This window comes from Silene latifolia, chromosome 10 (assembly GCF_048544455.1).
Source record: "Silene latifolia isolate original U9 population chromosome 10, ASM4854445v1, whole genome shotgun sequence".
In the NCBI taxonomy this organism is placed as follows: Eukaryota; Viridiplantae; Streptophyta; class Magnoliopsida; order Caryophyllales; family Caryophyllaceae; genus Silene; species Silene latifolia.
Window position 1 is genome coordinate 15,331,442 of NC_133535.1, and position 144,179 is coordinate 15,475,620.

The 144,179-nt window shown below is 40.0% G+C and overlaps 7 protein-coding genes across 7 annotated transcripts; 2 read left to right on the forward strand and 5 right to left on the reverse strand.

The window, feature by feature from the left end:
• Nucleotides 1-18,253: 18,253 nt before the first annotated feature.
• On the reverse strand, nucleotides 18,254-21,381 carry LOC141607742 (uncharacterized protein At1g28695-like). Its single transcript, XM_074427093.1, has 3 exons — nucleotides 21,113-21,381; nucleotides 20,324-20,707; nucleotides 18,254-18,994 (listed from the first exon to the last, which is right to left on the reverse strand). The coding sequence occupies exons 1-3, from the start codon at nucleotides 21,281-21,283 to the stop codon at nucleotides 18,467-18,469; spliced, it is 1,083 nt and encodes a 360-aa protein (XP_074283194.1). The 5' UTR covers nucleotides 21,284-21,381; the 3' UTR covers nucleotides 18,254-18,466.
• An 886-nt stretch (nucleotides 21,382-22,267) lies between these two features.
• Nucleotides 22,268-36,830, reverse strand: LOC141607168 (uncharacterized protein At1g28695-like). Its single transcript, XM_074426527.1, has 4 exons — nucleotides 36,663-36,830; nucleotides 36,145-36,471; nucleotides 35,895-35,951; nucleotides 22,268-22,811 (listed from the first exon to the last, which is right to left on the reverse strand). Exons 1-4 carry the CDS (start codon nucleotides 36,828-36,830, stop codon nucleotides 22,287-22,289), a joined length of 1,077 nt encoding a protein of 358 aa, XP_074282628.1. The 3' UTR covers nucleotides 22,268-22,286.
• A 2,336-nt stretch (nucleotides 36,831-39,166) lies between these two features.
• On the forward strand, nucleotides 39,167-67,581 carry LOC141607169 (uncharacterized). Its single transcript, XM_074426528.1, has 6 exons — nucleotides 39,167-39,605; nucleotides 41,155-42,232; nucleotides 42,928-43,408; nucleotides 66,034-66,276; nucleotides 66,391-66,455; nucleotides 66,561-67,581. The coding sequence occupies exons 1-6, from the start codon at nucleotides 39,167-39,169 to the stop codon at nucleotides 67,579-67,581; spliced, it is 3,327 nt and encodes a 1,108-aa protein (XP_074282629.1).
• A 4,287-nt stretch (nucleotides 67,582-71,868) lies between these two features.
• Nucleotides 71,869-76,538, reverse strand: LOC141605249 (cytochrome P450 714C2-like). The gene is made up of 5 exons (XM_074423945.1): nucleotides 76,171-76,538; nucleotides 74,202-74,428; nucleotides 73,474-73,718; nucleotides 72,999-73,368; nucleotides 71,869-72,420 (listed from the first exon to the last, which is right to left on the reverse strand). The coding sequence occupies exons 1-5, from the start codon at nucleotides 76,451-76,453 to the stop codon at nucleotides 71,983-71,985; spliced, it is 1,563 nt and encodes a 520-aa protein (XP_074280046.1). The 5' UTR covers nucleotides 76,454-76,538; the 3' UTR covers nucleotides 71,869-71,982.
• Nucleotides 76,539-78,341: 1,803 nt separating this feature from the next.
• On the reverse strand, nucleotides 78,342-81,231 carry LOC141605250 (large ribosomal subunit protein eL43-like). Its single transcript, XM_074423946.1, has 5 exons — nucleotides 81,142-81,231; nucleotides 79,370-79,409; nucleotides 78,923-79,011; nucleotides 78,751-78,833; nucleotides 78,342-78,641 (listed from the first exon to the last, which is right to left on the reverse strand). The coding sequence occupies exons 1-5, from the start codon at nucleotides 81,142-81,144 to the stop codon at nucleotides 78,578-78,580; spliced, it is 279 nt and encodes a 92-aa protein (XP_074280047.1). The 5' UTR covers nucleotides 81,145-81,231; the 3' UTR covers nucleotides 78,342-78,577.
• A 13,134-nt stretch (nucleotides 81,232-94,365) lies between these two features.
• On the forward strand, nucleotides 94,366-98,149 carry LOC141607748 (putative serine/threonine-protein kinase PBL19). Its single transcript, XM_074427099.1, has 4 exons — nucleotides 94,366-94,865; nucleotides 96,485-96,745; nucleotides 97,316-97,438; nucleotides 97,512-98,149. The coding sequence occupies exons 1-4, from the start codon at nucleotides 94,491-94,493 to the stop codon at nucleotides 98,061-98,063; spliced, it is 1,311 nt and encodes a 436-aa protein (XP_074283200.1). The 5' UTR covers nucleotides 94,366-94,490; the 3' UTR covers nucleotides 98,064-98,149.
• A 4,866-nt stretch (nucleotides 98,150-103,015) lies between these two features.
• Nucleotides 103,016-103,523, reverse strand: LOC141605251 (cytochrome b-c1 complex subunit 8-like). Its single transcript, XM_074423947.1, has one exon. The coding sequence runs from the start codon at nucleotides 103,409-103,411 to the stop codon at nucleotides 103,193-103,195; it is 219 nt and encodes a 72-aa protein (XP_074280048.1). The 5' UTR covers nucleotides 103,412-103,523; the 3' UTR covers nucleotides 103,016-103,192.
• Between the last annotated feature and the right edge of the window lie 40,656 nt (nucleotides 103,524-144,179).

Sequence of the window (144,179 nt, forward strand, 5' to 3'; positions counted from 1 at the left end):
GCCGTCGTGTTCCCCGTCGCTCTCGGCTTTGACCGAGGTAATCGGGGTTGCGGCCGATAGTGTTAAATCGCTGTGTAGGCATATTGACCGCTAGATTGGCGTCTCAATTGCGCTGAGTATACGTTTTTCTTTTAGCGTATCGGCCGTCGTGTTCCCCGTCGCTCTCGGCTTTGGCCGAGGTAATCGGGGTTGCGGCTTCGATAAGCGTCAGTAATGTAGGCATATTGACCGCTAGATTGGCGTCTCAATGCGGCGAGTATACGTTTTTCTTTTAGCGTATCGGCCGTCGTGTTCCCCGTCGCTCTCGGCTTTGGCCGAGGTAATCGGGGTTGCGGCTTCGATAGTGTTAAATAATCGTGTAGGCATATTGACCGCTAGATTGGCGTCTCAATTGCGGCTGAGTATACGTTTTCTTTTGGCGTATCGGCCGTCGTGTTCCCAAGTCGCTCTCGGCTTTGGCCGAGGTAATCGGGGTTGCGGCTTCGATAGCGTCCGTAATCGTGTAGGCATATTGACCGCTAGATTGGCGTCTCAATGCGGCGAGTATACGTTTTTCTTTTAGCGTATCGGCCGTCGTGTTCCCCGTCGCTCTCGGCTTTGGCCGAGGTAATCGGGGTTGCGGCTTCGATAGCGTCCGTAACTGTGTAGGCATATTGACCGCTAGATTGGCGTCTCAATTGCGCTGAGTATACGTTTTTCTTTTGCGTATCGGCCGTCGTGTTCCCGTCGCTCTCGGCTTTGACCGAGGTAATCGGGGTTGCGGCTTCGATAGCGTCCGTGAATCGTAGGCATATTGACCGCTAGATTGGCGTCTCAATTGCGCTGAGTATACGTTTTTCTTTTAGCGTATCGGCCGTCGTGTTCCCCGTCGCTCTCGGCTTTGGCCAGAGGTAATCGGGGTTGCGGCTTCGATAAGCGTCCGAATCGTGTAGGCATATTGACCGCTAGATTGGCGTCTCAATGCGCGCCGAGTATACGTTTTTCTTTTGGCGTATCGGCCGTCGTGTTCCCGTCGCTCTCGGCTTTGACCGAGGTAATCGGGGTTTGCGGCTTCGATAGCGTCCGTGAATCGTAGGCATATTGACCGCTAGATTGGCGTCTCAATTGCGCTGAGTATACGTTTTTCTTTTAGCGTATCGGCCGTCGTGTTCCCCGTCGCTCTCGGTTTTGACCGAGGTAATCGGGGTTGCGGCTTCGACAGCGTTTCTTTCCTCGTCTGGTGGCAAATCTTGGAGGGGAAAGACACTTTGATGGAGAACCTGGGCGTTTCATTCATATGTTATGATTGTGCGTTGGGGTGTCCACAATGGGTTTGGATACCTCCGCCGCTATACAAAGTATTTTCTCAAGTTGTCGGTGTTCCAATGGCTCATCAAAGGCACGCCTCCCATGTCATTCAGCCGTACGTACCCGCCTCATCTCTTCGACCACCACCAGGGACCTTCCCGATTGGCCGTCAGTTTGCCATGAATGTTTCCTTTGTTGGTGGCAGCTGACTTCCTTAGGACTAGGTCTCCTATTTTTAAGTCCCTTTTGTGGACTCTTCGGTTGTAGGCTCTCTTCATTCGGTTCGATATACGGCCGAGGTTCGCGTGCCGTGTCTCGGCTTTCTTCGACCAGGTCTAGGGAAACCCTTAGGCCCTCCTCGTTTTCAACCGGGTCAAAAGTGGTTGTTCGAATGTTGGCACCGCCGCCGATCGGCGGGATCGCCGGAGCCGTAGACTAGATGGAAGGGGGTGTATCCCGTTGCTTCTTTCTCCGTGGTTCGAAGGGACCACAGGACGCCGGGTAGTTCGTCGGCCCACCTTCCTTTAAGGTCTTCAACTGTCTTCTTCAAGCCGTTGAGGATGGTTTTGTTGGCTGCCTCCGCCTGACCGTTACTCTGCGGGTGGCAGACGGAGGAATACGCGAACTTGATGCCAAGCTCCTCTAGCCGATTCATTATCAGTCGCTCCAAAATTCTCGGCCGTGGTCAAATACCATAACTTGGGGCAATCCGAAGCGGGTTATGACGTTTTCCCGATCACCTTTCGACGGCCGCTTTGTGGTCTTTCTTTGATCTTGCTACGGCTTCAACCCATTTGGTGAAGTAGTCAACGGCGACGATTAAGAACTTCCTTCCTCCGGAGGCTGTTGGGAATGGCCCTAGCATGTCCATCCCCCATTGCGCGAAGGGAAGGGGACTAAGCACCGGTTGTAGGTCTCGGAGGGAGCATGAATCACCGGGCGTGCATCGACGGTTCGTGCACTTCTTGGTCTTCGTTCTAGAGTCTTGAAGCATGGTGGGCCGTAGTAGCCAGCTCGGAGAGCTTTGTGGGCTAGTGTTCTTGCCCCCATGTGGTGCCCACAGATGCCTTCGTGAATTTCTCGTCGATGCTCGATTCTGCGTCGGCGGGGCACCGACACACTTCAAGAGCGGTCTTATTACGGATCTTCCGTACGCTTCCCCTTCGAACACCAAGTACCGCGGCGATCCTTTTTATTTTGGCGAGAGGGTTGCGGCCCTCCGGCAGATTCACTGTAAGTTTATATCTCATTATCGGAGTCATCCACGTTGTCTCGGTCTCTATGTTACCTATCATGCCGACGGTCTCGGCGATGCTTTTCGCATTCCGATATCTACCAAAGACGGTCCGGTGACATTCTTGATGGTTGAGTGGCGGTTTAGAGAGAGCGTCGGCTCGGTTGTTCTCGGATCCGGGAACGCACCGGGATTTGGAAGGATTTCAATTTTGCTACATCGGCTTTTACCCTTTCCGGTACCTTACCATTCCGTCGTCCCGAGCCTCATACTCCCCTCGATTTGGTTGGTAACCAACAATGAGTCGATTTTCAAAGACAATGTGTTCTCGCTCCGACCCTAGCTAACTCGACTCCGGTTATCACCGCCTCGTATTCGGACTCATTGTTCGAGGCCGAGAAGGTGAATTTCAGGGCGTACTCAAACTCGTCCCCGTTTGGGCTGATGATAAGGATGCGGCTCTGAGCTATTCGTCGTGGAGGAGCCGTCGGTGTAGACCTCCCATATTCCCGGGTTTGGCTCTTCCTGATATGTGCATTCGGCCAGGAAATCTGCAAGCGCTTGCCCCTTTATCGAAGGCCTTGGCTTGTATTGAATGCCGAAACCAGAAAGTTCCACTGCCCATTTGATGAGCCTGCCGGATTGCTCGAATTTTTCCAAGGCTTTCTCCAACGGCTGATCGGTCAGGACCGTCACGGGGTGTGCATCGAAGTAGGGTTTTAACTTCCTTGTGGCAATGACAACGGCGAAGGCTGCTTTTTCAATTAGTGGGTAATTTCTCTCGGCAGGCAACAATGTATGGCTGACGAAGTAGATTGGGTGTTGCTGTTTGTCTTCTTCCCTGATGATCACGGCGCTGACCGTGGCCGAGGTAACTGCTATGTATAGGTATAGCGTCTCCCCCAATATCGGCCTGGACAGAGTCGGGAGGGTCTGAAGGTGAGCTTTTAGTTGTTTGAAAGCCGTGCTCTGTTCCTCCCCCCAGCTGAAGTCTTTATTTCCTTTCAACACTTTGAAGAATGGGGTGCTCTTGTCGGCTGACCGGGAGATGAAACGGGCGAGAGCCGCCATCCTCCCGGTCAGTATCATAACCTCTTTTCGATTCCTTGGTTCCGGCAGGTCTAGGATTGCTCGGACTTTGTCTGGATTGGCATCTATGCCTCTGGCGCTGACAAGTACACCAAGGAATTTACCTGCCCGGACACCGAAGTTGCATTTCATTGGGTTGAGCTTCATCTTGTATTTCCTTAGTGAACAAAATGTCTCGTGTAAATCGGCCAGATGCTCGCTGTCGGACTTGCTTTTTACAATAGCATCGTCGACGTAAGCCTCAATGTTTCGTCCTTTTTGGTTCTGGAACACTTTGTCCACCAGCCTTGTGTACGTTGCTCCGGCGTTCTTCAAACCAAACGGCATCATTTTGTACATGTACGTGCCGTTGGCGGTGATAAATGCACATTTAGGCATGTCTTCTTCGGCCATAAACACTTGGTGATATCCCGAGAAGGCGTCCGATGGGCTCGAAGATGGTGTAGCCCGCCGTGGCGTCGATCAAACTATCTATTCGAGGCAAGGGATAACAATCTTTGGGGCATGCTTTATTAAGGTTGGTAAAGTCTACACACATTCTCCATGCCCCCGATGACTTCTTCACCATTACAACATTGGCTAACCACTCAGGGTAGGTACAAGGCATGATAAAACCCGCCGCTAGTAGTTTATCTACTTCGGCTTTGATGGCGTCGTCCTTCTCGGCGGAGGAGTTCCTCATTCTTCTCGCTTGATCGGGCGGCGGCGGGGAGTACGTTCGCTTTGTGAACAATCACCTCCCGGCTCACGCCTGGCATCTCGGCCGCCGAGTATGCGAAAACATCTTTATTTCTCCTCGGCAGATCCGGAGGTCGCTCTGAATTTTGGTTCCAGGTTGACACCGACGGTTACGGTGCGGCCAGGGTCAATCTCTACCTCCTCGGTCTCTGCTCCTTCGACCATGCCAATGGTCCGGTCGCTCCCGGATCTGGGGGTGTACTGTATCCGGAAGGTTTTTAGTTCTGAAGCGATGGCTCTAACCCTCACCAGATACCTGATTGTCCCGTAGTCTTGGGCTTCGCACTCGCCTTTGATCTGGTTGGCCGCTAATAGTGAGTCCGTTGTCACCATGATACGCTCTGCTCCGGCGGCTTTAGCTAGCTCAACTCCGGTTATTACCGCCTCATATTTGGATTCATTGTTTGAGGCCAATGAGGTAAGCTTCAAGGCGTGCTCGAACACGTCTCCGTTTGGGCTGATAATAACGATGTCGGCCTTCGAGCTATTAGCGTAAACCTCCCATAAATCGGGGTCTTCGTCTTTCGAGGTGAGCTTCTGCGCCTCCCCCCGGTCCGAGACATATATCAGTGTCAGGGTCCTGATGGATACCACGGCGTCGATCTCGCTCAAAGTGACCCGGCCTACGAGAACGTTGTGGGCGGACACGCCGTCGATGACTATGAATTCAGACATAACGCTTTTGGCTGTATTCCCCTCGCCGAACTTCACCGGCAATCTAACCGACCCCAGGGGTACCAGGCCGTCCCCAGAAAAGCTGTACAATGGGTCGGTGCAGGGGTTCAGATCTTCGATCTTCAGTCCGAGGCCGAGAAAGCATTCTCTGTACATAACGTTTGTGTAGGCGCCCGTGTCAATCAGGCATCGCTTCACCAAGTGGTTGGCTATGTCCAGGCGGACTGTAAGTGGGCTGCTATGAAAAGCGACGACTCCATCGTAGTCTTCTTGTCCAATGGTCATGTCTGGGATGCTGGGAGCGGGGGTTGCTGTGTTGGGCACAAAGTTGATGGCCGGATGAGGCTCATCCTGGGGCCGTTTGTGCCCATGAGCGGACCCACTGCTTCTGTTGTCCCTGATGACGACATTGACTACTCCTAAACGCTCAGCGGCGGACTTGCTGTTCGGTCCGCCGTATCTCTGTTTTCGGCCCTTGGCAACATATTTGCCGAGGCTCCCCTTTCGGATTAGTTCCTCAATGGCATCCTTCAGGTGTCGGCAATCGTTGGTAAGGTGTCCGGTGTGGCCGTGGTACTTGCAGTACTGGCTCGTGTCACCGTCACTCCTCGGCCTAGGGGGTCTTTCCCATTTCTGGCCCTCGTTCTTGCTTAAAGCGAAAACTTCGGCGGCTGATATAACCAGGGGGGTGTGATTTTCGTACTGTTTTTTGTAGTACGTTCCCGAGCTCCCCCGGGTATCCGCCGGGCTTTGTTTCCAGCGAGCTTGTCGACCGCGACCTATCATTCTTACGGCGTCTTTCGTCGGACCGTGACCTGTTGTCGCCACGGCGTCCTTCCCCTGGGTGCTCGGCTTCGGCTGGGCCTACCCAGGCCTTGTGATAGTCTTCTACCTTGATGGCTTGGTCGGCCAACTGCCTGGCGGCGTCCATGCTCAGGCCTCCGCACTTGATGAGCTCATTTTTCAAATCTCCCTTCGGGAGGCCCCTCATCAGCGCGAAGGCCGCCAGCTCGGGATTAATTTCTCGAATCTGCTGGACCTTTTCATCAAACCTCTTCACGTAGCTCCGGAGAGACTCGCCCCCCACCTGTCTGACGGTCAGGAGGTCAGATGTCTCTACGGCCCTTCTCTTATTGCAGGAGTATTGGGCTAGGAAAGCGCCCTTTAGGTCGGCGTAATAATACACCGAGCCGTCAGGAAGTCCTTTGTACCAGCTCTGAGCCATCCCATGCAAAGTTGTTGGGAAAATTCGGCACCCGCACCTCATCGGGCTGCTCCCATACCGACATGTAAGACTCGAAAGCCTCGGCGTGGTCGATCGGATCACCATCTCCTTGTACGACGAGGGTGGTAGCTTGAGCTTGTTCGGCACCGGGACTTCTAAGACGTAGGCGTTGAGGGGCTGCCTAACCATGTGTCGAACGACACGCGGCGATCGGCTTCTTGCGTCCCTAACCTGGCTCCTTCCTCCGTGACGGGAGGGGCTCCTTCTTCGACTCGGGCTTCTTCTCCAACTCTGCTGAGTCGGACTCCTCTGGCTTCTTCGGGGTGAGCCTCGTTCGTGTGGCGGGGACGCTGTCCTCCCCCGAGTGCGGGAAGGACTTAGGTCTACCACGCCCACTTTGGGCTCCCCTGGCGTCTTGATTGGGCCGGCTTCTCCTAGTGCTCCGTTCAAATTTCTCGGAGTCATATTTTGGGCCCTGGTCTCCCGGACAGTTTCCGCCGCTCTTGTCGACGTGACGTGGTGAGCGGGCGTATTACTAATTAGGTCTAGGAGCATCTTCAGCCTTGCCACGTCAACCACATGTCCCATGATGGTGACCTGGTTGGCTGGCAGCGGCGTGTCGGGTATTGATGGCATCCCGAACTCCGGTTGGATTACACCGCCGGTGGAGGGCTGTACGACTCCAGAATTGTGGAAAGTATCATCTTGGTAAAATGCGGTTTCGTCGGTTACGACTGCATCTTGTTGTTTCGACATTTTCTTAGCTTTTTGGGTGGGTTTTTGTTTTGTGTTTTTTGTTTGGGAATGAATGTGACTAGCTTCTAGTGTCTTTTCCCACAGACGGCGCCAATTGTTCCGGGTATAATTCCAGAGCAAGTATCGTTACCACCCGTGGCTTGTAGAATAATGTCTTGGATTAGACCCTTCGTGCTTCTATCGTCTCCCTCGGCCTCCCCTGCAACAATGAACGAACTGAGGGCTTGGCTTTGTGCCAAGCGTACCCACTCCGACGCCCAAGTCAGTGAACTTAGAGGTATAAGTTGTATGCTAAATGGCTAGGAATGTATTGTAGAGAGATAAGAGAGATGTTACCAGATGAATAGTGTATTTAGGTTTAGTTGTGAGATCCTTTCCTCAAAGAAGGTTGAGGAGTATTTATAGGCTTTCACCTTTTGTCACGTAGTGGCCAAGTGGCCAAGTGGCTTATCAGGTGGAAAGACCGTTCTACCCTCGGCCGATGAACCTATGGCAGGCCGGCAGAGGGTCTTGGATATGAGTACGCGGGTATGTCCCGGTCCCGGGGTTGTCGGCCGAGACGCTGCTAGCTAGGCCCGATGGGATGCATCGGCTAGACAGTCTAAGTCGTTGACTTGCTGTGGATATCTTTGACCTTGCTCAGTGTGTTGACTTTGGTCAGCGGTGCAGAATATGCCCCATCACATTCAATTTCAATTGTTTCCTTAAACAATAATTTCATCTAAGTAGTGAAACAATTCAATTACCTAGACCGTATCTTATTTAATCAGATTATAATGAGATACGTAAATTTACTTCCAAAATTATCCGTCAATTATTTTTAATTAACTCGTAACGTTATACGATTAATTAAATGATCAATTAAGAGTATTATCTTTTAGGTATGACCTAGGGGATGAACTGATCACCACCGTCGCACGACAGTAATGTCAAACTCTAGTCAGCCAATCATTACCGATATATGTTGACCAGTTGAAAGTAAAAATACTTCCCAATTATATTCTTTAAAATGAGACTTAAACATGTGATCATCATGATCAACAGTTGTGATCGCATTATTGTCGGAGGACACATATTCCAACAATCTCCCACTTGTCCTCGACAAGTGTGCGTCACCAATTCTCTTGTCCTATTACTATCTCCCACTCAATGCAAGGTGTCTTTCAGGTCGTACTTGCAAGTGATCATATCGAGAGTGGTTTCCTCGATCTGGAGAATAACTGATTGACCGGATTTATCCACCATGGATACATTCCGAGCGTGGCCACGCATTTCCAGTTCATTACTCCTCGAGTGGCCCTGAGATATTGTTATAACCCTGACTAGGGGTGGACAATTCCTATCGCACTCATTCCCTTCAACTAGCCACAACCATCATAACCCAAAATATTGCCATTTGACTCCATTTACGAAGGTCGTAGTAACACAAATCAAAGTTAATCTGAAACTGTGCCATCTTAGGCGAATAGTCTTTAGTCAAAAGAATCGACTCATTTGAATACTATAGCAGCTCTCGCCACGATCAGGCTATATAAATTTGCCAGAACTCTATAAGCGGTCATAAGGCCCGACAAAATATTCCTAACAGTCCGCCTATGTGATCGATTAGTCATTCTCATATGACTCTATGGTATTTGAACTTACCATCAATCGCATCACACTCTAGTCACTTCGAGATGTCACCTCATACAAGTGACTATGGGCAAACACAATGTTAATCCGCGTTCACTTTAACGGAGTTCAATTGTCACTACAACCCGTTTGGATGTAACAATGTATAAATTAAAGATAAAAGACAAATGTGATTGTGAACATGAACAAAACAACACTTTTATTTCATTTCAAAATCTAACAAAACTTGGTACACGTTTAAGTCCCATGGACGCAACATGTCCATCATGCTTAGCCTGCGATAAAAGCTTGGTGAGCGGATCGACTATATTGTCATCCGTCCCAACCTTACAAATCGCAATTTCCTTTCTTTCAATGAAATCTCTTATTACATGATATTTTCTAAGTACATGTCTAGATCTATTACTAGACTTCGGCTCCTTAGCTTGGAAGATCGTCCCACTATTATCACAATAGAGAGTGATGGGATCATTGGCGGTAGGTACTACTCTTAGACCTTCCGTAAATTGCCTGATCCACACAGCTTCCTTGGCAGCTTCTGATGCTGCAATGTACTCAGCCTCCGTTGTTGAATCCGCGGTCACAGCTTCCTTGAAGCTTCTCCAGCTAACGACACCACCATTGAGCATGGAAACGAAACCAGCTTGCGATTTCATATCATCTCTATCTGTTTGAAAACTCGAGTCCGTGTATCCATTAACACGTAACTCAGTGTCTCCTCCAAACACCAAGATAGAATCCTTAGTTCTTCTCAAGTACTTAAGGATGTTCTTGACAGCAATCCAGTGACTCTCACCTGGATTTCCTTGATATCTACTCGTCATGCTCAAGGCATACGAGACATCAGGACGTGTGCATATCATGGCGTACATGATTGATCCGACAGCGGAAGCATAAGGGATCGTCTTCATGTGTTCAACATCATGGGGTTCGGAGGGAGATTGAGTCTTGCTCAATATCGTCCCGGTTACCATAGGTACCAAACCTCTTTTGGATTTGTCCATGCTGAATCGTCGAAAAATCTTATCAACATAAGACTCTTGACTTAGTGCCAATATCCTCTTGGATCTATCTCTATGGATCCGGATACCTAATATGCGTTGTGCTTCTCCTAAATCCTTCATTTGGAAGTGGTTACCTAACCACTTCTTAACAGAAGACAACATTGGAATGTCATTTCCAATGAGTAGTATGTCATCGACATACAAGATTAGGAATACAACATTGCTCCCACTAAATTTCATGTATAAACATGGTTCCTCAACATTTCGAGTGAAACCATTCTCCTTTATAACATGATTGAATCGATGATTCCAACTTCTAGATGCTTGCTTAAGACCATAAATGGATCTCTTAAGCTTGCACACTTTGTTAGGATTTTTAGAATCAACAAAACTTTCGGGTTGTATCATGTACACCTCCTCTTCTAAATGCCCATTTAGAAAAGCGGTTTTGACATCCATTTGCCATATTTCATAATCATGAAATGCGGCGATCGCTAACAAAATCCGTATGGATCTTAGCATGGCTACGGGCGCGAAGGTCTCATCATAATGGAGACCTTGGACTTGGGTAAATCCTTTTGCCACTAACCTAGCTTTGTAGACATCATCATGTCCTTCTATGCCATTTTTGACTTTGAATATCCATTTGCATTGAAGAGGTCTTGCCCCTTTAGGCAAATCTACCAAGTCCCAAACTTGGTTTTCATGCATAGAATCCATTTCGGACTTCATGGCTTCAAGCCATAAGGAGGAATTAGGACTAGAGATTGCGGCCTTGTAGGTGGCGGGCTCGTCACTTTCTATAAGCAACACATCGAGTGTTCCATCTTCTTCGATAAGTCCCACATATCGATCGGGATGGCGAATAACTCGGCCCGTTCTTCTAAGTGGAGGAGGGACAACCGCGTTAGACGACGAAGGAACATCTTCTTGCGTCTCTAGCTCGGTTTGTGGCTCTTGAACTTCATCAAGTTCAAACGATCACAACTGTTGATCATGATGATCACATGTTTAAGTCTCATTATAAAGAATACAATTGGGAAGTATTTTTACTGTCAACTGGTCCACACATATCGGTAATGATTGGCTGACTAGAGTTTGACATTACTGTCGTGCGACGGTGGTGATCAGTTGATCCCCTAGGTCATACCTATAGGGCAACACTCTTAATTGATCATTTAATTGATCGTTAAGATGCATTTTACGGATCTTGGGGCAAGCTTATTGTCGGTTTTTGCCTTGACATAAGCATCACATCCCCAAATTTTCATGTAAGATAGATTAGGAACTCTTCCTTTCCACATTTAAAATGGAGTCTTTTCGGTGGCTTTAGTGGGACTATTATTCAAAGATAGAATTGCTGTTAGGATTGCAAATCCCCAAAACGAGTTCGGTAACTCGGTTTGACTCATCATGGATCGAACCATATCAAGTATGGTTCGATTTCTCCTTTCGGCAACACCATTGAGTTATGGCGTTCCGGGTGGAGAAAGTTGTGATATAATACCACAACCTTTCAAGTGTGAATCGAATTCTAGACTAAGATATTCTCCACCACGATCGGATCGTAGTGCCTTAATCCTTTTGTTCAATTGGTTCTCTACTTCGTTTTGAAATTCCTTGAATTTCTCAAACGCTTCACTCTTATGCTTCATTAAATAGATATACCCATATCTACTTAAATCATCGGTGAAAGTTATGAAGTAGTCATAATTTCCACGAGCAGTGATACTCATTGGTCCACACACATCGGTGTGTATGAGTCCCAATAGTTCACTAGCTCGTGTCCCTTTACCACTAAAAGGATTACGAGTCATTTTGCCAAGTAGGCAATATTCGCATGTACCATATGATTGATAATCAAATGGTGTAATCACATTAGTCGAAATTAATCTTTTGATGCGATTCTCGTTTATGTGACCTAATCGACAATGCCAAATGAACGCTTCACTTGGGTCACTTGATTTGAGTTTCTTTGATTGAATGTTATAAATATTATTTGTCGGATTTGAGGTCTCTAAAATGTAAATGCCATTGATGGAAGAAGCTTGGCCTATAACCAAATCATTCCTGGAAATAGTACAACGATTGTTCTTAAGGACAAAACAAAAACCGTCCATGTCTAGCATGACGATTGAAATAATGTTTTTAGAGAGTGTAGGCACATAAAAACAATTATGTAAATACAACTCAAATCCATTAGGCAAAGCTAAAACATAAGTTCCTTTAGATTCGGCCGCTACTCGAGCTCCATTTCCAAAGCGTAGATCCACATCTCCCTTGCTAAGCCTCTTCACGTCTCTTAAACCCTGTAAATGATTACAAAGGTGAGAACCACAACCGGTATCTAGTACCCATGTCGTAGTGGAAGTATAATTTATATCAATAACATAAATTTCCTTAGGAATTTTACCTTTTGGAACGATGATTCCTTCCCTTATATTTCGCAAATATACGGGACAATTCCTAAGCCAATGTCCCATGCCATAGCAATAATGGCAGTCATCATTAACTTGCTTGAAGTTTTTGATTTTCTTTCCCTTCTTCTTGAACTTTTTGCCCTTTGAAGCAAGAACTTGATTGCTTGAGCTCTCACTAGTTTTGGCATCTTTATCTTCCAGAGACAAAGACCCTATAGATTGTATGAGGTAGTCTTCCTGAGACGGGCTCACACGAGATCTAGTAGTAGTAGGTGGTTTAGAAGAAGTGATGAAGTTAAGGTTTCCATCCGAACCTATCCGAAAATGAAGTTCTCTAGTAGTGTCGAAATCATTGTTGGAGCAAACGTCGTCAAAAATATTGTGGTAAGACTCAATAGTTATCGGTGCGGTAGCATTTGATGGATTCATTGTAATGAACTACAAGTATGGAGGAAAAGGAAATATTAACATTTGTCTTTTTAAATCATACTTGTAAAAAGATTAACAAGATATGAGCATTTATATAGTGACCTCTACCCAACTATTATAAATGATTCCGAGATCCAAATTCATATTAACTTGGGCACGGGGTAGCCGATGAAACCCTTATTAATATAACTCGGTGGACTAACTTTTTAATCGATTCTACTTTTAGAACTCTCGGTCGATAAAATTACTCTAATATTTATCTATAACCCAAAACACATCCGACAAGGGCACGGGGTAGCCGATGAAACCCTTATCAAAAACTTTTGTTGAGTTCAATCCAAATTTCGAATAAATGTGTCCATGATCCAAACCCACATTAACTTGGGCACGGGGTAGCCGATGAAACCCTTATCAACATGAATTCGGTGGATAGACATTTATCACCCACTTTCCCTACGTAACAAGGTTTGTACCCCGGGGTAGCCGAGTGCACTCCCTCGCGAAATAGGTTTTCATGGTTTCTACTATTTGGTAAGGCTATGTCTCAATTGATTGTTTTAGCGAGAGGTCATGTCAATTTAATATCTATCACGTTTTAAGTGAACTAAAGCGGTGAACTACGATAATTTTAATTGACACGGTCGATAAACTCGATAAAATGACAATGCATGTTTTAGTTATGGCGATTTAGCGATGCATGCGACATATAAATAAAATGCAAACATAAAATAAATCCTAGTATGGCCTTCCTAAAATAGAAAAACTATTTAACTATTACATATTCGGAAACCAACTCCATTGGTCCCTTGAACTTCGGTTGTGGCACGCATCTCGAGGTAACACCGTCTTTATGTATCGCCATTCTTGAAGAAATCCGTCTTTGGGAACTCCGAAATGAATAAAATACATAACAAATTACATAATTTCCTATTATACATTTGTAACTAAAATAAAATAAATCTATTAAATTACAAAACGGTGATACGAGATCACAATAAATTACAACCGAATCGATATTCCCATACATTTCGGGTAATATCAATTAAAAACTAAGGCCATACTAAGTAAAAATTACATAATTCAAAAATTACATAAAATAAAATTATGACAATCATAAAGAAAATGCAGCATTATAATATGTATGAACATGCCCAATTTTATGCTAAATCGCCTTTAAGTAGCCAATATCGTATATAACTCGGTTTTTACGGATTTGCGTGATTTCAACATTTTATAATCACAAAAATTACATAAATTCATATTTATGCATAAGTTAATTACCCTAACCTCTTAGGACTCAAAATTTAGTCTTCACTAATTATTTGACCATAATTAACTCATATTTCTAAAATTTGTTCATTAATGGACTTAAAATTATAATAAAAAGTTATAAACTTCAAATAAATCACAAAAAATATTTTTGGTCCTCTTGTATTTCGGTCAAGAGGAGGATGAAGAAGAAAGAATTATTTTTATCTCTCTAAAAATAATGTTTGAATGATGGAATGAATAAAAATAAATCACACACTAAAGCATGTAGTGAATGATCAATTTTTAAGCAAAAGACCCTTTGTTCTTTTCTAGGGGAAACCGGGTAGGAGGGTGGAGGAATGGCCAATGAATGGGCTTGGTGCTCTTCCACAAGAGACACTAGGTATGCATGCCTAGTGTAGAGAAATAATCATATATTCCACTAATCTTAATTAACATTATAAGAATTGTTAATCACACCCAATATTTCGGTCCATTTGAGGATAAAATGGATTCCATTTTATCTTTGTCAATTTGTCAATTTGTCAATATGTCACATGTTACATAAAATTGTTATGTATTTTTAACATATTAAAAATCAACGTATTAATGAAAATACGTCATATACAAAAATCGACTTAGTAATTCATAATTACTTGTACCAAAATATTTTACCAATTATAAATCACAATAACTTGTATTTATAATAATTCATTCAATTTCAATTGTTTCCTTAAACAATAATTTCATCTAAGTAGTGAAACAATTCAATTACCTAGACCGTATCTTATTTAATCAGATTATAATGAGATACGTAAATTTACTTCCAAAATTATCCGTCAATTATTTTTAATTAACTCGTAACGTTATACGATTAATTAAATGATCAATTAAGAGTATTATCTTTTAGGTATGACCTAGGGGATCAACTGATCACCACCGTCGCACGACAGTAATGTCAAACTCTAGTCAGCCAATCATTACCGATATATGTTGACCAGTTGACAGTAAAAATACTTCCCAATTGTATTCTTTAAAATGAGACTTAAACATGTGATCATCATGATCAACAGTTGTGATCGCATTATTGTCGGAGGACACATATTCCAACAATATGTCCCCTTTGAAAACTTGTTCGCCAAATATATGGAACTTTCAATAATCAATAGTATAATCTATAATATTGATGTAATAATAATTATATACACTATTATAAAATACTTCCGAATGAATAATTTCAAAATATATTAATTCCTTTAATACACAATATCAAACTAATTCAGTTATGTTTACCAAATAAAGTCGTTAACAATGAAACGTGTAAGTTGTAACAATGTGAAAATTGCATGTGTCAGGACAATGTAATAAACAAGTATATCGTTTTATATATTTTTCTTCTTATTTTACATAGCTAATAGCTAGGATACCTGCGTAAACATACCTACGCAATAGGAAACTGTATTGAAAAATAAAATTAGGGTTAGAGACTCGTGCTTATACCGTGTTGTGAAATAAAGACAAGAGAATTGAAGAGAGAATAGAATAGAGATAAAACTGTATTCTTATTCCATTATGAGAGTTATATATACATACATACAATGGTAGAATTTCCATAAGATAATATATTTTATAATCCTATAAGATATGGATATCCATATAATAATATTTCATAACAAGCCAAGTATTTTACCAAAAATAAAACTTGACCCAAGTACGATGAGACTTGACCCTTTACTAGTTAAATCGGTTTGTTTTCCAAATTTTGCATAGAACTCAATTATTAACTTTATTTGGGTCAAAAGGCTACGAGGGTAACCAACTAAGCTAAAATGCAATATCTTAATAAAATAAAAGCGAAAAAGGTTAAAATTGGTGACTTAATTTGATTAATTATCATTAACATAGTCGGCCTCGTTGCATGAAACTAGCCTCCACTATCGAGGTCGACTATGCACCTCAGTAGTGGAGGGGGTGAGATGACTGGTTAGACTATGGTGGAGTGGTGGTCAAGTAAAAAATTAGAGTGTCCATAATGGTTGATAATGTTAATGGTGAGATAGGAAATTGGAGGATAATGGAAGGGTAATGTGTAATACTACGGATTTATATAAGCTAAGTACTCGACCGAGTAGAGCCTACTCGGCCGAGTAGTGTCAAAAGTGTATTCTGTTTGGGTTCTGCCGAGGAATACTCGGCTGAGTATGATGAATACTCGACCGAGTAGAGGATACTCGGCCGAGTATACTCTTTACTCGACCGAGTATCCGGTCTGGCGAGTAATATTTCAGCGGTTTGATGCGGGAGTGTTTAGGGTTATTTAATTGTGAAAAACAGTTTCTAAGCGTCATTTGCAACCCTAATTATTTTACGATACTCTAATCACTCCCTAATCTTCCATTGTGTGTGCAATCGTCGTAGCCTGTGCGTCCAATCTTTCATACTATCGTTGGTAAGTCCTTATTTCCCATGTCAAGTATGTTATTCTTAGGGTTTATTACATATATGAATTGGGAAAAGGGAATTGTGCAATGTGTAATTGTATTATGTGGTTATTGTATAGGATAAGACTTCGTAGAGGAGCCTTTCTAATTGTCCGGTTTCCCGTATTGCTGTTGTTGCTAAGGCAGGGTTTCCCCTACTCAGTACTGTTAATTGATTAAGATTGTAATTGTTTCATAATTGTTGTTATCTGCTGATCATCGGAGGATGGGTGTTGTGGTGACGGTGTTGATGTGGTTATGTGGTGATGATTGTGGTGTTGTGACAGCTGTGATGCTGTGGTGTGTGTGATTGTGGTGAAGTCACTTGCGGGAGTGGCTTCACACCCTAGTTCGCCCTCCTTGGAATCTGTCACGGGAGGAGATGTGCACATTAAGGGACAGGGATTGTTAGTCGCTCGTTGATGAGCTGGACTTGGTGGGGATGGGCTGCGGTCCCCCACTGGCGGAGTGGATTACCTGTTGCGATGGGTAATCTGGCAGGGCTACACACTTCGGTGTGTAGTCGGTTACTGAGGAGGATGATCAGCCGGTTGCATTGTTTGTTTGTCTTATATTGATTGAATGGTACTGACCTCGTTGTTTTTGTTTGTGGAATCTGCTGTGATCCATTCGGGGATGGTGAGCAGGCTTGACAGGTATTGTTATTGGTGAGCTTGGGCGGTCATGGGGGAGTTGTCATCACCAGTTGTAGCATCACAGTCTCGAGTCTTAGTTATGATCATGTAGTTGTCAGTTGTTGGATTTATTTCATTGGTTTTGGATTCGGTTTTGGTTGATGTAAACATTTACACTTTTCAGTTTTTCAAATAATTGTGTTTGGACAGACGCTTTTGATATGTACTAACCTCGGGCAACCGAGATGGTAACACTCTCTCATGGCTGGGTGGTCCTGGTAAGGCACCTTGGTATGAGGGGGTGTTACATAATGTGACCATTTAGGCCCTATTTTTTGGTTTAATTTCACCTTATTTCAATTTAGCTAAACTTTGTTCACTTCAGTTTTGTTCATCTTTCAGTCAATTTCTTTTAACTCATTTCTTCACAAATTAACTCTTATTTCAACTGTATTATTCAATTCACCTCGATTTCATTCAGTGCAGTTCAATTCAACTCTATTCAATTCAATTCAATTTAGCTCGTTTCAGCCAGAAAGAACATGGCCTTATTACAACATGACGATCTTACTTTAAGCTCTCCTAAAATCTAATTAAAAAAAACGTAAACAATTTAAAAGGAGGAAGTATGTATTATTTAATTTTACGACATTAAAAACAAAATATGTTTACTTATTAGTATATGCCTACCATTTGTGAGACGTCACGAGTTTGTATTCGTCACAAGAGAGACTTATTGATTCTATAATTTGGTAACACGAGTTTTTTCATTAAAAGCACTAAAGAGTTGCGATGAACAACAAGTTGGTTATTCCGAATATACTTTTATCATAGTACGAATTGAGACAATTTGTAGAAATTTCTTATGGGGTGAGGAGTGGATTTCATTAGATGATCCCCTCCCTCTAGTGTCATGGGAGAAAGCCTGCAAGCCTAGAGAAGAAGGGGTATTGGGTCTTAAAAATGATGTGGACTAGAACAAGGCAGTATTGGGAAAGCTGGTCTAGTGGAGTGCTACTAAGCCTGACCACCTATGGGTCAGGTGGGTTAACCATACATACATAAAAGGGATGAATTGGCCGACTTATGAACCCCAATTCAAGCTGGTATTGGAGGAGAATTTGTCGAGTCAAGAGCTTATTCATTGAGGTTTATGATGAGCAGAATATGTGGGCAGTACATCAACACAAAGATTACACCATAGCTCCCTCCACTTCTCTAAGATGTTCCACATTTCCTATAATCATAAATTTATTAAGTTGTTCCATTTTCCTTATTTGATAATCATTTGTGGTTATAATAACTTGTAACATCATATTCTCTATTCTGCTTTCATTTTTTTCCACATATTATCATACTAGTAAAATTTTGATAAAAACAAATATAGAACATCATAGTGAATCGAAAGGAGTGCCATATTTGCATATTGTTACAAAAATATTCTTGAACTAGATATACAATGGTTATACATTTTATAAATTTTCTCAAACAAGTTTTTCATTGGAAAAAAAAGTTAAGGACTAACTTGGTAAATAAAAAGGGCTTATGATACACAATGTTTTTTTTTTTGTCTTGACTAGAAGTATTCCCTACGGACAGTATAAAGCAGATTTAACCATTTACTACATAAGTTGTGTTCCAAGAGTTTTTACACAACACATGTGGAGACCATTCAAATGAATCCGCTGCTAAACTAGCATTGCCGACTTTGAACGAACTCCAATCACTAAGGACTTGAACCAAATCGGTCACTTTAGCCTTTATATACCGGCAACAGTTGGCGTGGACTGTGATCACAGATCGGATATCCGAACTATCATGGCAAAACCCGCTAAAGAATTTGGTGTCTAGAAATCGGAAATTAATATCTAAATCTGTGAGCACGCCTTGCCATGCTAAATTTTGTAAGACATCTTGCTCCTTAACACCACTTGAATTGTCCTTTAAATGGTACCATTTCTTGAATAAGGAGATGGTCTTGTTATTAGATTTAACAAAGTAGAATCCGGTGTTAATCGGGTTCAGAATGGATGACGAGTTCCCGGTATACCAATCGGTACTAAATTGGATATCCAAATGTTGAGTGATATTTGTAGTTAGGATTGTAAAAGGGTTCCTTAGCCATACCACATCCGTATCCTGTTTCCAACATTTAAAAAAACGATAGTTATTGATGGAAGAAAATAACACAATTATTTGTACAAATATTCATGAAAGAGAAAAGTGAGTGTCTTGAAATGTGGATAGAACACGCGCAGACGCCACATGAACAAGTGTTTGTAATGAATTCTTCGGTAAATCCAAGCTCTCGTACATTTGTAGTTTTCAAACATAATTTTAGAAAAATATTCTCAAAAATCATCCGTTAATCTCTAAAAATCTCAAGGGATTCAACAATCATCAATGATAATGCCGTAATGCAGGCAGTGCCAACTGACAAGCTGACAAGCGTATACGTTAAAATAAATTATCCACGACTTAATTAAACTTATTTTCAACTCGAATTCCTATATAATATCCGTCAGTTACAGTAATGACAAATATAGTAACGTACTCTACGGTACGTTAATCAAGTCTCCAAATCGAGATCTCCTCAGTTTTAATGCTCTTCTTATTTAATTAAGTGCTTTCACAACTCTTACAATAAGTAATATTCTAGTTGTAGACCCTGATTTTTTCGGCTTAATTTCAACTTACTTCAGTTCAGTTCAACTTACTTTAGTTTGACTCGGCTAATTTCAGCTCTATTTATCTCGGCTAATTTCAATTCAGTTCAACTTCATTCAGCTTACTCCAGTCCAATTTAGTTCAGTTTGACTTTATTTAGCCCAAAAAAACAAAACCGTACAAGTATACTTCTTCGATAAAAACATAAATTAGTTTAATTCTTTAATGGAAAAACGTGGAGTTGTGCCTATGTTTGTGAATTGCTTCTCACACTTGTTTAACCATGTTAATCAAATTTTCTTAACTTTTGGAAGATCACATCCATTAGAGTGCCTAATGTTAACAATAATGACTATCCAAACAACAACAACAACAACAACAACATTTGTTACAATGACTCCTGGAAATTGCGGGATAACAATTTAAAAATCAAATAAGCAATATATTCAATGTCGCATTTTTTTTATCATTATTTAAAACTGTGAAACGTCACAAGTTTTGTACGCGTCACAAATAAGAATTTGTGTAAAATAAAATGTACTCTCTCCGGTCCCGTTCAATTGTTGTCCTTTGATTTTGGCACACAAAGACCAAGGAAAGAGGAATGAGTCAATTACTAAATGTCAGGTGGAACAAATTGAGTGTGAATGATCAAATTGTTCATCAAGTTCATTTTAAAAATAGAAAGGACAACAACTCATTGAGACACCCCAATATATAAAACGACAACAAATGACAGAGATAGAGGGACTATAATACTTATTTGCACTTTAAAAAAAGGGAGAAAAAAATGCAACTTACGGTGAAAATAAAGTTGTAGCCTCTCTGAAGAACATCAAGAAGAAAGAGAGTTCTTCTCCACATCATCTTTACAAAATCAGAAGACATGAATACTTCCTCCCTTGTGAAATCGACACCATCCGTTTCAAGCTTATAACAGTGAAGGCCACGGAATAGACACCGCTCGTACGCCGTCTGATCAACCGCAACGATCAGCAGATGGTTCACAAGCTCCCTTGTCCCTTCCCCTTCCCAAAACCCTTCTAAGAAGAGGTCTAGCATGTTTGGCACCACTTCCCCTTCCACATATGCCCTATTTACGACCGCGATTATTACCGTTTTATTTGGCATTGATGTCCTTTCTAGTGTCTCTTCTAGCTCATCCTTGTGGGTTTGCAATGTGATCTGTCATGAAAAAATGGATACGTCGTTAATAAATTTAATAAGTAACGTAAACATGGACATAACATGTCATGTACATTATCGCGTGTTAGTGACATTATTAAGAGTAAGTCTCCTGAGAGACGGTCTCTTAATAAGCTTTATTGAGAGACCATTGTACAATTTTAAGAAAAAGTGATACTAAAGGTAATAAAATAGGTACAAATCATGATTAACGATAAAATGGGTACATTTATTATGTATATAGGTACGAAATTACTATGTCACGATCAACAATAAAAATGGTACGAAATACAAATAAAAGGGTACGAAAAATTGGTCTCTCAATAACTTAATGAGAGACCGTCTCTCCCAAGTTTTAGTGCATTATTAAAAACAATCTACTGGAACGGAGGAAGTATATTTTACCTGATTTTGGTGAGAAGGGCATTGAAGGAATTGGGAAGCAATGAGGGATTTAGAAGAGTTTAAGGAGTAGGAAAAAAGGATTAAGAATATTGCTCCTAAGATAAAAATTATAATGGAGATATTATTTTGCAAAGAATAATAAGGTTTTTTGCAATTAAGAGTAGTTTCCATTGTTATTGTAACGTTTAAAGGTTTTTATTTTTGGGTTTTAACAAATAAAGATGCAATTAAATATGAAATAATGAGAAAAAAAAAATAGTGTGAAGTTGTGAAGTTGGGTGGGGTGGTCATGCATAGAACATGAGATTTTATAGTGAAAGGTGTTATTAAGAGAGCAAAGTAAGGCTCCTTTGGCTTACTTGGGGGGATTAATAAGTAAGAGGAGTGTGGGAGAGGACAATAGTTTGGATTTAATTATGAAAAAAATTATGAGCTTATGCCTTGAAAGAAGAAGGTTTGAGGTTAGTGGTGGAGGCAGGATTTTTACGGTTAAGGAGGCGAAAAATCTCTAGGGGAGGTATACAAGTAATGTCAAAACGTAAACCTGGAAAAAAAATCGGGTCAAATTTTTTCTTGGCCAAGGCAGGAGGCGCGAGCGCCCGGGCATGCTAGAGGTCATGAGAATTCTTTATATCTCATCCAATAAAAAATTGGAAGCATAAGTCAAGTAGATAGAAATGAGGATTCTCATTAATTAGAGTGTACGATGACATGATATACCTAAAGTAGTTAAGAATGTTTCTAAAGTCATGGTTCAAGGTTAACACCACATTTATTATTCAAGTTTTGTTCATAAGGTTTCATGAAAACGGTTTTGTATAAAATAATTATAAACTTGTGATGAACAAGTTGGTTATGCCGAAGATAACCTTTTTTTTTTTTTTTTTTTTTTTCTGAAGACCTAACATGTTTGGGGAATAGTTTGGGGATTATCGATTTCCCATACTCTCCTACCTACAGACCATGGTTGCACATGAGCTAGATTATGTGCTACCTTATTACCGGTCCTATGCACCCAAGAGCAATTAACATTATCTTTGCATATTGTTAACAAATGTAATTTTGAACTACATATACAATGGTATAAAAATAACTTTTCTTAAACTAGTTTCTATTTGAACTAGGACTAACTTGATAAATAAAAAGGCTCTATGATACAAAGTATAAAGCAGATTTAACCATTTACATAACTTGTGTTCCAAGAGTTTTTACACAACACGTGTGGAGACCATTGAAATGAATCCGCTGCTAAACTAGCATTGTCGACTTTGAACGAACTCCAATCACTAAGGACTTGAACCAAATCGGTTACTTTAGCCTTTATATACCGGCAACAATTGGCATGGACTGTGATCACAGATTGGATATCCGAACTATCTTGGCAAAACCCGCTGAAGAATTTGGTGTCGAGATATCGGAAATTAATATCTAAATCACTAAGTACACCTTGTCTTGCTAAATTTTGTAAGACATCTTGCTCCTTAGCACCACTTGAGTTGTCCTTCAAATCATACCATTTCTTGAATAAGGAGATAGTCTTGTTATTAGATTTAACATAGTAGAACCCGGTGTTAATCGGGTTTTGAATAAATGACGAGTTCCCGTAATACCAATCGGTACTAAATTGGATATCCAAATGTTGAGTGGTGGGTGTTGTTAGGATTGTAAAAGGGTTCCTTAACCATACCACATCCGTATCCTGTTTTCAATATGGCAGAAAAATGATATACCTTTATTTGGTTAGTATGTAATTGATGCATGGAAAAATAATAACATTATTACTTGTAAGAATATAAATCAAGAACATTAGAACAATCATACTTAGGGTCGAGTTGGGTCGGCCTTAATCAGGTTTTGACGGAATACCTTACTGTTCCGGGTGTAATTCCAGAGCATGTATAGTTACCACCCGTGGCTTGTTTGAATGATGTCTTTTGGATTCTCCTTTGGTCTTAATCGTTCCTCTCGGCCTCTCCTGCAACAATGAACGAACTGAGGGCTTGGCTTTGAGCCAAGCGTACCCACTCCGACGCCCAAGTCAGTAAACTTAAATGTATAAGTTGTGTGCTAGTTGGCTAGGAATATATATTGTAGAGAGATAAGGAAGATGTTACCAGATGAACAGTGTAATTAGGTTTAGTTGTGTATTTCTGGATCCTTTCATCAATGAAGGTTGAGGAGTATTTATAGGCTTTCACCTTTTGTCACGTAGTGGCCAAGTGGCCAAGTGGCTAACAGGTGGAAAGACTGATCTACCCCTCGGCCGAGGGACCTATGGCAGGCCGGCGGGCCCTGTTGACTCACCGCCTAGGGGTCTTGGATGTGAGTACGCGGGTATGTGTCCCGGCTGGCAGGTTGCCATGCCGAGACCCGGTGACAGTGCCGATGGGCCGAATCGGCTAGGCTGCATAAGTCGTTGACTTGCTGTGGATATCTTTGACCTTGCTCAATATGTTTACTTGGTCAGCGGTGCAGAATATGCCCCATCAATTTGCCCCCAGCGTAGTCTATGCCGTGGTATGGGCTCCGATGTCTGTTTGAGCGTATATTCTGCACAAGTAATTTGTAAAAATTTTTCTGCATCGGCTTCTTCTGCTGCGGCCTCTTTTACCTCGGCCTGGTCTTTCCTATGCCGTACCATATCCCCCCTCCACATGGATGCGTAAAGGGCATCCGATGTGGAAAAGAAAGTGATGCTGGCCGAGACCATGGTTGAGAGTGCCGGTTGTTTTTGATTGCCCCCGGCCGGCGCTATATAGCCTGGTGGACATGGTGGCCAGCGGAGAACTGATGCCTGGGAATTCGTTGAGGAAGGTGAATAGGCAAAGAGATATGAATAGGCGTGTTGAAGACGCTTGGTCACTGTTGCATTGATTGACGTCTAACTGTTGCAACGATTGACATCCCGTGGTTGCATGTCCGACACGTGTCTGCACGCTGATTGGTTGACGCTTCATGGGCTGTTTGCTGATTGGTCCTTCTTCATGGGCTTTTCCCTATAAATAGGGCAGTTGCTCCGTGAAATTGGTCACCAATTTCATTCTCCAAAATTTTTCTCTAAACTTTCGAAGGTTTCTTTGTCTTCTAATTTTCTCGGTTGTCATTCCGGCGAGTGTTTTTCTTCAAGGTAAACAAACGAACTTCTTCTTTTTATTTTGTTGAACAATTATTGCTGTTATGTCTTCTGCTGACGCCGGGACTAGCACTTCTGTGCCGGAGGGTTCCCCGTTGCGTCTTGATGGGGAGGAGATACTAGACGCCATTCCGATAAGGTTTGGGGGCCCTAGGTCTTCTTCTCCCGTAGTCGATTCACCAATTCTGGAGGGACGGGAGGATGGGGGTGACGATGCTGATGAGGATGAGGGGACCCCTTCTGATGGTGGGAGGTCATCATCCCGGATCATGGCGAGCCCTGCACGACTGGTCTTGAACGTGGTTGGTCCCATAAGTTCGCCAGTTGTTCCGGTGAGACACTTTTCGGAGGCCATTTCTCATTCGGTGAGGGGTATAAGATCGTTATTCCTAAGAAGGGTCAGGCGGTCTGTTGCCCTCCACCGGGTCACACCGGCGTGTACATTAGGCATCTGGAGTATGGGCTGCGGTTTCCTCTGAATAAATACGTCGTGGCCATTATCAGAGCTATGAACGTCGCGGTGGCCCAACTACATCCGCTGGCCATGAGGACGATAGTTGGCTTTGTGTGGCTTTGTCTCTTTAGGGGGGAGATCCCGACAGTCAACTTATTCCGCCGACTCCACAGTCTTCGACCGTCAATTGCCGGTAAAGTGGGGTGGTACAGCGTACAGACGGAGCCAGGCTATGTCTCCGTGAACAAGCTTACTTCTTGCAAAGACTGGCAGCGGCGGTGGGTGTACGTCCAAGTGCCGGAGGATTACCCATTGCCCCGGTCTTTCCAGAGCCCTGTTTACTTGCGGTGTGAGAACCGGGAAGAGTATGAGGAGTGTACCTCCCGGGGTAAGGTGAAAATGGACGCTTCGTTGGTCCCTCTTACTGAGGACGAGAAGCGGGCGATGCAACTATTTGATGCTGAGAAGGGATGGCTGCCCCCGACTCAGATCATTCTTCAGGATGAGCTGCTTTGCCGCGTCGGCCTCATACCGGCCCTCAGCCAGGGTGAGTGGGGTCGGTGTGAGGCCCATCTGTGCACGTTATGCTCCTGTTTTTAGAGCTATGTTTTATTTCTTGCATGTAATTCTTGTTTGGTTTCTTGCAGACCGGTTTGGCCAGGATCTGTCCGAGAGTACCTTAAAGAGGATAGGCCTTGATAAGGACGGGGAGGTCGTTGAACAGCATCCTACAGCTGAAAAAGGTGATCGTAGACCGTCTCCCAACGAACTCATGGACAAGGAGATGAAGTCGCTGGATCGGACGGCGGCCCAAGCACGGGTTCTAGGTGGCGTGCCGAAGAGAACAAAGAAGGCAGCGTCCAGGCTGGCGAAGGCATCTGGGTCGACTCCCTCGACCCCAGTGGTTCAGAAGGAGCCTGTGGAGGTCATTGATATCACTGGGGGGTCGGTGACCGTTGCTAAGGAGCCAACGCTTGCTTCCACCGTTGCCGGTGAGAAGAGTAAAGAACCACCGTCCGCTTCCGCCGTTGCCGGGGAGAAGAGGAAAGAGCCACCGTCTGCTTCCACCGTTGCCGGGGAGAAGACTGACTCAGCCGGCCCTCGAACGAAGAGGGTCCAAACTGGTACGGATCTAACTTGTGGTTCGGATTTAGCTGGTTCGTTGGACATCCCAGATGACCGGCTTTCTGATGTGTCAATGCAAGGTGACATGGATGCTCTGTGTAAATTTTTTGTAGATCCTCCCTCGACGACCGTCGTTCTTATTGAACGGCAAGCAGGGAAGCAGCCTGAGAGGGCTATCGAGAAGGCGGGTGACAGAAATGTCATTGTTGACTCCTCTGCTCAGAAGATCTCTGCCTCCGAGCTTGTGGCGGAGGGTGTGAAAATGTATAAGAGGCTGGCGAAGTAGACCCAACAAGCCGGCTCCTATATCGCGGAGCAGGAGAAAACCATGGCCCAAGCTGCGCCGCTGATGGCGAAGCTTAAACTTGACCTCTCCGCCGCAAAGGGGGGAGCCGCGAAGTTTAAACTGGATCTCTTTTCCGCCAAGAAGCGCGTGGAGGAGGTTGAGACGCTGCTGGGGGCCGAGAGGGCCAAAGTTGAGGAAGCTGATGCCGCTACTGCCAAGATGATGGAGGAGCGGGATAGGTACAAGGATGCTTATAACGCCGTGGTTGCCAAGAGGGATCAGTGGAAGGATCTTCGACAACCAAAGGCGGAGGCGCTCGGGACGCGCGTGCCGTTGCCCAAAAGGGGAAAGACATTGCAATGCTTCAAGATGATCTTCTCCCTAAAATGTGCGCTCAATTCCGGGACCAGGCCGAGGAGGCGACCAGGGAGGCAATAAGGAAGCTGGTCCCCGAGGGCTCTTTCCCGTGGGATAAATTTGAGCAGCTTTTGGATGAGATGGCTGAGGCTGCGGAGGCAGAGGCGGCGGAGAAGACGGAGGCGGCGAAGGCGGCTCGGTTGCCGAGGCCAAGGCGGTCTATGATGCCAAGGTGAAGGAGGGTGACGCGCTAAAGGCACTTGAGAATGTCGAGCCCTCTTCCGAGCCGCCCACCGAGATCTGCTGCTGCTGGATGGAGGACAAAAACGGCATAGGGAGACGGGCGGTCGTCACCAGACTCACCTGGCGTTTCGGATAGCTTTAGCTGTTCGGGGGCCAATTATTGAGCCTTCTCTCCCTGCCATCTTTTGGCGCTTCAAATCCCAAGTCTGTAACCTTTTGTTTTTTGTTTCCTTGCTTTTTGTAAAGCTTTGGTAGGTAGAGTTTAGGCTATCCTTGTGGGGACGGCCGTCGTCTGTACTCTCCTTGCAATTATTCTCAGTAAAGTTTTATCTTTTTGGTCCGAGGCTTGGCCGGGACTTTGATCACGATCCTTTACTTATCTTCTTGCGTTAATAATTGAGTGCCTCCGTTTTTACCGTCGGCATGACCGGGGTAATTTGGATGCATATCTCAACTGTCTAACGTCTTTAGTGTATTGCTCGATTTGCGTCTCGGCTGCACCGAGTCTATGTTCCTGCTAGCACATCGGTCGTTGTGTCCCCGTCGCTCTCGGCTTTGGCCGAGGTAATCGGGGTTACGGCTCGATAGCGCGTATCGGTCATTGTGTCCCCGTCGCTCTCGGCTAGGGCCGAGGTAATCGGGGTTATGGCTCGATAGCATTCGTAACTGTAGGCATATTGACCGCCAGACTTGCGTCTCAACTGCACTGAGTATACGTTTCTTCTAGCATATCGGTTGTTGTGTCCCCGTCGCTCTCGGCTTTGGCCGAGGTAATCGGGGTTACGGCTCGATAGCGCGTATCGGTCATTGTGTCCCCGTCGCTCTCGGCTAGGGCCGAGGTAATCGGGGTTATGGCTCGATAGCATTCGTAACTGTAGGCATATTGACCGCCAGACTTGCGTCTCAACTGCACTGAGTATACGTTTCTTCTTTGGGTGACTGACCGGTGGCAACTTATGGAGGGGACAAGCACTTTGATGGAAAATTTGGGTGATTCTTCATTTGTTATGATTACGCGTTGGGGTGTCCACAATGGGCTTGGACACCTCCGTCGCTATACAAAGTACTTTCTTAAGTTGTCGGTGTTCCAATGGCTCATCAAAGGCACACCCTCCATGTCCGTCGGCCGGTATGTACCGGCCTCATCTCTTCAACCACTTTGTAGGGACCTTCCCGGTTGGCCGTCGCTTACCGTGAATGTTTCCCTTGTTGGTGGCAGCCGACTTCCTTAGGACTAGGTCTCCTACTTTTAAGTCCCTTTTGTGGACTCTTCGGTTGTAGGCTCTTCTCATCCGGTTTTGATATCTTGCCAAGTTGAGACGTGCTTTGTATCTCGACTTTCTTCGACCAGTCTAGGAGGCTTTCGAGGCCTTCCTCGTTTTCACCTGGTTAAAGGTAGCCGTTCCGAATGTTGGCACCGTTGCTTCAATTAGTAGGATCGCTTTCGAACCGTGACCAGGTGGAAGGGGGTGTAACCCGTTGCTTCTTTCTCCGTGGTCCGAAGGGACCACAGGACGCCGGGTAGTTCATCGGCCCACCTTCCCTTAAGGTCTTCCACTGTCTTTTTCAAACCGTTGAGGATTGTTTTGTTGGGCGCCTCCGCCGCCCGTTGCTCGTGGGTGGCGGACGGAGGAGTATGCAAACTTGATGCCAAGCTCTTCTAACCAGTTCATTATCAGGTCGCTCCAAAACTCTCGGCCGTGGTCAAATACCATAACTTGGGGTAACCCGAAGCGAGTTATAACATTTTCCCAGATTACCTTTCTGACGGCCGCTGTGGTCTTCGCTGGTACTGCTACAGCTTCAACCCATTTGGTGAAGTAATCAACGGCGACGATTAAAAACTTCCTTCCTCCGGAGGCCGTTGGGAATGGCCCTAGCATGTCCATCCCCCACTGTGCGAAAGGAAGGGGACTAAGCACCGGTTGTAGGTCCCTGGAGGGAGCGTGTATTACCGGGGCATGCATCTGACAGTTTGTGCACTTCTTGGTCTTTGTCCTGGAATCTTGAAGCATGGTGGGCCAGAAGTAGCCAGCTCGGAGAGCTTTGTGGGCTAGTGTTCTTGCTCCCATGTGGTGTCCGCAGAGCCCTTCGTGAATCTCTGTCAATATCAGTTCTGCGTCGGCTGGACCGACACATTTCAAGAGTGGTCTTGTTACGGATCTTCTGTACAGTTCACCTTCGAACACCAAGTATCTGGCGGCGATCCTTTTTATTTTGGCCGAGGGATTGCGGCCCTCCGGCAATTCACCTGTAAGTTTGTACTTCATTATCGGAGCCATCCACGTTGCCTCGGTCTCTATGTTACCCACCATGCCGACGGTCTCAGTGATGCTCTTCGCATTCCTGATATCTACCAGCACGGTTCGGCTGACATTCTTGATGGTTGAGCTGGCAAGTTTGGAGAGTGCGTCGGCCCGGTTGTTCTCGGATCTGGGGACGCATTGGATTTGGAAAGATTTCAATTTCGCTATGTCGGCTTTTACCCTCTCTAGGTACCTCACCATTCCGTCGTCCCGAGCCTCAAATTCCCCTCTGATTTGGTTAGTAACCAACAGTGAGTCTGTTTTCAACACGATGTGCTCTGCTCCGGCAGCCCTAGCTAGCTCGACTCCGGTTATCACCGCCTCGTATTCGGATTCGTTGTTCGAGGCCGAGAAGGTGAATTTCAAGGCGTACTCAAACTCGTCCCCGTTTGGGCTGATGATAAGGATGCCGGCCCCTGAGCTGTTCGTCGTGGAGGAGCCGTCGGTGTAAACTTCCCATACACCTGGGTTTGGCTCTTCTTGATATGTGCATTCGGCCAGGAAATCTTCAAGTGCTTGCCCCTTTATCGAAGGTCTTGGTTTGTACTGGATGCCGAAACCAGAGAGTTCCACCGCCCATTTAATGAGCCTTCCGGATTGTTCGAATTTTTCCAAGGCTTTCTCTAATGGCTGGTCGGTTAGGACCGTCACGGGGTGTGCGTCGAAGTAGGGTTTTAACTTCCTTGCGGCAATGACGACGGCGAACGCTGCCTTTTCGATTAGTGGGTAATTTCTCTCGGCGGGCAACAGCGTATGGCTGACAAAGTAGATTGGGTGTTGCTGCTTGTCTTCTTCCCTGATGATCACGGCGCTGACCGTGGCCGAGGTAACTGCTATGTATAGGTATAGCGTCTCCCCCAGCAACGGCCTGGACAGAGTTGGGAGAGTCTGAAGATGAGCTTTCAGTTGCTTGAAAGCCGTGCTTTGTTCCTCCCCCCAGCTGAAGTCTTTATTCCCTTTCAATACTTTGAAGAATGGGGTGCTCTTGTCGGCTGATCGAGAGATGAAACGGGCGAGAGCCGCCATTCTCCCGGTCAGCATCATAACCTCTTTTCGATTCCGTGGTTCCGGCAGGTCTAGGATTGCTTGGATTTTGTCTGGATTTGCATCGATGCCTCTGGCACTGACAAGTACACCGAGGAATTTACCTGCCCGGACACCGAAGTTGCATTTCATTGGGTTGAGCTTCATCTTGTATTTCCTTAGTGAACAAAATGTTTCGTGTAAATCGGCCAGGTGCTCGCTGTCAGACTTGCTTTTCACAATAGCATCGTCGACGTAAGCCTCAATGTTTCGTCCTTTCTGATTTTGGAACACTTTGTCCACCAGTCTCGTATACGTGGCGCCGGCGTTTTTCAAACCAAACGGCATCATTTTGTACATGTATGTGCCGTTAGCGGTGATGAATGCGCATTTAGGCATGTCCTCCTCAGCTATGAATACCTGGTGATACCCCGAGAAGGCGTCTAGCAAGCTCAGCATGGTGTATCCTGCCGTGGCGTCGATCAAGCTATCTATTCGAGGCAAAGGGTAACAATCTTTGGGGCATGCTTTATTAAGTTGGGTAAAGTCTACACACATTCTCCATGCCCCCGATGATTTCTTTACCATCACAACATTGGCTAACCACTCGGGGTAAGTGCAGGGCATAATAAAGCCCGCCGTAAGTAGTTTATCTACCTCGGCCTTGATGGCCTCATCTTTCTCGACGGAGGAGTTCCTCATCCTTTGCTTGACAGGGCGAGCGGTGGGGAGTACGTTCAGCTTGTGAATAATTACTTCCCGCTTACGCCCGGCATCTCGGCCGAGTAGGCGAAGACGTCCTTATTTTTCCTTAGCGAGTTCGGGAGTTCGGCTCGAATTTTGGTTCCAGGTTGACACCGACGGTCACGGTGCGACCGGGTCAATCTCCACCTCCTCTGTCTCTCGCTCCTTCAACCATGCCGATGGTTCGGTCGTTCTCGGGCCGGGAGTATCTTTGTATCTGAAGGATTTTAATTTTGAAGCGCCGGCTCTCACCCTCTCTAGATACCTTGTCGTCCTATAGTCCCGAGCCTTGTACTCTCCTTTGATCTGGTTGGTCAATAGGAGCGAATCTGTTTTCACTACGACATGCTCTGCTCCGGCGGTTCTGGCTAGCTTGACTCCGGTTATTACTGCTTCGAACTTGGATTCGTTGTTTGAGGTTACGGAGGTAAGTTTTAAGGCGTGCTCAAACACGTCTCCGTTTGGGCTAAAAATAACGATGCTGGCTTTCGAGCTACCCGTCGTGGAAGGGCCGTTTGTGTGTACCTCCCATACGCCGGGTTCCTTCTCGTTCTTCGAGGCGAGCTTATGCGCTTCCCCCCGGTCCGAGACGTATATCAATGTCAAGGCCCAGATGGAAATTACGGCGTCGGTTTCACTCAAAGTGACCCGGCCTATGAGCACGTTGTGGGCAGATGCGCCGTCGATAACTATAAATTCAGACATAACATTCCTGGCTGCAGTTCCCTCGCCGAATCTTACGGCGGTCGACCGACCCCCGGGGTACCAGCCGACCCCGAAAAAGCTGTACAGCGGGTTGGTGCAGGGGCTCAAATCTTCGTTTCTCAGACAGAGGTTGAGAAAGCATTCTCTGTACATAATGTTTGTGTAGGCGCCTGTGTCAATCAGGCACCTCTTCACCAAGTGGTTGGCTATGTCTAGGTGGACCGTAAGTGGGTCGCTGTGAAGAGCGACGACTCCCTCGTAGTCCTTCTTCCCAATGGTCATATCGGGGATGTTGGAAGCGGGGGTGGCTGTGTTGGGCACAAAGTTGATGGTCTGGCACGGTTCATTTAGGTGCCGTTTGTGCCCATGAGCGGACCCACCATTCTCGTTGCCCTCGATGATAGCATGGATTACTCCTATCCGTTCAGAGGCGGACTTGCTATGCGACCCGCTGGCATCTGATTTCTGGCCACCGGCAACATATTTGCCGAGGCTCCCCTTTCGGATCAGTTCCTCAATGGCATTCTTCAGATGTCGGCAGTCGTTGGTTAAATGACCGGTGTGGCCGTGGTACTCACAGTACTGGCTCGTGTCACCGTCACTTCTCGGCCTAGGGGGTCTTTCCCACTTCTGGCCCTCGTTCTTGCTCAACGCGAAGACCTCGGCGGCCGATACGACTAGGGGGGTGTGGTCATCGTACCGTTTTTTGTAATACGTTCCCGAGCTCCCCCCGGCATCCGCCGAGTTCTGTTTCCTGGCAGGTTTGTCTGACCGTGACCTATTGTTCTCACGGCGTCTTTCATCGGACCGTGACCCGTTGTTGTCACGGCGCCTCTCATCCAGGTTGTCCTCCCGGCGGCTCTTCTTTTCTGAGTGCTCGGCCTCGTTGGGGCCTAACCACGTCTTGTGATAGTCTTCTACCTTGATGGCCTGGTCGGCCATCTTCCTGGCGGCATCAAGCCCAGGCCTCCGCACTTGATGAGCTCATTTTTAAATCTCCCCTTGGGAGGCCCTTCATCGTGCGAAGGCCGCCGATTCGGGATTAATCTCTCGAATCTGTTGGACCTTTCCGTCGAACCTCTTCATGTAGCTTCGTAGAGACTCGCCCCCCTCCTGTTTGATAGTTAGGAGGTCCGATGTCTCCACGGCCCTTCTCTTGTTGCAAGAGTACTGGGCTAGAAAGGCGTCCCTTAGGTCGGCGTAGTAGTACACCGAGCCGTCGGGAAGCCCCTTGTACCAACTTTGAGCCATTCCATGCAACGTTGTTGGGAAAACTCGGCACCACACTTCATCGGGCTGCTCCCATACCGACATGTGAGACTCGAAAGCCTCAGCGTGGTCGGCTGGATCACCTTCCCCTTTGTATGATATGGGCGGTAACTTGAGCTTAGTTGGCACCTGGACTTCTAGGACGTAGGCGCTGAGGGGCTGTCTGATCACATGCCGGATGACACGTGGCGATCGGCTCCTCGCATTCCTACCCCGGCTCCTCTCCTCGTAGCGGGAGGGGCTCCTTCTTCGACTTGGACTTCTTCTCCAACTCTGCTGAGTCGGGCTTCTCTGGCTCCTTTGGGGTAAGCCTCGTTCGTGCTGCGGGGACGCTGTCCTCCCATGAGTACGGGAAGGACTTAGGTCTACCACGCCCACTTTGGGCTCCCCAGGCGACTGGGCTGGGTCAGCTTCTCCCAGTGCTCCGTTCAAGTTTCTTGGAGTCACGTTTTGGGCTCTGGTTTCCTGGGCGTTTTCCGCCGCTCTTGTCGGCGTGACAGTGTGAGCAGGCGTATTACTAATTAGGTCCAGGACCATTTTCAGTCTTGCTATGTCAACCACATGTCCCATGATGGTGACCTGGTTGGCTGGCAGGGGCGTGTCCGGCATTATTGGCATCCCGAACTCCGGTTGGATTACTCCGCCGGTGGAGGGCTGCACGACTCCAGAATTGTTGAAGGTGTCATCCTGGTGGAATGGGGTTTCGTCGGTCACGACTGCGTCTTGTTGTTTTGACATTTTAGCTTTTTGGGTGGGTTTTTGTTGTTTTTTTTTTTTTTTTTTTTTTTTTTTTGGGAATGAATGTGACTAGCTTCTAGTGTCTTCCCACAGACGGCGCCAATTGTTCCGGGTGTAATTCCAGAGCATGTATAGTTACCACCCGTGGCTTGTTTGAATGATGTCTTTTGGATTCTCCTTTGGTCTTAATCGTTCCTCTCGGCCTCTCCTGCAACAATGAACGAACTGAGGGCTTGGCTTTGAGCCAAGCGTACCCACTCCGACGCCCAAGTCAGTAAACTTAAATGTATAAGTTGTGTGCTAGTTGGCTAGGAATATATATTGTAGAGAGATAAGGAAGATGTTACCAGATGAACAGTGTAATTAGGTTTAGTTGTGTATTTCTGGATCCTTTCCTCAATGAAGGTTGAGGAGTATTTATAGGCTTTCACCTTTTGTCACGTAGTGGCCAAGTGGCCAAGTGGCTAACAGGTGGAAAGACTGATCTACCCCTCGGCCGAGGGACCTATGGCAGGCCGGCGGGCCCTGTTGACTCACCGCCGAGGGGTCTTGGATGTGAGTACGCGGGTATGTGTCCCGGCTGGCAGGTTGCCATGCCGAGACCAGTGACAGCCGATGGGTTTGAATCGGCTAGGCTGCATAAGTCGTTGACTTGCTGTGGATATCTTTGACCTTGCTCAATATGTTGACTTGGTCAGCGGTGCAGAATATACCCCATCACTTACATCATTGGGTCTGGTCGTTTCGGTTTGCAACACTTTATGGTCATAACAAGTTGATTTTGGTCGGATCAGACTTGTCAGCTCTAGAAAATGCCGTAATGTGGACAGTGTCAAGCGTCTAAGTTAAAAAATCATTCACACATTAGAAATTATTTGGACTCAAATTCCGACTACATATTATTATTCATCAATTACAATAATGACATTTTTAGTAATGTACGTACTCTACGGTACGTTACGCAAGTCTCTAACAACGAGATTTCCTTGGTTTTAATGCTCTCGTCTTATTAAAAACTGCTTTCACTACTCATACAAGTAATATTCTAGTTGTTCGATTAAAAATTGCTTCTCACATTTGTTTAACCAAGTTGATCAACTCTTAAATCGAGGATGATTAATAAGGCGTCAAAAGTACTTGTCTTAACTTTTGATAATGTTTTTAACTGTAGCCATTCAAAAGAAGACATCTGCTTTAATGGTTCCCGCAGATTGGTCAAACGATGACATTTTCCTCAATGGTTCGCAAATTGGGGGATAACTCATCGAAAATCAAAGAATTTTTTTTCTTGCCCTAGTATGCAATTTGCAAATAATACTTGGATATATTATCGGATGGTGCATTTTCTTCAGTGTAAATTCCTGAAGTTGTCACTTGTTAATAAAAATTCTAGACGAATATCGTTAATCTCAGTGTGTACCTATTAGAATATTAGGCCTATTAGCCTATTAGGGCCGGCTATCATTAGGGTTTATCGTATTAGGATTTGGATTTCGGTACTATAAATACATGTATTGTTATCATAAGATTCACAACTATCATTAATACAATTCTCTTATACAATTCCCTCCCCTCTATTTCCAATGTGGTTATACTCACATGTGCCTTTAATCCTTTATCATGGGTGAACTGTATCTTGACACTCCCCCTCACATGTCCCTGACAGATTGAATTTTTTCAAGTCTTTTGTCCAACTGCAATTTTTCTGACACAGTTTTTCTTTTGCTATTTTTCATGCCCAAGTCTTTGTTTTTAGTTTTTTCGACCATGGGCTCTGATACCATGATAAGTTCCGTTATCGGGCCTGGGTCGCACTCGCATGAAGGAGAAAGAGTCCGGCTTATAAGTCCAAGGAGGTTCCATCCCAAAACCAACTTTTGAACTCACATGATAACGATCTAAGGACACTTAAATTTCCCGATTATAATTAAATGACCCGATAATTCACTTAAAGAACTTTTTGTCCAATAGATCACCCAACCATTTTAAGCGAGTAACAAAATTAATACTCCATCCGTCCCGATCAAAATTTATACTTACTTTATTTCTCGCTCACAAATTAAAGCAATTATAAACTATTCATTGGGACAGAGGATACGTTATACCCCAACCATACTGAAATATATAAAACCATAAATCTTAAAAACCAAGGTCAAACAATCTATAGCGTTACTATCTTTTTCTCAAAAATTTGGACCTAATTATTAAAAATAACAGCTATCCTTACTTATGACGAAAAATTACTTGTAACATTCCGAATCAGTCTTTTCCTTTTATCATTATTTAAACCGATTGTGAGACGTTACAAGTTTACGGCATGTCACAAATGAAAATTTGTGTAAAAACGAAAAGTTTAAAAAATTATTTGCACTTGAAAAAAAAAAAAAAAGTGAACTTACGGTGAAAATAAAGTTGTAGCCTCTCTCAAGGACCTCAGTAAGAAACAGAGTTCTTGTGTTGGAGTATAAATCCACTTGTGAGTCCCACATCAGTGAAAAAGAGAGAGATTGTCTATCTTATAAGGCTTAGGGGTGTTTCTCCCATTGCCAATTGGTTTTGGGAGATAAGAGCATTCTTGGGCTTGTGAGTTAGACTTCTCTCCTCCACCGCGGGTAAGGCCAGACCCATCTCGTGTTTATTAGTTCTTCTCCACATCATTTTGACAAAATCAGATGACATGTAAACTTCCTCCCCCATGAAATTTACACCGTCCGTTTCAAGCTTATAGCAGTGTAGCCCACGGAATAGACACCGCTCGTACGCCGTCTGATCAACCGCGACAATCATCAGATGGTTCAGAAGTTCCCTTGTCCCTTCCCCTTCCCAAAACCCTTCTAAGAAGAGGTCTAGCATATTTGGCACCACTTCCCCTTCCACATATGCCTTATTTACGACCGCGATTATTACCGTTTTATTTGGCATTGATGTCCTTTCTAGTGCCTCTTCTAGCTCATCCTTTGGGGTTTGCAATGTTGTCTGTCACGAAAAAATGGATATGTTAATAAGTAACGTAGACATGGACATGACATGACACGATACGACTTTAAAAATGTACTAACTAAAAATGTGAATTTAAATTTAATCATGGTTGTGTCATGTACATTATGGCGTGTTTGTGACATTTAAAACATGCAACAATCTACTGGAACGGAGGAAGTATATTTTACCTGATTTGGGTGAGAAGGGCATTGAAGGAATTGCGACGAGATGAGGGATTTAGAAGAGTTTAAGGAGTAGGAAAAAAGGATTAAGAACATTGCTCCTAAGATAAATATTATTATGGAGATATTATTTTGCAATGAATAATAAGATTTTTTGCAATTAGGATTTTCCATTATTGTAACGTTTAGAAGTGAGATTTTGTTTTGGGGTTTTAATGAAGAAAGTTGCAATTAAACGTGAAATTATGGAACAAAATTGTGTGTGGAGTTGGGTGGAGTGGTCATGCATAGAACATGAAATTTATAGTAAAAGATGCTATTAAGAGAGCAAAGTGAGGCTCCATCGGCTTTTCGTCACTCTAAAAAGATCTCTCACAAGCTGCAGGTGGGAGAGCAAGCGGGAGAGATTGTGAAAAGTCTTTTTAAAAAGACAATCACAAACGACACTTGTTGGTTAGTAATAAGGAGGGTGGTGGTCGGTGGAAGAGGAGAATAGTTTGGATTTAATTATGAAAAAAGGTGGATATCTTGGAGCATTTAAGTTTCTATGTAGAGTTTATGACATCTGACATCATGAGAAATTCTTTAATCCACCGAATGCACAACGTCATTGTAAAATATCTTGTCCAATAAAAAACTGGAATTAAAACATCATCCATAAATAGTTAGGTACTATATATGCATAGGAATGAAATATGGATTCTCATTAGTTAGGGTGTACGGTAACATGACATAGAGGTTAACACTAGGGCCGTCTTTGGGCCCGTGCGACCCGTGCGGCTGCACAGGGCCCCAAAATTTTGGGCTTCAAAACCATAGTATGTCTAAGATAAATATATGTTGCACATGAGATAAACAATGAAAGGTATTGGTGTTGTAGTTTGAGCTTTACCTTTTATATACAAGCCATAAGGTCACAGGTTTAATACCTTGTATTGACCTTTTTCTAGTTTTTTTGGGCTCACATCCATATACCCATTTCTTTTTTCGGTCAAATTTTCTTAAAAATTAAATATGATAAATGTAAAGTATTTTAATAAGCAAAAATTAAATATGATAATGTAAAATGTTTAGTAAGTAAACACTTAGAAAGACCCAAAAAATTTGGGAAATCACCTTGAGTTTGGCTCACGAAATAAAGTAATTTTGTGTTCTTGTGTACAATTCAATTTATTATTTTGTTTAGTATTATTATTTTGTTTAGTATCTTAACTATATAACAAAATACATGTTGAAATTTTAAGTTATATTTAGGATGGTGTCAGTTGAAATTTGGATTAATAATTTTTTTTTAAAAAAAAAGACATTAATATATTATGTGGGGCCTCATTTTTCAATGGGTTATTCTCCTTGGTACCCTGAGTTATCAACTTTTCTCAATGATACCCTTCTGTTTTATAATCCCCAATTATACCCCTAAACTTTCTTCATTACTTCCAACCGTTATCATAACTCTTTTCTGTCAAATTACTTCTATTAGATATGGCCCAGCTACTACTGAGTGTACCATATACCTTCTCTCCCCAAAATTCATTCATGTTAATGCCAACATTTGATCTGCTATTCTTCCTAATTTGTCCATAAATTTGATTAATAGCACCATAATTCAAAATATCCTGTGATAAACCCAACTCCAAATTATCCCTAGTATTCCAAACCCTCCAAACCCATGTTCAAAATTTACACTTTCATTTTCGTGTTTGAAAACCCGGTATATTGAACCCATATCCCCACAAACCCGGAGGCAAATGATTATTATCAATCAAGTTCCAAGTCCCGAAAATTGGTGCAGAAACAGAGGTACCTTGTTCAGAAACTGTTAAATTTAACAACGGGCAAGGGCCGTACCCGAACGGAGGAGAAGAGTCCATGACAGTGCCCAAGAGGGTTCCACTCTAAAACCAATTGGCGATAGAGGGAGTAGCCTCTTGCCTTATAAAGTGGTAATTCTTATCCTCTTTTATCAATGTGGGATGTAGAGAAAAGAAGGTACCAATGCCAACAAGTATTGTTGTCACTATGACAAGCAAAGACTATGGACCACCAGTCCATAGCATTCATCAGAAAAGAAGCAAGAAGGACGGTGGTTAATAACCAAATGTTAGTTGTACTTAGCTTGTCTTCCATCTACTTTATTAGTTAGATTAGACTAGAGAGTTTACTTAGATGTTCAATGGTTATTATCCTTGTTTTAAGAGTATATACTTAAGTTAGCAACAATGTACAAAACACGCTTTCAGTATTATTGAATGCAAGATCAGAAAATCTCAACCAAACTCTCCCAACCATGAATGCAATCCTCTAATTCCTTCATAGGCAATAAACTCAATATGGTATCAGAGCCATAAGGATGAGGAGACTGATAACCAATTGTGGTTGGGCATTAATGGTTGATTGAAGTACAAATCCAGTCTATTACTTGTTGAATCTCATTCATTCACAAGCATTCTATCCTTCCTTCTTTCTTTACTTATCTTTCTTTTTCTGTTTCCAATAATTCTTCAATAACAATGAGTACCTATGAGTCTCTTATTCCTTCCGCAAATGCAATCATAGAAACCTCTTATCCTCTCTATCTCCATCCAGCTGAGAGTGCACATCCTATAGTGGTGGACACTAAACTCTCTGGAATTGAGAACTATCATGAATGGAAAAGGCAAATGGAATTCAACATCTGCACCAGGAGAAAACTTCGAATGCTCACTGGTTTGGTGAAGAAACCCACCAACAATTCCTTAAGGGAAGCTGCCTGGGATACCTGCAACAGCCTTCTGATATCCTGGATCCTGCATAATGTGGAACCACAGATCAAGAGATCTGTGATGTATTCTGAAACTGCAAAGGATATATGGGATTACCTGCAAAGGCAGTTCTCTGTGAGCAATGGAGCTAGGAAATTTAGATTAAACAAGGATCTGGATGATCTGGAGCAAGGAGAGAAGACTATCTGTGAGTATTTCACAGAGCTCAGAATCCTCTAGCAGAACATACAGCTGATGAATGATTGGCCTCCTCTGAGTGAAATGACCCCTGAGATAGGTGTAACACCCCCATATTCCGAGGAGCCTTAACTAGGCCTTCCTTAGCATATAAGGGCGTTACCATCTCGGTTGCCCGAGGTAAGTAATCATCAAAAGTCGATAAAAGAACAATTATAGTTATATTACAAGCGTTACAACCAACTTAACAAAATAAAGATACAACTCGTCAGCTACACACTATCTCTATCAGAACTCGTGAGGACTCATCCCCGCCAGGACTCCAGCTATCAACGACATCAACACCTGCTAAGACTGACTGCTCACCATAAGGGATCACAGTAGACACATAGACAAACAAGACAACCAAACAAGGTCAGTAACTGAGATAAGACATAACGAAACCAACAACAATTACCAACACAACACAAACACAACCAATCACACACAATCACACCCACTCCAATCAATCTCCGTCACCGACTGTCCACTGGACCAGCCCTGCCAGTGGGGGACCGCAACCGTACCCACCAAATCCCCGCTCATCATACCGAGCGATAACCATGTCCCATTAATGTTCGCATCCCCTCCCGTGGCGGGTTCCACGGAGGGCGAAACTAGGGCGTGAAGCCACTCCCGCAAGTGACTCCACTTAGCCGAGGACGCACCTCGAGAACCAGAGACAAACAATCACGGACAACTGCAACACAACATCAACACAACAAACTGTATACACCAACCGAATACTGTATATACGCTGCCACACAAACACAACTACAACACGACAACCACGACACAACAACCGACACACTAGACCATCCACAGAGACTGAGTAGGCGAACCTATCTTTTAGCAATTGCAACCATTCCATGCCAACACACGCAATATCCAGCAATCAAGCAACACCTATATACACAACACAACCATCTATCACTACCAAGCAACCCTAACTGCAAGGACAAGGATACGGGTGATGATGACGACATACCTACAAGAGGAAACCTGGCAAAAGACCGCTACCCGACTCAAGTTATGCTCTCCTAAGGCACAAGAACCTTCAAAGGCTTCCATGGAGGTTATATGGTGAAGGGAGGGGAAAGAGGCGACCTAAGGATCTGAAGAAATGAGGCGGAAATGGTTTGTGGATTTAACAAAACACGATTATAAACCCTCGCTGAAAACACGTTACTCGATCGAGTGGCCCACCTACTCGATCGAGTGTCCCCTACTCGATCGAGTATCCAAGCTACTCGATCGAGTAGCCTCTACTCTATCGAGTACCACTCTTAACCCACAACACAAGGTAACTTTGGTACGCACTTCTAAGGACTATCACTGCTTCCAATATTGGTCAACGGGTCTCTAAAAGGGCGAGTATTACAATAGGGGCTTTCCTTGATGCTCAGCATAAAGAGCAGGAAGAAAAGAAGCTCTTTCAGTTCCTCAGTGGCCTGAATCCTTCCTATACCACCATGAGAAGCAATGTCTTCATGATGACTCCTCTCCCAACTACTGAGGAGGCAGCTGCAATCTTTCAACAGAAAGAAGCACAAAGGAGAATTACAAGACCAATGTGAAAGTTAAAGCTGAGAATGCTGCTTTCTTTGCTGATCAGACTCCACCTGACACCAGACAAACTTGCCCTGCTTGCAAAAAGAAAGGACATGTCAGAGAGAAGTGTTGGAGAGTGGTTGGTTATCCAGCAGGTCATCGTATGGCCAAGTATTTCCCAGCAAAACCTGAAGGTGCTAATTTCCAGAGCACCTATGATAGTGCTGGAACTAGTTTTAAGGGACACAAAACTGGGGCAAGCAAGGGCAGATTCCAGAAATATCCCAACAAAGGGAGAATGGCAGCCAATGCTATGACTGGTGAAGGGAGTGCTGAGATGGCAGGTGCCATTACTCTAACCACTGAACAGTTTGAGCAACTAATGAGTAACCAAAAAGGGAAAGGTATGAGCACTTATCCTGAAACTGAGGATAAAATGGAGGCCAACTTTGCAGGTATGGCACTCATCTCATGCAACAATGTCAATGTTAGCTCCTATGAGTGGATAATTGACTCAGGAGCTTATGATCACATGATATCAGATTTAAGACTCTTAGAAAACTGCAAAGAGTTAAAAGAAAAACCCAAAATTAGCCTACCAAATGGTGGTGCCTCACATGTTTCTCACACTGGTTCCTTTCAACTGAAAAATGGAATGAAACTAAATAAAGTTTTATATGTTCCCACATTCAAACATAACTTGTTATCTCTGCAAAAACTAATAAAGGATGAACACTGTATTGTCTTGTTTTATGAACATGTATGTGCCATACATGACTCTCATACCAAGAAGATTAGGGCTCTGGGCAAAGAAGACAAGGGCATCTATTATCTAGTTAATAGTGCTATTTCACCCCAAACTAGTCTAGCAAGTGTTTCTGTTGGGAAATGTGACTCTGAACTTTGTAATATTAACTCTTATTTTGTTTCTAGTACTGGTATGAATGAAACTGAAGGCATCATTTTCAATTCCTCTGATGCTTCTCATGACTTGTGTAAGGACTTGCCAATTATTAACGAAAAGGATGGTGACATTTGGCATTTATGGTTGGGCCATACTAGCAATCACAAACTAAAACACATACCTTGCATGACTTCTTCTCTTCACCAGAATAATCACAGGGTGTGTATCACTTGTTCTATGGCCAAGCAAACCAAGCTGCCTTATCCTATCAAAATGAGCAAAGCTTTTCATATTTTTGATCTGGTCTATGTTGATGTTTGGGGGCCCTACAGAAAGGAAACCAGACACAAACACAAATAGTTCTTAACTCTGGTAGATGACAACTCCAGGGCCACTTGGGTTTACTTAATGAAACACAAGTCTGAAGTGCCTCAACTCCTGACTCAATTCTATCACTTTGTCCATAATCAATTTGAGAAAGTATCAAGATCTTAAGGTCTGATAATGCTCTGGAACTTACTGAGGGAGAGACTAAAAGGTTCATGTTGTCTAAAGGGATATGGCAACAAACAAGCTGTGTGGACAGATGTCAACAAAATGGAGTGGTTGAAAGAAAGTATAGGCATTTGTTGGAAATTAGAAGGGCTCTTAGATTTAGTTCTGGCCTGCCTCTCTCTTTTTAGGGAGATTGTGTGCTCACTGCAGCCTTCATCATCAATAGACTACCCACATAATTACTCCACAATAAAACACCATATGAGATACTCTTTCAAAGAGCACCTGATTATCAAAGTCTGAAAGTCTTTGGATGTTTGGCTATGGTCTATAATCCCAGCAGGGACAAAGATAAATTTCAGCCAAGGGGTATTCCCTGCATCTTCCTTGGGTACCCCCTTTCTCAGAAGGGTTACAGAGTTTATGACATAGTCAAGAAACATGTTTTTGTATCCAGAGATGTCAAGTTCTATGAGAAGGTGTTTCCTTGCAAAATAAAGAGGTTTGGTGCTTACCTACACTCACTGCAACCTGAATTGTCTTCTCCTGTCAACAATGACATTTTTGTACCTCATGATGATCCACTCCACTCTTCTAACCCATATGCTGAGCCAAACATTGGTTCTGCTTTTGAAGACCTACATGACTCTGTCACAAGAGAGACTTCCACAGCTCCCACCAGACCCCCAAGGACCAGAAGAGCTCCAGCATGGGCCCAGGACTTTGTTGTTGACAATCTTGTCATGGCACCTATCCCCATAGCCAATGTGGCCCAATTTTACCTCACAACAGAGGACGCTACAGTTTTTACTGGTCATGCTGTGGTGACCACACTACTACAGATACAGGCTATAACAATGGGTAAAAACCGTTGTAAAAACAAAAAGCGGACGTTGTTAAAGCGGCCGTTGTAAAATGTATTTACAACGGTTAGATTATTTACTTAAACCGTTGTCGAAAGTATTCACCACGGTTAAAAGCCGTTGTTGTTGCGTGTAAGCCGTTGTGGAAAGTGTTTCAAAAATTTGGTGGGAATAATATAACAACGGTTGTCATATGTATAACCGTTGTTGTAACTTTCCCTCCAAAATTGTGAATACTTTTAACAACGGGTATATGCTACATACCCGTGTTGCAATTTGTAGTAACAACGGTCCTTTGTTTAAAACCCGTTGTTGTAACTTTCCCTCCAAAATTGTGAAGACTTTTAACAACGGTTCTTCGTTTAAAACCTGTTGCTGAATATTATGCGCGGTATTTGTGAAAGGTATTCACAACGGGTTTTTTTTAGTAATCGTTGTGAAAGGTATTCACAACGGTTTTTTTTAGTAACCTTTTTTATTACGAACTCCTAATGTTTTTAAAAATAAAATTTGTTTCATACCATTCAAAAACTCGCATATATCAAGCACACCATATACCAAAGACAAAGATAAATCACAAATGGGTTCATCGAATTCAATAGATTCAATTCAACCACAACATCAACATTATATATATATATATATATATATATATATATATATATATATATATATATATATATATATATATATATATATATATATATATATATATATATATATATATATATATACTTACAAGGAGTTAAATTTACATGAACTAATCATTCCCTAACTTCAACAAAAAATTTACTAATAAGTGATCTAAGCTCCGAGTATCATGCATTTCTATTTTCTAAGACGTATTTGCCCAACATGTCCCTTACCTCGTCTATATCTAAACTTTTGTACAGCTGAATCTCTTGTGACGGGTTGATTACATACTGCGGAAAAAACAAAGACAATACATTATTGTAACAATGCAACATCAAATACTTTGCATAGCAACATCATGGTATAGCAAAGAAGCAAGACAACGTCGACTCTAATTTAAAAAAAGTAATAAACACATTATTAAATTACTAACCTTTTCTAGAATAAGGATATATCTTCGCCTAATAATCTCCAACATGAACCGACAAACGTAGTATCCACATTGTATGCTATCCGGTGGCGAGGGCCCGTTATTACATAAAAACAAACAGATTTAGAGAAGGCTCACATTAGAATCTTGAACTTTAGGTATTGTATTAGTATTAAACACAGATTTTTGTACTTAATGTATTGTATTTGAGCACGTACCCCTGTTATCGTAATAAAATTAGGGCCATCATCAGAATCTTTCGTGGGTTGATCCTGCTCGTTAGCTCTTCTCTTCTCAAACGCCCCTTTTTTTTTAAAAAAAAAAAAAGGTGGCAGAAACTCATTTTTTTAGGAGCAAAAATGAGCTTTTTGCTATAAATAAAAATTGAAACTTAATGTTATTATTGTTCCGGGTGTAATTTCGGAGCAGGATTTATGACCACTTAAGCTTGTAGAATGACGTCTTTTGCTTGTCTCTTCCTTTCGCTCTCTCCTGTAAAGATGAACAAACTGAGGGCTCGGCTTGGTACCGAGCGTACTCACTCCGACGCTCAAGTCAGTAAACTTAAAGGGATAAGTTGTGTGTTAACTTGGCAAAGTATATTATAGAGAGATAAGGGAGTTTATACCAGATTATTTGGTTAGTTTTGGGATCCTTTTCTCAATGAGAGAAGTGGAGTATTTATAGACTTTCACCTTTTGTCACGTAGTGGCCAAGTGGCCAAGTGGCTAGCAGGTGGAAAGACTATCTTACCCTCGGCTGAGGGACCCATGCCGGGCCGGCAGGCCTGGTTGACTCCGGACCGAGGGGACTGGATGTGAGTACGCGGATATGCCTCTCGGCCGACTAGTTGCCGAGACCGAAACCCAAGTGACAGGCCGACGGGCTTCGTCGGTTAGGCTGTCCAATACGTTGACTTGCTGTCTTTTGGCTTTGACCTTGTTCAATATGTTGACTCGGTCAGCGGGTGCAGAATATGCCCCATCAATTTGCCCCCAGCGTAGTCTATGTCGTGGTATGGACCTTCGATGTGTGTTGAGCGTATTCTGCGCATGTTGAACTTCTGCCTCGGCTTGGTTCTGTTCAGGTCGTACCATATCCCCCCTCCACATGGTTGTGTAATGGACATCCGATGTGGAAAAGAAAATGGTGCTGGCCGAGACCAGGGTTGAGGATGCCGTGTGCTTTTGATTGCCCCCGGCCGGTGCTGCAAGCTTGGTTGATCAGCTGGCCGTTTAGCAAGTAGATACCAAGGAGCGTGTCGAAGAAGATTCATCACTGTATGTCGATTGACCTTCCGTGGTTGCATGCTTGACACGTGGCTTGGTGCTGATTGGTAGACGCTTCATGGGCTTTGCTCTGATTGGTCCACTGAATGGGCTTTGCTCTATAAATAGAGCAGTTAGCCCCTCATTTTGGCCATCAAACTTCATTTTCTCAAAAAATTTCCTCTCTCTTAGCTTTTTCGAAGAAATTTCTCTCTAGTCTTCAAAGCGTTACTCGGCGTAACACTTTCTTTCAAGGTAAACAAACAAATTTTTCCAACTTTTATTTGTTAAGTATTTATTGTCGCCATGTCTTCTGCTGATGCTCAACCCAGTACCTCTGCGCCGGGGGGCGAACCGTCGCGTCCTGATGAACAGGAGCCACTGGTTGTCACCCCGATAGGGTTCGGGGGGCGCTTGTCGCCTTCTCCTGAAGTTGATGAGAAATATTTGGAGGGTTTTGATGATGATGATGATGAAAAGACCCAATCCGACTCAGAGAGGCCGCATTATTCGTGGCACGGCGAAGCCTGCTCGATCAATCCTGATCGTGTTTGGACGAATAAGTTCGCTAGTTGTTCCGGTCCTGATCTTTTTGAAGACCATTACTCCTTCGGCAGGGGGTATAGAATTGTTGTCCCTGAGGGTGATCAGGCAGTCTGTTGCCCTCCCGAAGGCTGTATCGGCGTGTACATCAGACATCTGGAGTATGGGCTCCGATGTCCTCTTAATGAACACGTCGCCGCCATAATCAAAGCCATGAACGTCGCCGTGGCACAACTGCATCCGTTGGCCATTAGGACTATTATTGGCTTCGTGTGGCTTTGTCTCTTTAAGGGGGAGGCCCCAACGGTTAACCTGTTCCGCCGGCTTCATCATCTTCGGCAGACTACCCTAGGTGGCACGGGGTGGTACAGCGTGCAGACGGAGCCGGGTTACGTGACCGTCTCTAAGCTGACCTCTTGCAAGGACTGGAAGGGGCGGTGGGTATATGTTGAGGTGCCGGAGGACTATCCACTGCCCCGGTCCTTCCAGAGCCGCGTCAACTTGCGGTGTGAGAGTCAGGGGGAGCATGATAGATATGTCTCCCGGAATAAGCTTAAGATGGACGCCAAGAAGGTCTATCTTAAGGAGGACGAAGAGCGGGCAATGAGCCTGTTCGAGGCTGAGAAGGATGGCACGCCGAAGGGATGGATGCCCCCGACGCAGATCGTCCTTCAAGACGAGCTGCTTTGCCATGTCGGCCTCATACCGGCCCTCGGCCAGGGTGAGTGGGGTCGGTGTGAGGCCCACTTTTGCTTTTTATGCTTCTGTATTTGCCCCGGTTTACTTTTTTTACTTAACTCTTGCTTTGTTTCTTGCAGATCGATTCGGCCGGGATCTCTCCGTCTCTATCCTAAAAAAGTTGGGACTCGGCCAGGGCGGGAGAGTTGTTGAGCTGCATCCTAAGGCCGCGCCACGTGATCGCAGACCGGCCCCGCACGAGCTTATAGAGCAGGCGATGAAGGCAATGGATGTGGCGGCGGCTCGAGCGGAGATCGGCGGTAACGTGCCGCGCCGGAGACCAAAAGCAACGTCTGCGGCGGCTACGACGCCAACTCCTATTCAATCTTCAATCCCCGCAGTCCAAAAGGAGCAGGTGGTCGTCAATGTTGAAGAGGACGTCACCGTTCTGGAGTGTCCTCCTCCTTCAAATAAGAGGAAGGAAACAAGGCCTGCTGCTGCTGTTACCGAGGCAGGGGAAGAGAAGGGGTCAGCCGGCCCTCTGTCCAAGAAGGCCAGAACTGGTACGGATCTAACCCATGGCTCGGATTTAGCAGGTTCTTTAGGCGTTCCTGATGACAGACTCTCTGACATGTCAATGAATGTTGACATGGATGCTTTGTCTGGGTTTTTTGTAGATCAGCCGTCACGCCACCGTCGTTCTCACCGAACGGCAATTGGAGAAGCGACTGTGCGGACGGGCGATCGAGAATGTCACCGTCGACTCCTCATCCCGAAGGTTTCCCCGCTCGGCTTAGGGCGGAAGGCATAAGGTTGTCCAAGAGGCTGGTGAAGTGGACTGAACTAGCCGGCGCTCATATTATGGAGCAAGAAAAGGTCATGGCTCGAGCTGCCCCTGCGCTTGAACGGCTTAGGCTCGAGCTTGCCGCTGCTAAGAATGAGGCCGAGAGGTCGAAGGAGGACTTCCAGGCCGCCATGAAGGACTTCCTCGCTGAGCGAAAGCTTAAGGAGGAAGCTGAGAAGCTGGTCCTGGCCGAGAGGGCCAAGATTGAGTCTGCGCTGTCTGACGTCGCCAAGCTTCGGGAGGAGAAAGACAAATTTGAGGCCGGCTATAAGGCCGTGGTTGAGCGGAAGGAGAGACGGAAGACCTTGCATTCGGCTGAGGCGAAGGAGCATAAGAGGGAGAAGGATATTGAGACGCTGAAGACCGTCATCATCCTTGACATGTATGCCCGGTACCGGGACCAAGCTGAAGATGCTACCAGGGATGCAATTAAAGAGCTCGTTCCTGAAGGCTCCTTCCCGTGGCAAGATTTCGACCGGCTTCTGGATGAGAAGGCCGCTGCTGCGGAGGCCAAGGCCGCGGATGAGGCGAAGGCGGCGAAGGCCGCTCAGGAGGCTGCGGAGAAGGCGGCCCGGGATGCTAAGGTGAAGGAGGCCAGAGAGGAGGCTGAGAGGGCAAAGGCAAGTGAAGCATCCAAGCTTTCCTCTGGGCCGCCCACCGTTGGTGATGCTGCTACTGCTGCCGGTGGCGAGCAGCAACAATCATAGGGAGACGGGCGGTCATCACCAGATTTACCCGGCCCTTCTGAAAGCTTCAGCTGTTCGGGGGCCAACTATTGAGCCTTTCCTCCCTGCCATCCTTTTGGCGCTTCAAGTCTTATGTTTGTAACCTTTTGTTGTACCTTCTTTTTTTTGATAAACTTTGGTAGGTTGTGTTTAGGCTATCCCTATGGGGACGGCCGTCGACTTTGTTTTACCTTGTAAACATTTTTCAATAAAGTTTGTTTATTTGCCTTCGTCTTGGCCGAGGCTTTGATCTCATTCTCCATTGAGTTGTCTTCTTACGTTTTTAACATATTGAGCGCTTTTTCGTTTTTACCTTCGGCCTGGCCGAGGCAGTTAGATTACGTATCTCAACTGTACTCAAACATTTTTAAACATGTTGGCATGTCGGTCGCTTCCTCCTCCACTCCCGGTCTTAGCCGAGGCGGTCAGATTTGCGCTTCCCAACTGCTGTTGTGAACATGTTAGCGTATCGGTCGTTTCCCCGTCACTCCCGGCTTTGGCCGAGGCAATCGAGGTTACGGCTCGACAGCGTTCGTATCTATAGACATATTGATCGCTTCCTCTGCCACTCCTGGATTGGCCGGGGCAGTCAGATTTGCGTTCTCAACTGTACTCATACGTTCTTAAGCATGTTGGTCGCTTTCGCGAGTATCAACTGCATTTGTAGTGACTGCTCGGCTGGCGTCTACTAAGCATGTTGGTCGCTTTCGCGAGTATCAACTGCCATTGCGGTGACTGCATGGCTTTGGCCGCGGCGTCTACCTTGGTACGACTACGGAGGGGAGTCTTCACTTTGATGGAAAACTTGGACCACTCTTCATTAGATATAATCACGCGTTGGGGTGCCCACAACGGTCTCGGACACCTCCGCCGCTATATGAAGTATTTTCTAAGGTTGTCTGTGTTCCAGTGGCTCATTAGAGGCACTCCCTCCATGTCTGTCAGCCGGTATGTCCCCGGCCTCATTTCTTCAACCACCTTGTAGGGTCCTTCCCAGTTGGCCATCATTTTACCATGGATGTTTCCTTTGTTTGTTGCGGCCGACTTTTTTAGGACTAGATCTCCTACTCTTAAGTCCCTTTTATGGACCCTACGGTTGTATGCTCTTCTCATTCGGTTTTGATATACTGCCAAGTTGAGCCGTGCCGTGTCTCGACTTTCTTCGACCAGGTCTAGGGAGGCTCTCAGGCCTTCCTCATTTTCGACTGGGTCAAAGGTTTGCGTTCTGAATGTCGGCACCGCTGCTTCAATTGGCAGGACGGCCTCAGACCCATAGACTAGGTGGAATGGACTGTACCCTGTTGCTTCTTTTTCCGTGGTTCGAAGTGACCACAGGACGCCGGGTAGTTCATCAGCCCATCTTCCCTTTAGATCTTCAACCTTCTTTTTCAACCCGTTCAATATTGTTTTATTAGCTGCCTCCGCCTGCCCGTTGCTCTGAGAGTGGCAGACGGAGGAGTATGCGAATTTGATACCGAGCTCTTCCAGCCAGTTCATCACCATGTCACTCCAAAACTCTCGGCCGTGGTCAAATACCATGACTTGGGGTAACCCAAAACGAGTTATGATGTTCTCCCAAATCACCTTTCTTACGGCCGCCGTGGTCTTGGCAGGTACCGCGACAGCCTCGACCCATTTGGTGAAGTAGTCAACGGCGACGATCAGGTACTTCCTTCCTCCGGAGGCCGTCGGAAATGGTCCTAGTAAATCCATCCCCCATTGTGCAAATGGTAGGGGACTAAGTACCGGTTGCAGGTCTCGGGAAGGTGCATGTATTACCGGAGCATGCATCTGACAATTCTTGCACTTCTAGGTTTTGGCCCTGGAATCTTTCAGCATGGTAGGCCGAAGTAGCCGGCTCGGAGAGCTTTGTGGGCTAGCGTTCTCGCCCCCATGTGATGTCCACGGATGCCTTCGTGAATCTCTGTCAAGATGAGCTCCGTCGTCGGGCCGGGCCGACACATTTCAAGAGTGGTCTTATTACGGACCTTCTATACAATTCTCCTTCAAATACCAAGTACCTTGCGGCGATCCTTCTTATCTTCTGAGAGAGACTGCGGTCCTCCGGTAACTCTTTTGTCAGTTTGTATTTCATTATCGAAGTCATCCACGTCGTCTTGGCTTCGATGTCGCCCACCATGCCGACGGTCTCAGTGATGCTTTTAGCATTCCTGATATCCACCAGCACGGTTCGACTGACATTCTTGATGCTTGAACTGGCAAGTTTTGAGAGAGCGTCGGCTCGGTTGTTCTCAGACCTGGGGATGCACTGTATTTGGAAAGATTTCAATTTTGCGGTGTAAGCTTTTACCCTTTCCAGGTACCTTACCATCCCATCGTCTCGAGCCTCATACTCTCCTCGGATTTGATTAGTTACTAAGAGCGAGTCTGTCTTCAACACAATGTGTTCCGCCCCGGCAGCTCTAGCTAACTCGACTCCAGTTATCACCGCCTCATATTCGGATTCGTTATTTGAGGCCGAGAAGGTAAACTTCAAGGCGTACTCAAACTCGTCCCCGTTAGGGCTGGTGATAAGGATGCCGGCTCCTGAGTTGTTCGCCGAGGAGGACCCGTCGGTATACACTTCCCACACACCGGGATGTGATTCTTCTTGATATGTGCACTCAGCGAGGAAGTCTGCAAGCGCTTGCCCCTTTATCGAAGGTCTCGGCTTGTACTGAATGCCAAAGCCGGAGAGCTCCACTGCCCATTTGATAAGTCTGCCGGATTTTTCGAATTTTTCTAACGCTTTCTCCAATGGCTGGTCGGTTAAGACCGTTACGGGATGCGCGTCGAAGTAGGGTTTCAGTTTCCTTGCGGCAACAACGACGGCGAGGGATGCCTTTTCGATTAGCGGGTAATTTCTTTCGGCGGCCAGCAGTGTATGGCTGATAAAGTAAATTGGGTGTTGTTGCTTATTTTCTTCCCTGACGACTACGGCACTGACCGTGGCCGAGGTAACTGCTAAGTATAGATATAGCGTCTCCCCCATAATCGGCACAGACGGGGTCGGAAGTGTTAGAAGGTGGGCTTTCAGCTGCTTGAAAGCCGTGCTCTGTTCCTCCCCCCAGCTAAAGTCTTTATTCCCTTTCAGCACTTTAAAGAAAGGAGTGCTCTTGTCGGCCGACCGAGAAATGAAACGGGCGAGAGCCGCCATTCTTCCGGTCAGCATCATAACCTCTTTTCGATTCCTCGGCTCCGGTAGGTCTAGTATTGCTTGGACTTTCTCTGGATTGGCATCAATTCCCCTGGCGCTGACAAGCACGCCGAGGAACTTGCCGGCCCGGACACCGAAGTTGCATTTCATTGGGTTAAGCTTCATCTTATATTTCCTTAGTGAACAAAATGTCTCGCTCAAATCGGCCAAGTGCTCGCTGTCAGACTTGCTTTTTACAATAGCATCGTCGACGTAAGCCTCGATGTTTCGCCCTTTTTGATCTTGAAACACTTTGTCCACCAGCCTAGTGTAAGTTGCGCCAGCGTTCTTCAAACCGAACGGCATCATTTTATACATGTATGTGCCGTTACCGGTGATGAATGCGCACTTAGGCATGTCTTCTTCGGCCATGAATACCTGATGATACCCTGAGAAGGCGTCTAGCAGGCTTAGCATAGTGTAGCCTGTCGTTGCGTCAATTAAACTATCTATTCGAGGTAAGGGATAACAATCTTTAGGGCACGCTTTATTAAGATTGGTAAAATCAACACACATCCTCCACGCCCCTGACGATTTCCTCACCATTACAACATTGGCTAGCCACTCAGGGTAAGTACAAGGCATGATAAAGCCCGTCGCTAATAGTTTGTCTACTTCAGCTTTGATGGCCTCATCCTTCTCGGCCGAGGAGTTCCTCATCTTCTGCTTGACAGGGCGAGCGGTGGAGAGTACGTTCAGCTTGTGAACGATCACCTCCCGGCTCACGCCTGGCATCTCGGCGGCTGAGTATGCGAAGACATCTTTGTTCTTCCTCAGCAGGTCTAGGAGATCGGCTCTGAATTTTGGCTCCAGGCCGACACCGACAGTTACGGTGCGCCCTGGGTCAAATTCCACTTCCTCGGTCTCGGCTCCTTCGACCATGCCGACGTTGGTGTGCATCGGATCACCCTTCTGCTGTAAGGATGGGCTCTTCCCTTTCTCTGATTTTTTTCGCCACTTTGAGGGATTGCATGTTACACCCCCTGGCAGATACTTGGACATTGACTATTTCGTCTCTTTCGTCCTTTGAGACGAGCTTTTGTGCTTCCCCCCGGTCCGAGACGTACATCAAGGTCAGGGCCCGGATGGACATCACCGCATCGGCCTCGCTCAAAGTGACTCGGCCTATGAGAACATTGTAGGCAGATGAACCATCAATAACCACGAACTCAGACAAACCATTTTTTGCCGCATCTGCTTGGCCGAACATCACCGGCAGTCTGATTGACCCCAGGGGTACCAGGCCGGCCCCGGAGAAGCTGTATAGCGGGTTGGTGCAGGGGCTCAGGTCTTCAATCTTCAAACCGAGATTGAGAAAGCACTCCCTGAACATGATGTTCGTATAGGCGCCTGTGTCAATCAGGCACCTCTTGACCAAGTGGTTGGCTATGTCTAGGTGGACTACGAGCGGGTCGCTGTGCGGGGCAACGACTCCTTCGTAGTCCTTCTTTCCGATGGTTATATCGGGGACGGTGGAAGCGGGGATCGCTGTTTTGGGCACAAAGTTGATGGCTTGGTATAGCTCATTTAGGTGCCGTTTGTGCCCATTAGCTGACCCACCGTTCTCGTTTCCTCCGATGACAACCTGGATCACTCCCATCCGCTGGAATACTGATTTTCTATTCGCCCCGTCGGAGCTTGTTTCTGGGCCTCCAGCTACATACTTGCTGAGGGCCCCCTTTCGGATTAGCTCCTCGATGGCGTTCCTCAGATGCCGACAGTTGTCGATCTTATGGCCGGGTTGGCCGTGGTACTCGCAAAACTGGCTAAGGTCGTCGTCCCTCCTCGCCTTGGGGGGCCTTGCCCGTTTCTGCCCTTCAGTCTTGCTTAGGGTAAAGACCTCGGTTGGTGATTTGACCAGGGGGGTGAGACTACTGTACCGCTTCTGGGTGTATGGTCCCGAACTCCCCCCGGCGCCCGCCGAGTTCTGTTTCCTATTGAATCTCTCAGGCCGTGACCTATTCACGTCACGGCGACCTTCATCAACGTTGTCTCGGCGGCTCTTCCTCTCTGGGTGCCCAGATTCAATGTGGCCTACCCAGGTCTTGTGATAGTCCTCCACCTTTACGGCTCGGTCGGCCATCTTTCTGGCGGTGTCTAGGTTGAGGTCCTCGCACTTGATCAGCTCGTTTTTGAACTCGCCTTTCGGGAGGCCTTTCATCAGTGCGAAGGCCGTCAGTTCGGTGTTCAGCTCACGGATCTGCTGAACCTTAGCGTCGAACCTCTTCACATAGCTTCGGAGGGACTCGTCCTCCCCCTGTCGGATAGTTAGGAGATCCGAGGTTTCCACGGCCCTTCTCTTGTTGCAAGCTTACTGGGCTATGAAGTTGTCTCTCAAGTCGGCATAACAGTATACCAAGCCATTAGGCAGCCCCTTGTACCAACTCTGGGCCATCCCATGCAGGGCCGTTGGGAAGACTCGGCACCATACCTCATCAGGCTGCTCCCATACCGACATGTACGACTCGAAAGCCTCGGCATGGTCGGTTGGTTCGCTCTCCCCTTTGTATGATAGGGGCGGCAGCTTCAGTTTAGTCGGCACAGAGACTTCGGGGACATAGGCACTGAGGGGCTGTCTGACCACGTGTCGAATGACACGCGGCGATCGGCTCCTCGCAACCTTAGTCCGGCTTCTCTCCATCTGGCGGGAAGGGCTTCTTGTTGTCCGACTTTGGAGAGTCGGACTTCTATCATTTCTTCGGGGCGGGCCTCGTTGTTGCCGCGGCGACGCTGTCCTCCCGCGAGTGGGGGAAGGACTTTGGTCTGCCACTGGCACCACGGGCTCCGCCGGCGTCCTAGCATGCCCAACTCCTTGTATTACTCCGGTCAAGTTGTTCGGAGTCACTTTATGGGCCTTGGTCACCTGTGGAGGCGCTGCCGCCCCTGTCGTCGTGACAGGGGTAACCGGCGTACCACCCATCAGGTCCAGGAATAGCTTCAATTTGGCCGCATCGACCACATGTCCCATGACGGTGACTTGGCCGGTCGGCAGCGGTGTTTCTGGCTCTCTTGGCATCCCGTACTTCACCGGCTCAATGACTCGGCCGGTGGGGGACTGCCCGATCTCAGAATTAGGGAACGCGTCATCCTGGTAGAATGCAGTTTCGTCACTCACAATTATTTCTTGTTGTTTTGACATCCTCTTAGCTCTTTGAATGGTTTTTGGTGGTTGTTTTTTTTTTTTTTTTTTTTGTAAGGGAGGTGACTAGCTTTTAGTATCTATCCCCACAAACGGCGCCAATTGTTCCGGGTGTAATTTCGGAGCAGGATTTATGACCACTTAAGCTTGTAGAATGACGTCTTTTGCTTGTCTCTTCCTTTCGCTCTCTCCTGTAAAGATGAACAAACTGAGGGCTCGGCTTGGTACCGAGCGTACTCACTCCGACGCTCAAGTCATTAAACTTAAAGGGATAAGTTGTGTGTTAACTTGGCAAAGTATATTGTAGAGTGATAAGGGAGTTTATACCAGATTATTTGGTTAGTTTTGGGATCCTTTTCTCAATGAGAGAAGTGGACTATTTATAGACTTTCACCTTTTGTCACGTAGTGGCCAAGTGGCTAGCATGTGGAAAGACTATCTTACCCTCGGCCGAGGGACCCATGCCGGGCCGGCAGGCTTGGTTGACTCCGGACCGAGGGGACTGGATGTGAGTACGCGGATATGCCTCTCGGCCGGCTAGTTGCCGAGACCGAGACCCAAGTGACAGGCCGACGGGCTTCGTCGGTTAGGCTGTCCAATACGTTGACTTGCTGTCTTTTGGCTTTGACCTTGCTCAATATGTTGACTCGGTAAGCGGGTGCAGAATATGCCCCATCAATTATAAATAAATAAGTATTATAAACTTACTTATTAATCAAGCGCTTAAAAGTCTCGCTTGGTTGATTATGTATAGAGTCCAACCAAAAAACTTTCTTCTTTGTCGGCATGATGGCTGCTAGCACCCAATGAGTCCTACATCAAGAGACATCATCATTATTAACAAGTACATATATTAGTTATGAAAATGCAATTGTAGGGGGAAACGTAATATTAATTTGTTTATTACCCTTTTTCATTATAAGGGGCAAAAATCACTTCTTGGTTGTCGCCAATTCTTTGAGCAATATAATCTACCCGATCTTCGAACGAGTATTCCGGAATAAATAAAGATAAAATATAGGGGCACAGGAATCCGTATTGATCAGATGGAATCTTCTTCTCGGGGATCACTCTCAATTTCAATATCCTACATTATTACGGTATTAATTCCGGTATTTAAAACACTATCTAGTAGTCAGAATATTAAAAATGAAATTATTTATTAAGAAACTTACTTCATCCAAACAAATAGGTGTTGGACATCAATCTGGTCTAGGCCAGCCCAAATGGCTAGCATATACCATGACATAAGTGTTTCGCGCTCAACCCCTAGAATATCCTCCTCGAGCGGAATAATTATCAATTGCTCGTTGGCTATGCGACGGCAAGCCTCCTCATCCAGTTTCCTCATCGTCACCGTTCTTACTTTTTGCATGTAATCTTTCCCAGTATATTTTGTGGAGTTTAAACTCCTAACTTCTTTCAGTTCGGGGAAATAATGATTCTTTGATTTTGTGCTACTACCACCAGCCTACACATGTAGATAATTAAAATAATAAAAAATCCAAAGGTAACATATCCTAGTTGGAGTAATAAAAATAAAAGCGTACTTAACTAAATACCTCATCAACCTGCTCTTTCAATGATGAGGTAGTAGTAGCAGGCTTATCAGTCTTTTTTGTCCCCTACACAAAATTTCCATGCTTTTTAGAAATACAGACAAAATATAAGTAAAGGGAGCGAGGTTTTTAAAAAAATGGAGAAGTTAATTAAATACCTCATCAAGTTGTTGTCTGAACAAGGTAGTTGGCATGTCCAGGGACTTAGGCTTATCCACCTTAGCCGGCTTTTCTGTTCCCTACATGCAAAAAATTTCCATGCTTTTTAGAAATACAGAAACAAAAAAAAATTAAAGGGAGGTTTTCATAAAAATGGAGAAGTTAATTAAATACTTCATCAAGTTGTTGTCTCGACGAGGTAGTTAGCATGTCTGTGGACTTAGGCTTATCCGCCAAAGCCGGCTTTTTTGTTCCCTACAAAAAAAAATAACATATAAATTTAACATATAAAAACATTCAACAATTACAAATGTAACATATATATAAAGGTATTTCTTCTAACCCCAACTGCTTTCGGCTGCTGAGGCGGAGACAACCGAGCCATGTAGATGTGAGTTTCCCAGAATGGTAATGTCGTCACGAACTGGGACAGGCAGTTGAAAGTTTTCATGGCCTGGAAAGACTGTAGTTATCTCTACTTTTCTATGATTCGGCAAAAGTTTTTCGCCATGAACTACTACAGTTTCCGCTGCTGATTTGGTGTGCATTTCTACGAGACCCCGGCCAACACGCACATATGGATTTTCGAATTTAGGGTCAGCAAGAATAACTGGCCTCTTGTTTACGGCCTGAAGAATATACACATACATTATTATATCCCAAAATTTAATAGAATTCATATAAATTTAACTAATTAAACACTTCATGCATACCTTACTGAAAACAGGGAACTAACTTGAAGGGGATGTATGATGTTTTCTATCAGCCGTCTTCGCAAGTTGCATCTCCTTTTCAGACCCATTATTTACCTAATAAAATTAACCAATGGCACGATGTCAGAAGTTATAGCATTAGAGCTGGCAGGGAACACACCCCCTGATCTTACCCAAAAAAAAAAAATAAAATAAAAATAAGGAAGTATTAGGTACCTGATCGGCTTTAGTTGTTACAACTTCAGAAGCATTAGGTACCTGATCTTTCTGAATCTCGTTGACCGATACTTCCTTCTCATGTATTGCCAAGGTAGTAGCGGCCTCTTGACCAATCTGTTGTACCTTATTACCCCCTTTATAAATCACATCCTCCATCATCTTCACTTCTTCTTCGGAAAGCTTGCCTCCAGCATTCAACTTTAGTAGTACGGATGCCATTAACTGAAGCTGCGTGCCAAGAATGTAATGTGTCAGCAATTTTTATCCCAACAATAACATGTGAATTGAACTTAAATGAAAATAATAGAATAAATGGTACCATGTCAGCCTTCTCAGACTTAGTCTTCCTTTTCTTCTTTATCGGGGCAGTTGTCCCATAATATTTCGTTATTCCAACCTGTAACGGGACGCCCCTCAAACGACCTGGATGTTCGGGTCGGCCGATCGCTCTAGCAAGAACGTCATTACGACCACTGGGAGTGAATTTCCCTTCTTCTACCTCTATCAATACGTTGTCCTATAATATATTAAATAAACTTCAAATTATATTTGTGACTAAAATAATAAAGTTAGTAATGAACTCGTCTTAATAAAATAATGCTTACTAAGTTGGCCAACACTTCCTCATCATATTTGTCACGCGACCGGGATCCTTTAGGCGTGTGCCCTTCTTTATAAGTTACATGCCGATCCAAGTTGGTCACTCCCTTTGCCACCTACACATTAACATGGTAACATTTATACATGTAAATGTATATCAATGCAAGTCCAAGTGTGATTAAAAAAATAAAGTCTCACAGGGGAATAATGCATGCTACTTACGAGGTTCTCTTCTATCTTTCTGTAACCGCCTCGAGAACCATACCATTTCCCTTTCTTGCATGAAATGTTAGCACGATTTCTTCTGCTAACGGCCTTTAAATAATTATATAAAAGCGCAAGTAGATGAGATAATAAAAAGATTATATAAAGGACTCATTAATTAAAAAAATGATACGTAAATCGTTAAAAGGCGAGGATATTTAACCTGAAACTTCTCAGTAGTTCTCATCTTTTTTAAAAGATCCCATTGTTCCTGACTGATGGTGGGACACTTGTTTGCCGGTGGGCTCTTACGCATCTCCCCCGTTGCCTTGTCCACATACAACCAATCCCTAGCAACGTCACACTTCCACTGCATGTGGACATCCGCTGCCTTATGCATTAAATACTTATCATGGCTTTCATCGGGTATAATAAAGGCTTCCTTTACACGAGCCAAGTATAACTCCGCCAATTTTGGATTCAAATTTCTAACATCATCTAAATGGATAGGCACAAACTGTCTTGTGCAACATCCAATCCAACTGTATAAATAACCCGCATTTGGACCAGTAGGGAAACCCTTCGAGCTCCATGTTATTTCCATCGGCTCTTTAGCGGCTATAGCTGCAAGGGCTTTCGGGCACTTCGTAGCACCCCTCTCACCAGGCTTATTATCCCCAGGCTTATTATTCTTTTGACTTCTTTTCCGTTTTTCACCCATGATAATCCTAAAACCCATATATGAATGATATAGGAAATGAACAACTTAACAACGTACATGCAGAGTATTATCTAAAACCCTAAACCCTAATAGGAATGAAAATTTAAAACAACAGATTGAGCTTCTAAAATCCTAAACCCTAATAAGAGGAGTGAAGTAGATGATGCGGGATGATAAAGATAACAAAGAAGATGAAAAACAAACAGATGCATGAAAAAGAAAAAAGATGATCGTCTTAAAACCCTAATGACGAAACACAAAATTAAAGTGAACATACCTGATGATGATGATGATGATAAAGAGAACGAGCAGGATGATAAGGGAAGGCAACGGAATCTGGGCGTCGGAAACTGGGCGACGGCCGGCAACGAGAATGTAGAAAGCGAGGAAAAGAGAAGAATAAACTCAGGATACCAACGGTTGAACTGGTGTTGTGTGTGTTTGTGTGGCATGTTGTATGTGTTTGTAAATTAGTTTTTTATTAAGACAAACTATTGACAACGGGTGCTCAAAGCAAAACCGTTGTTATATGTTAATAACAACGGGTCAATAAAAGTCAACCGTTGTCAAAACTTTATTACAACGGTTAAAATATACCCGTTGTAATATATTTTCACCAAATTTGCGCCAAAATGAAATATGTCAAAAAAATCAATGACAACGGGTAGGGGTACTACAACCGTTGTTGAAAGTAATAACAATGGGTAATGTAACTATAACTGTTGTTTGTAATAACACACTACTACAGATACAGGCTATAACAACGGTTAAAAACCGTTGTTATATAAAAAAGCGGACGTTGTTAAAGCGTCCGTTGTAAAAGGTTTTAAAAACGGTTGGTTTTCTTAAGGAACCCGTTGTTAAAACTATTAACAACGGTTTTAAGTATAAAAACCCGTTGTGGAAATTTGAGTCAATTTTGGGGGAGAAGTTATAACAACGGGTTGTAATATACAAAACCGTTGTTATAACTAAAGACAACGGATTTTTTATAAATAACCGTTGTTGTTTGTTCTTAAAAAATAAAAAAAAAAAAATTAAATTAAATATTACTAGATGCATGCATAATTACGGCCCGTTATAATTCCGATGCATGCATTATTACTGTCATCCCTGTGCATATGAACGGACAATATGGAATGAGAAGGGTTAGTAATAAGATTTGAAGCAGCAGAGAGAGATATGATGATGATTATGGCACAACTTCCTAACATATATATTAATTAAAAAACAACTCAAACCACACATTGCTTAGTATAAATACATGCATTATCTCAACTAACATTCCATTATCTCACTATACATCTCCAAACCCTAACTGCTAAAACAAACTCCAAATAAACCCTACTTAATCTTTCAAAACAAACTCCAAACTCCAACAAAATGAATGATATCATCCTTAAGACTCTTACTATGATCGAGAACAACAACAGTTTCATCCGCCGGTTGCTCCACATTGAGGAAAGTTTCAGGAGCTACCTTGCGGATGCTCGATCCATACTGAAGGACGCCAAAGAAGATGGCTTGACAGAGCAAAAGAGCGATTGCGGCTATATGACGATATAGCAATCTGAACCGAACCTCCAAATAGCCAAGGAGGAGAGGACGGATATCATAGAGGAGAATAAGACCCTCTATGAAAATATAAGAATTGCATTTTTATTAATGTAATTTTTTTTTAATTTATGTATATTATATATATATATATATATATATATATATATATATATATTAATTAATTAATTATGTTTATCATGCATTCCTCTCTATCATCTTGATTCTTCTTTGTTTTAGTTTATTTAATTTGTTTTACTAGCTAATTAAGCGAATAATACTTAAAGAAATAACATAATGGTCGATAAAAACACATACACATGCAAATGAAATAATTAGAAAAAGAAAATAATGACGATGAAAGACGATGAAACCAACAAAGGATTTGGCGAGATTTACCTGATAATTAGACGATGAAATTAACAGTGACGGCGAGAAGATAAAGCGACGATGAGAAAGAGAGAAAGAGACGATGAGAAAGAGAGAAAGTGTATGTTTTGTGTTTGTGTTTGTGTTTGTCTGCTGTGTTTGTGCTTGTGTATTAAGGTTTGTGTTTTGTGGCTGTAGCAGACTTGTGTTTCTGTGGTTTATAGTATGGAAGGTATTGACAACGGTTATTAAATAACAACCGTTGTCAAATAAGTTTTAACAGCGGTTGTAAAACAACAACCGTTGTCAAATAAGTTTTCACAACGGTTGTAAAACAAAACCCGTTGTCAAATAAGTTTTAACAACGAGTTTTAAAAGTAACCGTTGTGATTACTTTTCACTAACTCTGCATCAATTTTGCGCCAAATTATTAATAACGGTTGTGCATGTGTTACCCGTTGTTAAAACTTATAACAACGGTTTTTATAACCATACCCGTTGTAATTCATTTTAGTAAAATTCGCGCCATACATTCTACAACGTATATTGTGATTTTCGTGAATAATCGTTGTTAAAGGGGCGTTGTAGTTGCCTGGATTTGTAGTAGTGACAACGGGTAATGTAACTATAACCGTTGTTGAAAGTATTAACAACGGGTAATTTAAATATAACCGTTGTTATTGTTGAACCTTTTTTTTTTTTTAAATTACTGTAATTCTATTACAGCCCAAACCTGTAACAATACATACTGTAACAGCAGAAGCACCATATACTGCAACATTATTTGGCAATTTCAACACTAGTATCCACATCTAATAATAAGATCAAGAAAATAAGACAACATCAGCATGCATGCATACTGCATATCTAAGCTACAGGATTTACCATGCCATGCAAATTTGGGAATTTTTATTTAACAATGATCATTATTGATTTACCAATAAATTAAACCATCAAATTATTGGTCTGAAAATGACTCAAAATGTTGGTCGTCCATATCACTGTGTCCTGATGAACCATCTCAGGATCGGGGACGTTTCTTGGATGTCATAGGTTCTTCGTTAACCCAAATACCTTCACCGTGGTCATCACGCATATAGATGCTTTCAGTGTCCTCATGATCAGTGTCAACATCGTCGAAATAAGATACAGTGGTAGAGTGATCCATTCCCTCAAAAACAACATCCTGATCATCATCACCATTATCGGATGGACTACACCTTCTACTCCTTATAGACAGTACAACAGACCACTTCTTATCCATAGGATCGGTGACATAGAACACTTGTTTAGCTTGGGATGCCATTATGAAAAGATCATCCTTATTATTGCCAACTTTACCCATATTGACCAACGTAAATACCATCTTATCCTTCTGGACGCAATGGAGGTTGTTATCAACCCAGTTACATCGAAACAAAGGCATTGTGAAATCAATGTAATCTAGTACCAATATTTCTTGAATAACACCATAATAAAGGCATTTTCTCCAAATAAGTTTTTTATCTTTTAAAGTAGCAAAGTGCATTGCCTCAAATTCAAAACTCACACCACTATTTTGCATTGTGCTCAACTCATCTTGCTTGCGGGTGTAAAAAGTATATCCATTAATGGCAAAACTGTTGTAAAAGGTGACCCTGACATTTGGACCTAAACCAAGACGTAGTAACCTAGGAGAGATGTCATCACCAGTTTGATTCGTACACTCTAAGAAAATATTCCTAAACCACTCTGCAAATGTCTTCGTATGCTCGTTTGCAATCCATTTCTCGGTCTTGTTTGGGTGATCGTATTTGAGCTCATCTTTGTGTTGTTGAGTATAAGGTTGCACCTCATCTTCATTGTTTAGCACATACGTATGTGCTAAATGCAACATTTCACGTGTCACAATTTTTTCAACCCGGCCCCTAATACCTTTTCCGGTCATCCAGTCACTATGACGATTCTTAGGAACGCCAATCAACTCCTCAGGGGAGAGATGAGCATAACAATATGAAAGAGCTTCGTCTAAAATAGCGCGTTCAGCAATACAACCTTCCGGACGATACCGATTAGATGTATAGTCCTTGTAGACTTTCATCAATCTTTCGAAAGGATACAGGTATCTCAAGTACATGGGCCTAAGGTACAAAATCTCCCTAACCAAGTGAATGGTCAGATGAATCATGATAGTGAAGAAAGAGGGTGGAAAATACATTTTCAACTGACAAAGAGAGGTTACAACGAGGTCCTGCAATGAATCCGCGTCATCGAGATCGATGACTTTCTCGCATATGGACTGGAAGAAGAGACAGAATCTAGTTATAGCATATCTTACCTTTTCAGGTAAAATGGAACGAATAGCCACAGGTAGTAATTGTTGCATCAAAGTGTGACAATCATGTGACTTTAACCCGGTGAGTTTTAGGTCTTGCATCGACACTAGGCTTTTGATGTTCGACGAATAACCATGTGGCACTTTAATTCCATTCAAGCATGCACATAACTCTTTTTTCTCATTCCGTGAAAGGGTATAAGCCGGTGGCGGTAAAAATGTACGATTACCTCTCTTCTGTGGTGTCAACTCTAGCCTAATACCCATCATTTTCATATCTTTCCTAGCTGCGGCGTTATCCTTTGTTTTACCAGGAACATTCAGAAGGGTATTGATAATATTATCACAGACATTTTTCTCAATGTGCATGAAATCGAGGCAATGCCTGACCTCCAGGTTAGGCCAATATGGAAGTTTATCAAAAAATATGGATCTTTTCTTATACCCACGAGTAGACAATTTAGAGCCGCTCTTCTTCCCATAATCTATCTCAATATGCTTTACTTTCTGATAAACTTCATGCCCACTCAAAATTCTAGGAGGTTGACGAAGTTCTTGTCTTTCATTGAATGCTTTCTGCATCTTGCGATAACAATGGTCATGATACAAGAATTTCCTATTTCCCATATACACATACTTACGAGAAGACTTTAAGTATTCAGACTTGATATCTTCCCCACACAATGAACTAGCCTCTTTCCCATGAACTGTGTGCCCAGAAAGGTCGCCATAAGCCGGATAGTCAGATATTGTACACAATAACATCGCTCTCAAATTGAAAGTTTTGTTCTTATATGCATCAAATACTTCTATCCCACTATCCCACAACAATCGCAAATCATCTAGAAGAGTTTCAAATATACATCTATATCATTTCCAGGTTGTTTAAGGCCGGAAATTAACAACGACAACATCAAATACTTTCTTTTCATGCACACATATGGAGGTAAGTTATAAATAGCCAACACTACTGGCCAAGTACTATGTTGGCTACTCATGTTTCCGTGTGGGTTCATTCCATCAGTGGACAGCGCTAGACGTAAGTTTCTAGGTTCATTGCCGAACTCGGGATACTTAGCGTCGAACGATTTCCATTGCATACCATCTGCCGGGTGTCTTAGCTTTCCATCATTTATTCTTCCTGTTTCATGCCAAGTTAATATTTTTGAATCATCGGGATTCGCATAAATCCTTATGACTCTTGGTATCAATGGAAAATACCACAACACCTTAGCCGGGATCCCTTCCTTATCCTTATAACGCCACTCCAAACATTTAGGGCAATTGGTTAAGTTTTGATATAATTTCCGATACAATATGCAATCATTTGGACATGCATGTATTTTCTCATATTTCATACCCACTCCTCTTATTAGTTTTTTCGCCTCATATGTCTTAACAGGTAGAACATTACCATCAGGAAGCAACTCATTTATCAAGGCTAAAAAACTAGTGAAACACGTGTCACTCACCCCATTTGCCCCCTTGATATTATACAACTTCACCACAGCCGACATTTTTGTGAACATACAACCAGGATACAGAGGTGCTTCAGACTCACACAACTTCTCATACATGTTGTTAAGGTCATCCCAATTACTAATGTCATCACCTACATCTTCAAAAGCAATCGACTCATCATCATGCTCTTCATTATCTATAGACCCAACATTCAACTTCTCTACTTCCAACTCTTCCAACTCAAAAAACTCGGCAAACTCAGGATCATCAGTTAGCCTTTCGTGTACCTCAACATCATCTTCTTCAGAGTTATTCTCTTCCTCTAATGATTCCCCATGAAAAATTCAACGTGTATAGGATCGACTAAATCTCCACTTTTCTAGGTGTATTTTAACGTTCGGAAAAGCCATATAGCTAGTATTACCACATCTTTCACAAGGACATGCAATACTAGAAAAACCTTTCAAATTGTTCGAAACGAATTCATAAAATTCAGCTAAACCATCCTTATAGTTGTTGTCACTCATATTTGCATCAATCATCCAAGTTCGAGTCATTATTCTACAATCGTAATAATAGGCAACTAATTCAGAAAATACAATAATAGGCAAACAAATAAACGAAATTCAGGAAAGCAATTAAGCTAAATTATCAACAAATTAGATAATAACCCAAAAAATCCTATATCTATAAGCGTTGCTAAGAAACATATATATACCTGATTGATAAACACGATGAGGGAGAGAAGACAGTGACAACAGTGACGGAGATGAAGACAAAGAGACGATCAGGGAGGAATGGAGGATGATATAGTAGCAGTATTAGCTTGTGTTTGTGTTTTGTAGCGTATAGCAGAATAAAGCAATCTGTTGTTCTTAAGATTTTCATAACAATGGTTATTGAGTCTACAACCGTTGTTAAAAAGTATTAAAAACGGGTTCTAATATAACCGTTGTGATTACTTTTCACTAATTTTGCACCAAATTATTAACAACGGTTAAAATGTATTACAGATTTAACCGTTGTTATTAGTTTTTATATTAACAACGATTTTTCAAGTATGACCCGTTGTTAAAACCAATAACAACGGTTAACAACACAGAACTGTTGTAATTAAGTTTGGTAAAATTCGCGGCATCAATTATACAACGTGTTTTGATGATTTTCGTGAATAATCGTTGTTAAAGGGCCGTTGTAGTTGCCTGTATTTGTAGTAGTGCCAACAGTGATCCTGTTCAATTTAGTGAAGCTATCTAGGACAAGGTCTGGGTTCAAGCTATGAATTTGGAGATCCAAGCTCTGGATGCTAATCATACGTGGCTGCTAACTGAATTACCTAAGGGAAGGCAAGCCATAGGGTTTAAATGGATTTTTAAGACCAAATATAACCCAGATGGGTCCATAGAAAGGCACAAAGCCCGGCTGGTTATACAAGGATTCAAACAAAGATATGGCCTTGACTATGAAGAGACATTTGCACCTGTGGCAAAAATGTCCACTGTGAGAGCCTTGCTGTCATCTCCATGAAAAACTGGGTCACTTGTCAAATGGATGTCTCTAATGCTTTCCTCCCTGGAGACCTTGAGGAAGATGTCTACATGAAACTACCTCCAGGTTACTGCAATGGCACCATCACCTTGCCAGGATAGGGGGAGTGTGAACCTAAGTCCCCTGGCAAGGTATGTAAACTCCTAAAGTCACTATATAGCCTCAAGCAGGCTCCAAGATAATGGTTTTCCAAATTATCTCAAGTCGTATTGGAATGTAGCTATAAGCAATCTCAGGCTGATCATTCTTTTCATCAAACAACACCATGTAAAAACAACAGTTGTCCTGGTCTATGTTGATGATATGGTTATTGCTGGAGATGACTTGACAGAAATGGTTGCACTAAAGGCTCAACTAAGCTCTGCATTTCTTATGAAGGATTTGGGAGAATTGAAATATTTATTAGGGCTTGAAATTGACAGGAGTAGTGCAGGTATATTTATCTCACAAAGAAGGTACACATTAGACTTATTATCTACATTTGGAATGCATAAATCCAAGGCTCTAAGGCTACCAGTTAATCATGTTCTTAAGTTGGAACCTGGCAAGGGAATCCCTCTGCCACAACCTGATATTTACATAAAATTGGTGGGAAAACTGATTTATCTCACCATTTCTAGGCCTGACATCTCTTTCTCAGTCCAGATGCTGAGCCAGTTCCTACAAAGTCCAACCTCTGATCACATGCAGGCAGCTAGAAGAGTTCTCAAATATCTCAAGTCTGCCCCAGGTCAAGGAGTTCTCTTTGCTAGCTCCTCTGCAGCACGGCTCACAGCTTACTGTGACTCAGACTGGGCCTCTTGTGCCTACAACAGGAAATCCACCATAGGGTATTGTGTTCTACTTAGACAATCTCCCATCTCCTGGAAATCTAAGAAGCAATCAGTTGTATCCAGATCATCTACTGAAGCCGAGTATAGAGCAACGGCCATGACCACTTGTGAGATTACTTGGCTATTTCATTTGCTTCAGGACCTAGGGCTTTCTCACTTAGGACCAGCTCATCTCAAATGTGATAACCAAGCTGCTTTGGCCATTGCTGCTAATCCAGTATATCATGAACGCACCAAACATATTGAGGTTGATTGTCACTTCATTCGAGAAAAGATCCAACAAGGTCTACTTACTACCTCTTATGTCAATACCAAAGAACAAGTTGCAGACATCCTCACTAAATCTTGTCCAGTGTCACAACATCACTACCTCATGTCCAAGATGGGAGTGTCAACTGGTCTCCACTCACATCTTGAGGGGTAGTGTAGAGAAAAGATGGTATCAATGCCAACAAGTATTGTTGTCACTATGACAAGCAAAGACTATGGACCACCAGTCCATAGCATTCATCGGAAAAGAAGGAAGAAGGACGGTGGTTAATAACCAAATGTTAGTTGTACTTAGCTTGTCTTCCATCTACTTTATTAGTTAGATTAGACTAGAGAGTTTACTTAGATGTTCAATGGTTATTATCCTTGTTTTAGGAGTATATACTCAAGTTAGCAACAATGTACAAAACACACTTTCAGTATTATTGAATGCAAGATCAGAAAATCTCAACCAAACTCTCCCAACCATGAATGCAGTCCTCTACTTCCTTCATAGGTAATAAACTCAATATGGGACAACCCTCACATGTGGAACTTTTGGGTTTCTTCACAGAAACGGAGAAGCCGGAAGTGGATAAGAAAGAAGCGGGGATGGTATCAGTACCAGTGGTAGCAATAATGGCACTCGCTGATTGTTGCAAAAGCCATTGATTAGTTTCACCATTTCTTTAGTTAATTGGAAAGTTCTAGCTGCACAAACTGATGGCATTCTATTTCTTCTACCTCTTTTACCAACTTTTTTGTGTCTATCTTTGTTTGATTTTCTATTTGGTGGGTTTGCTTTTTCATGTTGTTTGTGGTTTTTCATTCAACCAGCTGAGTCCTAGTCTAACAGAAGTAATTTGATGGAAAAGAGTTATGGTAATTGACGGAAAAGAGTTATGGTAACTGTTGGGAGTTAAGTAGAAATTTTAGGGGCATAATTGGTGATTACAAAATTTTAGTGTCAGTCTTGTGTTTTTGGGAAGTTTGTTAAGTTACCATTTTTCGAGTCATGTAGTCAAACTTTATTTCCTTTTGATATTATTCATAGCGATTTATGGACATCCCCCATTTTGAGTACCGCAGGTCATCGATATTATGTTATTTTTCTTGACGATTTTTCTAACTATTTGTGGACTTTCCCAATAGGCCAAAAATCACAAGTCTATAACATATTTTTATCTTTTGCCAAATTCATTCAAACACATTTTGACAAAAACATAAAATGTTTCCAATGTGATAATGGGCGCGAATATGATAACGCAAAATTTCATACTTTTTGTAACCAAATGGTATGACTTTTCGTTTCTCATGCCCCCACACTTCCTCTCAAAATGGAAAATCCGAACGAAAAATTCGCACAATAAATAATATCATTCGCACTTTGCTACACCATGCTTCCTTACCCGCCTCATTTTGGCATCATGCTCTCGAAATGGCCACTTATTTGCTTAATATACTCCCAAATAAACAGCTATCTTTCCAATCCCCGACACAAATTCTTTACCATCGTCATCCCTCCTATACACATCTTAGAGTTTTTGGTTGCTTATGCTACCCTTTACGTCCTTCCACGACAATAAACAAGCTTCAACCTCGCTCTACCCCATGTGTTTTCTTAGGATACCCGTCCCGTCATCGAGGATACAAATGCTATGACTTATCTACTGGGAAAATAATTGTTTCTCGTCATGTGTTATTTGATGAGTCCAAATTCCCTTTTGCTACCCTTAATAAGCCAAAACAGCATTCCTATGATTTCCTTAGTAATGACATGGATGATTTGTCTCCTGTTTTACGTCATCAATTTGAAAACCCTCTCCCAGACTCGGCTACGCCACAAGCAGGTCCTTCTTTACACATACAGGCCCCGCCGAGCACCCCACCTACCACTCCTCCCTCGTCACCGGCGCGTCTGCCTAACCAGACCCCCCCGGGACAACCCCGTGCTACCCAAACCACTCTCTTGCACTCCCCACGGTCTCTTCTCCAGCCCACCCAACACCGTCTGCCAATTCCCCATGACCGACCTCGTCACCAACAACAAATTAGTCAGTCATCCGTCACTTCGCTCCAACCCATCCCTCCTGGTCGTACCATGACAACTAGGGGAATGCGAGGAATATTCAAACCGAAAACACCACTAAACTTGTCCACCATCGCCCCACCTTCGCCTTTACCCAAAAAACCGACTGTAGCATTGTCTGACCCAAATTGGTCCAAGGCCATGCTCGACGAATATACTGCTCTTATGGAAAATAAGACTTGGGTTTTGGTACCTCGGCCTCGCGATGTTGATGTTATTCGATGTATGTGGGTTTTTCGTCATAAAAAGAAAGCTGATGGATCTTTTGAGCGGTATAAAGCCCGACTCGTTTGTGATGGCAGGTCTCAAAAGGCAGGTGTAGATTGTGATGAGACGTTTAGTCCCGTAGTGAAGCCAGCAACAATCCGGACTGTTCTTGGGCTCGCATTATCAAGATCATGGCAAATACACCAGCTCGATGTTAAAAACGCCTTCTTACATGGCAATTTACAAGAGACAGTTTATATGCATCAACCGCTTGGTTTCCGTGATTCTACACATCCTGATTTTGTATGCCTTCTGAAAAAGTCATTATACGGTCTTAAACAAGCCCCACGAGCATGGTACCAACGCTTTGCCGATTATGTTGCTGAAATTGGGTTCTCTCACAGCCGGTGTGATCATTCTCTATTTATCTACAAAAAGGGACTTGACACTGCCTACTTATTACTTTATGTTGATGATATAATTCTTGTGACCTCATCGAATGCACTTCGTCTCTCTATTATGTCGCGGCTTGCTTCTGAATTTGCCATGAAAGATCTTGGTCCACTGAGTTTCTTTCTTGGAATTGCTGTAACCCGGCTACCAGGAAGCTTATTTTTATGCCAACATAAATACGCCGAAGAAATACTTGAGCGAGCAGGAATGGCCTCGTGTAAGCCGTCTGCTACACCGGTTGACACAAAGGCCAAACTAGGCGGCACAGGAACTCCCTTTTCCGATCCGACCCTTTTCCGAAGTCTGGCAGGGGCATTACAGTATCTCACTTTCACCAGACCCGATATCACATATGCTGTACAACAAATTTGTCTCCATATGCATGCTCCGACTGTTGACCATATGGCTGCTCTTAAACGTATTCTCCGCTATATCAAAGGTACTTTATCTTTTGGCTTGCAGTTGTTCCGCACGTCTGGGTCCGACCTTGTGTCTTATACTGATGCGGATTGGGGTGGATGTCCCGATACACGTCGTTCCACTTCCGGATATTGCGTTTTTCTAGGTGAAAATCTCATCTCCTGGTCTTCTAAACGCCAACCCACCATGTCCAAGTCCAGTGCCGAGGCTGAGTATAGAGGAGTAGCAAATGTCGTCTCTGAATCGTGTTGGCTCCGAAACTTACTTCTAGAACTCCATTGTCCACCGAGAAAAGCTACCATTGTTTATTGTGATAATGTGAGCGCTATATATTTATCCGGTAATCCCGTGCAACATCAACGAACAAAGCATATAGAGATGGATATACACTTCGTTCGTGAAAAAGTCGCACGTGGCCAAGTTCGAGTGCTTCATGTTCCGTCTCGTCATCAGATAGCTGATATTTTTACAAAAGGTCTTCCGCGCGTCTTATTTGATGATTTTCGAGACAGTCTAAGCGTCCGTCCTCCTCCCGTTTCGACTGCGGGGGTGTGATAGATTATGTATTATTTAGATTAGTTGCAAACTAATTAACCGTGTCCACTAACTTAGGAGTAGACTTAGTATAGTCACATAAAATCCCATACTAATCTCCTGAAGAATAGCTTGTAAATAGGCGTATGACTTGTTGTTAGTTAGCACTCACCTTGTATATAAAGCGATGTACTTTATTCAATAAAGCAAGCATCTAATTCCTTTAGTACCATTGAGAAAAGTTAATAACTCAGGGATACCAATGAAAATAACCCCTTTTAAAATTTTGTACAGGGCCCCAAAAATCACCAAGACAGCCATGGTTAACACCACACTTTAGTCAAATTTTGTCCTGGGTTTCATGAGCAACGGTTTTGTATAAAATTGTTATAAGACGATATACCTAGCTCTCATACTATGAAAGACAAGATTCTGAAAGTTCTATCGAGACATAAACTTGATCATTTGATAGTTACCTAGTTAAGGCGGAAGTCGGTAGTCGAGTCAACGTCCAATTCTCCAATAACATGATTAATTAGAAAAATTCTTGTGTCCTTCGGAAGGACGGTACTCCTTACACCTAAGCTATTATAATATTCTATTTGATAGATTGCTTTTGAGGGTAAGGAGTATCGTCCTCCCGGAGGACACAAGAATTTTTCGATTATCAAATATCATCACTAATTTACTATCAATCCTTTCGTATTTCAGATCAAATTTGTATCAATTAACCTGTTTTATGAAAATTAGAGAAAAATATAGTTCAAATCATATCCACTAGGAATCAATTCCATAAATCCTTCCATTACACAAGTGCAGAGCTCAAATCCTCACAAATTGTTTTATTAGGCAGAAGGGTGTCACCCTATAGAGCTACTCCTTGGTCCTTACCAATCCAAGGAGTAGTGGAACTCCGTGCTCGGGTTCGATGATCAACCTAAAAGAAGGCGAATGTCGATACTTAGGTGAAAGGGAAAAGGTAAACTTGGACAAGATGATGGAAAGCACGACTTTGAGTTCAACCATAGCGAAATGTTGGCCTAGACATAAACGAGCTCCAAACCCGAATGGCACGTAAGCTTGAGGTGCATTGCATGCCCCGGCTATTCCATTTGCAAAACGTTCAGGATTGAATTTGTGCACATCTTCGCCCCATAGTTCTGGATCATGGTGCAATAATGGTATAGTTACTTGAATGTCTATCCCTTTCGGAACTTGAATGTTGTTGAGTTTTGACTCTTGTAGTGCTGATCTTGACGCGAAGATTGCTGGTGGGTACAGACGGAGCGTCTCTTGTATAATCATTGTCAGCTGCCAAAAGGACCATACAGTAAAAAAAACGATGAATAATAAGTCATTCGGATCAAACTCGACTTACTTTTAGATTTTAGGTATAGTCGATTCCAGGCATGTGTATTATCAAGTCGTTTTGGGTACATGTCATTTTAAACGAGTCATTTTTCGGTTTGCCGATTGAGTCTATTGGAGTAAGGCCCCATTCTTTTAGACTGAAACTGTCTGAACTGAACTTAATGGAACTGAACTTAACTTAACTTATTGGAACTGAACTTAACTTAATGGATCTGAATTGAAGTAATAGTTAATTTGTGAAGAGAACTGAATTGAATGAAGCTCTGAACTGAACTGAATGAAGCTGAATTGAAATGAACTGAAATTAAGTCCAAAAGAACGGGACAAGTCATGATCATTTAGGTTTTCTCATCTTCTACATAGATAAGTTAAAGTAGGGCCGGATAAGCCTTCAATTCAAACAATTAATCATTTCGGTTGATTTTGGATTCGGCTTCATAGCTTTATGGGGTGGGTGGTTTTGAAATGTGACGAGTCAATAAACACAGGTCTCGCTATTTATGAAGAGTAAAACTTACCACTTTTAGATTTCTCAGATCTTCAACAGTTGGAAGGCCATCTTGACAAACATGTAAGACCTCAGCTCGAGCACGGTCCTGCCAATCAGGGTTCGCGGCCAATAACATCAAGCACCAGGTAGCTGTACTAGAAGTAGTCTCATGACCACCAAAGTACATGGTCTTGCAATTGTCGACAATGAGCTTCTCTATGTTAATTTTCAGGGTAGGATCAAGTTGATCCGTGCACGTATTAGCACCTTCAAGTATCTTTTGTAAGAAATCTGTCTCACGTTTCGCCTTTATCCGGTCTTCTACCACCTTCAATATCATCTGGTGGATCTCTTTCTCTAGTCTTCTTATCTGCCAATTGCTTTTCGTTGGCATGTACCTGCAACACGTTCAAACCACAGGAAGAACATCTTACGAAACTTGCACTGGCGGAGCCAGGAATTAGGATTAAACAAGCGAAAATGGAAATTAGTAGAAATATAACCTCGAACCAGGAACACCGACATGAATAGTTTTGGCCATAAGTCCTTGGAGCGTTCTAATCTTTGCGAAAATGTGCTTTCCCTTAGAGAAGCTGCTCCCAAAGGCGGCTTTTGCTATTATATCTTGTGATAAGTTTCGTAAATCATCATCAATCGTTATTTCTGCCATTCCGTCATTATTTTTTATCGTATCTTCCCACGAGTTCAACATAGAGGTTGACGCTTCCACCATCATCCCTAACATTCCCTGCCCGTATATTTATAGAATTTTGAACAAGTTAGGCATACAGTAGTCAGTACCAACAACAACAAACCCTTCTCGCAAAATGATTTTAGGTTGGTAAACATGGACTGTAGCATGAAACTGTACTGTGATCCGGGGTAGCTACATAAAAGCAAGCGCTACCCCCAAATCCCAAAAAATAGTTGATATTATTGATTTCCGCTACCCTGAAATCTTAAAAAAATGCGGTTTTATCAAAGATACTAAACTACCAGAAGAATTTTTGCTACCCCAAATTTTCAGTTCTGGCTACCCTCCTGAGTCCTGACTCTGGTAACAAAAAAAATGTAGGAACTAGGAAGTACATATATGCCGATATGCGCAACTTTAATTAAGCACATCATGTGAAAAAGGTTGTTTCCGAGAGATCCATCATGTTTTCTGAAATTCAGACGAGGTTCTACGCCCTATCATCTAGTAATGTAATGAGTAATTTACAACAGTTACCTTAATTTTGTCGGGAAAGAATTCGGGGGAAATGAGTTTCCTTTGATAAGTCCAAAATGAACCACTTGAAGAGACAATACCTTGACCAAGCAAAGGACCTCTATCTTTCGAGAGATAATCGGGTTTTCCCAAATCTATGGTTGTGTTATGGGTTATTTCTTTGACAATGTTGGGGTCTGTTATGCTCAAAAATTGCATGTTTCCTGTTGAGTATATGAACATCCGTCCTGCATAACGACATTTAATTATTTCTTCTATTAATGAAAGCGAAAAAACATTCGACAAATTTTTGTTCGTAAAGACCAACTAAGTAAGGGTGTGACACTGTCACCAAGTATTATTGAGCTTCATTAGTTCATTCACACATGATTGACCCTTAAAATGCGACGACAATTTTATCAGGAACATGTAAAAACTTTGCAAATGAGAAGTATTCTTTTCGTTTCGGTTAATAGTTTTCTTCGATAGTTGAGATAAAACAAATGAGAAAAGAGAGCGCGATGATTTGGACCATACGGAAAACAAAACTCGCACAGTGAGATGACCCACAATTTTATAAGAATTGAGAGTATTTATGTCCCATTTGATAGCTTACCATAATAGGTACTCCGTAATTACTAATTGGACGTCCTAAACTGGAAAGAGATCATTTTCACCAAAACACAGGAATTATTAAATACTCTCTTTATTCGATGTGCTCCAAGTCCTTGGGCTGTTGAAGAGAATTCACCCACACTGGAATGGATGGTACAAAGTCCTCCAGCTTTTCACACTTTTGGAGAACTTCCAGCTATTAAGGAGACGAAAAGCTAAAGTAAAAGTCAAAGTTTTCTTAAAGACTCATTTAATTTGCTTTCAGCCTTCTTACTGGCTTTTGTCCCAAAAGTGCTGGTTTTGGGGGGCCGAACACGCGTAAATAGCAGCGAAAAGGGGCCAAGATCGGGGGCCAATCGCAGGAGTAATCCGCATTCCTCTAGCCCCCTCGCTCCTTATACTCCAATCGCGACATACTTCCGCAAATGAGTTTGAAACCCGACCAACTTTTATTGTCCTACTTTCTAGTTGGGAATGATTTAAAAACAAAATGCGGTACCCACCCATTAAAAAAAACGTAATTGATAAATCGCGCCCATCATTTTACTATATCCCACGCATTTTTCCTATATATATTTGATGAGCATTGCAATTGCTCCTCGGCGGAGCTCCTCTTATGACCGATTGGTGATTGGTTTTGGAAGAAAATTTCATCGGACTTATACGAAGTGGCTGTATCGCCTCCTTATGAAGTTAAGAATATGGGCACCCAAACGGAGGAGAAAGAATACACAATACAAGTTTAAGAGGGTTCAATTCTAAAATCAATCGACAATAAAAAAAAGTAGCCCTTGCCTTGCCTTATTAGTGAAATATTCTTCTCTAATTTTCCAATGTGAGATCCCTACATGTGAAACTCATATGGGTTGGACCTTATTCTCAAGGGGGCAGGCCATTTTCATGGTTTTACAAGTTTTTGATCCTTAAGAAAATTGAGCGTCAAATACAGATTTCACATGTCACATGCAGATGTTGTAGACTTGTAACAAACAATAGGAAAAGGATTACTATTCCCAACATCAATAATTGATACCCAAATGACCAAATAACTCGAAAAGTAATATATTTAACAAATACGACCCACCAATGGCGGAACCAGGATTTTCCATTAAGGGGACGGGAAATTTCAACGAGAACAGAAGAGTAATATCATAAGATAAACTTAAAAAAAAGTTTAAAATTTTAACTAAAACCTTATGATTTTTCATTTTTCATTTTTCAGTGGGAATGAGCGCCCCTGCAAACGCACCCTCCCCCCGCCAGACTTTAATAATCATTTGTTTATATTTGATTAAAATATTTCTAGATTGAGATGGAAAAAGTAAATGATTACATGTAATTCAAAGACAATAGTTAGGAGAAAGAAAAATGATACCATAAAGTTTTTGCCATAGCTTAAGGTGAGGGAATAAGATAGAAGTCCAATCATGAGAAATAGAATCATCAAGGGTTGAATCATGACTTGATTTTTTGAGTTGAGTTTTGATTTGGATGATTTCAGGTATGTTTCCAAGTAAAAGAGATGAAGGTTTTGGACCTTTTATGCCTTGCTTTTCTAACTTCAACCTTACTCTCTTTGGCTTTAACACCAATATCTCATAAACATATCCTAACAAAATGAATATGCATGTAATTATCCCTACAAGGAGAATACCCATTTTCTTGTTTGTTTGAGAGAAGTTGTTTGAGTAGTGACTAGTGATGAGTACTAAGAGAATAAAGTACACATGTAATTATATAAATGTATCCTAAAAATAAAAAAAAGTTCTATAAATAATGTGTTTAGTCCTCTCTTCAGGTAGTCTTGTTTAAGACGGATATATCCGTTTTAAGTTTAAGATGACAAATATTACACCAAATGGATATACAGGACAAATCTTTTACCTTTTCCAATGCATTTAGTTTTTGTTTTATTCATGATACATGGGTACCAGGATTTCCTGTTAATAGGGAAAAAAATTCCAGCGAAGAAAAACGAGTAACTCCACATGGAAAATTTGAAAAAAGTTCAAAAATTTAATTAAAAATTTCAGTTTTTTTTATCAGCGGGAACGAGCGCCCCTACCCGTCTTAAACAAAAATTTGTCCTTTGCTAAGGGCCTTTTGCCAGTGGGCTTTTTTTTTCTTTTTCAAACTATACTTCATGCTTATCATCTAGACAAAATCAATAATAATCTCAACAAATTTGATTCCTTAAGTAGTAGTTCAAACCAAATTTCATTCCATTTAACACATTAGGGGTGGGAAGAGTTCACACAAATCTGAAATCAAATAATAATCTCGACAAATTTAATTCCTTAATAGTTAAAACCAAATTTCATTCCTTTTAACACATTAGGGGTGGCAAGACTTCGCACAATTCTGAAATCAGATAAGACTATTTTATGTATAGAACTAGCTCAATAACAAGAAGGCTCATATAAATCAGTTAATAAACTTAGACTCGGCAAACAGATCGGGTCGTGTTTACGAGTTCAGAAAATGACGATCTTTTTTCAAATCGTTCATCTTTCCGAGAACTACAATTTGAAAAAAAAAAGTTAGTCGAATTTGGATTCCGTCGATGGGAATTTTTGTATGTCAAAAACTTTTTGACTGAACAAAATTTGAGTGATTATATCTCTTGGTCACGAGCTCTAAACTCGACAAATATCTTTCCAAATTGTAATTCTCGGAAAGAACGATTTGAAAAAAAAAATCGTCATTTTCTAAGCTTGTAAACCGAATTATGGCCACTTAAAAGTTTTTGAGTTCAAAAAATTGGATATTTCGTGTAAAATGTCAAGCCTCCAGAATACGGCTTTAATATTACGTAAATAATGTGTTAGTTGTTACTAAGGGCCTTTTGCAAGTGGGCTTATTTTTCTTTAGCAAATATTACCCTTTGAATTAAAGAGGGGGAGAAAATATTAGATGCTCATATTTTTCAGAGACTAATATTTACTCTGTTTTTTTTTTGTCGTTGAGACAAGTTTGTGGCTCCTGAAATTGTCAAAATTATATGGGTTTTTTGCTCGCAATTCGTAACAACATTGATCAACATGTCATCAATGATGGTCACTCAGAGATTCAACACCAATACCTCTTGCAGATCGTGTTACACATAGGCATCAGTTGGCCAAACACCTATAGCTTTCATATCGCGTTGGACATAGCGACTCACATAGGTACGGCTAAGAAACGAAGAATCAAATTAGGGAGTACAATATGTCCATAACCCATCAGTAGCTGAGAGCATGAGACTCCAGCAAACAAACAAAATACATCAAACTATCGAGTGTGCTGAAGATGAAGGAACTACAAAGCCATGACTGGCCGATGAGCCGTCTTACACCAACTTTGCTGCAATCTTCAAATACACCACAGTATGTCGGATCAGCTATTTTGTGCTAAGTTTTCGGTTTATTAGTTTAAACTGAAACGTAAAGTGGCGTATCACGGCGGAGAGTCGGACAGAGAAACATAGGCCAAGTAAACGGCCCCAGGCGGGAGGTATAAAACAAACAAGTCGATTTGAGCTTTTTCCAACAGTAAAAATACTATAAAGATCGAAAGAGGTAATTAACCAAGAAGCGAAAATCGAGTTAACATAGGTCCACAAGCCATGACTTGCACAACACTATCAGAGTGTGCTTACGATAAAGTAAAAACAAAGTAACAAGTAGGGGAAGGCCTGAAGGTAAAAAACCAAATCAAATGATTTTAAGCTTAAAGGTCTAAAAAGGTAAATTAACAAGGGTACAAAATTTCTACTTGATTGACTGAAATGAGTAGGAACGTGTTTAACTCTCGGTCTGTTCCCTCAAACGCCTGATTGTACTCCGGACTGTAACAGCACTGGCGGTGCTGCAACAAGGAACGAAAGGGTCAGTAAAGGGCCGGTTATAACTTGAAAGAGAGAAGTACCATTAAAAGGAAATTAAGAAATTAGAGTACAAAAGAAAGAGAAGATTACTTCAATGTGTAAGCTCCACCGGCCTTGATCTTTCCACAGTCCTTGCATCCCCAGATTCCGACTGCCTTTCTCTTCACAGCGTACTGAGACACCAATGTTTTTTTAGCAATCAGAGCCAAGCCAGAGCAGACTTAAAGTCAAAGGGACGACATAGATCGAAGAAAAATATTACCTTGCCGCAAAACTCACAGAAATACTTGCTGTGCTGAGACACCTCCATCTTCTTAATCTGCTTACGGAGACTGGCACCATAGCGAGTACCTAAGCAGAGCTTATTAGTCATTATTTTCTCCAAACATAAACCATATTACCAGAGAATTGAAACCAACTAAACTAATAACATAGCTCAGGAAAAAGGTAGAAACATATCCACTGCTATGTATCCACTGATATGCCTAGTCTAGTGTAACTAACAAATAGACCAAATTCTAGTTTATTGTGAAACAATGGAATACCAGTCATCCAAAGAATTGGAAAGACAAAACTATCAAAATATTAGCCTTCAAAGCTGTATATTATACAGTGATACACCACAACACATTGTGATTTGTGAGTATCTAACCAGTCATCACTCACCACAGAATCAATGGAAGAACTAAAAGGGAACAGGAGAACTCACCATATTTCCCAACAATCCCGACCTTCTTGGTTCTCTTTGCCTGCAAATATTAATCAACACCAAAAATAGTTCCGGTGAATAAACGAAAAGGGGGTTTAGAAAATCACAAGTCACAGAACCACGAATCACGAGCAAGGAAAAATTCAATGGACTTTGGCTAGAATCAAGATTTCGTAATTAATAGTATATAAATAGAGCGGATGCATGATACAAACTTAATGGTTGTTTCGTATGGTGCAACGAATAATTCTAAAAATATGTAAGTAATACATAATAGGAAGTAAATTTGTTTTTGAAGAGGTCTAACATGTAAATATGTGAAAATTAAGGGTAAGGAGGGGTAGTGAAGTGTAAAATAAAAGAACTAGAAAAAAATGGAATTGCATAGTAATGCGCCTCGAGTAGAGATTGAACCTAATTTAATACTTAACAGCTTGGGCACGCGAGACCACTTTCCTCATCCTCTCAATTAAAGAGGTAATGAAAAGTAAAGATTAAAGGTTCTAAAAGCACTTGAAACAGTTACTTAGTAACAACCAACAAACACGTCTTCCTTTACAAAACATTAGAAAACGGAGAGGGGGAAGAAATCCCAACCCAAGCAATAACGATTGTTGGTCTTGGGGGAGTGGGATCAATTCTAACTTTTGTTCTTTTATTGGGAAATATCCCATAAATAGTTAGTGTAGGAACATAAATTTTGAGGTCGATGTACAGTGTGTGCGTGAAAAATAAATTGGCATTAAAATTGGGGTTGGGATAGAAAGTAGGAATATAGAAATAAGACCAATCCAAAACATTTGTGACCACGCGTTGACAAGGAGAGAAAAGGGTAAGTTCTGTGTTACTTGAACGTCAGGTGCTCAATTCTTGTGCTACTGATTAACGGGTAAAGAACAGAATGTGGTGCACCAACAGAAAACATATGGAACGACCAAGATAGAGGTACTTAAAGAAAGTAAGAGAATCGAGAGCAACAAAACACTAGGTGATCACTACACATCCTCTTACCCATTGTTTATATTGAGGTGTTTGGAGGGAAAGACTGAGCAGAGAGGGCGGAAAGAAGGGACAAACATTTTTTTCACTACTATGTTAAGGAACATAATCCCGATACCTCTCCCCTTTCCTGTTAAGGGTATCTAAAAACAATGTTACCCTACGTTTGGGTATAAAAAGTAGAGTAAAAGCGATCCGAAGGGGATGAATTGCTAGAGTTTTCCCTTTAAATCATTTGTTTACCTTTGATTAAAATACTTCTCACAATGAATGAATAGAAAAGGTAAACAAATGACTAAATCGCAGAATGTATTTATCAGAGGGCGGAAAATATATCCCTCTGGACTCCGTTTCTCTTAATTCATTTCTCTGCAATGTTCTTTCTGCCAAAACATGGGAAATAATATCCAGTACAGTTCACTCGTCTCCCTTTTCCTCAAAATGAATAGATCCAAACAAAGGTTTCATCTATGGCTTCGATATTGACAATACCGAGTATAACTTCTTTTCTATCCACTATATAAATGGCTTGGGGATAAAAATGGTATACCAAAAAAACATGTTTTCAGATTTTCCTAACAAAACTAACCAGCAACATTATACGGAACACGATCAAGCTAATTATCTCAAAAATAATGGAGCAAAAACACCATAATTACTTACTCGTAGTACATACTACCTAAAACCCAATTCAATATCCTAATCAAGCTAAAATTATAAACATAATTACTGAATATAAGACTAAATTAAATGAAAAAGAAGGGAGAAAGTACCATTTGGAGAGGTGAGCTTAGGTGACTGCGGCGGAAGGAAGAACGAAATAAGAAACTGTAAAAATAGTGAGGAAGAAGGTATAAATGGGGTTGGACTAGGGCTTGAAAAGCCCATGGGCTTGTATACTTGAGAGTTATGAATACTAGGCCTGTTAAACGGGTCAGAAGAGCAGGTTATGGGTTCGGATAAAATATGGGCGGATTTATAACGAGTTTGTATAAGTCGGATTTATATGGGTTTCGGGTCAGATTAGAGTTCGAGACGGATTAAATTAACGTCTTTCTACAAATGCTTATTCTGTTTTTTGTGTCTTACGAGTTACCACCTTTTATTTTCAAAAGTTTACAATTTGCCGCCTAAGTATGTCAAACTTTACCTGCAAGTTTACAACCACCTAATTTTCAATTTAATCATCAACATCCACATCTATTTTACATTTCATTGACGTTTTATGTTATTTATCATCTCATTTACATTTTAACGATTAAAGCTTATATGATTTTCCCAAAATTGAGTCTTCATAATCTATCAATAGAAACCAACCCTCAAATTGATTTAAGGTGCTGTTTGGCCAAAATTTAAAAGTGCTTTTACAACTCAAAAAAATAGAAACTAGGCCAAACACTATAAATTAGACGCGTGTAAAACTACTTTTAAAAAGTTAAAACTTATAAAAAAAAATCCACTAAAAGCAGAAGTAGCAAATATCTACTTCTACTTCTATTTCTCACAATCTCTACTAGATAGGCAATTGTTTTGGTTTTTTATTGTTTGTACTCTATAATTATAATATTTTTCACTCTATTATTGCCTATTTTTTGTTAATCGGTTGCTTTTAACTGTAAGTTCTTTAAGTCATGCAGGCATTGATTATTGCTATGTACTCCGTATATTGCTTATGATTTGTCTTATGGTATTTTTTAAATATAAGCTCAATGTTAATTATATAAAAAGGAAAAATAATTGACGGTTTGAGATGAAAAGAGTATGAGACGATCCTTTTAATAATGTATAAGACCGTCTTTCAGTGTGAGTATCCTTTATATGTAAAAATTGAATGTTTGACTTATAAAAGAAATATCTCATAGTATATAAGACTATAAGACGGTTTTATTTTATAATTATTTTTTCTTTGGCTAAGTATGTAGTAATTGTTCCGTAGTTCAAGTAACCAACAATATAAATGCTTAATGCTTTTGTTTATAGTTTTGACTAATTGATTATATTTGTAGGTGAGTTTCATCATCTTGCAACATAATAAGTTGATATTGCAACTTTCTAATCGAGGATATAACATCGGCTATGAATATCATGATTATGAGTATTACATAGTATAAAATTGCGCTTGTAACTATTACATTACATAATTTTTATTAGAAAAAATGCGGTTAAAGGTGAAAAGTTTAACAAGTGTGACACAGACCCAAATTATATAGTAAACAAAAAAAATCAAAAAAGTCAAATAAAAGTAATTGGGCCAAACACATCAAATTTGGAAAAACTATTTTTACAAAAGTTAGGCCAAACAATCACAACTTTTTCAAAAAGTAGTTTGTGGAAAAACTCATTTTAAAAAGTAAAAACTCTTTTAAGTAAACTTGGCCAAACAACACCTAAGTCATCAATTTTGAAATTTCAATTCAGCTATTAAGGTTCTTCCTCATTTCTTTTAGGCAACGCCGGGTTGGTCTTCTTCTTTACTCCTTTTCGCATTCCCTTCTTAAATTATATTAGGGTTCCCAATTATTTGACATTGTACTCAATTATTTATCTTTGATCTCATTTGGGGGTTGGGGGTTTGGTTTCTATACATAGATTACGATGACCAAATTCAAATGAGGGGTATTGTGGGGATATCATATAAATTTTTATCGTTAAAATGTAAATAAAACGATAAATAACAAAATCGTCAATAAAATGTAAAATTGCTTCATCTCCTTAATAGTCGAGCTAGTAAACTTCCTTAAAGCCACGGACATTTCCGCGAGAAAGGTATAGGTGTCGATGTTGAGGATTAACTTGAAAATTAGGTGGTTGTTAGTAAAGTTGGACATATTAGGTGATAAATTGTAAACTTTTTAACATAACTAGTTTTGCTACCCGTGCAATGCACCGGGCTTTCATATTTTTGTCATTATACATTCTATTTCAAAGACTTCTTACTTAACCACTATAATATAAAAACTATTGAGTAAAACTGCTGGAAAAAGAACTCTAGGAAATGGTAAGTTTTCGCGAAATATTTTGCTTCGATTGCTTCTAAAAAAATTGGATAGTCTTGTCACTTGTATAAGATAGTTTTACATAAAAAAAAGTGTTAAACTAATCCAAACATAAAAAAAGGTAATGAATAAAGACAATTATTAAAACAACCCGTTTTATAATAATCTTGTTCAAGGTCGCCTTACGCCCTTACACAAGTAAATGGGTTAAGATTTGTTGCTATGGGTGAAGAGTTGTTGCTCGGTAGACTTTTCTTCATAAAATAGGTAATGAATATGAGGGATGATGAAGATTGAAGAGTTGTTGCTTGGTGGTATTTTCTTTATTCTTTATTTATTTTTTTTTAATGAAATGTGTTGTTGATGAGGTGGAGGGTAAATGAGTGAAAAAGTGACAAATGTTTATGTGTCAAAAATTGGATGAATAATTTGTGTTTTTATTATTATATATAGATATATAGATAGGTGGTAAAACACACACACACACACACAAAAACTCTTTTACATTACCCAAAAATATTACTCCCTCCACAAACCTATGTTCGCCCCATTTCAATAAAATACGCCTCACATACATTAGAGAAATGGGGCGAACACTTATGTGTGGAGGGTATATAAATAAACGAAAATAGTGTTGAAAAAAGATCAATGATTTTCACTGGTTACAAAACTAATTGATACAAACAAGTGGTTTATTGTTATATGTTTTGCTCGTTTTAGTTATATCATGTTGTGTGTATGAAGGCTTAATCACCAAGCTCCAAACTTTATCCCTTTATTGTGCTACCAAGTTTTTTTCTATGCAGGAAAATTACAAGTCACTAATTCAATTGTGTTTGGTCTTGGAAATTTATGGTGTAGCAGTCTCCTCCTCTCTAAAGGAATCTGTAAATACATTGATGTCTTATGCAGGTAGATATTACAAGGTTACAAAGAGGGCCGGCATAAAACTACCTTTAAAAGCTGGCATAATATTTGTGCTCATTGGTCTGAAGGAGCTGGATTTCAGATTAAGGATTTCTCTGCTTGAAATTTGACCAATATGCTTAAATGGTTGTGGCTTTTACACACAAGCATGGGCTCCATCTGTTGGAAATATTTAATCTCATTAATTTACATATTCATATATGTGACATTTTAATTTAGTCATAAAATTAAAACTAGATCTTATGCATGCAAACTAGAAAAAGAATAGAGAAGAAATCGTCTTTCTTACAATGGGAGTTTCGGTTTTGGGCACAAGTGAGTTCTCCTACTCACTTGTTCTTGAGCTTCCTAATATTGGATGAACAAGGATTCAAGCTTAGAATCCCTCTCAAAGATTTATACCCAAGGTGTTACTCTTAAAGATTAGTAATAATATGATCTAGTAATATTAATAATCTAGCTTGAAAATGGCCCAAAATATTATTTTTGTCTCTTGTCTATTCGGCCAAGAGGAAGGAAATATATGAGTATTTTTCTCTCTAAACTTCTCTAAGTTTTGGTTGTGTAAAAGAATGAATTATACACTAGTGAATATCTTAGTGTATGTATCAATATAAATTGTAGAAACCCTTGGCCTTTTCTCTAGGGAAAACCGGGTATGGGGGGTGGCAAGGGCCAATGCATGGCTAAGATACTCTTCACAAAAGCAACTAGGTGTGCATGGCTATGAATTAGGTTTAATGATTATGCTTCTTATAAAACATAAAACATAATACAAACCCCAACCCACCCCATATAATTTCGGTACATATGTTGTAAAATGGAAAGTCCATTTTACAATTTATTTGTCAATTTGTCACATGTAACATGTTCCATGACATTATGTGTATAAAATGTATTTTTAACAATTAAAAATCAACATATTAATAAAATATGTCACTTATAAAATTAACCTAGTAATTCATAATTACTTGTACCGTAATGGGTTTCCGAATCATAAATTACAACATTCTGTATTTATAATAATTTATTCATTCCGTTTCAATTGTTTCCGTAAACAATAATTTCATCTAAGTAATGAAACAATTTAATTACTTAGTCTGTATCTTATTTAATCGAATTACAATAAGACACGTTAATTATACTCACAAAATCGTCCGTCAATTTTAAGCAATTTAATTAACCCGCATCGACATACGATCAATTAAACAATCAATTAAGAGTGTCACCCTTTAGGTATGACCTAAGGGAATCAACTGGTCACCACCGTCGTACGACAGTAATGTCAAACTCTAGTCAGCCAATCATTACCGATATGTGTGGACCAGTTGACTGTAAAATATTACTTCCTACATGTATTCTTAAAATGAGATTTAAACATGTGATCATCATGATCGACAATTGTGATCGCATTATTGTCGGATGACACATATTCCAACACCATCTAGGTGGAATGGATTAGCAAGTATTTCCTTTCCAGATGCTTTATCTTGGATTTAACTGTGCATGGATATTATGCTGAAAGCCTAAAGGGGGTTATTCAGGCTAAGGACATGCTAATAAGTCAGGTGGGAATGTTCAGTTAGCAAAAGCTAGCCTTGACTTTTCAGTTTGCAAAACTTATGAATGATCAGGAAAAAAACTCATGCCCTACTGTTGTACAAAGCTCTTCAGGATGACTGTCTCTTGCCTAGGCACAAAATTATCCTCATGATGGTTGATGTTCAGAGGAAAACTTGCCATTCTTTTTTTTTTTTTTGAAATTGTCATCTCATTAATAATCAACTAGGCGTAGGTTACAATGAAGATAACAAATAGACAAAGGAAAATCAAGATTGCTAACGTAAAAAATACATTCAAAATAACTATCTAAATACTGGTAATGGCGTTGCCGCTCCAAAATCATAAATTTCTTGAATCTATGAATAATCGATGTCTTTGCATCCTTCTTGATGGAGGGAAACAGTGTAGCCGTCTTGATGTATTCATCCACGAAACAAATCTGATAATCTCCCCGTCGATTAAAACTTATTATATTGATAACAATCCCACGAAAAAATGGAAAAACCCCGAAAGAAGGGACGGAACAACAGATCTCACCAAAAGGGAGACTATTATTGAAAATAAGATAGATCTGCATAATATTAGTTGTTTAAGAAAGCTTTTGTGGGGCTTACCATCGATGGATGATCGATGGAAGCCCTCGAATAATAATGGAGGCTAGGTTTTTAGAGAGGGTTTTTTAGAGAGAGATTTTCTGCCTAATTGTGTACAACTTGCCATTCTTGATATGCTTATAAATAGAGGCATTAGTCTAGCCAACAGGTGCTCTTCTATCTGAGGTACTCTTCTGGAGTGGTGTCTCTTTGACTGACACTCAACTTTGTAGCCTCTTGCTCTGGTCACATAGGATACGACCACGAAAACACTGGAATAACAGAAGGATCAAGTGCTGGCAACTATGACCTATACGTACACTATAGATTGAGAGGAATAATAGAATTTTTGAGGGCTTGGAGACACCATTCCTTACCCTAGTGAATGAATGTAAATTTATTATGATGTGTTTTTGATGGTCGTATTTGTGGTCATTTCCGAATAAAAAACAAAGCCCAAATAAGTAGTATAATTGGGGTCGAAATCCACGAGAATGGTGTAGGTGTATGCAAAGTTAGTTCAAATTTAAGTCTAGTCTAATAAAGATAATTGGTTTGATTGACTAACAACTAAGGTAATTATAGCAAAGCAAGCAAGATGATGAGTAAACAATTGATTAAAGACTAAGGTTTTCGGGTTCCCCTAAGTGAGACGGACTAACAATGGGCGTCAATAGGTTTTAGGTAGTTGTTGGCCTAGAAGAGCTAATGTCATAAACTCTACTAAAGAAGAACACAAAATCATCATAAAGCATCCATACTTATCATAAGCACACTATCAAGCATTCCATAAACTTTCGTCGTATGAAAATACTAAGCAAATAATGAAGAAAGTTATGAACTTTCGTTCACACATTTCAACAAACACCTTCAATGCATGCCTACAAAGACCAACAATTTTACCTAAAACAAAGCATTAACAACCCATGTTTATAGTCCTAATTCCAACTTAGGTTCCTCCAAAACCCTAGGGGTCACTACTCACACATACTCAAAGAGCAAGTATAAACAATTGGAGAAAAACAAACAAGCATGAAGATAAACATGTAATTAAATGAAACAACAACTAATAGGAAAATTGAAATGTGAACAATTGAAGATTCAAACTAAAAAGGAAGGAACTTGTACCAACAAAGGAATGATTGAATAATCTTTGATTGATAAATGAAAGGTGTTCTTCAACAAACTTCAATTATAAACCAAGTACCCAAATGTAAACTATTGAAACTAAGTAGTTCTAGGCTAATTAAGTAAGTAATTAAGGCTTAATTATAGAAAGATTAAAACTTTGATTAAGGAAGGTTGCATAAATTTAGAGAGTTTTTCAGATCTAGGGTTGTGTGTCCAAATGATTAAGGGAGGGGGTATTTATAGTTTACAAGGAAAATAGGTCAAAAATTACAAAGGAAGTTAAGATGCGAAAAATGCGTCCCAGTCGGTGGGTCGGCTGCCGGTGCACCACCCGGCTAGGAGTCTTATGAAAGTTGTGAAATAAATTCAAGTCATTAGGTATGCGTGACCGGTGGGCCGGCCGCCGGTGGCTGCCCGGCTGGGCACTCGCTGTAACTCTTAGTTCATTTTCTTGCTTTTCTTCCTTCTTCAGGTGTTCCGAGCCGACTACCAGTAGGCTGCCCGGCTGGGAGTCTTCTGACTTATTGCTTTACTTCTCTTCCTTGGGCAAGTGTGGAGGGGTCCCGACAGCCGGCTGGGAACCTCTTCTCAGCAATCCTTCTCCTCTTTTCTATGCTAACTCTCAACTTCGTCTTTCATGCTTCATTTAGCCCATTTCCGCCTCAAGTCCTGCAAGGAGAGATGCAAACCCATAGAACGGGAAATAAGGACACACTATTCAAGTAAAGACACACAAATCCATATAGAAACGGACCAAAATGCATAAAGAAGAAAGAGGAATCATGACCGAATAAATGCACATCAGCTTTACTTAGCAAAACACATCATATTGAACATGTTGACATTATAGAGGGCTTAAAGGCTCTAAATGTACACAAAATCTCATTTGTGACGGCGCGTATCCGTCACTTTAGAGTGACGGATACCATTTTCCCTCACAAATGACCCATATAGAGGAGAGAGGGAAACACATGGGAGTGCCCCCACCTTGTCCCCCCTATTCGTTTTGTGAGTGCCATTATCTGTCACTTACTCCGACCCGTTTTCAGCAAGACTTATTGCTAAATGTATAGGAGTAACATGGCATGTTAACTTAGTGGATATATACTTATTATAAGAAATCTCATATAATTCTTTTTGGAAATATATAAGAAAATACTTTTCTTGCAAAAAATAATAATAATAATGAACAATAATAGTAATAATAGTAGTAGTAGCAGGAAAAAAAAAAGACTGAACAAACTTTTCAAGCTTGAGCTTTAGTTAGTTTTTACGGTTACTAAACCCATACACAAATTCTTATACCGATTTTTAAATTTGAAGCTCGAACTCAAACTTACTCAATAGGTGGCAATCGGGTCGGGTTTGGTAGGGTAAGCTCACGTCGGATTCAGGTCATGACTGCGTTTGGTTGGGTTAGTTCTTAGCTCGAGTTTGGGTTCGGGTCGTTTCGATTGATTTGTCGAGTTTGGGCTGGATTGTGGTTGGGTCGGGTCATTGAAAGGTCGGGTCATTATCAAGCTCATTTCTGGGTCGCATCATTATTCAAGCCGAGTAATTATGTTAGTCGGTTTTGCTTGGTTTGGGTCGCGTTTTGCTTAGTTTGGCTCATCAATTTACTATCCGGTCATTGTTTTCCCATTATTGTACCAGTTTGAGTTGAGTTATTGTCATTATTTGGCGAAGTTATAAGATTAATATTAAACTAGTGTAGATCCTGCGCAAATACGCGGTAAATATAGGCCTTTTAATTTTTAGTGCATTAGTTATAGTTTTTGGATTTATATCAAAATAAATAATTAATATTAAAATAAATCAAAAGAATTGAATAATTTCATGAATTGTGTTTTCTATGAAATATTTTAACTACATCAAATTATTTTTTTTAAAAATTCTTTTTTCGTCACGAAATTAATAATAAGAATACAGTTGTTATGTATAGATTATTTTAAATGAAAAATTAGCTTAATAAATGAAAATATAATTTATTTCTATATATAGGTTTGAGCACTTTGGAGGAAAAACTTTATAGAAGTTGTATTCTCTTAATATATAAGAGAATTTATATTTTTTAAATTTGCACCTCATTAATATTTATCAGCTCACTCCATTGTATTTTGATATGAAACAAAAAATTGAAAAGGAAAACTAATAAAAAAAATTATTTAAGTTGTGAATTTGTTTTAGTGAATATTTTTTGTCAAGAAGCTAATAGTAAGAATGTGTCAAGTTATTCTCTACAGTAATAATTATTACATTACTGAAAAATTTAGCAACTTATACTTTATAGTTTAATATCAATTTTATTTTATTTTAATGAAAAAATCACAATTATGAATTTATTTAAAAAATGAGAGTTTATTTATAAGAATATATTCATTGAAAAGGTAATAATGTAATGAAAGAAAATTTTAGTTATTACCTTATTTAGCTAGACTTTTTGGAGGGAAAATTAAGAGAATTTTTATTCTCTTAGTAGTAGGGGGATACTTGATAAAATTCGTTTATAATGTCGGTTTGGTCTTTATCGCCTTGACTTTTCGTTTATGTTGGGTTCGAGTTAATATCGGGTTATCTTTCGGGTCAATTTCGGGCTATCTTTCGAGTCGGGTCAAAGCATGTATCAGGCCGTTTCGAGTTACAGGTCATCTCGGGTCAGGTCGGGATCAGGATCGGTTTCGGGTCGGCCTTAATCAGGTCTTGTTGGGTTACAAGTCATCATCGAGCCGTTTAATTTACAATATTTTCGGGTCAAAGCATGTATCAGGCCGCTTCGGGTTACAGGTCATGTCAGGTCAGGTCGGGATCAGGATCGGTTTCGGGTCGTCCTTAATCAGATCTTGTCGGATTATGGCCTTACGGGTCATCATTGAGCCGTTTAATTTACAATATTTTCGGGTTTTGTCGGATTGGGTTCGGGACGGAGCAGACTTCTCAGCTCTAAATTCACATTCACACAACACAATCACCCCCCTAATGTAATCAGGTGGACATTAAAGGTTGTAAGAGTCGCATAAATACTGATTAATGAGCTATGAAAAGAAATAAATATCATTGGATCGCATAATCGCACATGATGAGATTTCTGAACCTGTAATTTTGGCAATATCAAGTCCTATATATGTGGAGAATGAGCTGTATTATTAAGTGTCAGCAGCATAAATGAAGCTTGTATTAACAACAATCTTCCTAGTACTTAAATATTATTTGTACGAGTGCATTTCATGACCTTAAACTTTTCAATTAGATATGATTCAATCTCTTGTGCTCCATGCAGATCGCATCATTCCTTGACAAATTTCACCTGATTTCTAAGTAATTTTTTTATGCCCTACATGCATTTTTTCAAGTTTCAATGCATAAAATGATTCAGAAAAGATGTGAAACATATTTAATAATGCGTTTTTAAATGGAAAATAAGATGACGTCATTAGTCTGTAGTATTGATTATTGAATCTCGGTACTACGATCTCACAAGGAACAAAGACGATTTATTAATATGATCGGACTCAACTTGATAATTACTGTAGTAGTTGATAGTAGGATCTAGGTTTTTATATAGTCACATTATTTTTTGTTGAGTTTGATTGTATATACAAAATCCTTTATTTCACCGTGAATTCATTAAAAATGTTTTAATAGTAAATCTTTAATATTATCTGCTAAAATATTGTTCATATACTCAAATAACATGACAGTTGGGCCTGTAGTATTCTTAATCTATACTATACACCTCATTTAATGAAGTTCTGATGATAATATTACAACATCAAAGGTTTTGCCGAATATTAAAACATCAATATTTATAGGCGAACATTTGTATTTTCTCTTACAAGGAGATCACTTCATTTATTTATATAAGGGGTCGTTTGGTTCAACAAGTTGGAATGGAATGGAATGAAGTTTGATAGTATAGTAGTATGGGGTTCTAAATCCATATTTGCCTAATCTTGTTTGGTTCACCATAAATTATAGAAGGGAGGAATGGAGTTTGAATCCAAGGTGGGAGGGTGGGTATGGGATTCCAAGGGGTTGGGGTGGAGTTAGAGAATCCATTGGGTATCTAACTCCATTCCAAATCACCCCAACCAAACACTAGAATGGATTGAATCCATTCCAATCCATTCCAAAAGCTCCAACCAAACACCCCCTAAGAGTATATTTGGATAGAAATTATGTTAAAGCCATTTCAATGGTTTCTAGATTAGGCAATATCAAACAATGAAATTTATCTTAAATTCTTCTCTACACAATTTAGGACCATTTGTGTGACAAAATTTGACCATCCTTGTCTACTTTTGTCCCCCAAAGACTGAACAAAAATCAAACAATTTGTGTTAAATGAGTAATATTCTCTAATTATAATGTTGACATTTTCATTTTCTGCCAACCTCCTTCACCATATCACAAATATATATTTGTCTTCTTCTACTCCTTCGTCAATTGCCTCTCGTTTACCGCAATTGTTTTAAAAGTCTCCTTAACCAATTTCAAACCCTTTATCTCAGAAATTTCAAACCCTTTTGGATATTACTTGTGTTTATTTATTCGAATAATATGAGAAGGATCGTTTCATTGATTAATAGTAAAATTCACTCGTATAAACATAAATGCTACAGAGTAATTACAATCACACAATTTAATAAAAGTTTCGACTTTTTCTTCCTATAAGTTCAACATTCACATTTAACATGCATCTTTCCTCGTAAACATCTTAAAATGTGTTAAAGCTGTATTGCTGTTAAATTGATACAAGTAACCTTGACTTTTGTGTAACCTAATTACCTAAGCCTTTGATCATCTTGATTCTGATACAGAATCGACCATCAATAAAAACCACAAAAAGTAAATCAAAACCTTACGAAAGTGAATTTTTTGAGGAAGTCTTCCTTATATGAAACTTTAAATTTTATTGAAATTAGTAAAAGAGTGTAAGCTTACGAGAGCGTTACATACTTCTTGTGAAAAACAATGAAGTCACATTCAAAACTAAAAGACACAATATATTGTTCATAAGATTGATCATAAATTTGACGTTTATTATCATCAAAATTGGTTAAAGTCGACCCAACGACAATGAAACTTGAGGTTTTTTTTCTAGATAGACTACAATTTTCTTTTGACTAGTTATCATTTTCGTGACTAATGATATTTTTATGACATTTACTTGTCCGTGTGGTATAATTGATATTTGATACAACCTAATAGTCTTTTCTTGGTCAGCATCTAAATAAGAGTCTCGTGAATACAAAAAGAATTCACAACTATTTAAAAACCTGCCTGCTAAAGGTCGTCGACAATTTACTAATTATCGTCGACAATTTTAATGAACTTCCAAAACTACCCCTCCCTCACACTCTCCCTTATATTTTTTCCGTCTTGTTTTGTTTTCGTAAAAAAATAATTAATAATTACTAATAAACCCCGTTCGTGGATAGTTCGTTTTATTTTAATTTTTTTAATTTATTGAAACTTATTTTAATTAGCGATTATCGATCCACGCACCCAAAACTAATTTAAGACGGAAATTAATAATTTTTTTTTTAAAAAAAAAAAATTGTTGTAAAAGGGCCTGGATGAAGAAAATTTTCATCCAGACCAAGGTCCGGACAAAGAAATTTTTCGTCCAGACCATGGTCCAGACAAAAATATTTTTCATCCAGACCCAGGTCCAGACGGAAAATATTTTCGTCCAGACCCAGGTCCAGACGAAAAATATTTTCGTCCGAAAAAAAAAAAAAAAAATCCGGACGAAAATATTTTTCGTGCGGGCCGAAAAATATTTCCGTCCTGGACTGGTCCGGACGAAAAATATTTTTGTCTAGACCATGGTCTGGACGAAAATTTTCTTTGTCCGGACCTTGGTCTGGACGAAAATGTTTTTCGTCCGGATTTTTTTTTTTTTTTTTTTTTTTTGAAAAAAAAAAATCATTTTCTGACTTAGATTAATTTTTGGTGCGGTAATCGATAATCGCTAAGTTCTCGTTCATGTTGTTAATTACAAATCCCGCTTTTTTTTTTTTTTTTGAAAAACCGTCTTTTTTTTTTGTTTGAAAGATTTTAGTGAGACGTTAGTGAGACGGAAATTGACTTGTGTTTTAGTGAGACAGAAATTGCATTTTAGTGAGACGGAAATGGAGTTATGTTATGGAGGGCAAACTTGGAAATTTACATTAATTGTCGACGATAATTAGTAGTCTTCCTTAAGACGGAAATGGAGTTGTGGCCTGTGGGGACCAAACCTATAGGCCAGCGTCCAACTAGTCTTCCTTAAGACGGGGTATATGCTACGGTGCCACTCAGTGGCGCCCAATCTCGGCGCCACCCTCTCGTATGCACCCCTTATTATTGGGGTCCCCACTTATTTTATAGGATGTATTCATTATTTTGTGGGTCCTCATTTAATGCATGTGAGAGGGTGGCGCCAAGATTGGGCGCCACCGGATGGTGCTAACTCATTTTCCAAAAATCATCACATACAAAAAGAATTCACATCTTTTGTTTTTCCCTGTTCATTATGCTTTTTGTCTTATTTTTCTCACATAAATATATTTGATCTGTTTAATATATTTATCTGTTTAAACTTAAAACGAATATAGATAGTTTGCTCACCAAATAGTCATCCTCCCCATATAAGCACTTCAACTCCTCTTCCCAACTGTTCATTTATATACCGTAAACGTCAAAGCTCCAATGTTTCTCAACTTTTTTGACAAGAAATTTTCAACTAATTTTGACATTTATATATTCAAAATTCTTGACCATTTCATGAAAATAAACAGTCATTTTAATATTTTTGTACATAACCCCACATACTAAATTTTCTTGTTCAACTCCTCTGTTCCAAAACTAACTTTGAAAGTTTTTCATACAGAACACCGTAAACTCTACGTTTTTCGACGAAATTCCTTAATGAAAAGTATGAACTGTTTTTACTATTTTAAGGAGAAAGCGCGATCAAGGGGTCACCGGTCAGCACCTGAACTAAGAAACCCAATTAACAAATCTGATAATTCAGGCACTACTGATTCTGGTGGTGTTGTGATTAATTCAACCGGGTCCGAGATTTCGCCACGTGGGATTCTTGATTTGTATGAAGAAAAAGATCCTAAATTGAGGGCATTTTCATTGTCCGAGCTTAAGCTTGCTACTAATGATTTTAGTAGACAGCTTAAGATTGGTGAAGGTGGGTTTGGTTGTGTTTATAGTGGAAAAATTAAGCCTGTTGATGGTCATGGTGAGCCGATTGTTGTTGCTATTAAGAAGCTTAATAAAGACGGGTTTCAGGTATTTTTTCCGACTTCTTCTGTTTCATGTATTTTGTGTGAGATATTTTAATTAAGGGTTATGATAAATACAACCCAATTTAAGAAACTAAAAAAGGAAATAAATACTTAATATATGCATTAATTGCATTGATTCATGTGTAATTTATCCTCTAATTTCTAAACTAATACCAAATTTGGAAGGGTATTAAATGCTTAAAAACAACCCATTGGGTTGTATTTAGCATTTCCCTTTAATTAAAGGTAAATAAATGATTTGGAACGAAGGCACTGTCATTTTTGTATCACAAATTCTTGTTTGTGACGGCACATATCCGTCACTCTGAGTGACGGATACCATTTTACCTCACAAAGTACCCACTTTTTCTCTCTCTGCAACACTATTCATGTGGTCCCCTTTCTCCACTAACCCATTTTGTTACCATTTTATCTCACAAAATATCCGCCACAAATGGTAACCCGTCGCAAGGAAGACCAATTGTTTTTGTATGCCTTTTGGTGGGCTCCCTCCATTCCATATCATACTGTAAGGTTGCCCTTGTGCCTTGTGGTCTTGTGGAGTATCCCTTGATTTATAAAGCGGTAATTATTCTCCTTTTTTGATCAATGTGGAAAAATGTACGAGACGTATGGGAACTAGATCAAGATTATTGCTCATTGCTATTGGCGGATTGATATACAATGTTTCGGGTCTTCCGACACTAGATAACGTACAATTTTTGTGTATTTTCTTCTGTTCGGGCTAAATGGTTTAAGATTTTACGCGTTTTATATAAAAATAGCTTATTTAAATCTATTTGGACCCTGGAAAGAAAATTTTCTAGATTCGTCATTGCTCAATGCCTACCATTTTAGCTTTGGCTTTTGAGCTTTATTTCTACATTTGTCTAGATTATGGGTTACTTTTAAACATAAAATGGTCCGTCTCACCATGCAACAGTAGCAGAATCGCACCCAATAAGTATTGTTTTATTCATGTAGTATATAATTACTTCATATATTCTCTTAGTTCTTGTTTGGTATTTTGCTCACTTCATGTCTTACGTTGGCGTCCAATGACCAATGGTGGTAAGGTCGAGGGTGGTTAGCAAGGGATTTGGAAAATTATATAATAAATACAATAAATAATAAATTGATGATAATAAAATTAAACATGTGGACAAGAAATGATGTTCTAAAGCCAATCAAAATAGTTTCTTCAACAGAAAGATTTCAGAAATGTTTTTGTATTACTTTGACGTTGTCAACGACATTGATGTCAAATTGTCAATGAGTTTTCGTCTTCTCTCTTCAATTTCAGAGACAAAGATATCTCGAGTGTTGAGTTTTCAGCAAGTCTCCTTTCAGACGGTTTTAAATTAAGATGAGAAAAATATCACCATTTTATAATAAAAAAGACCATATAATGATAAAAAGTTATAACCAAAATTGTCATGTTAAAATAATTAATTATAACAAACGCAAAAGTTAATTATAACAAAACTCGCAGATTATTGGCACCCTTTAATCCAAGCGACGTGTTAGTCGGAGTCGGCCTTCATCTTTTGTGGCAGGGGGAACCTTGAGATTCAATATCATGCCTATATGATATTTTCTGACCATTATTAGCTTAATGTGTAGGGACATAAGCAATGGCTAGCAGAGGTTCAGTTTCTAGGTGTAGTGGAACATCCGAATCTGGTAAAACTTGTCGGATACTGTGGTGTCGATGGAGAACGAGGGATACAGCGTCTGCTCGTCTATGAATACATGCCCAACAAAAGTTTGGAAGATCATCTTTTCAATAAGGCATACCCAACTCTTCCTTGGGAAAAAAGAATGCAGATCATACTTGGAGCTGCTCAAGGATTGGCTTACTTACATGAAGAACTCGAAGTCCAGGTTCGCAACTTCAGGATTTCATCGCTTTTGCTGTTACTATAACACTAGTATGGAACCCGCGCATACATGCGCGGCATTTATAGATCTTTTACTTACTTTATAATTTATTATTTAAGATTTAAAATTGACGTATTATTAATTTTTCATATTTTAATATGAGGATAAAAAATTAAAATGGAAAATTAATTAAAAAAATTAAGTAAATTCATGAAATGTATATTTTAATGAAATTTTTCATCACAAAACTAATGATTTCAATTTATAAGCTATTGAAATATTTTATTCTCTTAGTAGTAAATAAAAAGGGGAATGCAAGTTGAAAAAATATTATCCCCTTTTTATTAAATGTCATAGAATTATTTATTATATGAAATAAATCAGTATGACCTAGTCAAAGATAGGATATAATGAAGCCCAAAGCCCATTATAGAGCAACTCATTTAGGCGGGAAAACTTGAGAATCTCTTATTCTTTTAGTTTAAGGGGGATTAATTTCACTCTGAAAAGGATTTATAATTCTTTGTATGAGACAGTCTCGCACATATTAATTTTCTGATGTTTGTCATGAAGGTGATATTCCGCGATTTTAAAACATCGAATGTGTTGCTGGATGAAGACTTTCAAGCTAAACTATCAGACTTCGGGCTTGCAAGGGAGGGACCGACTCTTGGACGTAGTCATGTTTCAACAGCGGTAAGTCGGTCTATCGATTAATTTAACACGTTACAGATGTATTGAGCTTGCGGATTCATATACTGTAATTCAGGTTGTAGGAACGTATGGCTATGCTGCGCCCGACTACATAGAAACAGGGCATCTTACTTCCAAGAGCGATGTATGGAGTTTTGGGGTTGTGTTATACGAGATTTTAAGTGGACGGCGGTCTATGGATAGAAGCCGTCCAAAATCTGAACACAGATTGTTAGACTGGGTTAAGCAGTTTCCGCCTGATGGTAGGAAATTCAGCTCGGTGATGGACCCACGGTTGGAGAACAAATATTCCGTGAATTCAGCTCGAAAAATTGCAAAGTTGGCTGAAAGTTGTCACGTAAAGAGTTCCAAGGAAAGGCCAAAAATGAGCGAGGTGGTCGAGAGGTTGAAAGCGATTATCAAGACGACAGAAGAAGGGAGTACGAGCAACAGAGGTTCAAGTCCAATTGAGAACGAGGGTAGCGAGTTGGAGAAAAAACCGAAAAAGGTAGAAGCCTCAGAATCTTCTAGAAGACGACTCGCTCACCTTGCTAAACTTGGAGAGCAAGTCGAAGGCCTTAACACAAGGAAATTCTTGATCATGCAGAAAGCGAAACTAGCCATTTAATGTGGCTCTAAAGTACGTTACAGAAACATATCGATTCACGCCCATAAAGCGTGGCTTCCTGTACAGCCTCTCTTGAGACGACTGCTTCAACGCCCATAGCATGAAAATCCTGATTCAAAAACAAGTCTACAATCTCCAGTAAAGTGTGACGGTATGGGGCTTACACTGTGATAGGATGAGCAAGCGAGTTCCTGCTTATTGTATCGTGGGATAACTTCCGAAAGTTTTTTACAAGGATTGGTCTGACGCAATGGAAACCAGGTGAGAGCTGCAACTGTAAGTGAATGCTAGAATATTTCAGGTTGAAGATGAAGACTAGTGTATTCACCCAAGTTTTACCGGTTTATATTTGTAACAGTTAAAAACATTCTACTTGGCAGAAAAACGTTGCTAACAAACATGTTTTTGTTGGTAAAATATCTTCTTGGCTGGTATATATTTAACGGGTTTTTTCTAGCTCGGCAGTTAAATCTCATACTCGCGTGTTTTGCTCAATAAAATCACACTTGGAGAAGTTTCGAGTTGGCATTTACACAGAGGAACAATGACACCAACGAGAAAACGCACTCAGGCATTTGGTAGTACAAGTCGAACCTACAATGTCCAAACCGCCAGGAGACTGCAAATTCTCGTGTACCACCGCAACCAGCTGAGTAAACATGTCCATATATCTGCACTAGGTTACACTTAGAGCTGGCAAATAATGACAAGACACGAAAACATGACACGAACCCGACACGAAATTAACGGGTTTGGGTTGAGGCTCAATGACCCATTTATGTAAGTGGGTCGACACGAACACGACACAATATTTAATTAGGTCGTGTTTGGGTTGAGCTCTCTAAACACGAACCCGACACAAATGACCTGTTTAATAAATTAATCCTAATTTTTTTAACTTTCATCAAATAAATATACTTAAAACTTTCTAAATATTGACATGACACGAAAACACGACCCGAACCGGACACGATATTAGCGGGTTAGGGTTGAGGCTTGATGACCCATTTATGTAAGTGGGTCGACACGAACACGACACGAGATTTAAACGGGTCGGATTTGGGTTGAAGGGTTTGTGACCCGTTTACATGTGACACGAACCCGACACGACCCGATCTGTTTGCCAGGTCTAGTTACACTCGTATAACGAGCATAGCAAACCTATCTCTCAGCTTTTGCTCGATACTTGTATCCTACATTCCTAATACGTTACTCAGACTCAGGTAAGGATACATAGTCAAGCGGAATCGTCATAAATCAAAATTTTCAAACTTTGTCCTAAAACAAGGATACTGGGACAGTGAGTCGTGAGTCGTGAGTCGTGACACATCTAAAGGACCAAAATAAATCTGTAAACACTAGTAGTATCACATCTATACTCTTCAGAGCAACCTGGAGGATCTCAAACAAATCAACATTCAGTATGTCAATCCTAGATAAAAACAACAAATAAGAGCGGCGTAAGTCAGGTCGTAAATATATAGATAACCAAACCAAAACTCTAATCTTGAAAAGCATAGGGTATTTCGCTCCCTCTTGGAACTCTAGTGATGATCACCATGAAGTAAAAACAATTATCCCATAAAACACAATGAAAATGACTTTTATGCACTAAAAAAAAAAAAGTACTAAAGAAGCGACTAAAAAAACACTGCTAAAGTGAGGTTAAAATCAACCCAATTCTCATGGTAAAAACAGCTAGCAGCTTAGAAAACATATCCACATAATCTGCACTTTTAACCTAGCCTGAGGTTTAAAACTGAAGGGCTTTTTACACTCCTATAACAAGGATAACTAACATATTTCTCAGTTCTCAGCTCAATACTTGTGTCCATAACCATTCAGCTAATGTCGGACCTGGCATGACTAAATTTCCGAACTTTATCCTAAAACAAGGATACAGGAGCAATGACAAATCTAAAATCTAGAATACAAAATCTAAAAATACTCGCATCTATACTCTTCAACGCAAACCTGTAGGCACTCAAACTGCAATCAACATTCACTAGTCACTACGTCAATCCTCAATATAGTACTAAAAAGTAAAAACAGCAAATAAGACCCCTCGTAAATATGGAAATAACCACTTAACTCCAATCTTGAAAAGCATTGAGTGATGATCATCAATATTCATCATGAAGTAAAAACACTTGCTCATCAGAGTCCATATCCCATCAAAAGTCATAGCAATGAAAATGACTTTTATGCAGTCAAATCATACTAACTTATACTAAAGCATCGACTGAAAACACGGGCAAAATTCATTTCCTCAGAGTATATACAATCCTCAAATGACCTACATAGGATTTTACCATAAGTAAAGTTCTCAAACAAGGCTGACCTTGAGGAGGGCACACTATCAAAATCCAACAAATAAATTCAGTCTACTTGTAGTTTGTCACTCATTCTCGCACAAAATATTAGTCCGCCAATTGACTCAATCCATTTATACTATCCTTTACAATACTCCCAAAAAGGAAACCTAGAAAACCATTCACCCCGCTAATGATTCCCACATTTTGGGCTCAGACTTTTGTAATGCCTTCCTACCTAACACTCCTTTCGTGGGTAGAACCCGACAACTCTTTCTTTTCCAAGTTTTGAGGACAAAACCTTTTTCTAACGGGTTCATCCAAAATAATAAGCCCAATTCTATATATAGTAAAATATGAAATGAACTTAAACTACTCCTAGTTAAGTGACACAACGGCAAGGGTGATGAGATGTTTTTACATGTAAAATTCTTTTAGTCAAGGCAGTTATGATATTTACCGCTAAACTTATACACATCACTTGCCAAACGTATAAGACTATAAGAGTCTAAAATCAAAAGGTAACATCAACCAGATCATCATATACTAACAAGAAGAAATAACTTCTAACACACTAATCAGAAGCTAATTCATCTTCTTGGCAAAAGAAGGACTCCCCTCCGTCTCATTCATTTGTTTACTTTTTTATTCTTCGGGAGGGGTATTTAAGTCAAAGGCACAAATTGCCTAATGCTTCACTACTTGATTTGTCCATCACTGACCAATTGCAGCCTAGACACCTGCTCTAGGGCTTAAGTCAAACCTTTGACGGAGAAAAAAACCGAGAATATGGTTATTAAATCCGTAACTGAACAACAATCAAACACTCAGATAGGTATCCGTATACAGTATACGAGACAATTACTCAAGTGTGGATGATATTGTCAGCCAGTACCAGCAAAACCAGTGACTACTGATTGCGCTCGGGCATTTGGTAGTACAAGTCAAACTTACCATCTCCAAATTACGAAGAGGCTGCAAAGTCTAGTGATTAAAATAGCAACCAGCTCAGTCGACGTGTTAATATAATTAACCTAGCATGTGGTTGAAATCTGAATGACCTTGTACACTTAAAGAGGGATAACTAACCTATCTCTAAGCTTTTGCTCAATACTTGGCTCCTACGTACTCAAGACACAGGTAAGGGTACTGAATACATAGTAGAGTGTCAGGCTCGCCATGACTTAAATTTCACGTTTGTCCTAAAACAAGGATACTACTGTGAGTCTATGACACATCTACAAAAGCCAAATATATCTATAAATACTAGTAGTGGTATCGCATAGTCTTCATAGCAAACCTGACCGCACTCAAACTGAAATAAACATTCATTATGTCAATCCTCAATAGCACTAAAAACAACATAGAAGACCCTCGGAAATATGGAAATAAACATAAACCCTTGCCAAACTCCAATCTAGAAAAGCATAGAGCATCTACGCTCCCTCTCGAACTCTAGAGATGATCACCATGAAGCAAAAAAAAATGCTCATCAAAAAACCATATCCCATAAACACAACGTAAATGACTTATGTGCACTCGAATAATAGAACTCATACTAAAGCAGCGACTAAAAAAAAACACTGCAAAAATCATTTCCTTTGTATATACCATTCCCAAATGACTTATGTATGATTTTACCATAAGCAAAATTCTCAAATAAACAAGGGAACAAGGCTAATCTTGAGGATGCACCAGTGCACCACCATCAAACCCCCATCCACAGCTTTTATCTTCTGCAGTTTTCACTCGTTCTAGCACAATATATTACTCCGTCAATTGACTCAATACCAATTATACAATGTCCCTTACAATACTTCCAAGCCCATTTAAGTTACGGACACCTAGACAACCATCCACGCCTCTACCAATTCCTACATTTTGACTCAGTCATTTGTAGGACTTCCTAACACACCTTTCTTGGGTAGCAACCCGACAACCCATTCCTTTCCGGACGGAACTTTTTCCAAGGGGTCCATCCCAAAATAATAAGCCCATTTATATATATATATAGTAAAATACGAAATGAACTTACACTACTCCGAATTAAAGTGACCTAATGGCAAGATTGATGGATTATCTTTACCCGTTAACTTTTCATGTTAAGGCAGCAATGATATCTATCGCTAAAACTTAAAAATGATCATTACCCAAATGTATATGATCGAAAGGTGCCATCATCAACCCAATTATCATACTCCCCTCCGTCTGATTCATCCCCTCCATCTTATTCATCTGTTTACTTTTTAATTCTTTGTGAGGGGTGTTTTAATAAAGGTAAGACGGAGTACAACCAATGTCTTTATTCAGACCTTGATCTAAATCAAATCAGAATCCTCAACAAACAGATACAATACAGAAATTATCGACAATTAAGGCTCCCGGCCTTCTAGTCAATAGGATACACACAAATCTGGGGAAAATTTTCAACATTCGAATTCGAAATTTCAATCATCACAACCATGAACTAATTCGATCACGCATTCAATAATCAATTACTCCCTAGTCTTTTGTAAGACGGTTATTTGCTAATACTGTGTAAAACAAATCCCAACTACCTCGACATCTAGAATATTATTTGTGTTCAACAATACCACATAATTTATCGCCACAAAAACAGAAATAAATAAACAACAATCATAATCACAAACTGTGAAACAATTCAAAATTATTCAAGATAATATGTTCGCATCAGAACAATGCAATAGATCTAAATCCATCAAAAACTTACACAACAATCTCTCTGACAATTAAGATCAGACAAAACATAGTAAATTAAAAAAAGTTGACCTCAAATTATTCCATTAAAAAGAGAAATCAATAGCGATGAGATAACTTCTCCTTGTTCTGGTACCATTGAACATAGGAATAAACACCGACGAGAGGAGTCAACAGAAGCGTAGCGCTGATCCAATTTTCGGTAACTTTGTGAGTGAGTTTATTAGGTAAATCCTTCCATAATCCAGGCATAACCTTCTGCTGGTATGGTGATAACGCGTATTGCACTGCCTTCATCTTCACTGGAATTTTCCCCATTTTGATTGATTTGATTTGATTTGATTGAGGTTGAGAGGAGGAACCCTAGATTTGAAGATTGATTTGGGGGAAATAAGGTGAGGGTGGAATGTTGTAGAGAAACTAGAAAGTTTATGTGTAGGACGGTGGGCTTTTTGGGATGGTGGAAATTGTTACTGTGGGCTTTATATTTTGGGCTCGGATTAGACCCGTTAATACTGACCCGATATTATTCGAGAATCGAATGATCCGATTTGTACCTTATCCGCGAATGTGGTGATTAGACCCACATAACTTTAGACAATTATGAGATTAGTCCCCGTAACTTACACATGTAGTCATTATGCCCTATAACTTTGATAAAAAGTGAAATTCAACCCAATTTTTTATTTTCAACCAAAATTGTACTAAAATATTCAATTTCATTCATCAATACAATTTATAAGTATACAATAAAATTTACTAAAAAATTAAAATTGTGTATGCAATTTATTGCACAGTGTTGGAAACAAATATTTGAATGAATTTATAAATAAAATTGAAAACTTGTAAACATACTCTTATATGTATGTGAATTATAATAAAGTTAGTAAAAAATATTAAAAATATTCTATAAATTATGTTAATAAATTAAGTAAATATTTTTAAAATGTTAATAATTATTTAGTGTGCAATGAATTTATATGTAAAATGATTTAATCATATGATTTAAGTTGAAAAGAGAAATTGAGTTAGATTTCACTTTTTGCAAAAGTTATGAAGCCCGATTACTACATTTGTAAGTTATGCGCTTAATCTCACAATTGGCTAAAGTTATAGGGGTTAATTACCACTTTCCGTATGAAAATTGTGCCTATGTGGACCCTAAATGAGAAATCGTTTATTTCCGAAACCAATTAAATGAGAATGATTTTTGAAGCACTATTTCAACAAAAAAAAAAAAAATCGATATTTAGGCACTTTGAGATAATGAAACTCATGAGTGTATTTATGTAGGATATGATAATGTGTGATTATTCGTACAGATGGAGATATTGTTAAAATTAATATCTATGTATCTATTTATCTATCTATATTAATAAAGGAAGCTTTTTTCGAGCAATTTTAGAGACTCCATCTTTTACGAAATACAAAAAAATAATTAATTAGTTTTATCAAGATTGGATATAATTTAAAGTAGCATCCTTTTTATTTAATAATTGTACCCAAACTAAAATTTTAGGGGAACGACAACACTAAGAAAACATAACCACCTAAACGGGTATATATATAATTCCTTCTCGCCTCATCGTCTACCAAAACGTCATTAGTCTTGCATTTTTTTTTTCTTAATTATTCCGGTTTTGTACCATTTATGCTTTCTTTTTTTTCTTAATTTTTTCGGTTCTCTAATTGCGGACCATTTGATTTTTGTTTTGTAAGTACATACTATGCTGTATGCACAATTGATAAATAGTTCATGATCCTACGTGAAAATACATAGAGAAGAGTTCACTTGCAAATAGATTCAGATACACGGATTCAATTTCTAACATTTGTATATTTGCATCTAATTTTACTTTAATGCGTGTATCAAATACTCTTAAAAATAGTTGCCGTAAAGATTTATTGTACACACTTTACTTCTACGTTAATGTTTTTCTTTTGAAGTATTCCCTCCATTTTTTAATATATGACGTTTTGCTTTTTCGAGGCGAGCCTTTGACTTTAATATTTACAAAAAATATATTTGGTAAAAAATTATAAAAATTATACCATTAAATTCCTTATGAAAAACTCTTTCATACGAGTATACATATCACTATATTTAAACATATAATTTGAAGATATTGAAGAGAGAAGTGTGTGTCTCGAAATGTGAGAAAGTCATATATAAAAAAATAGAGTGAGTATTTTATGTTTGTTGACCATGTTTTGGTTGTTGCTAATTGTTATTTAACAATCACAAAATCTCATTGAAGACGGCACGTATCCGTCACTTTGGAGTGACGGATACCATTTCCTCTCACAAATGACCCAAATAGAGGAGAGAGGGAAGCACATGGAGGTGACCCCACCTTGTCCCCTCTATCCATTTGGTGAGTGGCATTACCCGTCACTTGCTCCGACCCGTCTTAAGCAAAACTAACTATTTAACAATACCTTTGTTTTCTAGAATAATAAAGTGAGAGCAATGCTTTATTTAAATGTTGTTTGTCACATATAGTGTATGTAAAGTAGGGTGAATCTTAAAAAAAGGGTGGTGCTCATTCATGGACGGGTTTTACTCTTTCATGGACATAAATGACCATTATACCCATTTCATTTTAATTCTTTCATTTACTCTTTTTTCCAATTCAATTATTTCTCCCAATTGTTTCACTCTAACTACTAGCATCCAAACACCACCACCTGTCGGCCACCATGCACCACCCTCACCGCCGCCACCATGCACCATCCCTGGACACTGGCAAGTTGTGCTCCCTCAAATGAATGCTTGTACATTTTTCTAACCCCACAACGGCAAGAGATAATAAAAGAGACAGAAAAGCTGTGTTGTCCGTCTTGAGAAGTAGAGCGTCTTTCGCTACATGCCACCAAACCACATGGACTCATCTCCAGACGCAGGGCTAGTAACAAACACAGGAGGGTCTTTTTGCCGCGCCGTAACCTTGCGACTAACGTAACGACACCCAACTCCGTAACAGCCTGTAAATGTAGCTGTTCTAATTGCTCAATGAGAGGCAAACACACACTTCATAGTCCTTGTTAAAAACTTTCATCTTTGAACTAGCCAATCAAAAATTATGACCTACACTTTTGGGACTCACATATTGCTAAGCACACTTTTTTTAATGTGTGTGGAATTACCTCGTTTTTGGCTTGTCTTGATCCTGACACTATTATGTTGAGTTTAAGAGCTTTGATGGTCAGAATGAGGAGTCTTCTAACTAATCTCGGGTTTCAGTGGTTTTAATTGGCAGTCAGTGTCAATATACAGGTTAACCGGCTACACCATTCCCACACCCGTACACCTCCCCTCCACAACTGCCACAACCACCTCACGCCACCACAACACCACCACGGCCTGACGACACCACCAAGAGACACGCCTGGCGCTACCACCAGCAACAATGCGCCGGTATTAGCCGCCGCCAATAACTAGTTAACTACCACCACAACCGCAATACGACAACCACCTTGGTGGTCGTGCCCACCACAGGCGACCATCTCGTCTACCGCTGCAGCCACATCCGTACGACGCAAGACTCGGGCCATAAATTTTCAATTGACAATAATTTCTACAAACCCTAATTTCATTAGTCTAAATTATTTAATTTACCTATAACATCGTTAGATGAAGTAAATAAATAAGAGATTATTACTTGATCGATATGAGAACTAGCGTCCATAGTTGATTAATATGACGGATTTGATTAATTTTGTGAGGAAGGGAATTAGAGAGGTTTGTTTTTTTGTTTTTTGGTGGAAGGGTAAGGTATGGAAAACAAATGGCAAAAAGTCCGTGAAAAAGTAAAACGCGTCCATGAATGAGCAACTACGTAAAAAAATAGGGTGACAATACGGTAAGATTGGATTCCTTACATTTTTAGCTAATTTTTGTCTTATTTTTTTAGGTTCAGTCTAGTTAGTTGAAGGATTATCCCGAGCTACTCCGTATTAGCGATAGAATCTCAAACCATTATCAAGTTGAGTTTTCGAAAGCCCTTATTAAAAGTTGAATTTTCTTGCAATATTAGCGACTCCAAAATTTACACACTACATTATAGTATTTGATATCAAAATAAATAATTAATTTAGGTAATAACTAAATTATATACTGCTCATAGATATTGTATTTTATCTCTTAGATTCAAGTTTCGCTTGTAGTTTTTCTCTCACCGAGTTGCTTATGTTTTTTTGTTGTTCGTCGGGTTGGATTGTGACTAATTTGTTCATGTGGATTAATTACAAATTGATCGACAAAGAGTAAAGTAATGTAAGCATACTCCACCTAATGAACCCATCACGGGTGCTAATTCTATCAATAGGCATTCTACTCTTCAACTCCTGCATTTGACCCGGATGTTCATACACGAAGGCCATCTGGCCATGTTTGTATAAATTCCAGGCCAGTATAGCACACTGCACATAGGTTGTATCTTTTAGTCCTTAGAATCATGATCAGATAACACAATGTAATTGCGTTTATGTTTTCATCAAATTCTATCTAAATTACCAGATGGGAGTTCAATGGTGGTTCTAAGCATACATGTAAGAGCAATGATAAAACCTTCCCTTACTACTACCTTCTCCATAAAAATTTTGCATGGAGTCTTATTTTATCGTCTTTATGAATGTTGGATTTCTAAGTTCTAACTGATGCAACTTATAATTTGTACTATATAATTGTAAATTTGCATGTGGATAATTGTTATTAACAAATCTTCTCGAGTAGATTTACATTATTAACATATACAAATATTTATAATGTTAGTTTTGCCATAAGTTATCAATATGTCAACAATGCTAACAGTGGCGAGTCCAGGATTTTAATTTCGGTGTAGCAAAATATATACTCAAGGTAAAGTGTATAGATAATTAGTGTGGAAGTGGTAAATTTTGGTCTAGCAAATCACAAAATTCTAACCGAATTTTGCGCCTTTGGTGTAGCGGCTGCGACGCCGAAGGCATTAGTGGCCTCGCCCTTGAAGGTTAATTCTTTTGTCCACACAATCTAACGTGTAACGAATGGGTCGTTTGAATTTTCGATATATCAATGAAGATTGTTTCCCTTACCTTAAGTTGAGATTTTAAGTTCAAGTCTGAAAAGTTAATTGTTCGACTAAGGGGTTGTTTGGTTACCCATTCTAAAACACATGAATTGTAATTCATGGGATTTGCAAAATAATGGAGTTGTTTGTTTGCCCCAAATCACTTGAATTGAAGTTCCATAAGAACTCCAATTCCTCCATGATGTGGGAAGTTGCTTACCTACGTCCCCCTAAGTAAGTGGAAATTCTTGTGGAATTCACTTCCCACATTCCAACCAAACAACTTTTTTCCATTTCATGTGATTTATAAAATCACAGGATCTCTTAATTCCTTGGAATTTCAATTCCCTTAGCGAACCAAACGACCCCTAAGACTCAGCAAGTCCAATGGTAAATTTCAAAAGTAAAAACTGTTGATATATAAAGGGGGTGTTTGGCCAAGCTTTCTAAGTGCTTTTCTAATTGTAAAAGTAGAAGTTGGGCCAAACACTATAATTTAGGGAGATAAAAAACTACTTTTGAAAAGTCAGAAGTTAATAAAAAGCTACTAGAAACAGAAGCACCAAATTGATGCTTCTGCTTCTACTTCTCCCCAAAACTCTTAGGATTATGGAAACTACAAAAAAAAAAAAAAAAAAAAACAGTAATAGGCCAAACACATCAATTTGTTAAGAAACTACTTTTACAAAAGTTAGGCCAAACAACCGCAACTTTTTCAAAAAGTAGTTTATGAAAAAACTCATTTTAGAAAGTAAAAGTTATTTCACATAAACTAGGCCAAACAGCACCAAAACCATTTTGGCAATTTAGAGTAATTTAATAATGAAGTAGATTTTATCTCCAAATTTACAAGATGTGTTCCGCAGATTATGACGCATCAATAGAAAAGTTAATAAGGAGTACAATTTATTAGTATACTTTAAGAAATACATATGGCTGACCTGAATATGAATAGACATAGGATTTTAGTAACTCAGTTTACCATCTAATTGATTACTGTAAGTATGACTTTGGTTAGTAATAGGATTCTTTTATGAACAAAACCAAACATTTAGAACACTTCTTATCACTATTTGAAATTGTAAATTACTCGAAGACAATGAGAAGATAGGATAACAATAAAATGCCTTTCATATAGTGTATTTTATCATGCACAAATTCTCATTTTAGACGGACATTATCTCTCTTATAAAATGAGAGTGGATAGTGTAAGTGGGTCGGAAATGGATACCCCACTTGCCCCTCACTTGCTTTTTGTGAGAGGGTCATTGTCCGTCTACCATGAGACGGGATGTTTATCGTGACTACTCCGCGAGCTAAACTGATTCCGTAAATTACGTGAATAAATTATTATATGAGAGTTAGTTATACTTCAATTAAATACGAAATTATTTGGCATAAACATTAATGTCAATTATTCATCCTTTTCGAAATATGTACTATGAGGCATAGTTTAATCAATATGGGATTAGAGTTTGAATTGAGTATTTTCATGACGATTGAAAATTTGTAGTACATTAGTTTTCTAGGTGTGAAATTCAATAAACTGTTTATAAAACACAATATTACAAGTGGCAATTCTAGAGACTCCAACTATTTTAAAACACTATTTTTATTTTTAATAATAAACTCAGCAGAAGATAATTATTTTTGAGCTAATAAAATAAGAAATATAATAAATTACAAAAAAGATTGAGTTTTATTTTTGAATCCTACATAAGCTAAATCTCCAAAGAATCATACATATATATACACTAATACACCATCACCATCGTTCACCAACACCACTACCCGATCACAACAACCACCCAATTCAATTCTCCATCTTCAATTCCGAACTCGGAATTAAAACCCGGGTTCACTTCACTAACATCAGCATAAAAACGGGTCCACATCAACTCGATTCGCCGCTGCTCCTTCAATTGAAGACCTCCATTCAATTCGACAACTAGCAGCCGCTCCACTGATTCGCCCTCCTCTCCCACCGCAAAGAACAATCGCAGTGACCGCCACCGCATTTGACCGCCATAAATTCGAACCATTGTCGCCGACCTCCATTTCTCCCGTGTCTCGTTCTACAACCACCATGTCTCGATTCATCTCCATCAAACCGTCGGTTCGACCGCCAAAGACCACCACTCCATCATTTATCATCGATTCCGAGCGGTTGAACCGTGACTGCAACCAATCGACCACCAAGGTCGACAAATTCAACCGGTGGCGGCAAACCCGAGTCCACCACTTCACGACACCACCGAGCACCGAGCTTCTTCTGCCACCCATTGATTTGTCTCGGTGATATTCATAATCCACGGTGTTTCCTGTGTGAATCGAGTTTTGGATTTACACATTCACTTGGCTGAGTTTTGAGAGGGATGAGAAGGAAGACGGAAAAGACTATTGAGCCCCTGACAATTCATTTCTTTCATCGAGTTTAAGTGAGGGCAGTTTTGTAATTTGTTGTTTTGTATTGAGGGGATATAGAAGGCAGTGTACACAACAATACAACAGGGTAGACAATAGCTTTAGGCGCAACTTTATTTGAGAAATAGAAAACAGTAGAGTAGTATAGTTTAGAGGATATAAAACCCATGGAGTTGTAATGAGTCCTCCTTCCCAATTGAGTCCATAAGTCCTTCTAAGGGCCATTGGATGGACTCATTGGATGGTTGAGATGAATTTGATTAAGAGCTATTAAAAAGAAAAGGAAAAAAATGTGGATGGTTGGATTGAGATGGGTGGTTGAGATTGAAAATTATCAAAAAAAATTACCACTAATCAAATTTCTATACACTAATTAATTTTTCTTTCTCTCTCTAGCTCCTAATTAATCAGTTTTGAGTTTCAGATTTCAGAAGTGTAAATGTAATGTTGTATGAGTTTTACAAGTGTAAATGTGAAGGAAATTTTGAATTTATATAATTTTAATATTTTAAAAGTGTAAATGTGATGTTTTACGAGCGTAAATGTAACATTTTAAGAGTGTAAATTTGTTTTTTTTGTGACGGAAATTTTGAATTTATATAATTTTAACATTTTACAAGTGTAAATGTGATGTTTTACGAGTGTAAATGTAACATTTAAAGAGTGTAAATTTGATTTTTTGTGGCGGAAATTTTGAATTTATATAATTTTAACATTTTACAAGTGTAAATGTGATGTTTTACGAGTGTAAATGTAACATTTTAAGAGTGTAAATTTGATTTTTTGTGACGGAAATTTTGAATTTATACAATTTTAACATTTTACAAGTGTAAATGTGATGTTTTACGAGTGTAAATGTAACATTTTAAGAGTGTAAATTTGTTTTTTTGTGAAGGAAATTTTGAATTTATATAATTTTAACATATTACAAGTGTAAAATTTGATATTTTACTAGTGTAAATGTAACATTTTATGAGTGTAAATTTGATTTTTTGTGACGGAAATTTTGAATTTTTATAATTTTAACATTTTACAAGTGTAAATGTGATGTTTTCCGAGTGTAAATGTAACATTTTATGAGTGTAAATTTGATTTTTTGTGGCGGAAATTTTGAATTTATATAATTTTAACATTTTACAAGTGTAAATGTGATGTTTTCCGAGTGTAAATGTAGTATTTTAAGTGTAAATTTGAAGGTTTAAGAGTGTAAATTTGGTCCTTTGAGTGTGACTTTGGTCCTTTATAAGTGTAATTTTGGTCCTTTACGAGTAAAACTTTAGTCCGACAGCCAACAAACACCACCACCGTCGTCCTCCACCACCAACTCATATCCACAAAAATATATGAGTGCAAATCTATATAAATTTAACGAGTGTAAATGTACAAATATACGAGTGTAAATGTAAAGAAATATGAGTGTAAATGTAAAGAAATACGAGTGTAATTGTAAAGAAATATGAGTGTAAATCTGAAAAATGCGTGTAAATGTAAAGAAATACGAGTGTAAATGTAAAGAAATATGAGTCTAAATGTGAAGAAAAACCAGTGTAAATGTAAAAAAATCTACTATATATTTATCAGATCTAAAAGTGTAAATACTAAAACTAAATCTGAAAAAACAGACTGCAAACATAAAAACCCTAGATCTAGAATAAGGGAGAGGAAAACAAGTCCATACTTAAAAAAAAGAAAAAAAAAATGAAAAACATTTAAAAAACAATAACAAAAAACATATAAAAGAAAAACAAAAAGAACAAAAAACAAAAAGAACAAAATTTGAAAACAAAAACAAAACTGGCGGATGAAGAAAAGAAGGAACAAAAACATGATAAATGGGAGGATGAAGAAATTAGAAAAAAAAGAAGGAACATAAACATTAGATCTGAAAAACACAAACAACAATAAATGGGAGGATGAAGAAACGGGAATATGAGGCGAGGGACTTGTGGCGGCCTAGCGCGGGTTGTACATACACAAACAACATCTCAGATCTCGTTTTTTTTTGTAATGGTGTTGTTGGCGGTGGTGGTGCGGTAAAGGTGGGATGTTGGAGAGGAGGGAGTGGTAGTTGTTGTTTGCGTGAGTTGGTGCCAGGAGTGCGGTGGTCAGAGGTGCGTCGTGGGGGTGGTTGGGTGGTGTGTGCGCCTTGGTGTGAAGGGAGGTGGGTGTCGATGGTAGGTGTTGTGGGGGCAGCGGGGTAGTGGTGGTTGTCGGGGTGTGTGTAGATGGTGGTCGGGTGGAGGTCGTGGGGCCAGATCTAGAAAGAATAGAAGGAGGGGGAGGTGGTGGTGGCAGGGGTTTCGACAATGGTGGTGGTGGGACAGTGGGGAGGTGGTTGTCAGAGCGGGTGCGTGAAGGCATGCATGGAGTGGTAGTGGGGCTGTGTGGTGGCAGGTCGTCGGAGGGACGGAAGGGAGGTCGGGGTGGGGTGGTGGTGGCAGACGGGTCGGGTCAGGGTAGGGTGGGGTAGTCGTTGGGGGTGAGGATGAGAGGAGTGAATTTTTTTTTTTTTTTTGAATTTTTTGGTTTTTGGAATTGTTTTGGTTTTGGGGGGTTTTTTTAGAGAGATGAGAGGAATGATATTTGTGTGATAGGAGAGAGAAGTGGGTGGAAAAAGAAGGCTTATATAGTGAAATTAGAGGGTTGATTAGTGTGGTAGTGAGGGAAAGTGATTAATTAGCATCAATCCCCTCCATTTAGCATTAATCCTCCCTTTTTTCCCTTCAATCTCAACCTCTCATCTCATCTTTTTAATGGTCCTAAAGAGGACTTATGGACTCAATGAAAAAAGGTGGACTTATTAGATCTTATTTCTATATATATATATATATATATATATATATATATATATATATATATATATATATATATATATATATATATATAGAGAGAGAGAGAGAGAGAGAGAGAGAGAGAGAGAGAGAGAGAGAGAGAGAGAGAGAGAGATAGAGGAGTTCTAATGAGTCCAACATGTGCCATTGAGTCCATAAGTCTCTCTAAGGGCCATTGAATGGACTCAATGGATGATTGAGATGAATTTGATTAAGGGCTATTAAAAAGAAAAGGTAAAAAATGTGGATGGTTGGATTGAGATGGGTGGTTGTGATTGAAAATTACCAAAAAAAATTACCACTAATCAAATTTCTATACACTAATTAATTTTTCTTTCTCTCTCTAGCCCCTAATTAATCAGTTTTGAGTTTCAGATTTCAAAAGTGTAAATGTAATGTTGTATGAGTTTTACAAGTGTAAATGTGATGTTTTACGAGTGTAAATGTAATATTTTAAGAGTGTAAATTTGATTTTTTGTGACGGAAATTTTGAATTTATATAATTTTAACATTTTACAAGTGTAAATGTGATATTTTACGAGTGTAAATGTAACATTTTTAGAGTGTAAATTTGATTTTTTGTGACGGAAATTTTGAATTTATATAATTTTAACATTTTAGAAGTGTAAATGTGATGTTTTACGAGTGTAAATGTAACATTTTAAGAGTGTAAATTTGATTTTTTGTGACGGAAATTTTGAATTTATATAATTTTAACATTTTACAAGTGTACATGTGATGTTTTACGAGTGTAAATGTAACATTTTAAGAGTGTAAATTTGATTTTTTGTGACGGAAATTTTGAATTTATATAATTTTAACATTTTACAAGTGTAAATGTGACGTTTTACGAGTGTAAATGTAACATTTTAAGAGTGTAAATTTGATTTTTTGTGACGGAAATTTTGAATTTATATAATTTTAACATTTTACAAGTGTAAATGTGACGTTTTACGAGTGTAAATGTAACATTTTAAGAGTGTAAATTTGATTTTTTGTGATGGAAATTTTGAATTTATATAATATTAACATTTTACAAGTGTAAATTTGATGTTTTACGAGTGTAAATGTAACATTTTAAGAGTGTAAATTTGATTTTAACATTTTATGAGTGTAAATGTGATGTTTTACGAGTGTAATTGTGGTATTTTAAGAGTAAATTTGAAGGTTTTATTGTGTAAATTTGGTCCTTTGAGTGTGACTTTGGTCCTTTATAAGTGTAACTTTGATCCTTTACGAGTGAAACTTTAGTCCGACTACCAACAAACACCACCACCACCGTCCTCCACCACCAACTCTTATCCACAAAATATATGAGTACAAATATATATAATTTTAACGAGTGTAAATGTACAGATATACGAGTGTAAATGTAAAGAAATATGAGTGTAAATGTAAAAATTATGAGTGTAAATGTAAAGAAATACGAGTGTAATTGTAAAGAAATATGAGTGTAAATCTAAAAAATGCATGTAAATGTAAAGAAATATGAGTGTAAATGTAAAATTTATGAGTGTAAATGTAAAGAAATACAAGTGTAATTGTAAAGAAATATGAGTATAAATCTGAAAAAATGCGTGTAAATGTAAAGAAATATGAGTGTAAATGTAAAGAAGTAAGAGTGTAAATGTAAAAAAATATGAGTATAATAAATATATTTCTTAGATCTAAGAATAAAAATTATGATAATATGATTTGTAAATGTGTAAATGTATAAAAACCAGTGTATAGATTTTAAAAAAAAAAAAACTAAAAAATAAAGTGTAAATGTGAGGAAGTAAAAGTGTAAATTTAAAGAAAAACGATGGTAACTGTAAAAGAACACAAAAAAATAAGCAGATCTGAAACCACCGCGTTGTAACTTTATAGATCTAAAAAAAACAACCAAAAAAAATCTGAGAAAATAAATGACGAAACAAACATAATTAATAAGAACAAAATCTGGAAAAAAAAAAAAGCAAAAATTGAAATAATAAAAAGCAAATCTCAAACCGTAAAACACACAGTCAACCAAAAAACAATGAACTAATTCCTCAAAAAAAAAAAAAAACAACGAACTAAAAAAAAATTGAAATCAGAGAAGAAAGGAGAAGAAGCTATTGCGTGGTAGATCTGGACGACGAAGCAGCTATTGCGTGGTGGTCGGGGGAGTAGGTGTGTCGGGTATGTGGTGGTATCTGGTCTGTCGTCGGGGCTGCGTACGGTGGGAGGTTGTGGGTTGTTGTCGGAGCTGCGTACGGTGGGAGGTTGTGGTGGTGACGTGCGACAGATCTGAAAAAAAAGGGTGGTGTCGGGTTGTGGTGCGTGGTTGGTGGTTGGAGGGTTGGTGGTGTCGGGTTTTGGTGCATGCTTGGTGGTGTCGAGTGCAGGGAGGTTGCGGTGAGGCCTGGTTGGTGGGTTGTTGGGCGTGGGTGGCTGGCGGTGGGTGGGGTGGTCGATGGTGAGGCTGAGAGGAGGGAATTTATTTTTTGAATTTTTGGATTTTTTTGGTTTTTAGAGAGATGTGAATGATGATATTTGTGTGATAGGAGAGAGAAGTGGGTGGAAAAAGAATGGTTATATAGTGAATTTATGGGTTGATTAGTGAGGTAGTGAGAGAGTGTGTCTTACATTAGCATTAATCCCTTCTTTTTGCAGTAATCCTTTCCTTTTTCCCTTCAATCTCAGCCCTTCATCCCATCTTTTCAATGACCCTAAAGAGGACTTATGGACTCAATGAATTTTAGTGGACTCACTAGATCTCATATACATATATATATATATATATATATATATATATATATATATATATATATATATATATATAGAGAGAGAGAGAGAGAGAGAGAGAGAGAGAGAGAGAGAGAGAGAGAGAGAGAGAGAGAGAGAGGTTCTTATAAGGCCTTCATATCTTATAAGGCCCTAAGTCTTTATAAGAGCCCTTGGATGAAGGAATTGAAGGGATGAGATGAGGAGAGAGGGCGTGTTTTTCAGAGAAAAAAAAAATGTTGATTGTGTGAGAGAGGGACCACTTTCACTGTTAATGTACTGCCTCCATATCAAATCCCGCGGACAATAGCAATAAACAAAGCCTCCTATATCATTTTGCATGCTTCCCTCCTCTTTTCACCATTCAAAACCTCTCAACAAGCAAAAACCCATAAAAATCCCCACAAAAACGATCCTAAATCTCAAAATACAATATAAATCATCAAAAAAATAAGAGAAATTTCAGCGCAAATGGAAAACTACTCGGTGATCATCGATAAAAAAATTGTTATGAGATAAAGTACGTTATTGTTCATCCGTTAAAAATCATTAGCTTTGTTGAAGACAAAAAAAACCGTCATTCTTCATCGAAAAACAAGCGAGAAATGACAATCGGTGTTTGTGAAGTGGATCATATGCAGATTGAAGTTGCCCTCGAAGGTGAGTTGTTTACTTTCTTATTTGTGTCTAGGTTATTATTGTAGCTTGATGTTCAAATATAAAGTGCTATATGTAATTTTGGATTAATGTTCATTATTGTACGTTGTAGTTATTTAATTTGTGTTCGTTATTCTTAATACTGTTGTACTTTCATGGTGTTCATCAGATTTGTTCTTTCATTTTGGTAGCTTGTTGTTGATGGCAAAAAATGATGGAAATTTAAAAGCTTGATCAAGTAGGAATTATAACTTTAGTGGGTTTTTGTAAAACTCTGACCCAAATATGTATAACTTCAATAATACAGTGTACACATATAGTTCTTATATTCATCGTGTTATAACTCCAGAGGTTTTTTGTAAAACTCTTTGACAATTTCCTGCAACTACAGGTAACAGGGTAATTCAAACCCTAAATTGTGCGTAAAAATCTTACTAAAGAACCAATTTTGATATAGTTATTCATGTTATAGGTGAAGTTATACATTCATTAAATGAAGTTATAGGATGTGGAGGGTTGTACATTATATGCCTAGAGTTATACATGCTGTGTCTAGAGTTATACATTGTATGATTAGAGTTATTCAGACTGTGTATAGAGTTATACATTATATGCTAAGAGTTATACATTGTGTAGCTAGAGTTATACATTGTACGACTAGAGTTATACATTGTGTAGCTAGAGTTATACATAGTATGACTAGAGTTATACTGACCGTGTCTAGAGTTATACATCGTATGACTAGAATTATACATCTTTGTGCCTAGAGTTATACATTAAATGCATAGAGTTATACATGCTGTGTCTAGAGTTATACATTGTATGATTAGAGTTATACGGACTGTGTATAGAGTTATACATTGTATGATTACAGTTATACACATTTTGTAGAGGAGTTATACAACATATCACTGCAGTTATGAAACAAGGCAAATTTTATAAGACAGCTATGAGTTATACAAAAAATATCAAGAGTTATACAAATTGTGTACAACAGTTACACAACACATGACTGCAGTACAGTTATCCATGTATGATTACAGTTATGAGTTTTACAAAAAATAACAAGAGTGATACAAATTGGGTACAAGAGTTATACATTCTGTGAAGTACAGTTATCCATGTATAGGTAAGAGTTATACATTGTATGACTAGAGTTATACATTGTGTAGTTAGAGTTATACATCGTATGACTAGAGTAATACAGACTGTGTCTAGAGTTATACATCGCATGACTAGAGTTATACAGACTGTGCCTAGAGTTATACATTAAATGCATAGAGTTATACATGCTGTGTCTAGAGTTATACATTGTATGATTAGAGTTATACGGACTTTGTATAGAGTTATACATTGTATGATTACAGTTATACACATTTTGTAGAGGAGTTATACAACATATCACTGCAATTATACATTATATGCCTAGAATTATACATTATATGCCTAGAGTTATACATTATATGCTAAAAGTTATACAGACTGTGTCTAGGCTTATACATTAAATGTCTACGATTATACATTCTCAGTGCCCGAGTTATACATGGTATTTGCATGTGTTTTTCTCCGTCATTTGTTTTTTCTGTAATTATTATTCGCTTAGATTTTCTGCGTTTGTTAGTAAAACAAATTAAATAAAATAAAACAAAGAAGATGATGGAGAGGATAGTAAAACAAATCCACATTTAACATACATGAACTTAATTAATAGATATAGATACATAAATTTAATGCATTGCTAAAAATACAATTCTTAGATGTTCATATAGAGATGCATTCTCTTCTATGATATTCATCCTCTCCTCCTTTGCTATTTGGAGGTTTCGTTCCGCAGATGCAATATCTTCTAATAGCTGCATTATCTGCGACTATAATAAGCCATTTTTTTGGCGTCCTTGAGTGCGATCCGAGCATCGTCAAGGAAGAGCCTGTACTTTCTCTCGATTTCCTGCAAGCGGCGTATGAAACTTTTGTGTACTCGGTCATAATGCATGTTAAACGAATGGTATCATTCATTATTGAAGGAATTTTGGAGTTTATTAGGTTTTAAAGATTTAGGGTTTGGAGTTTAGGGTGGAGATAGGGATATAATGGACTGGTTATTGAGATAGTGGAATGAATTTATAATTAGTAATGTGTCCTTTGAGTTATTTTTTTAATTAATATGTTTGGGGTTTGATGTTTAAATTAATACGAATTTTGTTTAGGAAGTTGTGCCATATCCCTACTTCAAATCTTATAACCCTTTGCATTCCATATATTGTGCCGTTTCATTAAATGTGTAACTATTAGAATATAAAGTATGACTAGAGTTATACATTATATGCTAAGAGTTATACATTGTGTAGAATGAGTTATACATCTTACAGTCTCTGCCTAGAGTTATACATTGTGTAGCTAGAGTTATACATCGTATGACTAGGGTTATACAGACTGTGCCTAGAGTTATAAAGTGTGACTAGAGTTATACATCAAATGCCTAGAGTTATACATTTTATGCCTAGAGTTATACAGATTGTGACTAGAGTTATACATTGTATGACTAGGATTATAAATACTGTGACTAGAGTTATACATTATCCGCCTACGATTAAACATTCATTGCCCGAGTTATACAAAGTGACTAGAGTTATACATGAAATGACTAGAGTTATACATTGAATGACTAGAGTTATACTGAGTTTGACTAGAGTTATACATTGTATGACTAGAGTTATACTGTTTGTGACTAGAGTTATACATTGTATGACTAGAGTTATAGCAATCGTGACTAGAGTTATACAGAGTGTGAATATAGTTATACAAAGATCTACCTAGAGTTATACAGAGTGTAACTATAGTTATACATGATATGGTTAGAGTTATACATTATATACCCAAAGTTATACAATCTGTGCATAGAGTTATACAAAGATATGCGTATAGTTATGTATTTCTTAATCATTTCATGGATGTTTGATTCTGCTCGGATGGTCGTAAGGCAAATGAAACCGAGTATTGTAAGCATTTGGCGTGAGTTTACACCTTGTGTAGGGCAACAATTTTTTGAAATCGACGAGGCGGTGACATTCTATAAAGTTTATGCATTGGCGTCCGGGTTTGATGTTCGGAAGTACTCGACGAAAAAATGGCGCGACGGTGAAATCAAGTCAAAGTTGCTGGTTTGCAACAGAGAGGGATTCACATATGTCCCAAAAGGAGAGGCGAAGAATTAAAAAAAAAAAAAAAAGACCGGGGTTAGGGAAGAAGAAATGCAATGGGGAAAAAGAACTGCGAACCAGAGGAAATATACAATCAAGAGGGTAGGGTGTAAAGCACATGTCAGGCTATTTATGAAGAATGGAGTACTAGTAATTGACCGATTCCACATGGGGCATAATCACGAGCTTGTATCGAGTGAGGATCGTCGATTTCAAAAGATGTCGCGAACATAGAAGATTTTCACAAGTACTTGATAATGTACAACTCAAGGGTTAGTTTACTATTAAACAAACATCCACTAATTGAATGGCAAACTTCTAAAGTTATTCACCGAGATGATAGAGTTATGTAAACCTAAGAGTTAAAAATAATAAGAAGTTGCACAATCTATCAATGGAGTTATGCATATGTTTCAAGAAGTTATAAGAATAGCTGAAAGAGTTATAGTTGAGGAATTCTTGGTTATTAATCAGCACTGATAAGCATTTGTTGTCCACTGCAGTTGAGGATAGGAGCAATTAGGACGTACAACATGTGTAAGGAGTTCGTAAACGGGTTCGAGAACATTGGTGCATCCTTAATTGATTTTAAGAACTTCCACCGAGATGTGAAGTGCTTCATCCATAAACGGGACGGTCAATTGTTCATTGACCGGTTCAAGAATATGGCACAAAATAGGCAGGGGTTTTATTTTGATTATGAAGTTGACAAGGATAACAGCCTTCGAAGCGCAATATGGGCTGACAGAACCGCTAGAAGGAACTACTCCGTATTTGGAGATGCAGTGTCGTACGACTCAACATACTCAACAAACAAGTACGATATGATTTTCACGCCATTCACTGGCATAGATCACCATAAGCGATCAGTGACATTCTGTGGGGCGTTGATTGCCCATGAAGACCATGAATCCTTTCAGTGGGTTTTCAACAGGTTTTTGAATGCTATGGGAGGAAAGGAACCCAAGTACATTATCACAGATCAGGATCCGGGCATTATTAAGGCCGTACCCCTTGCTTTCAAGACTGCACGCCACCGATTTAGCATGTGGCATATAATGAACAAGGTGCCATCAAAGGTCGGGGTGACAAAGGATGATTATAAGGAGTTCGTTCAGAAATTGAACAACATTATATGGGACGACAACATAGAAGCAGACGACTTTGACGCTAGGTGGTCATAAATAATGGACGCGCATGGTCTTGTGAACGAAGAGTGGTTTACAGAGGCGTACGATAAAAGGAGCCAATGGGTGATGGCACATTGCAGGGACTTGAACATGGGTGGTGTAATGAGGACAACCCGGAGATCGAGAGCAAAGAATAGTTTTTTTAAGAAGTTCGAGCGAAGTCGTGTGCGTTAGTGGAGTTTTGGATGCGTTTTGAAAGCGCTATGGACCATCAGCGGCATACGCAGAAGAGACTTGACCATGAAAACCGACACTCAACACCGGCAACGGGGACGCATTTACCCATAGAGGAATATGCGTCAAATGTTTATACCCGTGAGGTTTTCAAGGAATTCCAACTAGAGGTCATTTGCTCAATCGATACATGTAAGACCGGGGGCTATGCTGAAAGAGATGGGGTTGAAGTGACTGCCGTAAAGGATTCAATCGATTTAAAAAGTTTCAACGTAGAGTACAACCCAGGTAACAACATTTTGGCATCAACTTTATGTGGTAGTTGACTGAAGTTGGTAGATATAGTGCCAAAGTTACATTGTCTGAACATAGAAGTTATACAATTGTTCAGTGAACTGCAGTTATCTGCTGTATAAATCTGACAACATTTTGAATAACTAAAAGGCTCTGAATGTATAACTTTTCTTATTATATGCATAACTCTACTTGCAGAATGTATAACTCTTGTTGCCATATGTATAACTCTACTTTCAGAATAACATTAGGAGTTATTCAATTTTTCACTGAACTGTTGTCATTTGTAGTATAACTCTGATTACATTTTGAATAACTTTAGCTTTCAGAGTGTATAACTCTTGTTGCCATATGTATAACTCTACTTTCAGAATAACATTAGAAATTCAATTTTTCACTGAACTGCAGCTATTTGTAGTATAACTCTGATTAGAGTTTGAATAACTGTAACTTTCAGAATGTATAACTCTTGTTGCCATATGTATAACTCTACGTGATAATGTTTAACTGTTATTATTATATGTATAAAACTACTAACGACATAATTTAAATGGATTACAGGGACACAGACTACACAGTGCAGCTGTATGATGTTTGAAAGGATGGGATTTCTGTGCCGACATATAGTATGGATTTTGTCGGCTAACGGCATGAAGACAATTCCGGTTGATTACGTTTCTACAAGATGGAGAAAGGATGCATTGCAATTCAGATTATCAGAATGTGATGGTGAACAAATGGAAACAAATAGTAGCGCTGATGCAAAAGAAGTTGCGATGGTGAAGTTGTGGTCAGAAGTTCATGCAACCATTGGTTTACTTCGTGGCACGAGTGAGACTGAAGTTGTGAACTTAAGCTCGTTAATTAGAGAGTTCAAGGAGAAACTTTTACCGTACAAGAAGGATTTAACAAAGCAAAGAGGAATTTGAGCGAATCCTTGGTTGCCCCGCCAAAGACGAGGTAACAATACTTCCACCAAAACAATCGAAAAACAAAGACAAATGGTAAAAGAATGGTGTCAGCTAAGGCTAAAGCCATTGCCTTGGCTTCTAAGCCAAAGCGCATGTGTAATAATCGTAAACAAATGGCACACCACGATAAACGGAACTCGCCCTAACCCATTCTCTCGAGCATCCACCGTCTTCACCAAAGATCTCAAGGAGTAGAAGAAGAAGAAGAAGAGGAAGAAGAAGAAGAAGAAGAAGAAGAAGAAGAAGAAGACGAAGACGACGAAGAAGAAGAAGAAGAATAGAGAAACTTAACATGCTGTAGTAGTAGGCAGTAGAAAAATACCCCCGTCTCAACAAATTATTTACAATCTTTTTTTCTTTAAAGGGTAAAAAATCTGGTGAGACGGAAGGGGTATTTAATAGCTAGCTTTTGTCTATTTTGAAGGGGGATTGCACCTTCCGTTGTATAACTTCGATAATATGGTGTGTGAAATTTCAAGCTAATGTTGTATAACTCTTTTACATTATTTTGATGACTTCTGTTCATGGCAACATATTCAATATTTAAAAGTGGCTTTAAGAATGAATTATAATTTCAGTGGCTTTAAGTAAAACTCTTACCCATATATGGATAAATGTACTTCACAGAGTGTATAACTCTTGTTCACAATTTGTATAACTCTTGTTATTTTTTGTAAAACTCATAACTGTCTAATAACATTTGCCTTTTATATAACTGCAGTCATATGTTGTATAACTCTTGTACACAGTTTGTATAACTCTTGATGTTTTTTCTATAACTCTTAGTCAGTCTAATAAATTTTGCCTTTTTTTCATAATCAGTCATGTGTTTGTATAACTCCCCGTATATAATTTGTATAACTTTACTTCACAGAGTGTATAACTCTAATACTTATCTGTAAAACTTGGATTTTAATTATGACTGACCAAGATGATATAGTAACAATCTATTCCAAAAAGTTGTCTAAGTTGTTAAGGAGTTTCTTGACAACATACTAGAGTTGCAAAAAAAGAGGATACAGAATCAAAAGGAAATACATTCTATTTTTTCGCAGGTTTTTTATCTCCTCTCCGCGCCGCTTTTCGTCCCTGGCTTCTACTTGCTTGAGGATCTGTAATTTCTCGCCAATGAAACCATTGACCTTGGACAGAACTCCTTCCCGATGATGTTCATGTCGGCTAGAGAAGCATCGCGCCAACCGGATCACCAAATATCGACGGTTCACCTTCCTCTCGAGATCAACGTGACCAAAACTATCACCCTCGTACATTAACATGTGCATCATGGCGAACAAGCCGACTCGGTGTCGTTTATCGTTTGCTGATGCCAGCAAACCGGATCTCGACGGAATCGAACGCCGTATGTCTTTCCCTCTGTTCTTCTCGTTGTCCCTCGACTCCACGTAGTCGCTCATGAGGCTCGCCCGGCGAGAGACAAGAACGTCAAAAAGTGAGATTGTAAAAGCGGTGACAACACTTTTTAGTTGAACATAATTACAATTTAATTCCACTTACAATAACGTGACCAGCTTTGCATATCTCCGATTGCCGCGGACTTGAATAGTACTTATTGTCCAGAAGATCAATCGTCCTAGAATTAAAGTTGATACACACACATGCATAATGGGCTTCAATATTAATGGGTACGAAGATTAAATCAGCCTTCAAGCTGAAATCTGTCCCACGGTCGGTTCGGAAGACGTCCCACGTATTGTACAACCTGTCGGTGTCCGGTGTTTGTTGGACGGGGTTTCGTACAAGGTTCAAGATTATTTCTGTTCAAGTAGCAAGATATGTGTGAGGATACCAGTGGAGTTATAGGGGTTGTGCATTGGAGTTGCACAGTAACTCTTATAGCATAATGAAGAATGCCTAAGTTCATACTGGTTATTAATAACTTCTCAAAACAAAATGTTTAACTCCAGGGCAGGAATGTATAACTTTAGACTTAATTTCCACTGTGAAAGTTTTAAAGAGGGTATGTGCAACTCTTATAACATATTAAAGGATTGATTAGGACCATACCATATGATGGATACCGAAGAAAGACGAACGAAAAATCCCGCAATCCTCTGCCTCCAATCGATTAAGCAACAAGGACCAACACTCAATCACTTTTTCATCCATTGGCGTCTCAGGGAGCATAGACAACATTTGCAACCTATTAATTGTTCCATGCCGGCCATAACTCACAAGTGGTTCACTGTAGTTCAGACAGCAGGTGTTAATCAGGCTATAACGTATACTAAATGGGAAGGTAACTGCTATTAAAATGACTGCATAACTTCACATGTGAAACGTATAACTCAGCTTTAGGAATGTGTAACTTCATTAACGATATATATAACTTCGGTGATGAAACATATAACTCCATGTATTACTCTAGGTATAACTTCCGGCCTCTAATGTATAACTCCAAAGTATATATTGTACAACTCGAGCATATCTTTGTAAAACTCTACGCAAAATACGGTAGAATTCCAGTATGGACATGTGTCTATATTGATAAAACTTAATATGATAAAACATTAGGATTTTAGACAACTTACTCATTTGGAAATTTGTAGTCATCAAGGAAAAGGTAGTCACCACTTGTTTGCGATACAGGATATCCCTAGTTAATGCCTTGTTCATCTTCACATCTTGGCGACCACGGTAAGGTCGGCGTCTGGTTCCCCGACATATTTGGTGCAACCAAGGCCATCGCCCTTACTCCGGGAGCGGCAATTAACAGCTGAGAGGGCCCGACTAGACGGCGTCCGGCCCAGGGCTACTTTGGAAGGTGGAGTCTGATAGGTTGGACTGACTTTGGAGCAAGGTCGTTTAGCAGAACTGTTCTCTCCGGCGATTCCAACACCTCTCTTCCTTCCACTTGTGTTGCCGGCTATCCTCAGTTTATCACGCACCTCCTCCATTTCACGGTCTTTAAGCTCCTTAAAAGCTGTTACCCTGGATAGCACATCTTCCCTGTCCAAGTTAATGTCACTGAGGACAAGGGTTGCAGCAATTTCCGCTCGCATGCGGTCATTGCTTTCCTTAGTCCCTAGGGTACAGTCGAATGGCTCTCCACGGTGCAAACAACATATGAACCATGACGTAAAGACCACAGTCATTGGCGGTATGTCCCGATCCTGCCCATTGAATTTAATGTTGACAAAAGGAAACCCTTCAACTTTCTTGCCTTTGTCGAGCCCTTTGTAGGCCATATACTTTCCCATTGCATCAGCCTGACGGAAGTTAGGCAAGGCATTTAAAAGGGGAAGACCAATTAACAAAACAAATGGAGCTGATAATTAATCTAGTCACCAGTTTTATAAGACTTACAGTAATACGCGCAATCCCTCCGTATGGTAATTTCAGAAGATCGTCCTCGTAAGAACGATTATCAAGATACTCGATCTGCTCGGAGAGGAAATTTATGCAAATTCAAGAGTAATGATCTTCATCGCCAGTGCTTACCGGGACGAAAACCTACAAACATGCACCAACAATCTAAGAGTTATAAAACATAATTAGCAGATTAGAGGCATACATATTGTGCGTAGTTGGAATTATACATTCTATGGTTAGAGTTATACATTATATGTGTAGAGTTGTACATTCAATTTCTAGAGTTATACAAAGATATTCTTGCGATTGTACATTATGTGCGTAAGCATTTGCACTGAGTTATACATTATACTGTATATGCTTACAGTTGTACTTTATGTGCATAGAGTTATACATTCTATGGTAAAAGTTATACATTATATGTCTAGAGTTATGGAGTGAAGTTAGCCACTCATCAAAACTCTAAGCATATACTGTATAACTCTAGACAAATCATGTATAACTTCAATCCTAGAACGTATAACTCTAGTCATTCTGAAAGCTAGAGTTATATAATGTATAACTCTTGCCATATGATGTATAACTCTAGCCATAAAATCTATAACTGTAAGCATATACAGTGTAGTGTATAACTCCAGGTATTACTCTAGGTATAACTCCAGGCCTAACTCCAAAGCATATATTGTACAACTCTAAGCATATACTGTTAAACTCTAGGAAAATAATGTATAATTCCAGTATGTAAATGTCTCTATATTGATATCTGAGCTCACCATATCGGAGTCCAGTTGGAATGGGCTAGAACACGACTCTTGCCACATGTCCCACGAGGCACAAAAGCCTTCGAATTATCAACAACCAAGTTTTTCTTCCCCCTTGCCAAATTGCAATTGCTAGGTCCTATAAAAATAATAGACGGGGTTGGCGAGCTATATCACAAGTTACGTACAATTTGTCACAAAATAACTTGCGGAGTTCGAGCACACTTACAACGTGACCTAGGCCAAAGAAACAACGAACTTGAAACAACAAGCGGTGTTCGCGTGCGTAAGCGATTGAGTAGAACAGACCAGCAGTCGATGACATTGGCCATAATTTGAGCCCCGGGCATCAACGACTGGAGATCAATACGCGTTATGCAGTTTGGACAGGGATATGTGACCAATTGTTCCCTACAAACGATTAGCAAAATTGAGACACGCAGCAAGGGAAAAGATTCATGGCCTGTTTGACTGTCGTATTGAAATATAGGTAAAACTTATCTTCTACTTACACTTTCTTATGGTCGTGGAATTGATCAAAGACATAATCCATTACATCCTTCCTCGCACTGAACACCGTCATGAAACGTTCCTTGTTAAATCGCAACCACTGTGAGCATACGTCTTTGGTCGAGGTTCGGTGCCCCCGCAATCCCGAGAACAACCTAGGTTCTCGGTACAATGTCCATACACGGAAGGGGGCGGTTGAATGCGAAGAAAGGATGGTGGATCATGTCACATCGCGGCACATAAATAGGGGGTGGAAGTGGTGCAACCGGCTCAACCCTAGCACCAGCGAGTTCAACTACCAAACCTTCTTTGGCAGCACCAATCGTTCGCTCCTCAACCCGGGCAAATGCCTCATTCAAATCTGTCGTGCTCATGAAAGTCAGAGGGATTTGATTTCCACTCCATTCCGTTGAAGGATTCCCCGGGGTGGTCTCTGCACCGTCGACAACATCTACGTTTACACCCCCATTGTCAGAATGTTGTTCAACATTCTCAATTACATCCTTTTTAACAAAGGCTGAATGAAAAATAATAAAATTAAACAACATGCTTTTGTATCAAAAAAATTACAGGTAAAACTCTAAAAGTGAGACAATTGGGTCACGAGTTCTGACCCAATGAATTACAATTATACATAGAAGGGCAAGAGCTATACACGTGTGAAGTGTTAAAAATATGCTATCGTAATTATTCGCCCGAGTAAGAGTTATACACATATGGTTAGGAATTGTACCAAACGTATAACTCGCCATAAAATGTATGATTGTAAGCATAGAATGTATAACTCTGGCCATAAAATGTATAACTGTAAGCATATACACTATAATGTATAACTCCAGGAATATAACTCCAGATATAACTCTAGATATACTTTCAGCTATCTAATGTATAACTCCAAAGCATATATTATATAACTGTAGTCATATACTGGTTAAGAGTTGTACCAACCGGCCGTTGCAGTCGCACTACAGTTACAAAGGCCACAAAACAACTTTCAACAAAGTTATACTTTATCAACATAGAGTTATACACGACCAATAAAAAAAAAAGTATTTAGCGCAAATTAACAAACTTACCTCGCCACCAGGACCACTCCCGGCCGCTGGAAGTCCACATAAAGCTTCCTTGAATTCAGCAGTGGAAAACATACACTCCATCAATTCTTGTGTCTCCATTGGCAATTCTGGGACCTTATCTTTTTCCGTCTCCTTATCTGACGATTGATTGTCTGAAAATCTTTCAACATTTTCTTTCAATCCCTCCCCATGAACTTGCTCATGCACCTCATCACCTACCACGGGCCGAGATTCAGCATCCTCTGACCGTCCGTCAGCTTGGCCTACAATGTCTGCTGCAGTTTCATGGTCAATGTCTGATAATCTTCCAACATTTTCAACATTTTCTTTCAATCTCTCCCCATGAACGTGCTCATGCACCTCGTCACCTGCCCAGGGGCGAACCTCATCGTCCTTTGACCGTCCGTAAGTTTGGTCAATTTCCTCCTCGGTGTAACTCGCCTCCAACAACAGTTCTCTGACAGTTTGGACGGGGGTGCACACGACTTGATCCTCTAACCCTGGACTAGCGTCTGACAACGGATTAGAAACTACTGTATCACCTCCCACTTCCTCCATAATCTTTGACCACGAAACTGCCACTGATTTCGTTGGCGCGTCGGCCTTGTCCGACTCTCCACGCGGCTCAGCATGAGGGTTACCACCCCTCCCACCCCCATAATTGGCGAGACTAGAAAGAACTTCACTTATTTAACGCGTAGATGCATCAATTCTGTCACATTTTTTGGGCGACTCACTAACTACCTCTCCAAATGCGGGAGCGTTACCAACGAAACCTTCACCTTTTCGCAACTGTTCGCCAAATGACGTACTTTTGAATCTTTTCACCCTCAAAGAATTCTTGAGAGGGCTGACTAGGATTTAGGCCCGTCGGATCACTAGTTACAGCTTTGATCCTTGCGGTTGCATCTGCGTACCATGAATAGAACACAATAGCGTTCCTTTGCATTTGTAGATAAAGCTCGTGAGTACACTGCATTCAAGAAGTACAGTAAGTTAGTTATATTATAATAGATGGGTACGTTCAAATTTGAAAGCAGAATCCATTTGCGAAATATATAATAGTTTGAACTTACATCGACGACCCTAGCTTTCAATTCCTGGTCATCCTCGACACTGCTTTGGTAGTTCTATCTGAATGAACTTCTTCTCAGAAGTTGAGCAGGAGAGAGGGGGTGGGGGGCCTGATAGCAACAGTAGTTTGGGTTCACGCGGGTCGCTGAGGCTTCTACTGTCCAAACTCCTTCTATATGAGGGGTCTTGAAGGCACCTCGGATACCTGGTCTTAGACAAGGTTAAAGTACCCAATCCCCCTTGACCCACCTCAAATATTACCCTCTCTACAAGCGAAGTTTCATCCCAATGCTGAATCAAAGGTAGATCGTGGAGGCACGGCTTACCCTTGTAATCATATCGCTGAAAGTAGCTTATCATGAGGAAGGGGATACAACCACCCAACATCGTTACCTCCTTTTTACAGTCTGTCCCCGCTTTCACCATCATTTCCAAAATATAAGAGCACCAGTCAAAATGCGGGATGACTTTAGGATCTTCTACAGCCCTTAACAGCTTCCAATCTATCCCGTTGTTTGGGGTGGGTGCGAGGAATAAAGACATACAGAACAAAACAAAAAGCCGGCAAAAATGATCGTCCGCCTCCTCGTACTCCATAAGTTGCTTGTAAACTTTCCCTAAACTTATTGCACTATTCCCTTTGCCCACCCCGTACGCTTGCCGCCATTTGTCCTTCAGCTCCTTATTTTCGGGATCGTTGGACCCCTTCTGCGAGCTCACAGGCACCAAAGGGAGAGGGTTGGGTCCAAAAGGTAACAAGAAATAGTCATGCACATCATGCTTACTGATCATAAACTCCTTCTTCCGAGAAGCCCTGGACATATATGACCCATCCGAGAAGGACTCCAAGAATAGGCGAACGTGTGCAAGTGGGAAGCTGCTAATCTTAAGCTCCAAAACGCCACCAAACCCAATTTTCTTAACAGCGGACACCTGATCCTCATTAAGTTTTTCAATGACAGAGACAAGCCTTTGAGGTCGACACGAAACCGTGATTTCATGCACCCTCTTCACCATTGGCTTGGCCTCGACCATCTGGGGAAAACAAGGACAACACACAAAATTAGACATACTGTAGTTGCAATTAGAGATATTTGCAACAAAGAAATAGACATACTGTGAAATAAAGTTATACAATAGATAGTCAGAGTTATACAAAATATAAGTAAAGTTATGCATTCTGATAATAGAGTTAATCAGAAAATATCAAGAGTTGTACATTCTGACAGCAAAAGTTATTCAAAATGTCATCAGAGTTATATAACAAATGACAACAGATTATAAAAAGGTCAAACTTTGAACTCGAGAATCGGCGATTTCATATAATCACAAAAGTGGACAATCTGAAACTAAAATTATCTAATGTGTAACTCGAGCCATGAATGTATAACTCTACTATTAAAATGTATAACTTCAAGTATATACTGTATAACTCTAGGCATATACTGTATAACTCTAGGCATATATTGTATAACTCCAGGAATAAAATGTACAACTCTAGGCAAATATTGTATAACTCCAGTTATACATTATGACATCAGAAGTTATTCAACATGTAATCAGAGTTATACAACAAATGACTCTAGCAATAGAAAGTATAACTCTAGCAATAGAATGTATAACTCTAGCAATACTCTAGCAATAGAAAGTATAACTCTGGCCATGTAATGTATAACTCTAGCCATGTAATGTATAACTCTAGCCATGTAATGTATAAGATCAGAAGCAATAGAATGTATAACTCTAGTAATAAAAAGTATAACTCTGGCCATGTAATGTATAACTCTAGTCATTGAATGTATAACTGTGGCCATATATATTGTATAACTCCAGTTATACATTATGACAGCAGAAGTTATTCAACATGTAATCAGAGTTACACAACAAATGACTGCAATAGAATGTATAACTCTAGCAATAGAAAGTATAACTCTGGCCATGTTCTGTATAACTCTAGCCATATAATGTATAACTCTGGCCATACAATATATAACTGTAAGCATATACAGTATAATGTATAACTCCAGGAATAACTCTAGGTATAACTCCAGGCATCTAATGTATAACTCCAACGTATAAATTGTATAACTCTAGCTATATATTATATAAATCCAGGTATAAATTGTATATTTGTAGGCATATATTGTATAACTCTATGCATGGAAACTAATTAGAAGTATAGTTATACATATAACAATTAGAGTTTGACATTATGAGAAAGGAGTTGGTCACAGAATCAGAAGAGCTATACATCTAGAACCCAGAGTTATACATCTAGAAACCAAAGTTATACATATTGCGTACTACAGTTTTACATTAAGTAACCAGAGTTATACATATTGAGTACTAAAGTTATACATCTAGTAAGCAGAGTTAGGCATCTAGTAACGTATAAATCAAAATCAAAACTTTTAACCTGGATATCAACTCCCGTGTCAATACTTTCTACAACATCCATCTGTAGATGACAAACAATTGGGATTAGAGTTATACAGATATTTAATTGAAGTTACACATCATTCTATAAGAGTTATACCACCACAACACGAGATTTTTGACCTTGATTGATTTCTTGGAAGATTTCTTGGCATTTTTCTTGGCAAAAACCATTGTTAATTATCAAATGACCTCGAATTTGATCTGCACAACCATAATTAACAATTGAACAACTCAACATCAGCAAACCCATAATTGAAGATTGAAAAATCAAATGAACTCTTTTTATGATAGTTTAACAAAGGCAATAATTAACAAAAAAACAAACTACAAATCACTAAATAAGGAATGGAAAAAATACCTTATAAAAAAATGGAGACAGGCGAGTTTGCAGGCGAGTTGGAATTAATTTGTAGTGATGAAAATGGCGTTTGTTAGGATGGAGTTAATTGGTAGTGATGAAAATGGAGTTATCGAAATTGTGAAGAAAGAAAAGGAAGACGAAATGATGACAGAAATAGAAGGAAAAATACCCGAAGTTGTTTTGAATTGTCTAGAAAATGAGGAGGAAATGATCATAGACGATGGACAAACAGTGTAGCATGCATGGGTTAGTGGGTAAGAGGAGAGAGGTAAATCAAAAATATTAGTTTAATGGGGTTTAGTGGGGTTTGACTGCGAAATCTTGGCCATTCGTTTGATTGATCCAACCGTCCACATTAGGACTTATGGACTTATGGACTTATCAACTAAGGTCCTTAGATATATTAAGTCCATAAGTCCTAATGTGGACGGTTGGATCAATCAAACCAATGACCAAGATTTCGCAGTCAAACCCCACTAAACCCCATTAAACTAATATTTTTGATTTACCTCTCTCCTCTTACCCACTAACCCATGCATGCTACACTGTTTGTCCATCACCCATGATCATTTCCTCCTCATTTTCTAGACAATTCAAAACAACTTGCGGGTATTTTTCCCTCTATTTCCTGTCATTTCGTCTTCCTTTTCTTTCTTCACAATTCTGATAACTCCATTTTCATCACTACCAATTAACTCCATCCTAACAAACGCCATTTTCATCACTACAAATTAATACCAACTCGCGTGCAAACTCGCCTCGTCTCCATTTTTTTTTTATAAGGTATTTTTTCCATTCCTTATTTAATGATTTGTAGTTTGTTTTTTGTTAATTATTGCCTTTGTTAAACTATCATAAAAAGAGTTCATTTGATTTTTCAATTTTCAATTATGGGTTTGCTGATGTTTATTTGTTCAATTGTTAATTATGGTTGTGCAGATCAAATTCGAGGTCATTTGATAATTAACAATGGTTTTTGCCAAGAAAAATGCCAAGAAATCTTCCAAGAAATCTGAATCGAAGGTAAAAAAAAATCTCGCCTTGTTGGTATAACTCTTATAGAATGATGTGTAACTTCAATTAAATATCTGTATAACTCTAATCCCAATTGTTTGTCATCTACGATGGATGTTGTAGAAAGTATTGACATGGGAGTTGATATCCATGTTAAAAGTTTTGATTTTGATTTATACGTTACTAGATGTCTAACTCTGCTTACTAGATGTATAACTTTAGTACTCAATATGTATAACTCTGGGTAATTAATGTAAAACTCTGGTTAATAGATGTATAACTCTGGGTAATTAATGTAAAAAACTGGTTAATAGATGTACTCAATATGTATAACTCTGGGTAATTAATGTAAAACTCTGGTTAATAGATGTATAACTTTAGTACGCAATATGTATAAATCTGGTTCCTAGATGTATAACTCTGGGTTCTAGATGTATAGCTCTTCTGATTCTGTGACCAACTCCTTCTTCATAATGTCAAACTCTAATTGTTATATGTATGACTATACTTTTAATTAGTTTCCATTCATAGAGTTATACAATATATGCCTACAGTTATACATTTTATACCTGGATATATACAATATATAGCTAGAGTTATACAATTTATACTTTGGAGTTATACATTAGATGCCTGGACTTATACCTGAAGTTATTCCTGGAGTTATTCATTATACTGTATATGCTTACAGTTATACATTGTATGGCCAGAGTTATACATTCTATGACTAGAGTTATACATTACATGACCAGAGTTATACTTTCTATTGCTAGAGTTATACATTTTATCGCAGTCATTTGTTGTATAACTCTGATTACATGTTGAATAACTTCTGCTGTCATAATGTATAACTGGAGTTATACAATATTTGCTTAGAGTTGTACATTTTATTCCCCGTAGTTATACAAGATATGCCTAGAGTTACACATTAGATAACTTGTTATTATATGTATAACTCGTACTTCGTTAATCAATCCCTTTTTGTTTGTCACTACGGATGGATGATGCACCAAGTACTTTGAGAAGGAGAGCGATTCCCAGGTTCAAAGTTTGACCCTTTTATAATCTGTTGTCATTTGTTGTATAACTCGATTACATTTTGAATAACTTTTGTTTGTCGAATGTATAACTCTTGATATTTCCTGATTAACTCTATTATCAGAATGTATAACTTTTCTTATATTTTGTATAACTCTGACTATCTATTGTATTACTTTAATTCACAGTATGTCTATTTCTTTGTTCCAAATATCTCTAATTGCAACTATAGTATGTCTAATTTTGTGTGTTGACCTTGCTTTTCCCCAGATGGTTGAGGCCAAGCCAAGGGTAAAGAGGGTGCATGAAATCACGGTTTCGTGTCGACCTCAAAGACTTGTCTCTCTCATTGAAAAGCTTAATGAGGATCAGGTGTCCGCTGTTAAGAAAATTGGGTTTGGTGGCCTTTTGGAACTCAAGATTAGCACTTCCCACTTGCACACGTTCACTGTTCTTGGAGTCCTTCTCTGATGGGTCATATGTGTTTAGGGCTTCGCGGAAGAAGGAGTTTATGATCGCAAGTATGACGTGCATGACTGTTTCTTGTTACCTTTCGGACCCAATTCTCTCCCTTTGGTGCCCGTGAGCTCGCAAAAGGGGTCCAACGATTCCGAGAATAAGGAGTCAAGGACAAATGGCGGCAAGCGTACGGGGTGGCCAAAGGGAATAGTGCAATACCCTTAGGGAAAGTTCACAGCAACTTCGAGTACGAGGAGGCGGACGATCAATTTTGCTTTATTTGTTTTGTTCTGCATGTCTTCATTCCTCGCACCCACCCCAAACAACGGGATAGATTGGAAGTCATTAAGGGTCAGTAGAAGATCCTGAAGCCATCCCGCATTTTGACTGGTGCTCTTATATTTTGGACATGACGGTGAAAGCGGGGTCGACCGTAAAAAGGGGGTAACATTGTTGAACGGGTGTATCCCCTTCCTCATGATAAGCTACTTTCAATATATGATTACAAGGGTAAGCCTTGTAAACATGATCTACCTTTGATTAAACATTGGGATGAAACTGCGCTTGTAGAGAGGGTAAAATTTGAGGTGGGTCAAGGGGGATTGGGTACTTTAACCTTGTCTAAGACCAGGTATCCGAGGTGCCTTCAAGACCCCTCTTATGGAAGGAGTGTGGACGAGTGCGACCTCGGCGGCCCGCGTGAACCCAAACTACTGTTGCTATCAGGCCCCCCCCCCTCTCTCTCCCGCCCAACTTCCGAGAAGAAGTTCATTCGAGATAGAACTACCAGTGTCGAGGATGACCAGGAATTGAAAGCTAGGGTCATCGATGTAAGTGCAAACTATTATATATTTCTCGCAGATGGATTCTGTTTCACTAACGTACCCATATATTATAATATAACTAACTTACTGTACTTCTTGGATGCAGGGTACTCACGAGCTTTATCTACAAATGCAAAGGAACGCTATTGTGTTCTATTCATGGTACGCAGATGCAACCGCACGGATCAAAGCTGTAACTAGTGATCCGACGGGCCTAAATCCTAGTCAGGCCTCTCAATAATTCTTTGAGGGTGAAAAGATTCAAAAGTACGTCCCCGAAGCGAGCAATGTATCGCGAAAGGTCAAGGTTTCGTGGGTAACGCTCCTGCATTTGGAGAGGTAGTTACTGAGCCTCCCAAAAAATCTGACGGAATCGATGCATCTACGCGTCAAATAAGTGAAGTTCTGTCTAGTCTCGCCAATGATGAGGGTGGCAGGGGTGGTAACCTTCGTGTTGAGCCGCGTCTAGAGTCCGTCAAGGCCGAGACGCCAACGAAATCAGTTGCAGTTTCATGGTCAAAGATTATGGAGGAAGTGGGAGGTGATACAGTCGTTTCTAAGCCGTTGTCACCTGCTAGCCCGGGTTAGAGGATCAAGTTGTGTGCACCCCCGCCCCAACCGTCGAGAAACTGTTGTTGGAGGCGCGTTACACCGAGGAGGAAATTGACGAAACTATCGGACCGTCAAAGGACGATGAGGCTCGTCTCTGGACAGGTGATGAGGGGCATGAGCACGTTCATGGGGACGGATTGAATGAAAATGCTGAAAATGTTGGAAGATTGTCAGACACTGACCATGAAGGAGCAGCAGACATTGTAGGCCAAGGCGACGGACGGTCGAGAATGCTCGAATCTCGGCCCGTGGTAGGTGATGAGGTGCATGAGCAAGTTCATGGGGAGGGATTGCAAGAAAATGTGTTGAAAGATTGTCGACAATCAACCGTCGAAAAAGGCGATGGAAAAATCTACGGTCCCAGAAGTGGGTTTGGACACACAAGAATTGATGGAGTGTCTGTTTTCTCTGCTTTGAAATGAAGGAAGCCGCATGTGGACTTCCAAACGTACGGGGAGTGGTCCTGGTGGCGAGGTAAGTTTGTTAATTTGCGATAAATACTTTTTATACAATGGTTTTTTTTTTGTTTATTGGTAGTGTATAACTCTAAGTTGATATAGTATAACTTTGTTGAAACTTATGTTGAGGCCTTGAATCGTAGTATAACCGTAACGGGGTTGGTACAACTCTTAACCAAGATACGACTACGATTATACAAAGATATGACTAGAGTTATACAATATATGCTTTGGAGTTATACATTAGATAGCTGGAGGTATATCTAGAGTTATACAAAGAGAGTTATACATTATAGTGTATATGCTTACGATTATACATTATATGGCCGAGTTATACATTCTATGCTTACGCTTATACATTTTATGGCCAGAGTTATACGTTTGGCGTTTAATTTTGTTATTTTTCATTCAGGCCACTTTTAAAAAGGATGTAATTGAGAATGTTGAACAACATTCTAACAATGGGGGAGTAAACGTAGATGTTGTCGAGGGTGCGGAGATCACCCGGGGGAATCCTTCAACTGAATGTACTGGAAATGAAATCCCTCTGACTTTCATGAGCACGGCAGAGGTGAATGAGGCATTTGCCGGGGTTGAGGAGCGAATGATCGGTGCTGCCAAAGAAGGTTTGGTAGTTGAAATCGCTGGTGCTAGGGTTGAGCCGGTTGCACCACATCCACCCCCTATTTATGTGCCGCGATGTGACATGATCCACCATCCCTTCTTGCTGCATTCAACTGCCCCCCTTCCGTGTATGGACATTGTACCTGAGAACCTAGGTTGTTCTCGGATTGCGGGGGCACCCGAACCCGACCAAAGACGTATGCTCACAAAGGTGGTTGCGTTTTAACAAGGAACGTTTCAGACGGTGTTCGGGTGAGGAAGGATGTAATGGATTATGTCTTTGATGAATTCCACGACCATAATAAATCGTAAGTAAAAGATAAGTTTTACCTATATTTCAATACGACAGACAAACAGGCCATGAATGCATTCCCTTGCTGCGTGTCTCAATTTTGCTAATCCTTTGTAGGGAACAATTGGTCACATATCCCCGTCCAAACCGCATAACGCGTATTGATCTCCGGTCGTTGATGCCCGGAAACAGTTCGGGAAATGTCATCGATCACCGGTCCGTGCTACTCAATCACTTACGCACGCGAACACCGCAAATGCTTTTTCAAGTTCGCGTTTCTTTTTGGCCTAAGTCACGCTGTAAGTGTGCTCGAACTCCGCAAGTTATTTTGTGACAACCTGTACGTACCTTGTGATACAAGCTGCCAACCCCCGTCTATCATTTTTATAGGCCCTAGCAATTGACATTTGGCAAGGCAGGAAGAAAAACTTGGTTGTTGATCATTCTGAAGGCTTTTGTTACTCGTGGGACATGTGGCAAGAGTCGTGTCCTAGTCCATTCCAACTGGACTCCGATATGGTGAGCTCAGATATCAATATAGAGACATTTACATACTGGAATTATACATTATTTTCGTAGAGTTTAACAGTATATGCTTAGAGTTGTACAATATATGCTTTAGAGTTAGGCATGGAGTTTTACCTAGAGTAATACCTGGAGTTATACACTACACTGTATATGCTTACATTTATAGATTTTATGGCTAGAGTTATACATCCTATTGCATCCGTTATACAGTATATAACTTTAGCTTTCAGAATTACTAGAGTTATACGTTCTAGGGCTGAAGTTATACATTATTTGTCTAGAGTTATGCAGTATATGCTTAGAGTTTTGATGAGTGGCTAACTTCACTCCATAACTCTAGGCATATAATGTATAACTTTAACCATAGAATGTATAACTCACTGCACATAGAGTACAACTGTAAGCATATACAATATAATGTATAACTCCAGGCATCTGCTTAGTGCACATAATGTACAACTGTAAGAATATACTGTATAACTCTGGAAATTAAATGTACAACTCTACACATATAATGTATAACTCTAACCATAGAATGTATAACTCCAACTAAGCACAAAATGTATGCCTCTAATCTGCTAATTATGTTTTAAAACTCTTAGATTTTTGGTGCAAGTTTGTAGGTTTTCGTCCCGGTAAGCACTGGCGATGAAGATCATTACTCTTGCATTTGCATAAATTTCCTCTCTGAGCAGATCGAGTATCTTGATAACCGTTCTTACGAGGACGATCTTCTGAAATTACCATACGGAGGGATTGCGCGTATTACTGTAAGACTTATAAAACTGGTGACTAGATTAATTATCAGCTCCATTTGTTTTGTTAATACGTCTTCCCCTTTTAAACGCCTTGCCTAACTTCCGCCAGGCTGATGCAATGGGAAAGTATATGGCCTACAAAGGGCTCGACAAAGGCAAGAGAGTTGAAGGGTTCCCTTTTGTCAACATTAAATTCAACTGGCAGGGAGCAGGACATACTGCCAATGACTGTGGTCTGTACGTCATGGTTCATATGTTGCTGTACCGTGGAGAGCCATTCGACTGTACCCTAGGGACTGAGGAAAGCAATGACCTCATGCGAGCGGAAATTGCTGCAACCCTTGTCCTCAGTGACATTAACTTGGACAGGGAAGATGTGTTATCCAGGGTATCAGCTTTTAAGGAGCTTAAAGACCGTGAATTGGAGGAGGTGCGTGATAAACAGAGGTCAGCCGGCAACACAAGTGGAAGGAAGAGAGGTGTTGGAAACGCCGGAGAGAACATTTCTGCTAAACGACCTTGCTCTAAGGTCAGTTCAACCTTCCAGACTCCACCTTCCAAAGTAGCCTTGGGCCGGACGCCGTCCAGTCGGGCCCTCTCCGCTGTTAATAGCCGCTCCCGGGGTAAGGGCGATGGCCTTGGTTGCACCAAATATTGCGGGGAACCAGACGCCAACCTTACCGTGGTCGCCAAGATGCTGAAGATGAACAAGGCATTAACTAGGGATATCCCGGTGTATCGCAAACAAGTGGCTGATTACGTTTTCCTTGATGACTACAAATATCCAAATGAGTAAGCTGTCTAAAATCCTAATGTTTTATCATATTAAGCTATATCAATATAGAGTTACAGTATATGCTCAGAGTTGTACAATTTATACTTTGGAGTTATACATTAGAGGACTGGAGTTATACCTAGAGTAATACATGGAGTTATATGTTTCATCACTGAAGTTGTATATATCGTTAATGGAGTTACACATTCCTAAACTGATTATACGTTTCATCGGTGAAGTTATGCGATCATTTTAATAGCGATTCGTTCCCATTTAGTATACGTCATAGCCTGATTAACACCTGCTCGAACTACTACGGTGAACCACTTGTGAGTTATGGCCGGCACGGAACAATTAATAGGTTGAAAATGTTGTCTATGCTCCCTGAGACGCCAATGGATGAAAAAGTGATTGAGTGTTGGTCCTTGTTGCTTAATCGATTGGAGGCAGAGGATTGCGCGATTTTTCGTTCGTCTTTCTTCGGTATCCGTCATATGGTATGGTCCTAATCAATCCTTTAATATGTTATAAGAGTTGCACATACCCTCTTTAAAACTTTCACAGTGGAAAGTAAGTCGACAGTTATACATACCCTCCCTGGAGTTAAACATTTTGTTTTTAGAAGTTATTAACAACCAGTATATACTTAGGCATTCTTCATTATGCTCTAAGAGTTACTGTGAAACTCCAATGCACAACCCCTATAACTCCACTGGTATCCTCACACATATACTGCTACTTGAACAGGAAACAATCTTAAGCCTTGTACGAAACCCTGTCCAACAAACACCGGACACCGACAGGTTGTACAATACGTGGGACGTCTTCCGAACCGACTGTGGCAAAGATTTCAGCTTGAAGGCTGATTTAATCTTCGTACCCATTAAGATTGAAGCCCATTATGCATGTGTGTGTATCAACTTTAATTCTAGGACGATTGATCTCCTGACGATGTAAGTACTATTCAAGTCCACGGCAATCGGAGATATGCAAAGCATGTCACGTTATTGTAAGTGGAATTAAATTGTAATTATGTTCATCTAAAAAGTGTTCTCACCGCTTTTACAAATCTCACTTTTTGACGTTCTTGTCTCTTGCCAGGCGAGCCTCATGAGCGACTACGTGGAGGCTAGGGATGACGGGAAGGATAGAGCGAAAGACATACCGTCGTTCCCAGCCTCCGTCGATCCGTTTGGATGGCATCAGCAAACGATAAACGACACCGAGTCTGGGTTGTTCTGCATGATGCACATGCTAATGTACGAGGGCGATAGTTCACAACTTCAGTCTCACTCGCGCCACGAAGTAAACCAATGGTAGAATGAACTTCTGACCACAACTTCACCATCGCAACTTCTTTTGCATCAGCGCTACTATTTGTTTCCATTTGTTCACCATCACATTCTGATAATCTGAATTGCAATGCATCCTTTTTCCATCTTGTAGAAACGTAATCAACTGGAATTGTCTTCATGCCGTTAGCCGACAAAATCCGGACTATATGTCGGCACGTAAAAATCCCATCCTTTCAAACATCATACAAACCGCACTGTGTAGCCTGTGTCCCTGTAATCCAATTAAATTATGCCGTTAGTTGTCTTATACATATAATAATAAGAGTTAAACATTATCACGCAGAGTTATACATATGGCAACAAGAGTTATACATTCTGAAAGCTACAGTTATTCAAACTCTAATCGAGTTATACTACAAATAGTCATAGCTTAAGAAAAATAGAATTCCTAATGTTATTCTGAAAGTAGAGTTATACATATGGCAACAAGAGTTATACATTATGAAAGCTAAAGTTATTCAAAATGTAATCGAGTTATACTACATATGGCAACAAGAGTTATACATTCTCAAAGCTAAAGTTATTCAAAATGTAATCAGAGTTATACTACATATGGCAACAAGAGTTATACATTCTGAAAGCTAAAGTTATTCAAAATGTAATCAGAGTTATACTACATATGGCAACAAGAGTTATACATTCTGAAAGCTAAAGTTATTCAAAATGTAATCAGAGTTATACTACAAATGACAACAGTTCATTGAAAAATTGAATTTCTAATGTTATTCTGAAATTAGAGTTATACATATGACAACAAGAGTTATACATTCTGCAAGTAGAGTTATGCATATAATAAAAAAAGTTATACATTCAGAAATCTTAAGTTATTAAAACTGTTGTTACCTGGGTTGTACTCTACGTTGAAACTTTTCTGTCTGATTGAATCCTTTACGACAGTCACTTCAACTCCATCGACTTCAGCATAGCCGACACTCTTACATGTATCGATTGAGCAAATGACCTCTAGTTGGAATTCCTTGAAAACCTCATGGGTATAAACATCCGACGCATATTCCTCTATGGGTAAATGCGTCCCCATTGCCGGTGTTGAGTGTCGGTTTTCATGGTCAAGTCTCTTCTGCGTATGCCGTTGATGGTCCATAGCGCTTTCAAAACGCATCCAAAACTCCACTAACGTACCTGACTTCTGCTCGAACTTCTTAAAAAAACTATTAATGCTCTCGATCTCCGGGTTGTCCTCATTACACCACCCATGTTCAAGTCCCCGCAATGTGCCATCACCCATTGGCTCCTTTTTTCGTACGCTTCAGAACCACTCTTCGTTCACAAGACCATGCGCTACCATTATTTCTGCCCACCTAGCGTCAAAGTCGTCTGCTTCTATGTTGTCGTCCCATAGAATGTTGTTCAATTTCTGAACGAACTCCTTATAATCCTCCCTTGTCACCCCGACCTTTGATGGCACCTTGTTCATTATATGCCACATGCAAAATCGGTGGCGTGCGGTCTTGAAGGCAAGGGGTACGACCTTAATAATGCCCGGACACCGATCTCGTGATAATGTACTTGGGTTCCTTTCCTCCCATAGCATTCAAAAACCTACGAAAACCCACTTTGGAAGGATTCATGGTCTTCATGGGCAATCAATGCCCCACAGAATGTCACCGATCGCTTATGGTGATCTATGCCAGTGAATGGCGTGAAAATCATATCGTACTTGTTTGTTGAGTACGTTGGGTCGTACGACACCGCATCTCCAAAAACGGAGTAGTTCCTTCTAGCGGTTACGTCACCCATATTGCGCTTCAAGGTCATTATCCTTGTCAACTTCATAATCAAAATAAAACCCCTGCCTATTTTGTGCCATATTCTTAAACCGGTCAATGAACAATTGACCGTCCCGTTTATGGATGAAGCACTTCACATCTCGGTGGAAGTTCTTAAAATCAGTTAAGGATGCACCAATGTTCTCGAACCCGTTTACGAACTCCTTACACATGTTGTACGTCCTAGTTGCTCCTATCCTCAACTGCAGTGGACAACAAATCCTTATCGATCTTTGATTAATAACCAAGAATTCCTCAACTATAAATCTTTCAGCTATTTTTATAACTTCTTATTATTTATAACTTTTAGGTTTACATAACTCTATCATCTCGGTAAATAACTTTAGAAGTTTGCCATTTAATTAGTGGATGTTTGTTTAATAGTAAACTAACCCTTGAGTTGTACATTATCAAGTACTTGTGAAAATCTTCTATGTTCCGCGACATCTTTTGAAACTGACGATCCTCACTCGATACAAGCTCGTGATTATGCCCCATGTGGAATCGGTCAATTACTAGTACTCCATTCTTCATAAATAGCCTGACATGAGCTTTACACCCTACCCTCTTGACGTTATACTTCCTCTGGTTCGCAGTTCTTTTTCCCCATTGCATTCCTTCTTCCCTAATCCCGATCTCATTTTTTTAATTACCGCCTCTCCTTTTGGGACATATGTGAATCCCTCTCTGTTGCAAAACCAAAGAACTTTGACCGATTTCACCATCGCGCCATTTTTTCGTCGAGTACTTCCGAACATCAAACCCGGTCGCCAATGCATAAACTTTATAGAATGTCACTGCCTCGTCGATTTCAAAAAATTGTTGCCCTACACAAGGTGTAAACTCCGCTGCCAAATGCTTACAATACTCGCTTTCACGCCCTTGCGACCATCTGAGCAGAATCAATCATCCATGAAATGATTAAGAAATACATAACTCTACGCATATACTGTATAACTCTATGCACATACGGTATAACTCTGGGCACAGACTGTATAACTTTGGGTGTATAATGTATAACTTTAGTCATACAATTTATAACTATGGGCCCCTAGTCGCAGTATTTATAATTCTACTCATACAATGTATAACTCTAGTCACAGTTTGTATAACTCTAGTCATACAATGTATAACTCTAGTCATTCAATGTATAACTCTAGTCACAATGTATAACTCTAGTCGCAGTATTTAGAATTCTAGTCATTCAATGTATAACTCTAGTCACAATGTATAACTCTAGTCATACGATGTATAACTCTAGCTATTTATTGTATAACTCTAGGCAGAGACTGTAAGATGTATAACTCATTCTACACAATGTATAACTCTTAGCAAATAATGTAAAACTTTAGGTATATAATGCATAACTCTAGGCATACTTTATATTCTAAGAGTTATACATTTAATGAAACGGCACATATAATGCATAACTCTAGGCATACTTTATATTCTAAGAGTTATACATTTAACT

Excerpts from the sequence above, each read along its gene's own strand:
- LOC141607742 (XM_074427093.1), bottom strand. The coding sequence starts at position 21,283 with ATGGAAACTACTCTTAATTGCAAAAAACCTTATTATTCTTTGCAAAAT. Across the intron at positions 20,708-21,112 it reads GCCCTTCTCACCAAAATCAG|ATCACATTGCAAACCCACAA; the intron begins GTAAAATATACT and ends TTTTCATGACAG. Across the intron at positions 18,995-20,323 it reads GCTACAACTTTATTTTCACC|GATACGGATGTGGTATGGCT; the intron begins GTAAGTTGCATT and ends TGTTGGAAACAG.
- LOC141607168 (XM_074426527.1), bottom strand. The coding sequence starts at position 36,830 with ATGGAAAATCCTAATTGCAAAAAATCTTATTATTCATTGCAAAATAAT. Across the intron at positions 36,472-36,662 it reads GCCCTTCTCACCCAAATCAG|ACAACATTGCAAACCCCAAA; the intron begins GTAAAATATACT and ends TTTTCGTGACAG. Across the intron at positions 35,952-36,144 it reads ATTTTGTCAAAATGATGTGG|ACAAGAACTCTGTTTCTTAC; the intron begins AGAAGAACTAAT and ends TTATACTCCAAC.
- LOC141607169 (XM_074426528.1), top strand. The coding sequence starts at position 39,167 with ATGAGTACCTATGAGTCTCTTATTCCTTCCGCAAATGCAATCATAGAA. Across the intron at positions 42,233-42,927 it reads GGTGACATTTGGCATTTATG|GGACAAAGATAAATTTCAGC; the intron begins GTTGGGCCATAC and ends TAATCCCAGCAG. Across the intron at positions 66,277-66,390 it reads CTGTGGCAAAAATGTCCACT|GTTACTGCAATGGCACCATC; the intron begins GTGAGAGCCTTG and ends AACTACCTCCAG.
- LOC141605249 (XM_074423945.1), bottom strand. The coding sequence starts at position 76,453 with ATGGGTATTCTCCTTGTAGGGATAATTACATGCATATTCATTTTGTTA. Across the intron at positions 73,719-74,201 it reads TCTTTCCCGACAAAATTAAG|GGAATGTTAGGGATGATGGT; the intron begins GTAACTGTTGTA and ends ATATACGGGCAG. Across the intron at positions 72,421-72,998 it reads ATCTGAGAAATCTAAAAGTG|CTGACAATGATTATACAAGA; the intron begins GTAAGTTTTACT and ends TCCTTTTGGCAG.
- LOC141605250 (XM_074423946.1), bottom strand. Across the intron at positions 78,834-78,922 it reads TCTGTGAGTTTTGCGGCAAG|TACGCTGTGAAGAGAAAGGC; the intron begins GTAATATTTTTC and ends TTGGTGTCTCAG. Across the intron at positions 78,642-78,750 it reads GGTGGAGCTTACACATTGAA|CACCGCCAGTGCTGTTACAG; the intron begins GTAATCTTCTCT and ends TCCTTGTTGCAG.
- LOC141607748 (XM_074427099.1), top strand. The coding sequence starts at position 94,491 with ATGAAAAGTATGAACTGTTTTTACTATTTTAAGGAGAAAGCGCGATCA. Across the intron at positions 96,746-97,315 it reads ATGAAGAACTCGAAGTCCAG|GTGATATTCCGCGATTTTAA; the intron begins GTTCGCAACTTC and ends TTTGTCATGAAG. Across the intron at positions 97,439-97,511 it reads GTAGTCATGTTTCAACAGCG|GTTGTAGGAACGTATGGCTA; the intron begins GTAAGTCGGTCT and ends ACTGTAATTCAG.
- LOC141605251 (XM_074423947.1), bottom strand. The coding sequence starts at position 103,411 with ATGGGGAAAATTCCAGTGAAGATGAAGGCAGTGCAATACGCGTTATCA.